The sequence below is a fragment of the Saccopteryx bilineata genome, chromosome 7 (genome assembly GCF_036850765.1).
Source record: "Saccopteryx bilineata isolate mSacBil1 chromosome 7, mSacBil1_pri_phased_curated, whole genome shotgun sequence".
Lineage (NCBI taxonomy): Eukaryota > Metazoa > Chordata > Mammalia > Chiroptera > Emballonuridae > Saccopteryx > Saccopteryx bilineata.
In genome coordinates, this window is record NC_089496.1 from 43963704 (window position 1) to 44107882 (window position 144179).

Sequence of the window (144179 nt, forward strand, 5' to 3'; positions counted from 1 at the left end):
AATTATTTTTATCAAAAGTTTCAGGTGTTTTTCGAAAGGTATTCTAAGGCATTCAATATTACCTATTAAAATGTAAAAAAAAAAAGAAGTATATTTAATAAACCTAAAATTTTTACATAAACTGATATTTGAAATTTGATATTTTTGAAAAATTAATGAAATATTTAATATTTTGTTTAAAATTTTTCACAATTCTAACATTCCATGTCAATCAGTTGCAGTATAGAGTCAGTATCAAATTATTTTAAAAAAAGAGTCAGTATCGCATTTCACCCATTTTATGTCTAACCCAAAGAGATAAAAGTTGCACCATAATTTGAATTAATATTTCCAAAATATTCCAAGCTGCTTTGAGTAATTATTGCAAATGCCTTACCAATGGCTGGTGCCTCCTGAATGTGATTTGAAACAGAGAATAAATGCTTAGCACTGCTGAAAATGATGCTTTGTTATGCAAAACTTTATTGACTCTGCCCTCTGAAAAGATTTGAGAGGTAATTAATTTGTCCTGTCTGGTACCCAAGTATTACTGCTGCTCAAATCATCCGTGCACTTTGAAGCAGTAAGCCTTTGATGTTGGCCATGACATAACCCCTAAATCTCACCACATTAGTCTTTGTACACTGAATACTAACTGATGTTTATCCATATAGTTCAGATAACTTAGTTTGTATAGACCTCAGAATAAAGCTTGATCCTGACCAGGAGGTGGCACAGTGGATAGAGTGTCAGACTGGGATGCAGAGGACCCAGGTTCAAGACGCCGAGGTCACCAGCTTGAGCGCAGGCACATCTGGTTTGAGCAAGGCTCACCAGCTTGAGTCCAAGGTTGCTGGCTCGAGCAAGGGGTCACTCGGTCTGCTGTAGACCCCCAGTCAAGGCACATATGAGAAATCAATAAATGAACAACTAAGGTGACGCCACGAAGAACTGATGTTTCTCATCTCTCTCCCCTCCTGTCTGTCTGTCCCTATCTGTCACTCTCTCCCTGCCACAAAAAAATAAAAAATAAATAAACAAACAAACAAACAAATAAATAAATAAAACTTGATCTTGGTTTCCCTGTAAAAAGTTCAATTGTTCCACATAACCAGCACATCCTCAAGGGCTACAGAACATGACTGTGTGAGTTTTACCCTGAACAACCCTAAAGGGGCACTATTCATAGGGTACTAAGTTTGTACCTTTTTATTATTTTTAACATTTATTTTAAAGGTTTTATTTTAAGGAAGGGGGGAGAGAGGGAGAGAGGGAGAGAGAGAGAGAAGGAAGAAGAAACAGGAAACATCAACTCCCATATGTGCCTTCACCAGGGAAGCCCAGGGTTTTTTTTTTTTGTTTGTTTGTTTGTTTGTTTTTACAGAGACAGAGAGTGAGTCAGAGAGAAGGATAGACAGGGACAGACAGACAGGAACGGATAGAGATGAGAAGCATCAATCATTAGTTTTTCATTGTGCGTTGCAACACCTTAGTTGTTCATTGATTGCTTTCTCATATGTGCCTTGACCGTGGGCCTTCAGCAGACTGAGTAACCCGTTGCTGGAGCCAGCGACCTTGGGTTCACGCTGGTGGGCTTTTGCTCAAACCAGATGAGCCCGCGCTCAAGCTGGTGACCTCGGGGTCTCGAACCTGGGTCTTCCGCATCCCAGTCCGACGCTCTATCCACTGCGCCACCACCCAGTCAGGGCAGCCCAGGGTTTTGAACCAGCGACTTCAGCATTTCAGGTCAATGCTTTATCCACCGCGTCACCACAGGTCAGGCAAGTTTGCACATTTTCTATGAAAGCTTTCCAGTAGATGGCAGTAAATTGTCTGGAAGAAAGAAAGCCTTTAAAAAATTCTCACAGGCTTGAGCAGGCGGTGGTGCAGTAGATAGAATGTCAAACTGGGATGCGGAGGGCCCAGTTTCAAAACACAAGATCACTGGTTTGAGCACAGGCTCACCAGCGTGAGCCCAAGGTCGCTGGCTTGAACAGGGGGTCACTAGCTCTGCTGTAGCCCCCTGGTCAAGGCACATATGAGAAAGCAATCAACGAACAACTAAGGTGCCGCAGCAAAGAATTGATGCTTCTCATCTCTCTCCCTTCCCGTCTGTCTGTCCTTATCTGTCCCTCTCTCTGTCTCTGTCACGCACACACACACACAAAATTAAAAAAAAAAAAAAAAACCTCACAGAAGTGTTATATGAGCTAGTAACAGGGTTGGGTCATTCTACTCCCAGAGGAAACATCTGCTAAAAATTAAAGGTTGTCCTTCTAGACCATATATTTACATATATAAATGTATGAGCATATGTAAACAGAGCACATTTTATAAGCTTAAACTTTCTATGCTATAAATAGTATATGTTATGTTATTACCCCTTATGTTATTACCTTCTTTCCCTTCCTTTCTTCCTCCCTTCCTTCCTTCCTTCCTTCCTTCCTTCCTTCCTTCCTTCCTTCCTTCCTTCCTTCCTCCCTCCCTTCCTTCCTTCCTTCCTTCCTTCCTTCCTTCCTTCCTTCCTTCCTTCCTTCCTTCCCTCCTTCCTTCCTTCCTTCCTTCCTTCCTTCCTTCCTTCCTCTCTCTCTCTCTTTCTCTCCCTCTTTCTTTTTTATTTTGCTTTCTTTTAGTTGAATATGTCTTGAAGAACTTTTGATGTCAATGTATATAGACTTCTTTGATTTGCTGCACAGTTTTCCATGCTATGGATGTACCACAGATTATTTTAACATTTCTATATTGGTGAGCATTCAACTTGCTTCCAGTTTTTTTGCTGTTACAAAGTATGTTGCAGTGCCATCCTTATACATATATATTCCCAGTCGCACATGTAAGTGCTTCTGACATAACTGAGACGTGGTATTGCTGACTTACAGGTAACATACAGTTTTAGTTTTCATAAGATACTAATACATTGCTCTTCTTTTCTTTGGTATTTTTATTTTTTTTACAGAGACAGAGAGAGTCAGAGAGAGGAAAAGATAGAGACAGACAGACAGGAATGGAGAGAGATGAGAAGCATCAATCATCAGTTTTTTGTTGTGACACCTTAGTTGTTCATTGATTGCTTTCTCATATGTGCCTTGACCATGGGCCTTCAGCAGATCGAGTAACCCCTTGCTTGAGCCAGCGACTTTGGGTCCAAACTGGGTGAGCTTTGCTCAAATCAGATGAGCCAGCGCTCAAGCTGGCAGCCTCGGGGTCTCGAATCTGGGTCCTCTGCATCCCAGTCCGATGCTCTATCCACTGTGCCACCACCTGGTCAGGCAATGTATTGCTCTTCAAAATTGCTTTTCCATATATATCTCATGAACAGAACATGAAAATACCTGTTGTCAACATGATATACTTGTCGGGAGCCGATCCACTAGTGCTGGCTAACAAGGTCACAGCAGAAGAAGATCCACAACTGCTGGTTGACAAAGTCACAGCAGAAGAAGACCTATGGCTGCTGGTTAATAAAGTCACCGCAGTGAAGACTAACAGCTGCGGGTTGACAAAGTCACCGCAAAGGAAAGGCACAATGATACTTCCTTTTTTGACCTTTTTGAATTAATCTGGCCTTATATCCCCCCTTTTCTGGGTGTGTGCTATCATTTATGGCACAGGGATAATAGTACCATGCTTTCCCTGTAGATTCGTAGTAATTTCTTTGGAAATGAGACAGAGGGTGTGAGTTCCACAGAAAAGCCTGTAAGCCCCTTGAACTGGGCTCATAGATATAAGAGGCTGGCTATAATATCCCTCGTAAAGGGTTAAGTTTGTAGGAGAATTTCTTCTTATTAATCATGTTAGAAAGAATAGATTGTGACATATGAATATGTAGGAAACAATAACTATACACAGAGCACCTTTCAGCCTTCACTTAATTCATCACTTTACCTCTCTAGCCTTTTCATGTGGTAGAGTAGAGAAACTTTCCTTTCTTCTTGCATACCTGACCTGCAGGTGGTGGAACACTCTGAGAAGAATAAAGTTAGAACTTAACTAGTGTATGAATATAGTAAATAAATAAAATTTGACTAGACAATAGGATATTAGGTAAGGTAGAGTTATTAATCAGTACTGACCTTTTGGAAGTTTGTACCAATATTGTTATTGCTGTTCAAGTTATTGTATAATTGTACTTTGAATGACTTACAGTTTATAGAAATGAATTAACTCTTACCTAGAAAATGTAACCATAGTGAAACAAAAACAATGATTAATCAATGTATTCTGAATATCATGTGATTGTAACTTAGTGTGTGTGCATAAAAGGAAAGCTAGACCAGCAATAGAGAGAGATGCCTGGCAGTAAATGCTAACTGGAGAATAAAGAGAAAGAAAAGAATTCGGCTCTCTCACTCGATTCATGCCGACGCCGTCTCTTCCTGTGGGACCCCTGGATCCTTCCCCCCAGGGCTGGACCCCGGCATATACTGTCAATTAAAAATTATTGACTAAACTAAACATTGGAACATGGATTCTCCTTTTATGGTTTATTAGTTCTTGGTAATTCATTTTTTGTGAATTGTCTGTTCATATCTTTATTGTTTATCTCTCACTTTGTTTATATATTTTTGAAGGCACTTTATAATAATATTTGAAGAACAGAGAATGATCTAGAACACCCTCATCAAAGTGTATCCTTTTATTCTAGAGATATTTTGTACATATACACAGGCTGGTTATTTCTTTATTTATTGACAGTGACAGAGTCAGAGAGAGGGACAGATAGGGACAGACAGACAGGAAGGGAGAGAGATGAGAAACATCAACTCTTTGTTGCAGTTCCTTAGTTATTCATTGATTGCCTTCTCATATGTGCCTTGATCGGGGGGCTACAGCAGACCAAGTAACCCCCTTGCTCAAGCCAGCGACCTTGGGTCCAAGCTGGTGAGCCTTGCTCAAACCAGATGAGCCCGCGCTCAAGCTGGCAACCTTGGGGTCTTGAACCTGGATCCTCCACATCCCAGTCCAACGCTCTATCCACTGTGCCACCTCCTGGTCAGGCCACGGGCTGGTTATTTAAAAAAAATGAACTCTGTGCATGTTCACTCACAGAAAACTATACATGAGTATAAGCATATCCTCTTCTGCAAGCGTTAGCATGATGAGATTTGGATGTTAGGTGTTGGGCAGATAAAATATATTATGCTCACTTTGTCAAAGATGGTGCTGCCCATGTGGAAGCCTGTTGCCCAGGTGATGGTATTCGTTGCCTTTCTTGCTTGGGATGGGCGTGATTATATTAATGTGTGTTGGAGGTGGGCTGTGGGCAGGCAGGATCCTTGTAGCCTGGGGCTCCGTTTTGGGACTAAGCCTTTCCCATCCTTTTTTTTAATTATTTTTATTTTATTTTTTATTCATTTTAGAAAGGAGAGAGAGAGAGAGAAGGGGGGAGGAGCAGGAAGCATCAACTCCCATATGTGCCTTGACCAGGCAAGCCCAGGGTTTCGAACCGGCGACCTCAGCATTTCCAGGTCGACGCTTTATCCACTGCGCCACCACAGGTCAGGCTTTCCCATCCTTTTTGATGTGTGGTGGTTATCGGGGGTGGGGGAGGAGGAGGGGCATGGAGAGAGAAGGAGGAGAGGGGAAGGGGGAGGGGGAGGGGCACAAAGAAAACCAGATAGAGGGTGACGGAGGACAATCTGACTTTGGGTGCTGGGTATGCAACATAATTGAATGACAAGATAACCTGGACATGTTTTCTTTGAATATATGTACCCTGATTTATTGATGTCACCCTATTAACATTAATAAAAATTTATCTATAAAAAAATTTCTGAAAACATAGGCAAGGTGCTCTCCCTCCTGGGCGCATGCCCAAGCCTTTCCCTTTCTTCTTCCCCCACAGGTGTGTATCTGCTAAACTCTAAGGTTCCCCAGGAGACTTGCAACCAGGGGAATAGTGGACAGTGGCAGTTTGTCCCAGACTAACCCCTTGAACCTGTCTCCAAGGCCCCCTTCTCTCTGACTTCCCGGTGAGCCGAAGCAGCCCCGCCAGGGCCCATTTCTTTCCTTTAACATTCCCAGAGAGGCAAACAAGCCCCGCCTAGGCTCTCCTGTTGCTGGTTCTCTCCTAAACACTTCCTGTTCCATTGTCTCCAGCTAAATAACATACTCTCAGAAAAATAAAGAACTAGTTAACAGGTTTCCCTGAATTCTATGAGCTATTCTAGCAATTATTAAACCCAAGGAGGGGGTCATGGGAACCCGGACTATCGCCCAGTGGGGTCAAAAGTACAGGTGACAACCTGGAACTTGGGATTGGCTTCTGATGTGTGGGCAGTCTTGTGAAACCGAAGACAACCTGTGGGATCTAACGCTAACTCCAGTGTACGGTGTCAGATCTCAACTGCATTACACCTAGCTGGTGTCCTGGAATTGCTTGATGTGTAAAAAACCCCCACATCTGAGCCCTGACGGATAGCTTAGTTGGTCTTCTGTACATTGTGAATATCTGCCATGACAGTGTCTCTCAAGAAGTTAAAGAAATACAACTGTTCACAGTGGTAAGGTTGTGTTCTTGACGATAATAAATTCAGAAAAATTTAATTTTGCAAAATTTTTGAGGACATTAGACACACGCTGCATTTTGTTTTCTGGTCAAAATGCTTTTTTTTTGTGGAGCATAGAGAGAAGAATTTGAAAAATACACTTTAATTTGATTTTCAAAAATAGTCATGTTTATATTCACTTACGTGTTATGACTTGGGTCCAATTTTAGGAAATTGAATACCTGATTCAAATCTCAGCGATGCAAGTTCAAAATTCAAGAATTTAAGATACAATACTGCAGATTTCAGAGTTTTGTTATGCAAAATTAGTTTGGGTGTGTAGGGCCTGGAATGGTCCTGAATGATAATCAGCAGTCAGCTATACTTAATGTGAAAATTCATTTGAGATTACAACCATAAGGTTTTCCTCAGTTTGCGTAGAGGTGTGTCTTAAGCTGAAAATTAATGCTTGAAAAATGAGTTAGTGCCCACCCAGGGATGCCTTTGTGCCAAGTCTTTGTCTGGCCTGTGGTGGCGCAGTGGATAAAGCGTCAACCTGGAGCACTGAGGTTGTGGGTTTGAAACGTGCAGCTTGCCTGGTCAAGGCACATAGGAGAAGCAACTATGAATTGATGCTTCCCTCTCCTCTACCCCCCTACCCTTCTCTCTCTCTGTCTCCTTTCTCTAAAGTCAATACATAAAATCATTAAAAAAGGAAAAGAAAGAAAAATGAGATATTAGGCTACATTTATTATTCTGCCATATAGTCACCAGCCAGCAATTTCAGTGATGACACTGATAAGACAATTAAAACACAAGAAGAAACGATGCCATCAGATGTACGAGGTTGCGGCAGGTAACATGGCGTCCTGTTTTACAGCAAACCTTATTTTAATAAGTAGGAAGAGTGCATCCTAAAATAATGACAAAGTGTTCTGGTCACAAAGAAAGCTTATTTTGTTAGATTAGTGCTTTACAATAGCATATACTTAATAGTCAAAATTCTAAGAAAGCACTTATATATTATTATCATGTTGTAAGGTGCCAAAAGCTGCAGAATTAATATTAATATTTTAGGAAGTTTAAAGAACATTTTGTTGATTTGGGCTGGGCATACAGAGAGGTTTTGTGGATGACCTCTCTGTACTTGTGTGATTAGCATAAAACCAATATGGCCGATGGCATTGTGTTGTAAATGCAGAAGAGGAAGGAGACTTGGATTCTCTGACCTTCCCCCATTCCTATAGGGGAAAGATGAATAGCTAGCCAGGTACAGGAAGAAAAAGATTAAATTAAAATCTTTTCTTATACTGATGAACCATTTACAGGCATTTGTCCCTATGGAAACTACCCCTCCCCTCCCCTCCTGAAAGCATGTAGTTAATGTATGTATCTCTAAACAAAAGGTATAAACTTAAATTCTGTGATGTCAAGTTTTTCCCCCTCCCATGTAAAATTAGGAGTATATAAACAGCCCCTGAACTATTTTTGGGGTCTTCACAATTTGGGTCTGTTGCCCTGTGTAAGGCCAGGAGCCGCCATCGTGACCATTCACATGCAGGTTCGCATTGGATTCGGACAGTCGGTAAAGAAACAATGGAGCCAAGAACTGGTGAGCAATCATTTTAATCCTAGCTTGCACTTGGCGGGCAAGTAAAAACACACACTGGGCTCCAAATCCCACTCATTCAGTGCTCACAAAGCTACTGACTTATCCGAGTTTCCTAGAATCAAAGGTTTCTAGCTCACCAGCCTTATTCACCTCTGTTCCCCATCTCCTTCTTTCTCCCTGCACAAACTCTGCACAAACTGGCTTCTCTCTCAGCACTCCACCATCTTGGCTGCTTCTCCTGGCCTCCTCCACGTGGCCTTTTTCTGTTCTCTGCTCTGCTCTCTCTGTTCTCTAATGCTAATCTCAGGAACCAAGAGAGCAAGCTCCTGGTCTGCCCCACTTTATAGTGCAGAAATCAAAACCTTTAATCCAATATACAAAATAGGGAAGTCTCTAATACAAAATCACCTATCTGAGGCAAAATGGGATTGCACCACCCCACATCAAAAAAGAGTGGGAAGCCTGACCTGTGGTGGCGCAGTGGATAAAGCGTCGACCTGGAAATGTTGAGGTCGCTGGTTCGAAACCCTGGGCTTGCCTGGTCAAGGCACATATGGGAGTTGATGCTTCCTGCTCCTCCCCCCTTCTCTTTCTCTGTCTCTCTCTCCTCTCTAAAAATGAATAAAAAAAAAACAAAAAACAAAAAACCTTAAAAAAAAAAAAAAAAAAGAGTGGGAAAAGCTTAGTCCTAAACCAAGCCCCAGGCTACAAGGATCCTGCCTGCCCACAGCCTGCTCCCAACACACGTTACTACAGGGGTCCCCAAACTACGGCCCGCGGGCCGCATGCGGCCCCCTGAGGCCATTTATTTGGCCCCTGCCGCACTTCTGGAAGGGGCACCTCTTTCATTGGTGGTCAGTGAGAGGAGCATAGTTCCCATTGAAATACTGAACAGTTTGTTGATTTAAATTTACTTGTTTTTTATTTTAAATATTGTATTTGTTCCTGTTTTGTTTTTTTACTTTAAAATAAGATATGTGCAGTGTGCATAGGGATTTGTTCATAGTTTTTTTTTTTATAGTCCGGCCCTCCAACAGTCTGAGGGACAGTGAACTGGCCCCCTGTGTAAAAAGTTTGGGGACCCCTGCGTTAATATCACCTGGGCGACAGGTTTGCATGTGGGCAGCGCCATCTTTAACAAAGTGAGCATAATATATTTTATCTGCCCAACACTCTGTGTCAGCCATATGTGGCTGGCACATTTAATAAATTTCCTCTTTTAATAAAACTTCAAAAACTTATTTGGACTATGTGCCTCTACAAAAAACCATGAAATTGTGGATTGGGTACTTGACAACAATCATATTTGAAATCAAAGAATAGTAATGTGAAAAACCAACAAAGACAAGATCTCCTCAATACATGAAAAACTGTATGTCTCTATGGAAAAAAATAATAATAAAGACTGTATATAGTAGCCTGACCAGGCGGTGGCACAGTGGATGGAGTGTCGGCCTGGGATGCCGAGACCCAGGTTCGAGACCCCAAGGTTGCCAGTTTGAGCACGGGCTCATCTGGTTTGAGCAAAGCTCACCAACTTGGACCCAAGATCGCTGGCTTGAGCAAGGGGTTACTCGGTCTGCTGAAGGCCCTCAGTCAAGGCACATATGAGAAAGCATTCAATGAACAACTAAAGTGTCACAATGTGCAATGAAAAACTAATGATTGATGCTTCTCATCTCTCTCCATTCCTGTCTGTCCCTATCTATCCCTCTGACTTTCTCTGTCTCTGTAAAAAAATAAAAATAAAAATAAAAATAAAAAAAGACTGTATATAGTAAATACAGAAATCAGTTACATAGTCAATCATTCTCTATGCAAACAGGTGGGTCATATGCAGCCCAAGGTGGCATTTGGGAAATGATTCACTGATTCAGGCCCCTTGAAACACCTCATTTCTAGTTCCCAAAATTTTTATTTTGAAAGATTTTAAACCTACAGAACAGTTTGAAGACTCTTATAGGACACACCCATATCCCTCCACCTAGATTCCACTGTTAACATTCTATCCTTCTCATTTATCATATTATCTATTCCTTTCCCTAATCATGTATCCTCTCCCTAAAACGGCGGCGTTAGCAAGCTCAGGTGGCTTTTCAGTAGTGATTCCAAACGATGCCACTCCTTCCTTCAGCATCTCAGCAAGCTGGGGGTATTTTCTCTAATCTGATTTCAGGGACCGGGGAGGGGGAATCCGGGCTCCGGAGCGCCGGCGCCCCCCCGCGGCTGCGCCGCTCGCAGCAGCCCAGCGGGCAGAGGGTCCGCCTGATCAGCCGACGGGCAGGAGGGCGGGGCACAGCGGGCGGCGCGGAGCAGCACCCGGGCGGAGCCGTGCGGTGGCCGCGACCCGGGCAGCGGAAGCCAGTGCCCAGGCTGCGGGCGTCAAGCGCGGGCACCAAGCGCGGGCGCGGGCGCGGGGCGCGCGGGACTGCGCTCGTGGGCGCACCTGGGCGCTCGCTCCCGCTGCTGCCGGGCCTTTGAGTCAGCAAACTCCGCTGCCCGGTGACCCTCCGCTGCCTGACCGCTTGGAGCTGCCGCGCGTAAGTGACAGGAGATCTGCCAGGGAGGCCTTCCCCACGCCGCCGGGTGGGGACCGCAGCTAAGGGGCGAGTCATCCGCTCTTGCCTTTGCAGAGGCGCGGGGGGCCCTTCCCAGTGCGCCCAGGTGTCGCTCCCCGCTGGCTGGGCGGAGGTTTGGGTCTGCTGGCTTTGGAGCAGGGAGCTGCCGCCTCTCCTTGTTCGGAAGGGCACGGGACGCATTGATCCAGGGGTCGGGGCTAGAAGAGGAGAGAGTGGGGCAGACGTGGAAGCTGGACGCCAGAACAAGTGCGGTGGCACCTGTCACCAGGCCGGTGTGGGTGGGTATTTTTTAAAATTCACAGAAGGGTAGCTTTGGGTTTAGATTATCGGGAGGGGTAGCAGGGTTTGTTTTTTCCGTGGGATGGTGGGATGGAGAGAAAATCCACGTTGACTGAGTATCAGGTTTGTGCCGCCGGAAAGCAACAGCCTGTTTTCCAGTTCTGATGCATCATCCTTATGTTAGGATTAGACACAGGTGATGGAGGAGCGTGGTCAGTGCACTTAGAGCAACATGTCCTCCTGAAAGTGTTAAAGAAAAATTCAACTGAGTACATTTTAAAGATCTTACTGACGTTATTCGATGATTCATGAATCAGGCAGCATCCCGTGTAGCAGGTAGAACAAAATGGAAGGCTTACAGGCAGAAAGCGGTGGACGTGGAAGTTAGACTAGCAAAAATCGGATCGGTTTCGTGTGGAAAGGTCACCTTCCTTAGGGGTTTATCAGCAGATTACCTCACTAGTACGACCAGGTAATTCCAGTTTGCCTGCTTTAGTTTCTACTCTTAGTAGAGACTGAAACTGTAATTAAACTAGGTATTGTCTTGGTTTAGTGATGTCAGGTTTAGCATAAGTAACTCCATTTTGGCCTTTTTTTTTTTTTTTAAACAAAACGAAGGGCTTTTATTTCGGCAAGACACGTTTACATGTAGATATAATGGCATTAGAAATTTAGCCAGATAGCTAGTTGTTTAGAGTACTGTCCGTCCGCTAAACCAAGGTTGCAGGATTGATCTACAGTGAGGGCGCATGCAAGAATCAACCAATGAATGCATAAGTGGAACAACAAATCGGTGTTTCTGTCTCTCTCTCTAAAAGTCAATCAATAAATAAAAAACTTTAAAAAAATTTAGAACACAAAGGAGGCTTTCATGTGATCTCATTCAAACCTTTTATTTTACAGATGGGGTCATTAAGGCCCTGGAGCGAGTCATCCAGAAGGTAGTCATTCACGTGGGAGTAGAAACAGGCCTAGATTCCTGTGGGGGCTGACAATGCTGCAGGGTTCCCCCCACGTTGGGGCCTGTGGGGTGAAGGTAGGCTTGGGAAGGTTAGTCTCCTAGAATTCTCCCTGGGCGAGAGGAGGTGATGTGGATGCCACTAGTGAGAACTGACTTCTCCATCCATGGACCAAGCTTAGCTGGGACTCCTCAGACCAGGGATAGAGGGTGAGGTCAGGTGCTCCTGCTGCTTCTGCCATTACTTCCAATGATGCCTATTCCTAAGGCTTTTTTTTTTTTTTTTTTAAGGCATTGGCTGTTTTGAATAAAGATAGAAAAATAAAATACATCTAGAAGTGAATATATGGAGATGTGAAGTATCGTGATTCGCACTGACTTGTATTTAACTGTATCGTTCTGTTTCTTCTTGCCCATCTATTTCATGCTCATTTTCGAAGTTACTGTTTCACTGAGGTGAGGAAACTGGCATTGCAAGAGTGGGGACCTGTATAGGTGACGTCACTGCTCCTCACCAGGGCCCTCTTGACTGGCACTCTCTGCTTCTCTCCCCCACGCTGGGCTGGGGTGCGAACTTCCTCGTTTTACTTACAGGAAGGCCTCCTGGAGCTGGGTATCTGAAAAACAGAAATATATACCTTCATTCTTTTGTAAAAAACTATTGAGTTTAGAGAGAAGAGAGAGAGAGAAACATCAATTTGTTGTTCCACTTGTTTTTGCATTCCTTGGTTGACCCTTGTATGAGTCCTGACCAGAGACTGAACCCACAACCTTGGTAGATCAGGGTGACATGCTAAACTGAGCCACTTGGCCAGCGTCTAAACACCTCTATTCTTTCCCAAATAAAAGTGTATGAATTAAAGATGAACATTTGTGTTCTATAGTAGCAGTTGGATGTGACTTTGGAGCACTCTTGGTATTATCCTCAGCCTGAAGATTTCTACTTTCATTTTTAAGGGTTCACTTGGTTAGGTGAGCTATTTTGGGAAGTGGCTTGTTCTTTAACAACCTCGTGTGAAGGGCTAAGAACTAGTTGAGAGCAAGGTTCAGCCTTCACAGTCTTTCATTTCTAAGAGTGACAAAGAAGGGCTTTGGGTCAGTCAGGTTGACCTCCATGGAGAGTACCCCAAATTGGGTCTGTCATCACCAACCTGTCTCTTTCTCTTAGTAATCCAGGAGGTAGCAATCACCGTTTCTGTTCTCTAAACCCTGTTCAAATACGAGGCTGTATGTGGTAGTGGTTACAACTTCTGGTTTCAGACTCATCAGAGTTGAAATGTTGGCATAATCAATTGCTAGTTGGGGTGTTACTAGCAAGGCACTTAACCTGAGTCTGATTTATCTTTTATTCAGAAATAAATGAATGTTAATCCTTGTTCTCTGAATTGTTAATAACAATAACTGAAATTTATTGAACACTTGTGATATGAGAAACATTGTGAAGAATTTTTATGTGACAGTCTCTTTAATCCTCACAACAAACTTATGAAGCAGATTCTATTTAAACTGGAGAAACTAAGGCATCAAGATATTTATGACTTCCCTAAACGAATCAGCTCATCATTTTAACCACCCACAAATGTGTCCCAGATTTGTATAATAGCTAATAACAATAAAGGTCTTAGTGTGTGCCAGGCCTTTTCAACTACTATGTGTATTAACAATCCTTGAGATGAGTAGTTTTCAGCCTTCCTGCCTTTATTTCACAGGTGAAGAAACTGAGCAACAGAGCCTAAGACAGACAACTAGAAAATGATGGAGCCAAGATTTGAACTAGGCAGCCCGGTCCTGGAGTGGGTACTCTCAGCTACACCCCTGAAAACGAAGGTGAAGGGCTTAGCCAGGCCTCGGTCAAGGGCAGCTCTTAATTGGCATTTTGTTTTTTGTTTTTTTTACAGGGACACAGAGAGAGAGTCAGAGAGAGGGATAGATAGAGACAGACAGACAGGAATGGAGAGAGATGAGAAGTATTAATTATCAGTTTTTCTTTTCTTTTTTTAAATTTATTCATTTTAGATAGGAGAGAGAGTGAGAGAGAGACAGAGAGAGAAGGGGGAGGAGCAGGAAGCATCAACTCCCATATGTGCCTTGACCAGGCAAGTGCAGGGTTTTGAACCAGCGACCTCAGCGTTCCAGGTCGACACTTTATCCACTGCACCACCCTAGGTCAAGCAATCATCAGTTTTTCATTGTGACACCTTAGTTGTTCATTGATTGCTTTCTCATATGTGCCTTCACCGCAGGCCTTCAGCAGACCGAGTAACCCCTTGCTTGAGCCAGTGACCTTGGGTCCAAGCTGGTGAGCTTTTTGCTCAAGCCAGATGAGCCCACGCTCAAGCTGGCGACCTTGGGGTCTTGAACCTGGATCCTCCGCATCCTAGTCCAATGCTCTATCCACTGTGCCACTGCCTTGTCAGGCAATTGGCATTTTCATTTATTTCTCCCTAGTGACCAGTCACTCCTCCTAGTTTCTGTAGGAGGCACTTTTAGTTTTGTCAGTGATTCAACTTTGCCTAAGGTTCTGTGATTCTGTATGCATTTCTGCTGTCTTCTCTGTTATCTTTAAAAGCTTGTGGTAGTTCTCAGTGATCTTGACCCTGGAAATACAGAGATAGGCTTTAGGGAGTCTGTGAACCCCTTGAAAATGTATGACTTCATGTCTATGTGCAAAAGTACACTATTCTGTGGGAGAGAAGCCACAGCTTACTGTAGATTCTTAAAGGGTCAGCTATAGTGGAAAGAAAGGTTAGTAATGACTACTATTTTATTTTAATAATCTAATTTTTTAAATGAGGCAACTGAGACCCAGACTAACTTAATCTGAACTATGCAGCTATTTAGAGATAGAACAGGGACTAACACCCAGGTCTGCCGCCTTCCAGTCTTGCATTCTTTCCATCACACCCCAGCATTTCTCTTTGGAGTAGGTCGTACCTGGTGAATCAGTTATAAAAGCCAGGAGACTCCGGGTTCACCCACTGGGCTGCCACAGTGTGTGAGAGACCAGCACAGAGGAGGTGCCTGTCAAAATGCAACACCCTTTGGCATGACATCTTGTTAGCTGACCTACTCTACTGCGATTTAGGATGAGGGTTTACATCTCTGAAAGATACGAACCGGGCCTGACCAGGTGATGGCGCAGTGGATAGAGCGTCGGACTGGGATGCAAAGGACCCAGGTTCGAGACCCTGAGGTCGCCAGCTTGAGCGAGGGCTCATCTGGTTTGAGCAAAAGCTTACCAGCTTGAGCCCAAGGTTGCTGGCTCAAGCAAGGGGTTACTGGGTCTGCTGAAGGCCCGCGGTCAAGGCACGTATGAGAAGGCAATCAATGAACAATTAAGGTGTTGCAATGCACAACGAAAAACTAATGATTGATGCTTCTCATCTCTCTGTTCCTGTCTGTCTGTCCCTGTCTATCCCTCTCTCTGACTCTGTCTCTGTAAAAACAAACAAACAAAAAGATATGAACCGGGAAGTTAAAAATTGTTTAGGTAGAAAATGGGGAAAGATTCAGAACATGCATTGGTTGAAACACAAGGAGGCCACTCAAGCCTCTTGGTAGACTTTGTAGTGTTGAAAAGTTTTTTTGGTGAGAGATTTGTAAATTCAAGCAAAATTTCGTGAAGTCTGAAATTTGTGTGTGTGTGTGAATCACGGGGAAGGAAGGCCACCTCCAGGCCAAAGGTTGATGCTCTCATGACTGAATAAGACTAACAGACCATGAGACTTTTCTGTATCAGTTTAGGCCAGCCCTTTGACTTTATTTAATTTTTACAAACTGATAACGTTTACCTGGAAAAATAGATTTGTACTTACAGGCCATATATTTTGTAATGTACTGTTCAGCCTTACATTAAAATATGTCATAGATGTGACCTCGAGGCTCCAAGGAAGGGAGGTCACTTTTAACAGTGGCCTGAAAGAAAGGGTCAAACTTGAGCAGGAGGAAAGTGTGTGGGACGAGGTGGTGATGCTTCAGCTTGAAGCTCAGGCCATGGACAGGTAGAGTTGGAAGGGAGAGACATCATGTTGGGTGGTCCATATGAAGAAGGACACACTGGGTCCCTGCAGTCAGAGGGAGTTAGTTTGGAAGGCAGTTGGGAGCCATTGGAGGTTTCTGCACAGAATAAAGCTGTAGAAGAGGATGAATAAAAAATATATATGTCATATAGGATCAGGAATAGGAGGTCTGTAAACGGTTTGATTGTAAAGATAGGAATTGAGTGTATGATGAAGTTGATTGTGGTAAAGTCTGTTGGGACAGTTGGCTGTTGGCTGTTCACTTAGGAAAGAATGAGATACATGCCTCACGCCATTCATACAAGTCAGTTCCACTTAGGGTAACGATTAAATGTCAGAACTAAAATTATAGATCTTAAAATATATACACATATATAAGATGGTTTTGAAAAATAACTAAAGGAGGAAAAGCTTCAACAAGTTTAATAAAACCCAGAAACTCTAAAGGATAATAGTGATCTAACTTCAGAAAACATACTTCTCTAAGGAAGAAGGGTTCATAAGTTAAAGGCAGATGACGAAGTTAATAAAGCAAACAGTTGCTATAGGTGTAACAGAACTCTTAAGAATCAATAGAAAAAATAATCCAATACAAATATGGGCCAAGACTATTCATTCACATATGTATATTAAAATGCTTAATTAATAGATAAATATGGATTAAAAACAACAAAGAGAGCCTGAATTGGTGGTGGCACAGTGGATAGACTGTTGACTTGGGACACTGAGGTCCCAGTTTCAAAACCCTAAGGTCACTGGCTTGAGCCAAAAGGTCTCTGGCTTGAAGTCCAAGGTCTGTGGCTTGAGCCCAAGGTTGCTGGTTTGAGCAAGGGGTCACTGGTTCAACTGGAGTCCCTTGGTCAATGCACATATGAGAAAGCAATCGGTGAACAACTAAGTGGCATAACTACGAGTTGATGCTTCTCATGTCTCTCCCTTCCTGTCTCTCTCTTTCAAAAAACAAACAAACAAAAAAGAGAGCATTTTTTCTTAGGGTGATAACATCTGGAGTTGTCGAGGGTATGGAACAATACATGGTCACCATATATTTTAGTGGGAGTATAAATTGGTACAACCTTTTGGGAGGGCACTTTGGCAGTGTTTAGAACACTTAAAAGATTCACATTCTTTCTGATGTAGCAGTTCCATTTCTAGGACTTCATCCCTCAGAAATACTTGCCTACTTGAATAAAGGAAGATGTTGCCATAAACGAGCTGGTATAGAGAGAATGTCCATTTTATATTTAAGTAATAAAAGCAATGTGCAGGACAGTAGGTATAGTATGATCTCATTTCTTGAAAAAATAAAGCCTGGAAGGATATGGTCCAAGTAGTAGAGAGTCGTTGCCTTTTCGGGAGTGGGATTAGAAAGGGATGGTAGTATGGAGAACTCCATCAATAGATTTCTATTATTTTAAACTTTTAAATTTTGAAATAAATTTAAACCTACAGAGAAAAAAATTACCAAAAATAGTAAACCTCTTATTTTTAAGAATAATGAGTATCTAGTACTAAAAAAAAAACCCCAAAACTAAAAAACCCCACAATACTTAAGAATGCCTATGATAAAAATGACATAATGACATAAAAGCCTGGGTAGGGGATGACCTCTCCTGGTGTGGAGGGAGGGCCCAGTTCTCGGTTTCCAGGCGAGGATTCCTAGCCTCCATTCCTGCTACTCTTTCCAAAGATTTGCCCCAGCCTCCATGCCTGAAGTTTTATGTAGCAAGAAGATTGCTCAATCTAGAAGTACATGTACCCCAGGTTATGTGGTTGTTAAGCATTTAAAAAATATCAGCATTCATCTCTCTCAATTTATTGATAGTTTCGTTTCCTGGTGTAGCGCACAACTAGTTCCATTATCCTTTCATTGGTATCTTCTCAGCATCCTCCTCCGCCCTCAGCAAGCGTCTAACCAGGGGCTCCTGGCCTGGACACTCAAGATCTCATGTTATCCACCTGTGCAGTTTAAAACATATATTTTCTTGCCCTCAAGAAATATGGCTCTTTAATAGCAGAACTTACAATGAACTACAAAGTAGATGTCCTTGATTTTTTTTGCACCCCCCAGATAGCCTGGATGCTTTCAGGAAGATAAGAAAGGGGAGCCTGGAACCGCTTTCCGATTTAGCCTGGACATTGCTAATGGTCCCCTCCATTAGCAAGCCCTGGATTCCTGGAGATGGAAGAACAGAGGGAATTAAAGGGGGCGCCAGAGGGCAAGACCTACTTCACCTAGGACCTGTGTCCAGGTGTGTGATCAAGCTTCCTGACTTGTTCCAGGATCCTTTTACAGGGTTGGCACAATGACATACTTTAGGAGAGAGATGGGGACCCACGCTTCTGCAGGACTCACTGCATCGTATCACTGGATCCTGTGAAATAGGAATTATTACAGCCAGTTTCTGCTGTTAAGACATTTCATGACTTGCCCCCAGAGCTGCTCCCCTGCTCCAGGCTGTGGTTATTCCCCGTACCTCTGTCAAGCTCATGAACTCAAAGGGTTCAAAGCGCAGAGCAGAGCGAGGGGCTTTGTATGTAGGGAACTTATGCTCCTTAGAAATTATGAATACAAACACACAAAAAAGAGTTTGTTCTGACGAGATGCTTTCCTTCCTCTTTCTTACGTAGCAGCTCTTCTTATTGTAGTATGGCATCTGGAGGGGCTGGGAGAAGGTGGCTGTTCCCACAGCGCCCCACACCACTGCCTGGGTTGGAGGTGGTGTCACCATTGCTCTGTATTCTGGTGTCTCAGAGCAGGAGACCAGAGTCCTTGTATCAGCTACCCATGGGTGCTCAGACCCTGAGATCTGAGCTCCTTCTGCCCAAATGCACATGAAAACTCAGGAAGTCAATTTAATGATTTCCTAGGAGGTGCAGACCAGATGTGGCTTTTCCTAGTCGGTTTATTTTCCTTAGGAAGCATTGACAAACTGTGCCCTTGTTTTAAGAGTCTGTAGATAACACATGTCAAATGCTCTTTAGTTAGTCAGTACCTTAGGCAAGTAGTGTAAGGAATAATAACTTTGACATTTTATCTACTTTTCTTTTGTGGCAGAGACAGAGAGAGTCAGAGAGAGGGACAGATAAGGACAGACAGACAGGAAAGGAGAGAGATGAGAAACATCAATTCTTTGTTGTGGCTCCTTAGTTGTTCATTGATTGATTTCTCATATGTGTCTTGGCCGTGGGGCTTCAGCAGACTGAGTGACCCCTTGCTCAAGCTAGCAACCTTGGGCCCAAGCTGGTGAGCCTTGCTCAAACCAGATAAGCCCGCGCTCAAACTGGAGACCTCAGGGTCTCGAACCTGGGTCCTTCGCATCCCAATCCGATGCTTTATCCACTGTGCCACCGCCTGGTCAGATGACATTTTATCTACTTTTTAAAAGACTTTCTTAATGTCTTCTTTTAGCCTTTATGGGTCAAGGTCAGACAGTGGGCATCCATGGGTAAATTATCTTGCAGGGGGAAAGCCAAGGTGCATGTTTCACGTGTGTGGGCTAGTTTCAGAGCCTCACAATTTAAATATTCTGTTCCCGTAAATATTACTTACAGTCCCATCTGACAGAACAGATACTTCATGAGAAAAACAATGAAAAATAAATTTTCATGGCGGGGAGAGGGGTGGGGAAGGAGAGACAGAGAGTTGTTCCACTTAGCTGTTCCCTTCAGTTGTGCACTCATTGATAACCCCTTCTCTGTGCCCCGACCAGGGATCCAATCCACACCCTTGATGCACTGGGATGATGCTTTATCCACTGAGCCACCCGGCTAGTGCAGAAAAATAAAATATTAAAGGAATAAGTCCTTTGTGATCTTGAGGAAGAGACCTCAGCAGTGGCCCCCTCAAGGGCCTTGAAAAAGTCTACAGTGGACAGTGGATAGTGACAATAGCTAACAGTGAGCTCCAGGCACAGCCTCCATATTTGCTCCTTTGATCTTCACAGCAGATCCGTGAGGTATGCAGTTATCCCCTACTTACTGACAGGGAAACTGGGGCACAGAGCTGTGAAGTAATTTACCTTGGTGAAGAGGCTGAATAAAAGTTCACAGTTAGGCTGTTTGCGGTAGAACAGCTATACTTTCGCATTCACTGGGTCCCTACCACTCCTAAAACTGAAACTGTTACTCAAGGCTGAAATCTCTCTCCTTGTGTGCCCCTCAGGTTACTTGCCAGTTCTTCATAGCTGGACTGATGTCACTTGGGGCAGATTTGGACTTGACCAGTGGGTCACAAGTATCTAACTTGCCTCCCTAGCGGCAGCTTTTGCAACAGAGGCTGTGAGCAGAGTGTTATTTCCACTGTGGCGCAATGCTTTTCCTGTTCAAAAGAGAATGTATCACTCAGTTTAAAAGAAGAACATTAAAAAAAAAAAAGAACATTTAATGCTGACTTTTGTCTCTAATTTGCATACCTGTACCCTTTTCTTATCTCAGCCTCAAACTGTTTTCCAAATGCCTGAAGACTGTTCCATGTTGATGTCCCACAGCATCCCAGCTGTTCCCAACTGCACTCACCCTCCCTCCCTCTTACCTCTAATCACAGGTCCCGTCCAACTTCCTCCTTCTGCTGGTGACACAGTCCTCTTCCAGTCACCCCTCGGTGAGTCACTCTCGACTGGCTTCTCACCCTTGTGTTCTGTGTTTAAGTTTTTCTTATATATATATATATTATATATATAACATGTATAATATATATACCTTTATATTACATATCTCTATTACTGTATATGTATCTAATATATCTATTATATATATCTAATTATATCTATATATAAAAATATATTTATATATCATATAAATATATATACCTATATATTATACACACACACATACATATATTTGATTTTATATATATATATATATATGCACTGGGATGATGCTTTATCCACTGAGCCACCCGGCTAGTACAGAAAAATAAAATATTAAAGGAATAAGTCCTTTGTGATCTTGAGGAAGAGACCTCAGCAGTGGCCCTCTCAAGGGCCTTGAAAAAGTCTACAGTGGATAGTGGATAGTGACAATAGCTAACAGTGAGCTCCAGGCACAGCCTCCATATTTGCTCCTTTGATCTTCACAGCAGATCCGTGAGGATATATATAAAATCAAATCTACTTTTCTGGTTGTATGGCTCGATTGGTTAGAGCATCATCTGGAAGCACAGAGGTTTCTGGTTCGATCCCTGGTCAGGGCACATACAAGAACGTATTAATGTTCCTGTCTCTCTCTCTCTCCCTTCCTCTCTCTCTAAAATCAATAAAATAAACATTAAAAAATATTTTAAAATCAAATCTATTTAAATAGATTGGATTTTTTTCGGTCAGTGTTAGGTTTACAGCAAAACTGAGGGAAAGTGCGGGGCGGGGAGATGGTGTAGACTGCCTGCTTCCCCTTCCTCGTCAACTTCAGCACAGAGCGGTACAGACGCTGTCACAATCAGTGAGCCTTCATGGACACATCATTATCCCCGGAAGTCCACACTTTACATCAGGGTTCACTCACTGTGTCACATACTCTGTGGCTTTTGACAAATATATGGTGTGCCCACCATTATAGTATCGTACAGAACAGTTCCACCGTCTCCCAAATCCTCTGTCCTCTGCTTCTTGTTATTTTCAAGTGTTTTTTTTTTTTTTTTTTTCCCCATCTCCCTCACCCTCCTTAAGTTCCTGATCTCTGGCTGGCTGGTGGATTCTGTTGGAATCCATGGGAGTCCAAAAGACCAGAGTAACAGGCTTTATTGAAAGGAAGAAAGGAACCCTGCCGGGCACTTCTCCCAGGGGAGAAGAACACCGGTTACAGACTAGGGGCGAGTTAAATATATAGTGTTTGGGAGAGCCTGAGGGGATACTGAGGCAAAAGTCCTGGTGTGTCCGGAATGCTCCTCCTTGGGGGGCTTGGAGCATGTGGGTGTTAAATCAAAAGTCCTGGTGTGTCCGGAGCCCCTCGTTGGGGTGGCTTCTCAGCTTTTTGGAATTCCTCTGTCTCAGGGTCAATAGTCCAGTAAGGGTGAGGTCTGACAGATAAGCGGAACATTAAGAGGGCAGTTTGGAATTCACGTATCTATCAGATTCCAGCAGCCCCCTGATGTGTTGTAAAGTACCATACTTTACTTCCCCGGGATTACATAGAGACACAAAGTCCAAATGAATTTTTGAGGAGTTTTATTGATTAAGCCGGCTGCATATGACTAACATGGGGTATAGCTGACCCAAATTGTGCAGTGCCGAATATAGCTATGAGGCTGGTTATATACCCTTGACCACATACAGCTTGGGTGGAGCATGACAGCATGACATAATTATTAACAAGCTTGTAACATTTGTCTAGAGCAGGGATAGTCAACCTTTTTATACCTACTGCCCACTTTTGTATCTCCGTTAGTAGTAGAATTTTCTAACCGCCCACCAGTTCCACAGTAATGGTGATTTATAAAGTAGGGAAGTAACTTTATAAAATTTATAAAGCAGAGTTACAGCAAGTTAAAGCATATAATAATAATTACTTACCAAGTACTTTATGTTGGATTTTTGCTAAGTTTGGCAGAATAAATCTTTATAAAACAACTTACTATAGTTAAATCTATCTTTTTATTTATACTTTGGTTGCTCCGCTACTGCCCACCATGAAAGCTGGAACACCCACTAGTGGGCGGTAGGGACCAGGTTGACTACCACTGGTCCAGAGGATCTATAAAAGACGTTAAAAGTTCTAAGGTAACACAATAGTGATGTCGTTTTACATATTAAAGACATTCATAAATCTTTTTTTTTTTTTTTTCATTTTTCCTAAGCTGGAAACGGGGAGGCAGTCAGACAGACTCCTGCATGCGCCCAACCGGGATCCACCCGGCATGCCTACCAGGGGGCGATGTTCTGCCCCTCTGGGGCGTCGCTCTGTTGCATTCAGAGCCATTCTAGCGCCTGAGGCAGAGGCCACAGAGCCATCCCCAGCGCCCGGGCCATCTTTGCTCCAATGGAGCCTCAGCTGCGGGAGGGGAAGAGAGCAACAGAGAGGAAGGAGAGGGGGCGGGGTGGAGAAGCAGATGGGCGCTTCTCCTGTGTGCCCTGGCCGGGAATCGAACCTGGGACTCCTGCACGCCAGGCCGACGCTCTACCGCTGAGCCAACCTGCCAGGGCCCATTCATAAATCTTTTAGTGTCTATCTCCCCTTTGCCTAGAGGTATAGGTTACTTTCAGGATTCCAGGAAGGGAGAGTTGAAATCAGTGTAGGGTGGTATGTAAATTTTGTCTCTTATTGAAAGGGAAAGGAAGGTTTTCAGATAATCTTAATCCTTTCAGAGAATTATAGTTAAACTCAATGACGTAGTCATACTGGTCAGGAAACTCCCATGTCCTTTTCCCTCCATTCTCTAGCAGGGTTGTCAAACTTTTTATAAAAACCGCCCACTTTTGCAGTGCTAATCAACCTGGTCCCTACCATGCAACCAAACAGTGCCGCGATTGGCCCATCATGAAAGCTGGAACGCCCACTAGTGGGCGGTAGGGACCAGGTCTACCAGCACTGCAAAAGTGGGCGGTTTTTATAAAAAGTTTGATGACCCCTGCTCTAAGGGAAAGGACATGGCAAGAAACCTGACTTTCTCTCCTAAAATACTAATATTAATTTTTGCAGTTCTTTTGTACCTTACCACAATGGAGCTCATGGCTTGTAATTTCTGTTAATTCATCCTCTTTCCTGTGCCCAGATGAGTCATTGTCATCATGTCGGGTTTCCACTCACTATATCCCTTGCCTTTCAACAGGGTAGAAGTTCGTATTTCTCCTCTCCCTGTTCACGGCTTTCCCACACTACAGTGCCCAATCAGAGCCCTTCAAGCCTTACCTCCTTGCAATATTCTGCCGACACAGGCCCTCTACTCCTGGAGGCTTGGACCCCGCCCCATCTCCTGACATTGGTGTTGCTTTTTTTAAAAAAATTTTATTTATTTATTTATTTAATTTTTTTATTTTTATTTTTACAGAGACAGAGAGTGAGTCAGAGAGAGGGATAGACAGGGACAGACAGACAGGAATGGAGAGAGATGAGAAGCATCAATCATTAGTTTTTCATTGCGTGTTGCAACGCCTAAGTTATTCATTGATTGCTCTCTCATATGTGCCTTGATCACGAGCCTTCAGCAGACCGAGTAACCCCTTGTTGGGCCCAGCGACTCTGGGTTCAAGCTGATAGGCTTTTTGCTCAAACCAGATGAGCCCACGCTCAAGCTGGTGACCTCGGGGTCTCAAACCTGGGTCCTCCGCATCCCAGTCTGACGCTCTATCCACTGCGCCACTGCCTGGTCAGGCTGGTGTTGCTTCTTAATCCCCCCAGGTTGGTCCTGTTTTCTCTGCTTGTCCTAATGCAAACATGGAGGCCTTATCAAACCCTGCCTCTTCCATAAAGCCCCTCCCTCTCTGTTCTCCTGCCTCAAGTAACCCTGTTATCAGTGTTGTTTCCCTTGACACATACAGTGAGCTTTGCATTACAAGTGAATGTTTGATATCTGCATCTGGACATCTTTAGCTTTTAGAAGTCAGAGAGCATTGCATTAAAAAAGCAACCCTCCCATGGAGGAGGGTATATGGGAGATAAATGGTGATGGATGAAGGCCTGACTTGGGGGAAGTGAGCACACAATACGGTGCACAGAAATGTGTTGTAGAATTGGGCACCTAAAAGCTGTATAATTTTGTTAATGAGTATTGCCCCAATAGTTCAACAGTTATAAAGTACTGTACCCCAGATACTGAAAGGCACTGTACCTCACTTCATCAGGTTTATGTAGAGACACCAAGTCCAGATGAAGTTTGAAGAGTTTTATTAAAGGAGGAGATTTGTTAAATATGCTGGCCACATATGGCTGACACAGGGCATAGCAGACCCAAATCGTGTGCTCCAAGTATATTTCAGAGGCTGGTTATACACCCTTTGACTACATACAGGTTGGGGGGGCATAATAGCATGGCACAATCATTAACAAGATTAACATTTGTCTAGGGCAGTGGTAGTCAACCTGGTCCCTACCACCCACTAGTGGGCATTCCAGCTTTCATGATGGGCAGTAGCAGAGCAACCAAAGTATAACTAAAAAGATAAATTTAACGATAGTTGTTTTATAAAGATTTATTCTGCCAAACTTAGTGAAAATCGACATAAAGTACTTGGTAAGTAATTATTATTCTATACTTTAACTTGCTATAACTCTGCTTTATAAATTTTATAAAGTAAAGTTACTTCCCTACTTTATAAATCACCATTACTGTGGAACTGGTGGTGGTTAGAAAATTTTACTACTAACAGAGATACAAAAGTTGGGGGTAGGTATAAAAAGGTTGACTACCCCTGGTCTAGGGGATTTACAAAGAACGTTAAAACTTTCAAGGTAATACAATCAAATATATTCACAAATACTTTTAGTATCTATCTCTCCTCCTTTGCCTAGAGGTACATGTTAATCTCAGATTCCAGGAAGGGAGGGAGAGCCAAGATCAGTGTAGGGTGATATGTAAATTTGGTCCTTTATTGAAAGCAAAAGGGAGTTCTTCAGATAACCTTAATCCTTTCAGGGAATTTAAAACAAAATGATCCTAGGCGTCCTTGTAAGTCAGAAGACTTCTACATTTCTTTTCCTCCATTTTTCAAAGAAAGGACAGGAAAGCCTGACCAGGCAGTGGTGCAGTGGATAGAGCATCAGACTGGGATGCGGAGGACCCAGATTCGAGACTCCGAGGTCACCAGTTTGAGCGCGGGCTCATCTGGTTTGAGCAGAGCTCACCATCTTGGACCCAAGGTCGCTGGCTTGAGCAAGGGGTTACTTGGTCTGCTGTAGCCCCATGGTCAAGGCACATATGAGAAAGCAATCAATGGACAACTAAGGTGTCACAATGAAAAACTGATGATTGATGCTTCTCATCTCTCTTTGTTCTTTTTTTTTGTTTTTTTCATTTTTCTGAAGTTGGAAACAGGGAGAGACAGTCAGACAGACTCCCGCATGCGCCCGACCGGGATCCACCCGGCACACCCACCATGGGGCGACGCTCTGCCCACCAGGGGGCGATGCTCTGCCCATCCTGGGCATCGCCATATTGCGACCAGAGCCACTCTAGCGCCTGAGGCAGAGGCCACAGAGCCATCCCCAGTGCCTGGGCCATCTTTGCTCCAGTGGAGCCTTGGCTGCGGGAGGGGAAGAGAGAGACAGAGAGGAAAGCGCGGCGGAGGGGTGGAGAAGCAAATGGGCGCTTCTCCTGTGTGCCCTGGCCGGGAATCGAACCTGGGTCCTCCGCACGCTAGGCCGACGCTCTACCGCTGAGCCAACCGGCCAGGGCTCTCTCTTTGTTCTTGTCTGTCTGTCCTTATCTATCCCTCTCTCTGACTCTCTCTCTATCTCTGTTAAAAAAAAAAAAGAAAAGAAAGGACAGGAAAGCCTGACCTTTTCCTCCTAGAATATCAATATTAATTTTGCAGCTTTTGGGTACCTTACAACATTCTCCACTGGTTTTATATCCTAAGTCAAATCTTTGTCTTAATTTACCAAAGAGCATGAGGCTGTAATAGATATTTAACAGACAGCATTAATAGCAATACAATTCATTAAAGAAACATGTTATTGATTAATTTCTTATAAACTGCACAAACCTTTTGCGACTTACATAAAACTAATTGGCTTTTATAACAGTTTACTTTTAGTCAGAACTCTTAATTTTAAAACCTTTAAACCTTTAATTTTAAAATCTTTAGTGACAATTAAGTTAACTTTTGTTTTACCCTAGTTTTCCTTTTCCCCAAAGTCTGATTAAAAATAAGTCCATAGTGAATTTCTTCATTCTTTAGCCATACGTAGACCAACCAGCTTCCGGTTTGTGGTTGGAGTAGGGCTTGCCTTCTACCTTGGCAGCAGTGGGAGTTGTCAGGATTATGGTGTGTGGACCTGTCCATGTGGGAGTCAGTCTTTGGGTGATGTACTTCTTTACCTAGATTGAGTCCCCAGGCTGAAAGGGATTTACCAGGTCTCCTGGCAGTGCTGGAAGTGCCTCTTGGACAGTCTTTTGAACAGCTTGCTGTATAACCTACAAACCCTACAAGTACTTAAGGAAGGAGTAGTCATGTTTATTCATAAATTTTACTTGCCCTGAACCTTTTGGGACCTGTGGGCACAATTTAACTTTAAATAAGTTTCTAATTAATATTGGGTTCCTTTCCTACCAACGTTGAGACTGTGAACACAAATGTAGGCCCAACACTAGAATGGGTGAGCTAAACCTGGAAAGAATTCCCTTCCATCCGTTTTTTTTTTTTGTTGTTTGTTTGTTTGTTTTACAGAGGCAGAGATAGACAGGGACAGACAGACAGGAATGGAGAGAGATGAGAAGCATCAATCATCAGTTTCTCGTTGCGCGTTGCGACTTCTTAGTTGTTCATTGATTGCTTTCTCACATGTGCCTTGACTGTGGGCCTTCAGCAGACCGAGTAACCCTCTGCTGGAGCCAGCGACCTTGGGTCCAAGCTGGTGAGCTCTTTGCTCAAGCCAGATGAGCCCGCGCTCAAGCTGGCGACCTCGGGGTCTCGAACCTGGGTCCTTCCGCATCCCAGTCCGACGCTCTATCCACTGCACCACCACCTGGTCAAGCTGGAAAGAATTCTATATAGCAATTTCCTAACAATTGTCTATTATTTTATTAAAGTCTATTTCTAAATGTTTACCTGGGAAAATTCCTTTTCTGTTGGCAAAATCATTTTCTAATTTGGTTTTGAATAAACCTTTGGTAATAAGGGTCCCAAAACCCCACTGGTTTTGAGTGGCATTTTTCTATTCATTTGAATTCCTAATTTGTATGTTCCGATTTTGAGACTGGAAAAAATATATAATTAACAATAAAATTCAAAAAGCTAATATTAACAAATACTATAACAAGTGTTCTAATACAGTAAAGTGACCAAAGTCTATTAGATTATCAAACAAAGTTGTAACCAATATAACAGGATTCAAAATAAAATTCTTACAGTCTTAAATGTTCTTAACATGTTAATGTAATTTCATTGCCTATGTTGACACCATCACTGCTTTATATTATTTGCAAATGTAACTCAATTCCCACTTCAGTCTGAGAATTGTCCCAAAGAGCAGGAGTCACACATATTCAGGAAAAGTTTATAAGGCACTGAAGATGTGGTCATATTTTACACTCTACAGCTAGAGTTCAAGTCCTAATGATCACTGCTTCTAGCTGGAATTAGAAGCAAGTCCCAGCCTAAAACAGGCATGGGGGCATTGAGAGAAGAGGAATAAAGGAAACATTATATTAAACAAAGCAACAGAAATCAGACTGTCAATACCCACAATGGAGATCTTCAAGGGATAAATAAAACTTGAATATTCAGGCAAGGCATAGTAAATGGTGCTTATGTTTACAAGAAATGAGATCAGTTTACCTGTTACTTGGAAGGAATACCCTAGGCTTTTCCACGGTTACGTGAGATGGGGCCAACAGCCTTGGGCATCTTTAACCTTCAGTGGCAAGTCTCAGCATGCTGGGCAAGGTTAGGTCACAGGTAGCTGGAGCAGGGCTAGAAGAGACTGAACCCTCCCTCTGCGGAGCAAGGGGGCAGCTTACCTTCTCATGTCCCTTTTTCCCACAGCAAAGGCATGTCCCTTGTGGGGGCCAAGAAGCCTAGCAGGCTTTAGCTCAATGACCTTTTTTCCCACTCTTGAAGCAGGTCCCTGATGGAATCCTATAACCCTTTGGGGCGTTGGAGCCTTTAAGGGCATATGCCCAAAGCTGGTATTTTCCTGATCTCTTTTGGGCTCTATTTGCCTTTTCTGTTCCTTTCTTGGTCATTATAGATCTTAAAAGCCATGCTCAGAAAATCTCGCTGAGGGACTTGACGGCCCTTTTCTGTCTATATAAACTTTTGAAAAAAGACAAAAACAGCATTATTAGCTGGATCAAATAAAACAGGGTAAAAGCTTACAGGAGGAACAGGTTTGGTGTCTCCTTTAGGATTCCAGAGTCTCTCCACTGCTGAATAACTCAGTACATTAGTGTTGGGCAGATAAAATGTATTATGCTCACTTTGTTAAAGATTACGCTGCCCATGAGGAGGCCGTTGCCCAGGTGATATTGTGTTTGTAGCCTGGGGCTCAGTTTTGGGATTAAGCCTTTCCCACCCGTTTTGATGTGGGGTGGTACAATCCAATCATGCCTCAGAGAAGTGACTTTGTATTAGGGACTTCCCTACTTTGTATATTGGATTAGAGGTTGTGAAGCTACAGTATAAAGTGGGGGCAAAACGGGAGTTTGCCCTCTTGGTTCCTGAGATTATCATTAGAAGAGAGAGCAGAGGAGAGCAGAGAAAGGCCACGTGGAGGAGGCCAGGAGAAGCAGCCAAGATGGTGGAGTGCTGAGTGAGATGCCAGTTTGTGTAGAGTTTGTATCTGGGATAAGGAAGGAGATGGGGAACTGAGGAGAATAAGTCTGGTGAGCTAGAAACCTTTGATTCTAGGAAACTCGGATAAATCAGTAGCTTTGTGAGCACTGAATGTGAGTGGGCCTTGGAGCCCAGTGTGTATTTTTACTTGCCCGCCGGGTGCAAGCTAGAATTAGACTATGGCCCATCAGTTTTTGGCTCCGCTGTTTCTTTGCCGACTGTCCGAATCCAATGCGAACCTGCATGGGCCGGGAGGCTGCTTTGATGGTGGCCCTGGCTGTGCCTCCTGGCTTTACAATTAGCATTCAAAATAAATTTTAAACAAAGAGTATGATAAAGATAGATTTGTAGGAGTTCCAGGATACGACTCCTTTTCTTATATTACCTAGCATTGAACAATACTGTTGCAAAATGATAATAAACTAAACATCACATAAAAAGACATTGTAAAGCCAGCAGCCACGGCCAGGGCCAGCATCAGAGCAGCCCAGCCCATGCAGGTTCGCATTGGATTCGGACAGTCGGTAAAGAAACCATGGAGCCAAAAACTGGTGGGCCATAGCCTTTAATCCTACCTTGCACCCGGCGGGCAAGTAAAAATACACACTGGGCTCCAAAACCCAGTCACACTCAGTGCTCACAAAGCTACTGATTTATCCGAGTTTCCTAGAATCAAAGGTTTCTAGCTCACCAGACTTATTCTCCTCTGTTCCCCATCTCCTTCCTTATCCCAAATACAAACTCTACACAAACTGGCATCTCACTCAGCACTCCACCATCTTGGCTGCTTCTCCTGGCCTTCTCCACGTGGCCTCCTTCTGCTGCTGGCTCTACTTTCTCTGCTCTCTCATGCTAATCTCAGGAACCAAGAGCCCAAACTCCGGTTTTGCCCCCACTTTATACTGTAGCTTCACAACCTCTAATCCAATATACAAAGTAGGGAAGTCTCTAATACAAAATCACCTCTGAGGCATGATTGGATTGTACCACCCCACATCAAAAAGGGTGGGAAAGGCTTAATCCCAAAACCAAGCCCCAGGCTACAACAGTTCTTAACATACATTAATATCACCTGGGCAACGGCCTCTTTAACAAAGTGAGCATAATACATTTTATCTGCCCAACAGACATTATTAACGATTATTACATATTTTCCAAATATTCAAACCAAGATTTTAACATCACATAGCTATGAAATAGCAGAATTAACAAAAGACCTTTGAAATAACATATATAATTTTAACATGGAAAATATTTTTTTCACACATCAGTGGGGGACAGTAAGTTACTACTCCTAACCCAGTGGTTGGAAAACTTATTAGTCAATATAGCCAATTATTAACAGTGCAATAACTGAAATTTCTTTTGAGAGCCAAATTCTAAACCTAAACTATCTGGGTAGGCACACTCCCTACCAAGACAGCGCCCACATATGACACTTCATCGGGGAGCTACACCCAAGGGGGCAGAAGGCCCCATGTGGCTCATGAGCTGTTTGCAAGAGGCAGAGGCATCTGGCGGGCCTGTCCCTTTTTGCACAACCCCGCATTTCCAAGAACTAAGCCAACTTTCACTCCCCACCCCCAGCAGCTGTTTAGCTTTACTTCTTACAACAAAAGCAGAAAATTAAAAAAATATAAATTTTACAAATTCACCTTTCTAACAGTGGGTTGCTTTAGCCTATATGAGGTTTCTAATTTTCCCCCAATTCCCTGAAAATTCTTTATACAATTTTTACTATTATGGCTAAAACAGTGAGTATCCCCAATGAATCCCATGCCTCCCACAGCAGATAACAACCATGCCACACGAAGGAACTGGGGAAGGGTAGGGGAAACTTGGAGGGGACCCTACACCCGCTTAAGTCCCATGGGAGGAAGTCGGAACCCTTTTCTCAGTGCTAGTTTTGCTCATTTTACACTTATTTTCTCTTATATAACTTCCTATACACCAGTGGAGGGCAATAAGCCATTAATCCCAACCCATGGAGGGCTCACGCGACCCCTATGTCCTAGGGAGGGGAAGGGGAGAGGCAGCTGGAGGGCCTGTCTGATTATAGGGCCATTCCCTATAGTCCTGTTACTCACGATCCCAGTATTCCTTCTGGAATGTCCTGATAATTCTATCTCCTATAATCCTGTTACTCATGATCCCAGTACGCCTGGAATGTCCTGATAATTCTATCTCCTATAATTCTATTACTCATGATCCCTTCACTCATTCTGGACTGTCCTGATAATTCCATTTTTTATAATTCTATTATGATTTTATCACTTATTCTGGAATTGTAATTCATTTCAAAGAACTGATAACCAGCAATGTTCACACCCGTGGTTTGTTAATTTCTAAATCCTTTTTTTTTTAATTTTTTTTTTTTTACAGAGACAGAGAGTCAGAGGGAGGGACAGACGGACAGACAGACAGGAACAGAGAGATGAGAAGCATCAATCATTAGTTTTTCTTATTTATTCATTTTTTTAGAGAGGACAGGGAGAGACAGAGAGAGAGAGGAGAGAGACAGAGAGAGAAGGGGGGTTGGAGCTGGAAGCATCAACTCCCATATGTGCCTTGACCAGGCAAGCCCAGGGCTCGAACCGGCGACCTCAGCATTTCCAGGTCGAAGCTTTATCCACTGCGCCACCACAGGTCTAATCATTAGTTTTTCATTGCACGTTTTGACACCTTAGCTGTTCATTACTTGCTTTCTCATATGTGCCTTGACCATGGGGCTACAGCTGACCAAGTAACCCCCTGCCTGAGCCAGTGACCCTGGGTCCAAGCTTGTGAGCTTTGCTCAAACCAGATGAGCTCGTGCTCAAGCTGGCGACCTCTGGGTCTTGAACCTGGGTCCTCCACATCCCAGTCCGACGCTCCATCCACTGCGCCACTGCCTGGTCAGGCAATTTCTAAATCCTTTTTACCTGGTCTTGTTTCTTTTTATTTAACTAAGATTTTTCTAAAGCAAGGTTCCAATTTTTAATACTATTCCTATCCTTATAAAAGCAAGAAAGACAGACAATAACTAGCACCCAGAATAAAGGGTGTTTGACTATAGAGGACACAAGACAAGAAGTAGGGACCAACAGAAGAGAATAATTTCTTCAGGGGAGAAATCAGACAGAGCCCTGAAGCTAGGAGTCTTGGATCCAAAAGATTTTATATTTTTCGGGCTTGTTTTACAAATTTCCTTTTACTTTTGCCCAGAAATTTCTAATTTTGCATGCAAAAATTCAATTCAAGCCTTAGAAATAGACACAGTTACACATTAAACAAAGACTTCACATACACAAATTATAAATTAAGAAATCTAAATGAGTGTGCTTTACTTATTCCAATTAAAATTATACTAGAGATATTTTCTGACAGAGACAAAACAGATTACTTACTCACACAGCTCAATAGACAAAGGAAAGGGTTCCACTTTCAGGGGTTTCTCGGGTATTTTACTAGCCATGTTCCCAGAATTTAGGCTTAGGCACCAGAGATTCTGTTGGGAAGATAAAATATATTATGCTCACTTTGTTAAAGATGGCACTGTCCACATGAAAGCCCATCACCCAGGTGATAATATTAATTGCCCTTCTTGCTTGGGATGGGCATGATTATGTTAATATGTGTTGGGGAAGGGCTTTCATGCCAAAAGGTTTTAAAAGGAAGAGAGATCACGTTGTTCTGGGGGAAGAGGGATTACATTCTAGGAGGAGCCCATGCTGTACGAGAGCAGAGTAAGGCCACGTGGAGGAGAGGAGAAGCAGCCAAGATGACAGAGTGCTGAGGGAGAGGCCAGTTTGTGCAGAGAGAAGGAGATGAGGAACAGAGGTGAATAAGGCTGGTGAGGTAGAAACCTTTGATTCTAGGAAACTCGGATGAGTCAGTAGCTTTGTGAGCACTGAATGAGTAGGTTTTGGAGCCTAGTGTGAGTTTTTACTTGCCCGCCGGGTGCAAGCTAGTATTAAAGGTAATGGCCCACCAGTTCTTGGCTCCGTTGTTTCTTTACCAACTGTCCAAATCAGATGCGAACCTGCATGGGCCAGGTGGCTGTGTTGGTGGTTGTGGCTACTGGCTTTACAGATTCCCACTCACACACCACACAGCTCAGGGGTTTCAAACAGAAACAAGGAAAGCAAAGAACAAGATCTTGACAAACACAGAGAAGTCTCTGGAATTCTGAGGCAAGATTAATCAATCCAGGTTAGCTCAGTCTCCACTGATTCAGTGTGATGTGAGACTGACTAATCCTGAACAGACTCAATCTCTACTATGCCTTCCTAGAGCACAAGTGAATTCCTCACTAATATCTTTCTAGAGAACTCGACTTCTCTGAAGGCCCAGGGCAGAACTGGTGGACCTGGTCCACTCAGTTCTCACTAATGTCCCTCTGGAGTGTGAGCAGATATCCCCTAGAGTCTGAGGCAGGACTTAGAAACTTTCCACCGACGTCTCGGTCTTGGAGAGCATAGTACGTGAGTGAGACCACATCTGATCTTCATGTAATACCCCAAGTTGACTAGTCCAAAACAGAACAGAAAAGCAAGAATTCAGAGGAAAGCTAAAATTCAGTAAAGCAGAAGAATTGCCTTACCTACCTCCTTGATTTCTCTGCCGAATTGTCCAAATTGTCAAATTTGGGAACCGGGAGGCATCTGCTGAAGAACTGTCCAGACCCCACAGGAGGACTGGGAGCCCTGGAACGTCTCAAGTGGCACCTCTCCTCGAGATTCAAGCGGGGTCGGGCAGCTCCCTGGTGAGACCGGCTGATTCGGGGTGTCTCTACCCGGTGACACCTTTTAGGTACCTTACAACACAATTTTAAAAAATGCCCCTCCCTAGAACCAAACCTAGAACAGTTGATCATACAGTAGACTCTCAGTAATGAATTACTAAATTGACTTGCCATTGTTGTCTAGTTACGCGTTAATTTTCCTTTATGGCTAAAGACCCTAAAGAGGTCTGTCAAGTGAGTGAATGCACTACACTTCTCTCAGTATTACCTCCTTTTGAGGATAAGAAAGGCATTTCCAGATCTTTGGCTGTTGGTTTCCAAGTTCATATACAGGCAGAACTCTGCCCTTACCTCACATCCCTAAGATATTCAAGACATTAATCCCTCAATGTATCAGTTGATATTCTCCACTACTTGCTATCTTTCAAGCATTTATTTTTAAGGAGGAAGCTTGGATGCCATGTCAGATGTCGGGGGGTAATGTGTGGTTGTTAAGACTGAGGGCATTCCTGAGTCCAGCAGTCTGGGTTAGGGTCCTGTCTGCTTCCCTTACCAGCTGCATGGTCTCAGGCACTGTTTCTGTGCTCGTAAAGTTGGGGGAATAAGACATGGTTTGTGGGGCTCTCTTGAGGATTAGATGGGAGAATTCATATTATGAACTTTGCACAGTACAGTGGTACCTTGAGATACAAACAGACCAACATACAAATTTTTAAAGAATTTTACAAGCTGCGACTCGGTCTGTAGTTTTGTTTGAGATCCGAGCAAAATTCTGAGATACGAGTAGTGATTCGTGAAGCTGCTGTTAGTTGGTGCGTTGGCACACGGGTCCGGTATCAGCAGTTTGATATATGAGTTGACTGACTTACGAGCTCGGTTACAGCACGAATTAAATTTGTATCTCAAGGTACCACTGTATCTGGCCCATAGTTAACAATCAGTTATTTTTAGTTTGCTATTTTTGATTATTAATGGTATAACTTTAACATTATTCCTGTTGGTCAAATAAGTTTCTAAATATGATATATATGTTTGCTCGTTTATGGTTTGCATTGGGTATGGGGACAGGCTGTAAGCAGGCAGGGTCATTATAGCCTAAGGCTTAGTTTTAAGACTAAGCTTTTCGGCCCTGGCCAGTTGGCTCAGTGGTAGAGCGTCGGCCTGGTGTGCAGGGGTCCCGGATTTGATTCCCGGCCAGGGCACACAGGAGAGGCGCCCGTCTGCTTCTCCACCCCTCCCCCTCTCTGTCCTCTCTGTCTCTCTCTTCCCCTCCTGCAGCCGGGGCTCCATTGGAGCAAAGATGGCCCGGGTGCTGGGGATGGCTCTGTGGCCTCTGCCTCAGGCGCTAGAGTGGCTCTGGTCGCAACATAGCGACGCCCCGGATGGGCAGAGCATCGCCCCCTGGTGGGCGGAGCGTCGCCCCCCTGGTGGGTGTGCTGAGTGGAACCTGGTCGGGCGCATGTGGGAGTCTGTCTGAATGTCTCTCCCTGTTTCCAGCTTCAGAAAAATACAAAAAAAAAAAAAAAAAGACTAAGCTTTTCCTCACACCCTTGACTGTTGCATGATGTGGGGTGGTGCACTCTCATGAGGAATCCCATTATGCCTCAGATAAGTGACTTTGTATCAGAGACTTTCTTGTTTGTATATTGGATTAAAGGTTTTGATTTATACCCTATAAAATGGGGCAGAGGAGCCCATGCTGGAGGAGAGCAGAGAAAGGCCATGTGGAAGAGAGGAGAAGCAGCCAAGATGGCAGAGTACTGAAGGAGAAGCCAGTTTGTTCCGAGTTTGTGCAGAGAGAAGGAGATGGGGAACAGAGGTGAATAAGGCTGGTGAGGTAGAAACCTTTGATTCTAGGAAAACTCAGATAAGTCAGTGGCTTTTGGAGCCCTGAATGGAAAGGGAAATGTTTTCCTACTGTGTGTATTTCTTGCCTGCCGGGTGCAAGCTAGGATTAGAGTTAATGGCTCACCAGTTCTTGGCTCCGTCGTTTCATTACCGTCTGTCTGAATCAAATGTGAACCTGCATGGGCCAGGCAGCTGTGATGGTGGCCATGGCTACTGGCTTTATAATACCCCACTCTCATCCTCCGCAGTGCAGTGGAGTTAGGTTGGGAGGAAACATAGAAACCTGTGGAGGAAGACCTGTGGCCTTCAAGACATTCCACTCTGGGTTCTTGCTGGCTAAAAGGTTTCTTTTTTCACAGGCAAGTGGTTAACCATTGAGGGGGGGAGGTAGGCATTGGTCTTGTGCCCATCCTCCCAGCCCACATGACTCAGCTGCTTAGACCCTTGATAATGATGCAGAAATGGAGATTAGCTGGCACTAATTCAATCAAATTGAATCGCTCTAGTATTTGCTGAGCACCTGCTATATGCCAGGCACTCTGCTAAGTGCTTGAGTTATAGAGTATGAATGATTTGAACAAGGTCCCTTCCCTCATGGGACTTTTGAGAGGACAGACAGTAAAGAAAATAGATTAACAAATAAAATAATATGAACTGTGATTAATTCTAAGGAGAAAATAAAAAGATAGACAGGCTTACTGGGGGAGTTTGCTTTAGTGGGTGGTCAGTGAAGGCCCCTCTGAAGAGGTGACATTTAAGCCAAGCCCTACAGGCTGGGAAGGAGCCGCCTTGGGGGGTTGGGAGGGGCGGGGGGAGGAACATCAGAGGGAACAACAGGCGTGAAAGGCCTGTGGTAGGAGTTTCAGCACTAACCTGGTTAGGGCAGCTGGACTCTGTGAGTTGAGACAAAGGGTTGATTGGAGAACAGGAGTATGGTTTGTTGGATTGTGCAAATACAGACCCTGGGACAATGGGTTTCAAAAATTTTTAATTTTTTTTATTTATTCATTTTAGAAAGGAGAGGGTGATAGAGAGAGAGAAAGAGAGAGGAGAGACAGAGAAAGAGAAGGGGGAGGAGCTGGAAGCATCAACTCCCATATGTGCCTTGACCAGACAAGCCCAGGGTTTCGAACCGTTGACCTCAGCATTTCCAGGTCGACGCTTTATCCACTGCACCACCACAAGTCAGGCCGGGTTTCAAAAATTTTTATCATTAGTACTCATGAACGGGCATGCCATGCATTCCTGGAGTGGGAATGCTGGGAGGCGGGTGATGGTAAAGACTGGGGTATGTGTCATAGTTTGAAAAGAGCCCTCCTGGTGGGGCCATACCTCACCTTCTCCCCCTCCCCACTTTGAGAAGCCTGCTCTTTGTGACGCATCCACTTGGAAGTGTAAAGATCTGGGAACATTACATCTTTTTTCTTTATTTTATTTTTCAATTATAATTTACATTCAGTATTATTTTATTAGTTTCAGGTGTATAATGTAATGGTTAGACAATCATCAACTGCACAAAGTGGTCCACCCCATCTTTCAAGTACCCACTGGCACCATGCATAGTTACTACAATATTATGGACTATATTCTCTGTGCTGTACTTTATACATCTCTTTTCAGATACATTCTACAGGGTGATGTAGACACACCATAGGAACATGGACTTCTGTCAAGTGGTGAGAACACTGACATGGCTTTGAGGATGAGTTTAATGGGATTGCTGTGTGACCCACTTAAGTAAATACTGTTATTTTTATTTTTTAAGATTTTTTATATTGATTTTAAAGAGAAGAGAGAGAGAAAGGGAGGAAACACATTTTTTTAAATAGAAAAGTTATTCACTTTCTTTTGAAGTTGTTTAGAAATGACTTTGGAGATGTCCTTTAATTATTTTTTTTTTTTTTTTTTTTTTACTGAGACAGAGAGAGTCAGAGAGGGGGATAGATAGGGACAGACAGCCAGGAATGGAGAGAGATGAGAAGCATTAATCATTAGTTTTTCGTTGTGGCACCTTAGTTGTTCATTGACTGCTTTCTCATATGGGCCTTGACCGTGGGGCTACAGCAGACTGAGTAACCCCTTGCTCAAGCCAGTGACCTTGGGTCCAAGCTGGGAGCTTTTTGCTCGTACCAGATGAGCCCACGCTCAAGCTGGCGACCTCGGGGTCTCAAACCTGGGTCCTCTGCATCCCAGTCTGACGCTCTATCCACTGCGCCACCGTCTGGTTAGGCTCCTTTAAGATTTTAATGCATGTGAATGTCATCTTATTGGTAAGAGAGAGAGGCAGTGTAAGATAGCTCAGTTGATTAGAGTCTGGAAGAATGAAGAGGGTATAAGGGAACAAATATATGGTAACTACAGGAGACTAGACAATGCAATATACAGTTGGTGTATCATAGAACTAACTGTACACTTGAAACTTATAATCTTACTAACCAACGTCACCCTAATACATTTTTTTTTTACTTTTAAAAATTTTTTTTATTCATTTTAGAGAGGAGAGAGAGTGAGAGTGAGAGATAGAGAAAGAGAGAGAGAGAGAGAGAGAGAGAGAGAGAGAGAAAGAGGAGAGGAGCAGGAAGCATCAACTCCCATCCATGCCCAGACCAGACAAGTGCACGGTTTTGAACCGGTGACCTCAGTGTTCCAGGTCGACACTTTATCCACTGCGCCACCACAGGTCAGGCCCAATACATTTAATTTAAAAAAGATGCATGAACCTGGCCTATGGTGGCACAGTAGAGCGTTGGCCTAGAATGCTGAGGTTGCCGGTTCGAAACCCGGCTCTTGTCTGGTCAAGGCACATACGAGAAGTAACAAACAAGCAAGCAATGAACAACTGAAGTGAAGCAACTATGAATTGAAACTTCGCGCTCTCCACTGCTCTGCTCCTCTCTGTGTAAAATTCATAAAATCTTAATTAAAAAAAAATATATGTGAAACACACATAGGAATTAGGATGCAGAAGTGGCAAAGGGGGAAGGGGTAGGATTTGTGTAGAAGAGCCACGCAGGGGCATCTATGTTTGCAGCATTTTAGGGGTCAAGAGTTTCTCTCATCCTTTCTGTAGAGCCAACTCAAAAACTACTTAACTGCAGTAAGAACACTTAACATGCGATCTACCCTCTTAACAACTTTATAGGCGTACAGTACGACACTGCTGACTACAGGTCCAGTGTTGTACAGCTGACCTCTGGAATTTACTCATCAAGTAGACACTTGTTCTTGGTAGAACCTGTAGACTGAATTCCTGCCTAGGTAGCTTCCCTGCACTTTGCACGATCGTTTTGCCCTCCTGGGGCAACCTGCTATGTTTATACTCTCTGAGAAGACTAGTCGAAGGAATTATGTATCTATAAAAACTGCGTGATAGCCCTGGCCAGTTAGTTCAGTGGTAGAGTGTTGGCCTGGCATATGGAAGTCCTGGGTTCAATTCCTGGCCAGGGCACACATGCTTCTCCATCCCTCCCCTCTTCTTCCTCTCTATCTCTTTCTTCCTCTCCTGAAGCCAAGGCTCCATTGGAGCAAAGTTTGCCCTGTACTGAGGATGGCTCCATAGCCTCCACTTCAGGTGCTAGAATGGTTGCAAGGGAGCAATGCCCCAGATGGACAGAGCATCGCCCCCTGGTGGTCATGCTGGGTGGATCCCCATAGGGTGCATGAGGAAGTCTGTCCCTCTGCTTCCCCGCTTCTCACGTTAGAAAAATACAAAAAAGCAAAGCAAAACAACAACAACAAAGAAACTGCATGATAAAAAGGGTTAAATAGTTTAGGCCTTGCATAATTTGGGGCTCAGGCAAACCAATGTGCCTAAGTTTGTTTTTTCCTAAATATTCATGTAACAAAACACCACCTTCTGCTACTCTCCACCTTCTCTCTCCTCTTAAAGCTCACTGTTCACTTGTGATCCAAAATAAAAAGATCTGAAATTGAACCTGCCATCAGGCTGGTAATCAAGTCCTGAGCTCTTGAGAACCTGGATTTTTGACAGGTAGCAAATGTAATTTTCTTTTTAATCAAGTTATTCCTCTTTTTGTCTTGTTAGATTAGAATAGCTTCCTATGGGTGTGTTGTCAAAGTAGTGCACTCTTGTGAAGGGTTTAATGCTTCTACTAGATTAATATTTTTGTATTATGAATGCATATCATGTGGGATGGGTGCTATATGGCTTGCTTAAAATATATTTCTCTCAAATCCTCGGGCTTTTCCTGTGACATTGACTTGTGTGGAGATTTAGTAACTGGTTTCTGTTTCTAGTTGCTTTGTTTCCTAGTTGAATGTTAAGAAAATAGCCTCGGTGCAGCGAGTGGGGCGGAATGACTGACTGCCCTGGTCGGATGGCTTGGTTGGTGGAGTGTTGTCCTGATGCACAGGGGTTGTGGGTTCAATCCTGGGTCAGAGCACATACAGGAACAGACTGATGTTCCTGTCTCTCTCTCTCTCTCTTCCTTCCTCTCCTTCTAAAACCAATAAATAAATTAATAAAGAAAAAGAAAGAAAAAAGAAAATAGCTGTGAATGACATGTGATTCTGCCTAAAGTCTTAAAAGAAAAAAAAAAAAACCAAGGAAAGGACTAAGAAGCAGATTAAAATAGCAGAAAAAAATAATCAAAAGAGAAATAAGTCATATATAGGGAACCAAATATGGTTGATATAGAGTCAACCAAAATGAGTCAGAAAAGTGATTTATTATTCGTAATGTATTTATTGGGTTGACAATGGGCCCGTACTGCGTACTGCCTCCTTCAAATGGGACGATGCTACTGGCTGTCACCGCTGCGAGGTTTTGTACCTGAGATCTTCTCCCGGGTCTGAAGATGACCTTTGCCTCAGCGTTTTCTTGTCCCTCAGACTGGACAGCTGGCATTGTGGTGCCCACACGTAGAAGAACACCGGACTGCTTTGCAGTGCAGTGTCCAGGCAATGGAGTGATTTCTGAGCACTATTTCCTCCCATGTATTCATTCCACCATTGTAACCGTGTAAGGAGAGCCCGCAGTGTGCCTGGTACTAGGATAGAGGCCAGAGATCCTAAACAAACAGAAAGGTGAGGAGCTCTGTGGTCCCTGAGCTTATAGTTTGGTGGGGAGACATGTAATTCAGTATTTACACGAACCAGGGTAAACATATCACTGTGAGCATAACTACAGAGGAAGACACTGGCGTAAGGGAAGTGTAACTCAGGGGGTTTGACTTTGCTGGGGGAGTTGGGCAGGCTCCCCTGGGTAGTGAGATTGGAACTGAGATCTGAAGAGTGAGTCCTGGTTAACCAGGTGACAGATGGACTTGAATCCCAGCATCGGCTTTGGGCAAGTTGGTGAACTCGAGCAACTTACTTCACCTCAGTAAGCCTTAGTGTCTCCATCTGTAAAATGGGGGGTTGTGAGAATTAAATGAGGCAATGCTCACAATATCCTCAGCACAGTGCCAGCACATAGCTGACACTTGTAAATGGTAGCTGTTTTTATTACTTTCAGTCTTTTCATTTTACTGGAAACTTTGAAAAGATACTTAAGTCTTTGCTTATACTGGTTAGCAAGAACTGCTGAATTTCCTAATAGTTAACTTCAAAAATGGAAGCCAAACGGAGATTTCGTGGTGGTCTTCAATTAGGCCTTGTGTCCTCAGCATCTAAGATGTGGGCAAGGTCAAGGTTCTTTTTTCTTTTTTTTGTATTTTTCTGAAGTTGGAAATGGGGAGGCAGTCAGACTCCCGCATGCGCCCGACCGGGATCCACCCGGCATACCCACCAGGGGGTGATGCTCTGCCCATCTGGGGCATTGTTCTGTCGCAACCAGAGCCATTCTAGCATCTGAGGCAGAGGCCACAGAGCCATCCTCAGCACCCAGGCCAACTTTTCTCCAATGGATCCTTGGCTGCGGGAGGGGAAGAGAGAGACAGAGAGGAAGGAGAGGGGGAGGGGTGGAGAAGCAGATGGGCGCTTTTCCTGTGTGCCCTGGCCAGGAATCGAACCCGGAACTCCTGCACGCCAGGCCAATGCTCTACTGCTGAGCCAACCGGCGAGGGCCTTGGGCAAGGTTCTTACAGAGTCGTTGGTGTGGTGTGAAGTCACATTCAGAATGGGTTTCCTTAGAAGCAGTTGTAATATACTAGGATTTGAGACACAGTATTATTAGGTCACATCTCGTCCTTTTCTCATGGTGGTCAATCACAAATAGGTGGGCTAACGCAGCTTTTCTGTACGTGCACCATATTCTGTTTGTCCAGTGGTTTCTGCTGCAGTGCTTATAGTTATGTATGGATATTTCTGTATTTAAATGTGTGTCTTTTGAGAAAGGCCAGTGTGGGTCAAATAAGTTTGCAAACATGATGTATATATTTGCTCACTTATAGTTTGCATTGGGTGTGGGAGACAGGCTGTAAGCAGGCAGGGTTGTTATAGCCTAAGGCAGGGGTCGAGAACCTATGGCTCGATGGCCAGATGTGGCTCTTTTGATGGCTGCATCTGGCTTGCAGACAAATCTTTAATAAAAAAAAATAACATTACAAATAGAAAACATTCTCATGTATTACAATCCATTCTTTTCTTACCACTCATGTTCATGGTTGCGGGTGGCTGGAGCCAATCACAGCTGTCCTCCGGGACAACACCAAGTTTTTATTGGATAATGCCTAACGTACACGGGTCGTTGTGAGGTCAGGAAGTAAACTTCCCTCCTTTTAATCAAGTAGTCAGCAAGCTAATTGCAGAAACCCTTTTGATGAAGAAGATGACTAAAAGAAAAATAGATGAGGAGTGTCATACTTTTCAGCAGGAATAGACAGAGGAATTCGCCTGTGTGGAGAGAGCAGGTTCTGCAGTGTGTCTAATACACAACGATAAAATTAGATCGATGAAACGGTCAAATATAAAGTGGCACTTTGATACACGCTATACTACATTTGCATTGACATATCCAGTGGGAGACAGCAGGAAGAAAGCATGTCAAGAGCTACTATGCAGAGTGCAAGCTAGTCAGCAGCAACTCCGTGTTTGGACCCAACAAAGTGACTGGAATTCGGCCAATTTTGTGGGTGCTTTAGCAATTGTGAGAAATGGAAAGCCATTCACAGATGGGGAATATGCCAAAACATTCATGCTCGATGTTACCCATGAACTTTTTGACGACTTTTCGGATAAAGACAAGATAATCAAAAGAATAAAAGACATGCCTCTGTCGGCAAGAACTGTTCACGATTGTACCATCATGATGGCAAATCAAATTGAGGCAACACAAGTGAAGGACATAAACGCAGCACCATTCTTTTCTCTCACTTTGGATGAGTCAATAGACGTAAGCCATTTATCCCAGTTCAGCATGATTGCAAGGTGTGCTGTCGGTGACACACTACGTGAGGAAAGTCTTGCTGTTTTGCCTATGAAAGAGATAAGAGGGGAGGATTTATTCAAGTCTTTCACTGAGTTCGCTAAAGAAAAAAATCTACCGGTGGATAAACTTATTTCGGTGTGTACTGATGGTGCTCCGTGCATGGTGGGGAAAAACAGAGGATTCGTAGCGCTTCTTCGTGAACATGAAAAGAGACCCATCCTAAGTTTTCACTGCATTCTACATCAGGAGGTGCTTTGTGCTCAGATGTGTGGCGAGCAGTTTGGTGAGGTGATGTCACTGGTCATTTGGGTGACATCTTTATTGTTGCCTGAGCTTTAAATGATCGCCAGTTTAAAAAAAACACTGCTGGATGAAGTTGGGAATAATTATCCTGGTCTGCTTCTGCACAGCAAAGTGCGTTGGTTGTCAAGAGAGAAGGTGCTCAGCCGTTTTGCGACTTGTCTGAGCGAAATCCGGACTTTTCTTAAAATGAAAAACGTCAAGCATCTTGAGTTAGCTAACACTGAGTGGCTCCTAAAGTTCTACTATCTCATGGACATGACTGAATATCTGAACCTGCTCAATGTGAAAATGCAAGGCATTGGAAATACAGTCTTATCCCTTCAACAAGCAGTGTTTGCATTTGAAAACAAGCTGGAACTCTTCATCATTGACATTGAAACAGGTTGTTCACTACACTTTGAAAAACTGGGAGAGTTTAAAGATGCATACACAGCAAGTGACCCTGCTCAACATCTTGATCTACAGCACCTAGCGGGCTTCATACCTAATCTCCTGCAGTCATTCAAAGTACGCTTTGCAGAATTTTGAGAGTGCACTCATCGTTTTAAGTTCATCACCCATCCACACGAATGTGCAGTGGATAGCACTGACCTGAGTTACATCCCCGGTGTCTCCGTCAGAGATTATGAGCAACAAGCTGCTGACTTGAAGGCCTCAGACATATGGGTGAATAAGTCCAAGTCACTGAATGAAGATTTGGAAAGACCTGCATGACAGCAAGCAGAGTTGGCGAGCAAACCCAAGTAGTGAGAAATGAAAAAACTTCAACCCATGGACCAGCTGATTGTCAAAACTTGGAACGCCTTCCCATCACATACCACACACTGCAGCGTGTGAGTATTGCTGTGCTGACAATGTTTGGCTCTACATATGCATGTGAGCAGTCCTTCTCACATCTAAAGAACGTTAAGACCAACCTACGATCACTTTTAACGGGTGGAAGTCTCAACGCCTGCATGAAGCTTAACCTCACCACGTATCAACCAGACTACAAAGCCATCAGCAAAACCATGCAGCACCAGAAGTCACATTAATGGTAAGAAGTACTTATTCATCATTGGTTAGCAACAGCATGGCAACGTTATTAAAAAGAATTCAGAGACTTACTGTACTTTAAAAGTGTTGATCTTACATAAAATGCACACATGTACTTGTTTTTAGTGTTAAACATATTGTATGGTTCTCACATTTTAAAAAATGTGACCTTCATGGCTCTGTCAGCCAAAAAGGTTCCCGACCCCTGGCCTAAGGCTTAGTTTGTTTGTTTTTTTAAAAAATTTTTTTTATTTATTCATTTAGAGAGGAGAGAGAGAGAGAAAGAGAGAGAGAGAGAGAAGGGGGAGGAGCTGGAAGCATCAACTCCCATATGTGCCTTGACCAGGCAAGCCCAGGGTTTCGAACCGGCGACCTCAGTATTTCCAGGTCGACACTTTATCCACTGCGCCACCACAGGTCAGGCAAGGCTTAGTTTTAAGACTAAGCCTTTCCCACCCTTTTGAGGAATACCAGTATGCCTCAGATAAGTGACTTTGTATCAGAGACTTCTGCGTTTGTATATTGGATTAAAGGTTTTGATTTCTACACTATAAAATGGGCCGAGGATCCCATGCTGGAAGAGAGTAGAAAAAGGAGAGGTCATATGGAGGAGAGGAGAAGCAGCCAAGATGGTGGTGTATTGAAGGAGAAGCCAGTTTGTGTGGAGTTTGAGCAGAGAGAAGACATGGGAACAGAGGTGAATAAGGCTGGTGAGCTAGAAACCTTTGATTCTAGGAAAGTCGTATAAGTCAGTGGCTTTGGGAGCCCTGAATGGAACGGGAAGTGTTTTCCCATTGTGTATATTTCTTGCCTGGTGGGTGTAAGCTAGGATTAAAGCTAATCGCCCACCAGTTCTTGGCTCCGTTGTTTCATTATCATCTATCCGAATCAAGTGCAAACCTGCATGGGCCAGGCGACTGCGATGATGGCTGTGGCTACTGGCCATACAGGCAAGCCTTGCTTTTCTCTTTCTGATCTGTAGAGCTAGCTATACATGTATAATGTATATGCATTTATATGCAGTGGCAGAATTCTTTTTTTTTTTCCAGAGAGAGAGAGGGATAGACAGGGACAGACAGACAAGAATGGAGAGAGATGAGAAGCATCAATCATTAGTTTTTCATTGCGCGTTGCAACACCTTAGTTGTTCATTGATTGCTCTCTCATATGTGCCTTGACCGCGGGCCTTCAGCAGACCGAGTAACCCCTTGCTGGAGCTAGCAACCTTGGGTTCAAGCTGGTGGGCTTTTTGCTCAAACCAGATGAGCCCGCACTCAATCTGGCGACCTCGAGGTCTCGAACCTGGGTCCTCTGCATCCCAGTCCAATGCTCTATCCACTGCGCCACCGCCTGGTCAGGCAATGTGGCAGAATTCTTAAATTTTTGTGTGTGACAGGGACAGAGGAAGAGACAGATAGGGACAAACAGACAGGAAGGGAGAGAAATAAGAAGCATCAATTCTTCATTGCAACACCTTAGTTGTTCATTTATTGCTTTCTCATATGTGCCTTGACTGGGGGGCTACAGGAGAGCGAATGACCCCTTGCTCAAGCCAGCGAGCGACCTTAGGCTCAAGCCTGCAACCTCGGGGTTTCAAACATGGGTCCTCCACATCCCAGTCTGATGTTCTATCCACTGCGCCACCTCCTGGTCAAGCGGAATTCTTAGATTTTATTGCACACTTGCTAAGTGCTTTAAGTACATTATCTGATTTATTTCTTACAGTTACTTTATAAAATAGGCACTGTTAAGAACTCTTTCTTCCCATACAAGAAAATGGAGACTCAGAGAAGTTAAATAACTTGTCTAAGGTCATACAGCCTAAGTGGTGTTGTTGGGGTTTAAACCCAGATGCAGATGGCTCCAAATCTGAGCTCTAAACCCTCTGATGCTGCCTTTCCAGGGAGTTATTGAAGATTGTCACCCAAACTCCCTGTGTCAGGAGAGTAGGCATGTGCCAGAAGACTTATTATACGTGTATGGCCATGAGAAAGACTAGGGAGAAATGTCAGTGGTCTCTGCCGAGCATGGGGAAGCTTGTTGAATTTCACCTTATTTGCTCAATCAGGAGTGGTGGTGTAGCAAAGATTTTCTGGATTATTTTTCTGATTGTTGTAAACTGTGGCTTTACGATACAGACCTTAAGAAGCACTAGTGGTATCAAGAAGGAAGTTCGAGCCTGACCTGTGGTGGCGCAGTGGATAAAGTGTCGACCTGGAAATGCTGAGGTTGCCGGTTCGAAACCCTGGGCTTGCCTGGTCAAGGCACATATGGGAGTGATGCTTCCTGCTCCTCCCCCTTCTCTCTCTATCTCTTTCCTCTCTCTCTCTCTCCCTTTCTCCCCCCCCTTTCTAAAATGAATAAAGTTAAAATAAAATTTAAAAAAAAAGAAAAAAAAGAAAGAAGTTTGAGATGTCCTAAATTAAGTTACAGCAGGCCAGAGGGCAGGAGGAGGGAACAAGGCAGATTAATCAGTTATGGGAGATTAATCAGAGCTGTGGGCAAAATCCAACATAAGACCGCTCACATTCCTGAATGTATGTTGAAATGGAATCAACTTCTTCAGGTCAACTATTGTTTGCTGTCTTTAATCTATTTGGGAATTGCTTCAAGTCCATTGGGCAGCAAGGGGAGGATGAGTTAGAAATAAATACTGTAGTCAGAGCTGGGTGTAGACATTGTGGGTGGAGTTGGAAAGACTTATCAAAGAGACCTTTGGCCAATCAGGCTGTGGGCTGGCAGTTCCTGATACCACCGCAGCCTGAAGTGGAGTTTGTTTGGGCGGGGCTGGGCCAGGCCAAGCACCTTCCAGGCTGTCTGGATTCGCTGGGTAGTTCTTGCTTTGTTTTTATGCAAATCCTGCCTCAAAACTTGTCTGACTGATTAGAACTGAATGAAAATACAACCTGCTGTGTCAGCTCAGGGAGGGAGAAATATCAGACAGGGCCGTGGAGAGGAAGCCCGAGAGTTCACTTCCCCAGGCCCGTTTCCTCTCCTAGTAATTGGTTTATCTTTTTTACTTTTTTATTTAATTGACTAATTTATTTAAAGATTTTGTTTATTGATTTTAAAAAGAGGAGAGAGAGAGAGAGAGAGAGAGAGAGAGAGAGAGAGAGAGAGACAGGTGGTGGTGGTGGGGTGGAGGAGTGGGAAGCATCACCTTGAAGTTCTTGTATGTGCCTTGACCGGGCAAGCCTGGGACTCGAACCAGTGACCCCAGCATTCCAGCTCAACGCTCCATCCACTGCGCCACCACAGGTCAGGCTTCTTTTTAACTTAAAAATTGTTTAAATGTTAATTTTAGAGAGAGGAAGAGAGAGAGAGAGAGAGAGAGATCAATTTGTTCCACTTATTTGCACATTTATTTCTTGAATCCTGTGTGTGCCCTGGCCAGGGATCAAACCTGCAACCTTGGTGCGTGTGGGCGATGCTCCGACCGACTGAACTAGAATGGTTTCTCTTGGTTTAGCAGAAAAGATTACAGATGACCGTGGGGCTCATGCTTTTGTCATATGTTTATGTATGTTATAGATATTTATGTATTTATTTTGTTCATTTTTCATTCACAAAAGTAATATATTAAACAAAATAAAAGTTGTTAGTAATCCAGGAATATATAAAGAGGAAAAAAATGCATGATGTCCTTGTCCTGCCCAAGTTGCTTTCACTTAGGCATGTACCCTTTTCTGGAACCTTTTTCTCTGCATCTCCAAGCATATATGGGTATATGTTGGTCAAAAATGTTTGTAAATATGATATATAGGTTTGCTCGCTTATAGTTTGCATTGGGTGTGGGGGACAGACTGTAAGCAGGCAGGGTCCTTATAGCCTAAGGCTTAGTTTTAAGACTAAGCCTTTCTCACTCTTTTGAGGAGTCCCATTATGCCTCAGATAAGTGACTTTGTATCAGAGACTTCTTTGTTGGTATATTGGATTACAGCAGGGGTCCCCAAACTTTTTACACAGGCCAGTTCACTGTCCCTCAGACCATTGGAGGGCCAGACTATAAAAAAAACTATGAACAAATCCCTATGCACACTGCACAGATCTTATTTTAAAGTAAAAAAAACAAAACGGGAACAAATACAATATTTAAAGTAAAGAACAAGTAAATTTAAATCAACCAACTGACCAGTATTTCAATGGGAACTATGCTCCTCTCACTGACCACCAATGAAAGAGGTGCCCCTTCTAGAAGTGCGGCGGGGGCCGGATAAATGGCCTCAGGGGGCCGCATGTGGCCCGCGGGCCGTAGTTTGGGGGCCCCTGGATTAAAGGTTTTGATTTCTACACTATAAAAAGGGGTAGAGGAGCCCATGCAGGAGAGCAGAGAAAGGAGGAGAGCAGAGAAAGGCCACGTGGAGAGAGGAGAAGCAGCCAAGATGGCAGAGTGTAGAAGGAGAAGCCAGTTTGTAGAGAGTTTGTGCAGAGAGAAGGAGATGGGGAACAGAGGTGAATAGGCTGGTGAGGTAGAAACCTTTGATTCTAGGAAAACTCAGATAAGTTAGTGGCTTTTGGAGCCCTGAATGGAAAGGGAAGTGTTTTCCCATTGTGTGTATTTCTTGCCTGCTGGGTGCAAGCTAGGATTAGAGCTAATGGCTCACCAGTTCATGGCTCTGTTGTTTCATTACTGTCTGTCCGAATCAAATGCGAACCTGCATGGGCCAGGCAGCTGTGATGGTGGCCATGGCTGCTGGCTTTACATTTGGCATAGTCTGTGGCAGGATTCGATACAGATCAGTATGGAGCCACTACCACCTTTGAGTGGTGGAGTAGAGGACTGGCTGCTGTTATGGTTCCCCATGACTGTCCTTTTGGGGGCCATAGGCTGGCTGACTTTTACAGCCATGTGTGAGGAAACCAAGAGCTCTATGAAAGAGGCTGCCCAGGACCTGCAAACCGAGCAGTGGAAGGAGCTGGAGCAAATGTGGGAGAAAAAGATGCCGACCCTGGAGCTGGAGCAAGCACCAGAGGAGGCCAACCAGGTTTGCGAGATTCGCTTAGAAATGGAACAGATGCTGGAGAAGGAATCACAGGTTCGCGAGTTGCAGATTGCACTGGACTTTGTGGAGAGCCAACAGCGGTGGGAGGCAAGGCCCACGGAGCAGAAGGCGGGGCGGCCCGGGGCTCACACCAGGCAGCAGGAGCTGGTGTTTTCAGTTCCTCTTTGGGGGATGAGGAGAATAGAACTGGAGTTGTGATCTGCAGTCTCCAGAAGGTGAGAGCCCAGCAGCAAGGAGTACTTACTACGGCCCTGGTAGGTCTGCGAGTTTGGGACATAGGGGTGAATGCCATCATGCTCTCCGGAGCAGAGATAAATGCTGACTGCCATTGCCATGTGCTCCTCTTTGGGACAGTGTAAGACCTGCTAGGACGGCAGCGATGAGGGGGGTGGCTGAGGCCCATGTGCCTGGACTGATTTCCTGGACTATGACCGGAGTGGGCACTGGCTCCTTTGTTGGATGGACTTACGGATTTTGGACAACGTGAAATACCCTGATGGGGGTTGAGGGCGGCTTTGCTAGAGGCCCTCCCCTGCCCCGGGAAGCTTTTCACATGGCTAGAAAGAAGGCCGAGGACATTTTGTGCTTTTGGCAAAGTGCTCAGAGACTGAAGTGTATCTTTGTAATTGTTGAAATTGTATGGTTTGTCATGTTGTTGTAATTTGTGTAATGTGTAATGTGCCTAATTCCCTTGTGCAGGAATATCTGTGCTTTAGGTTGTGAAGTGAGCAAAAGGGGTGGAATGTTGGTCAAATAAGTTTATAAATATGATATATAGATTTGCTTGCTTATAGTTTGCATTGGGTGTGGGGGACAGGTTGTAAGCAGGCAGGGTCGTTATAGCCTAAGGCAGGGGTCCGGAACCTATGGCTCACGAGCCAGATGTGGCTCTTTTGATGGCTGCATCTGGCTTGCAGAGAAATCTTTAATAAAAAAATAATAACGTTAAAAATATAAAACATTCTCATGTATTACAATCCATTCATTTCCTACTGCTCATGTTCATGGTTGCGGGTGGCTGGAGCTAATCACAGCTGTCCTCTGGGACAGCAACAAATTTTTATTGGATAATGCGTAACATACACGGGTTGTTGTATGGCTCTCACAGAATTACATTTTAAAATATGTGGTGTTCATGGCTCTCTCAGCCAAAAAGGTTCCCGACCCCTGGCCTAAGGCTTAGTTTTAAGACTAAGCTTTTCCCACCCTTTTGAGGAATCCCATTATGCCTCAGCTAAGTGACTTTGTATCAGAGACTTCTTTGTTTGTATATTGAATTAAAGGTTTTGATTTCTACACTATAAAATGGAATAGAGGAGCCCATGCAGGAGAGCAGAGAAAGGAGGAGAGAAGAGAAAGGCCACATGGAGGAGAGGAGAAGCAACCAAGATGGCAGAGTGTAGAAGGAGAAGCCAGTTTGTGCAGAGAGAAGGGCATGGGGAACAGAGGTGAATAATGCTGGTGAGGTACAAACCTTTGATCCTAGGAAAACTCTGATAAGTCAGTGGCTTTGGGAGGTCTGAATGGAAAGGGAAGTGTTTTCCCACTGTGTGTATTTCTTGCCCGCCAGGTGCAAGCTAGGATTAAAGCTAATGGCCCACCACCTTGTTTCATTACCGTCTGTCCGAATCAAATGTGAACCTGCATGGGCCAGGCGGCTGTGATGGTGGCCGTGGCTACTGGCCTTACAGTATAAATCTATATGTACACACTTAAACAATGGAATCAGACTATGTGTTGTTCTTCAATTTGTTATTTCTACTTTGTGTATCCTGGGCAGCTACCCTCCACTCCCATCTCGGCACTTACAGATTTTCTTCAAAAAATGTTTTTTATTTGTTGAGTTTACTTTTATTATTATTATTATTATATTTGTACCTTTTAGGGTGTCTGCCCTTTCTTCCAGCCTTCATGTGGCTTCTTCATTTAGCCTTGAGTTGACTTTTCGGGATGATTGTTCCTTTTTTTTTTTTTTAGATTTAATTTATTGATTTTATTTTAGAAAGAAAGAGGGGTGGGGAGAGAAAGAAGCATCAATGTGTAGTTGTTTCACTTCAGTTCTTCACTGGTTGCTTCTCATATGTGCCCTGACCAGGCAAGCTTGGGGATTTGAACCAGTAACCTTAGTGTTCTAGGTTGTTGCTCTATCCGCTGCGCCACCACAGGTCAAGCTGATTGTCCTTAAAGTTGTAACTCCAGTTTGGTTGTGGGAGGAGGTGAATGTAACAACCACCTACTCTGCTGCCATGCTGGATCATTTTATTGATTGATTTTAGCGAGAGAGGAAGGGAGAGAGAAAGAGAGAGAGAGAGAGAGACAGGAACATTGGTCTGTTCCTCTGTTCCTGTATATTCACTGACCAAGTATTGAACTGCCAACCTCTGTGTTTTGGGATTATGCTCTAACCCAGTGGTCCCCAACCCCCGGGGCCGTGGACTGGTACCAGTCCGTGGGCCATTTGGTACCGGTCTGCAGAGAAAGAATAAATAACTTACATTATTTCCGTTTTATTTATATATATTTAAGTCTGAACGATGTTTTATTTTTAAAAAATGACCAGATTCCCTCTGTTACATCTGTCTAAGATTCACTCTTGATGCTTGTCTTGTAAGTTCGACAATTATATTTAAAAATACCACAGTTTTTATGCCTGTTGCATAATTTTATTTTGTGCATTTATCTGTCCCACCCTAAAGGCCAGTCCGTGAAAATATTTTCTGACATTAAACCGGTCTGTGGCCCAAAAAAGGTTGGGGACCACTCTCTAACCAACTGAGCTATCCAGCCAGGGCATTGGTTGATTCTTATATGTGCCCTGACCAGGGATCGAACCCACAACCTCAGTGTATCAGGATGAGGCTCTAACCAACTGAGCTACTCAGCTAGAGCCTTTTTTTTTCTTTCTAACAACTACAAGGCATTCTGTGAGTGCATATTATTTTGTTTAATCAGCTTCTTACTAATGGGCATTCGGGCTGTCTCGACATTTTCAGTAATAAACACAGCTACAGTGAGCAGCCTCATGCTTATGGCTTTGCCCCTGGGTCAAGGATCCCTTCCTGGAAGCACCCCTATTTCTAAGAAGGGAAGGGTGTGTGAGCTCTTGACTTTGTAGTTGGTCACCCTGTTTCTGGGCAAGGTCAAAGTGTGAACACTGGCTGACTCAGATGGAATCATGTCTCGTGTGCTGTTTTCCATTTGCACGAGGTGGGCAGAGAGCATGCAGCCCAGAGCCATGTGCCTGCATAGAGCGTGATGATCCTCCCAGCTACCTCTCCCATTTCAAATTTGTGCAGGTCACAATAGGTAAATCTTGCCTTTTGCTTCCATCCAAATGTATTCACAGAGAACTCCCGGAAGGTCGAGTCCTGTGTTTCTCTCCTGCGCCCTGACTGCCTTTAAAAAAAAATGCTGACAAGATCACAGGATTTGCCTGACCTGTGGTGGCGCAGTGGATAAAGTGTCAACCTGGAAACGCTGAGCTTGCTGGTTCAAAACCCTGGGCTTGCCTGGTCAAGGCACATATGGGAGTTGATGCTTCCTGCTCCTCCCCCCCCTTCTCTCTCTCTCTCTCTCTCTCTCTCCTCTCTATAATGAATAAATAAAATCTTAAAAAAAATTGGAAAAAAAAAAAGATCACAGGATTAGCTTTCTTTGAAAAAGACTTGCAGTGGCTTTGTTCAGTTTGGTCAGGTTTAAAGTTAAAAAGAAAATTTTTTTTAATTTAATATTTTGAAAATTTTCAGAATTTATTTGAGCCAAACTGACAACACGTGCCGGGAGGCAAGATCTCAGATGCTCCTTAATTTTTATCTTTTAAAAAGTATTTTTATTGAATTTATTGGGGTAACATTGGTTAATAAATTTATATAGGTCTCAAATGTACAGTTCTGTAATACATAATCTGTATGTCGTGTTGTGTGTTCACCACCAAGTCAAGTCTCCAAGTCTCCTTCCGTCCCCATTTACCCCCCTCTACCCCCTTCTACCTGCCCCACCCCCTTTCCTTCCGGTAATCACCAGACTGCCGTCTGTGTCCCTGAGTTCGTTTCCTTAGCTGTAAAATGGGGATAATGTTCATACTTAGAACATAGGATTTCTATGAGGATCTATGTGAAGTTCTTTGCGTAGTGACAGTTTGTCAGAAGCACTCTCTCTGTTGTTATTAGTATCTTTTGAAGTCGAACCTGTCTTGCCAGCCTGTGTCCACTGACCAGTGTGGGATTTGGGATCTGCAGACCTAGATTTGAACCTGAACCCTGCCACTTACGAGTTGGGTGATGGTTATTTAACTTCTTTGCATGTCAGTTTCCTCTTCTGGAGTGCAGTAGGGCACACGGTTGCTGGGTAACTCAGGTGTGAGCTGTGTGAAGCGCCCGGTTTAGTACCTGACAATAGGAGGACACATGTTAGTTTCTACCCCCCTCCCCCAGGAAGCAGCAGGAGGACACGTGTTACTTTCTGTCTCCTTCCCCTGCATAGCACTCTGTCACCTGATGCCTTGAACCTGCTTGGCTGCATTTCTTCCACTAGACTATTGTTGGTCAAATAAGTTTGTAGATATGATATATAGTTTTGCTCACTTATAGTTTGCATTGGGTGTGGGGGGACAGGCTGTAAGCAGGCAGGGTCGTTATAGCCTAAGGCTTAGTTCTAATACTAAGCCTTTCCCACCCTAAGTGACTTTGAATCAGAGATTTCCTTGTTTGTATACTGGATTAAAGGTTTTGATTTCTACACTATAAAATAGGGCAGAGGAGCCCATGCTAGAGGAAGGCAGGACATAAAAAGGCCACGTGGAGGAGAGGAGAAGCCAGTTTGCGCAGAGTTTGTGCAGAGAGAAGGAGATGGGGAACAGAGGTGAATAAGGCTGGTAAGGTACAAACCTTTGATCCTAGGAACATTTGGATAAGTCAGTAGCTTTGGGAGCCCTGAATGGAAAGGGAAGTGTTTTCCCATTGTGTGTATTTCTTGCCCACCGGGTGCAAGCTAGGATTAAAGGTAATGGCCCACCAGTTCTTGCCTCCGTTGTTTCATTACTGTCTGTCTGAATCAAACGCGAACCTGCATGGGCCAGGTGGCTGTGATGGTGGCCGTGGCTACTGGCCTTACAACTATATGTTCCTTAATTGTCTTTGTTTTCATACAGCATGCTTTTATTCTTTTGTTTATTCATTGATTTCCTCATTTGTTCCTGCACTCATGTTCATTTATGCACTTTTTCTCATTCATTCAGAAATCATTTAGTGAGCAACCTGCTAGGTGTTCTGGGTGCGGGGACTCTGCCTTTATTCCAGTGAGGGTCCAGGAGGGAAATGACAAGGGCCGGAATCAGTCCACTGGCGTTGGAGGCTGGCAGAAGGGAATGGACTCAGAAGGCATTGAGAGAGAGGGTCGGCAGGGCCGGCTGACCAGCTGGGCTTGGAAACTAAGGGAGAGGAAAGAATGAGGCCGTTTCTGGAGTTCCCACTTCAGTCACTGTAGGTGTTGACACCATTAATTAAAATGTACAGTGAGGGAGGAGGCAGCACTGGATAGGTTGTGGAGAAGGGGTGTGTGGCAGCCAGCCTGGATTCGACACAGTAGGTCTGAGATGCCGGCAGGATGTCTGGCTGGAGATTTCCCTGGGAGGAGGCGGCTGGCTTCAAAGGCAGTTCTGATCCTGGACCCTGCTGCTGGTGATATGGAAGTGGGTGGAGTCAGAGAAGGAGCGCAGAGCTGAAGGGAAGAAGGCTGGCTGGGTGGGAACTACCCTCAGTAAAGTGAGAGGTGACAGTGACTCTGTGACTTCTGCTGGGGAGTCATGTATGATTCCTTATCATGTTCCCACCCAGAACATGCCACTCACTGTCTGTGCAATTCAGGACCAGCCCTTGGGTGTCAGTACAGCAGCTGGGGGAAGAATGCCCTCTTTCCTGCTATGGGCTTCAGCATGTCACCTGCAGGCCCCGAGCTGCATCAAGGGCCTGTCTTCTTCCCTTGCGACGCGTCTCACGGAACCCTCCTTGAGTAGATGTGATGGCCCTCTGTGGTAGGCAGTTAGACGGACATGAGCAAGGCTGATGGGCCCGGCACGGACGGCCATCAGGGTGGAGAGCCCAGGAGTCCAGCGAAGGGCCAAACTGGGAAAACGAGGATGTTAACCCCAGAGTGACATTTCCTCCCTTAGCTGGTCATGCGGTTTAGACCCCCTGATTTCATATCGCTGGTCATAAATTCAGAGCCTTCCCTGGCATAGGGCTCGTCCTGTGGTTTCAGGCGCCCTTAGAGGAGGAACAGATGAGATAGCCGAGAACAGCGCTTCAGCCCTAACCCCTGGAGATAACACCTATTATTTTTAAGACTTTATTTATTTGTTTAAGAGAGGAGAGAGAGAGAGAGAAGGGGGAGGAGCAGGAAGCATCAACTCCCATATGTGCCTTGACCAGGCAAACCCAGGGTTTTGAACTGGCGACTTTAGCATTCCAGGTCGATGCTCTATCCACTGCGCCACAGTTGTGTTTTGGCTTCAGGCCCAGAAAGGCAGCTAAACCAGACAACCACGGCTGACCTCAGGGCCAGCTGCAGTGATAATGACCCATGACCCCCCCCCCCCCCCCCACACACACACACACAAAAGGGACGCACCTGGAAAGCTGATGAATATTCTACTGTGATCCTCCCTGGGACCTCCCCGACAATCTCGCCCTTAAAATCCCGTAGGACAAAGGTCCACCCATGTCTTCCTCCTCATCCTCCCCCTTTCCTTCTTCTCAGGCCCTCTTCTTTCTTGCCTCTCTCTTCCTCCGAAGTTCTAAGTGACCCCAGGAGTCTTGCAACTGTTAAGCCTAATCCTGGGGACCCGAAACATTGAAGACACGAACAAAGTCCGTATCAAAGCTTTATTGTCTAGCTTGGTGGCCAAGCTGCGGCAACTCCGACAGGAGTCTGAGGGAGAGCGCGCCGGCCCTTTGTTCTACTTAGTTTTTATAGTTTTGTAAGTGGGAAGTACAGAAGCAAAAATTGTAATTAGGAGCCCCTTATCACTATTGGTTATAGTCATATGTCCTTTAACATGATAGGACCACGTTCAATTTGCAAGCCATACATTATTTTGGAGAAAACAAAATTTACAAGTCAACACAATGGTAGAAAGATGTCTTTTACATATTAAAAGGCATTCTTATATTATCTAGTGTTTATCTGCCATCTCTGTCCAGAGTCACACGTATTAACCACATGCATTTACATAGGAGAGGTAGTTTCTGTGGGGACAAATGCCCGCAAATGGCTCATTGCTATAAGGAAAGGTTTATTTTGGCTTTTCTCTTCCTGCACCTGGCTAGTCATTCACTCCTTTCCCCACAAGTGTGGTGGAATGTCTGGGAATCCATGTTTTCCTCCCCTTGCATTTACAATACAATGCCAAGGGCCATCCTGGTCATGCCAATCACACAGTACAGGGACTATGCTCACAATTTCTCTGCACACCTTAACCCAAATTAATAAAATGTTCTCCAAGCCTCTCAAAATATTAATATTAATTCTGTAGCTTTTGGTACTTTACAACACCTGCGGGTGAGGTGGCGCAGTGGCTCCTCACAACCAGGGGAGCAGCGGGCAACAGCAGCTTGTCCTGGGCTGACCCCCTGAACGGTCTCCAGGCCTCCTTTTCTGACTTCCTTCCTGCACAGCCAGTACTTTCGTTTTTTTACTTGCACTTGGTCTCTGATTACGTAAGTCTTTCTCTCAGAAAGACAAGGATCAAGGTCCTGTGTTGCCCCTGTCACAACCCTCTCCTAGCAGTGGGGAGCCCAACATGCTGGCCTCACAAACTCAGAGACCTAAAATAAATGAAAACTCTCTAACTAAAAGCAGTTCCTGGAAGGGAGTCATGTCCTAAGGCGATATTTCCCCCCCTAACAATCCCCTCCTTGTTATTATCATGGTAATTGTTAACTATCCTGCACCTGCCCTGCCCACCCCGTAGGTGTCTATTCCTTTTACTCCTTATCCAATCCGGATGTCTCCCCGCTTTGCTTTCTCCCGCCTCCCTAATCTCTCACCCACGATTTCTGTAGCCCCTTAGCCTTCCCCTTCGATTCTGATGTAATATAAGAGGTGACGCTGCCATTCTCCGGAGCGTTTTTCTGAACCCCTTGAGATTTTGCTCCCTGGCGATTTGGTGTCAGTTTGGCTCAAGTAGACTAAAAAATTGTTACAGGTTTGTAAAACTTATTTATTTATTCATTTTAGAGAGGAGAGAGAGTGAGAGAAAGGGGGAGAGGAGCAGGAAGCATCAATTCCCACATGTGCCTTGACCAGACAAGTGCAGGGTTTTGAACCGGCGACCTCAGCGTTCCAGGTTGATGCTTTATCCACTGCGCCACCGTAGGTCAGGCTTGTTACAGGTTTGGACTTCTTTTGTGTGTTGATAATGGGTTCAGAGCCAGTACTTGCTGGCTCTAGTCTGAGCATCCGGAGGCGTGGTGGAAGGAAGGGTTAGAAAAGGAGACTGAGAGGAGGGCTGGGTCAGAGCCCTGCGGGGACCATAGAACCCCAGGGAGCCAATGACGGCCTACGGCCTTCAGCCCCGCGCCTGTTGTGACCTGCAGGATGAGGGCCCTGAATGGAACAGGTCAGCCTCAGGGTTTCAGGTAGTACCTCTCCTTGATACCTTCATTGAGATAGCCACATACAATTTACCCATTAAAGTTTCTGCTACTGCCTTCCCCCATGTATAAGACGCACCTTTCCCTGAAAAATTTGGGGTCTAAAAACTGGGTGCATTTCATACAGTGGTTGTAGATTTTTCACTTGCATTTCCCGATATTTCACGCTTGTTTTTGCGCTCATGTTGTAGATTTTTTTTTAACTAGCATTTCAATAACTTTATGTAATACTTTTTTTTTTTTAATTTCGGGCCCCAAAATTAAGGTGCATCTTATACATGGGAGCATCTTATACATGGGGAAATACGGTATATTTACAGATATATGCAATCATCACCACAGACAATTTTAGAATATTTTCATGATCTCATTTCATTGCCCTTTAGCTATCATTCTGCCATGCCCCTAAATTTCACCTCTCTCCCCACCCACCCTACTCAAGCCCCAAGCAATCTATTTTCTGTCTGTATAGAATTTCCTATTCTGGACTTTCATGTAAATGGATTTATAGTACATGGGCTAAGTTGTAGCATATGTCAGTACTTCATTTCTCTTTATTGTTGAATAATATTCCACTGTATGAATACAGCACCTTTTGTTTGTCTATCCATTCATTCATAGACACTTAGGTTATTTCATCTTTCGGCCATCATGAATAATACTGATATTTATATACTAGTTTCTATGTGGACACGTTTTTATTTCCCTTGGGTCTATACCTAAGAGTACAATTGTGTCAAATGATAAGTCTATGTCTAATTGTTTGAGAAACTGCCAGACTGTTTTCTAAAGTGGCTGCCCCATTTTCTATTCCCTCCTGCAGTGTATGCGGGTTCCAGTTTGTCTTTAACCGTGCCAACATTTATTATTATCTGACTTTCTGATTCTAGCCAGCTTAGTGGGTGTGAAGTGATATCCCAGTGTGGTCTTGATTTGCTTCCCTCCTGATGACTAATGATGGTGAACATCTTTCCATGTGCCATTTGTAAATCTTCCTTGGAGCAATGTCTATTTGGGGTCCTTTGCCCATTTTTGGACTGAGTTAGTAGTCCTTCTATTATTATTACTTTTGTAGCTTGATGTAGGTCTAATTGGCAGAATATACAATGTGATGATTTGATACATTTAAGTTCTTCTGGCTTAGAAATTTCTTCCTCCATCTATTTATTTATTTCTCTCTTTGTTTCTAGCAATAGAGAGGGGGTGTACAGTAAGAAAGAGGGACAGATAAGAGGGGAGAGAGATGAGAAGCATCAACTTGTAGTTGCAGCACTTTAGTTGTTCATTGATTACTCCTCATATGTGCCTTGATGGGGGTGGGGAGGCTCCAGCTGAGCCAGTGACACATTATTCAAGTTGGTGACCTTTGGGCTCAAGCCGGCAACCTTGAGATTTTGAACCTGGGTCCTCAGCATCCCAGGCTGACACTCTATCTACTTCGCCACCACCTGGTCAGGTCCTATTAGAATTGTGGAGTCCTTATGCCTGGGTAGGAACCGCTCAAGCCCTTAGGAGAGAATTAAGATCCAAACTTCGAGCTATATTTTGTTTCCTGTCACAGTCATGGAGGCAGCCTTGGCCAATGGAAAGAACAGGGTTGGAAAGCAGACTGGCTTGAGTTGAAATTGGATTTGAGCTTTCTCACGTGTGACTTTGGGCAACTTAATCCCTCTGCTTCTGTTCTCTGAATGTGTGTAAAGTGAGGACACTCAGATCTCCCTCACCAGTTGTTGTGAAGTTTAGTTACAAGGAAACACAGATAGGCTCTGTTGGAGAAACTGAATCAGTTGGAGAGACCAACCACATATACAAACATTACAATGCGAGTGAGGTTGACATTAACAGGAGACTGCACAGCATGCTGTGTAATGGGGCAAAGGGCCAGGCAGAAGAGGGGAAGTGATCGCTGAGCAGAATCCTGAGAGAGGAGTGGGAATTTGATGGGGACCTGGGAGGGGTGAAGGCATGAGGGTAGAGGACCCTCCTGGGCAGAGGTCCAGCTGCATGGAGCAGTGTGCTGTGTTCAGGAAGCAAGCCAGATCCTGAGATGGATGCAGCCGACGTCTCACTTTAATCTGATTCAGGAGCCCTTTCAATGACTCAGACTCCTGAGCATCTCTTCCCCCCAGCTTCTGCCCCTTTTGCACCTGACAGTTCCTTTGCTGAGAGTGTCTTTCTTCTTTTGCCTTCCCGGCTAAATTACATAGCCTTTAGGCTTCAGCTTAAGAGCCACTTTCTCAGCCAACGTCCTTCACCCCCATGTAGTCCCTCAATTCTTAAAACAAGGTGTCCTTTCCTTTCATATAATTTCCACAGTGTAATTATGAAGTCATCTCATGAGCTCTGAGTCTGCTCTGTATGCCACTGTATGTCCCACTCCTAGTCCAGCACATGGCACATGGTAGGAGCTTTATAAAATATATATATATATATATTTACTAAGTGAATGAGTGAATTCCCTCCTTCCTATTTTTGTAATCTAACCCCCACAAACCTTCTCTATATTGTTTCCTGTGGCTGCTATAAGAAATTACCAAAATTTGGTGGCTTTAAACAACAGAAACTTATTGCCTCACAATTCTGGAGGCCAGAAATCTCAAACCAGGGTGTTGGCAGGGCGGTACTTCCTCTATAGGCTCTGGGGAGAATCCCTCTTGCCTCTTTCAGCTTCTGATGGCTCCAAGTGTCCTTGGCTTGCGGCTGCATCACCCCAGTTGCTGCCTCCATCTTCACATGTCGTCTCCTCAGTGTGTGTAGGTGTGTTCTCTTCTGAATTTTATAAAGACAATGGATTTAGGGTCCACCCACCTGCAAAGAGTCCTCCAAATAAGATCACATCCACAGGTTCCTGAGGATCCAGATATCTCTTTTTGATGATGACAATTCAACTCATTTCCTTCAAGAATGCTTTCCCTTGGCTTATCCGGCCTGGTCACTGTCCCTTTTGAGAACAGACAAGATCAGGTGTGTTCAGGGTGGTATGGCCCTATGTCTGGTCACTGTCCCTTGATTGTCCATCATGCTTTTCTCCATCCTCTGAGTGTGGCATTGCCACACACTGTTCCTTTTTTTATTTATTCATTTTTTAGAAAGGAGGGGGGGGGAGAGAGTAGAGAGAGAGAAGGGGGGAGGAGCAGGAAGTATCAACTTCATTATGTGCCTTGACCAGGCAAGCCCAGGGTTTTGTTTTTTTTTTGAACCAGCGACCTCAGCATTTCCAGGTCGACGCTTCACCCACTGCACCACCACAGGTCAGGCCCACTGTTCCTTTTCTTTACATGAACACTGAAGTTCCCTCACTCTCGCCTGCTTTCTCCGTGGGTCCTCCTGCCCACTCTAGGTGAAAGGGACCCACCTGCTGCTTGTGATGCGCTCCACTCACCTCCTGAGGGGGTTCCTTTCCCTCTCTCTGCTGTGGGTCATCTCCTCCCGACCCTGTGAGGGACTGGAGGCCGGAAAACGTGGTCTTACTTCCTCGTATTCCCGACAGGGCCGAGCATGTTAGGAGAAACTCAGGAAATATTTGTAGATGACAATAATTATCTGAAAAATGGGGTCAGACATGGTATGATTAAAATAAAGTCAAATAGTGACCACGTAGCTATACTCACTGTTCTTTTTCTTTTTTTCTTTTTCTTTTTTTTTTTTGTGACAGAGAGAGAGAGGGACAGATAGGGGCAGACAGGAAGGGAGATGAGAAGCATTAATTCTTCGTGCAGCACCTTAGTTGTTCATTGATTGCTTTCTCATATGTGCCTTGACCGTGGGGCTACAGCTGATCGAGTGACTCCTTGCTTGAGCCAGTGATCTTGGGCTCAAGCTGGTGAGCCTTGCTCAAACCAGATGAGCCCGCGCTCAAGCTGGCAACCTTGGGGTCTTGAACCTGGGCCCTCCGCGTCCCAGACTGATGCTCTATTCACTGCACCACTGCCAGGTCAGGGTATACTCACCTTTTGACTATAAGGCTATACACTGTATACTGTGCATATAGTCAGGGCAGTGAATTATTTTTTTGGCAGGGAACAGATGTTAACTCCAATGATGGGGGTTTAAGGAACAATAGACAACCCTGGGTATGCAGGGCCTGGGATCAACTGATAGGCTGACTCCCTGACGGGAAGGTCAGGACCTTCTGACCTTCATTCTTCTTGAGGCAGCTCCATCTGTTATCTGAACACTGGAGTCATTAAATATCACAGGAATGACCTGTTCCCCGAAGGCTGGGTTGCTGGTCGCACCGCCAGGCTATTCTCAGATGCGTCTCTCTGGACATCGATCCCAGTCTCTCCACCTGACTGCCACGCAGCGCCCCTGCGCCCCAGGGCCCTGCTGCTCCCCCACACCCCTTACCTCCTCTGAGTCACCAAAGCCGCAGCACCGGCCTGACCCTGCCCGGCCTTCCAGTGTCAGGGGCTGTCATCATCCACCTGCCGTGAACTGGCCGTGTCCCAAACTCCACCCCCCCCCAGAGTGGACCCATGTGGACCTCGGTCGGGTCAGCAGTGGACGGGAGCGGGGAGCAGCAGAGGGTTACCTCCCAGAGCCCGTGGGTGGGCAGGCTCTCTAGGGGGCTTTGGGTGGGAGGCCATCAGAGGCTGATCTGCTCCGGGTTCCATGTCACTGAGTGCTGGATCTTATTTTTCAGATTGATTGTGTCCTGCGCAGAAGATGTTTCCAGAAGAACAGAAAGAGGTATGTCATCATTACAAATCCCAAAGTAGATAATGCCTGTGTTTTGACTCACTGCAGGTTAGTTCTTTATTCACTAAGCATAAATCCGAGGTGGAGAGGCAGGGCACTGCGGGGCTTCCTAGAGGAGGGCTGAGGAATGAGCGGAACGCCCTCTGCGCGCGCCTGCCCCGTTGTGTCCCCCGCTGCGTCCTCCGCTGCGTCCTCGCCCGCATTCTTTGGTTGCCGTGACTGAGCTGTTTCTCAGCGCACTTGCCCACCCCTTACACAAGCGTCTTTTCCCGTGACTCAGAGTTCTCGCAGACGCTGCCTCCCACCCTTTGGACAGTTTCCCTCCCACCCGCATTCTTGGTTTTCTCCTCTGTTGCCTCATCCCCGACTCTCCCTCTGGGAACACCCCAGGCCATTGTCTGCCATTAGTTTCAGTTTTGCCCTGCTTGTCACCTCTTGGATCTCTTGACTTGGTGTAACCAACGGGAAAGGCTGTCCCTTCCCAAACCCGGCCTGTCCCCTCGGGCCTCCAATCCCAGCTTCCGGGGCTTCCGTAGGATTGGGAGGAGGGTTGGACCACTGCCATACCCACCCTTTGCTGTGCCTCGGAAGTACCCTTCGTCCCACCCTCCCTCCTATTGTAACACACACATCGCCCCTAGGGGAGCCTAATGAAACTGAACAGGTGCACACAGGCCGTTAGGGAGCATGCATCGCACACAGACACAGTCACAGTCACACACCCACATGGTCCTTAGTTCACCTTGTCCAAATTTAAAGCACCAAACAATCCATTTCAGAGGCTCTGTCCACAAACGTCCTCGCTAGATCTCACATCAGCCCTGCCTCTGGGTTCAGTATTCTCACTTTACCCTTTAATTCCAGGCTGAGTTCCCCCGTATCCAAAGGCAGTGCTTCTGTTTGTTTTTTGAATTTTTTAAAAAAAATCAGGTATAACATATGTACAGGAAGATGTGTAAAATGCCCCAATCTTCTGTGTTCAGCTCAGTGGATTTTTTTAATGTTAACATCTGTGGATGAAGGTGTAGATGCTTTTGGCACCTGTGAAGTGACCTTGTGTCCATTTCCTGTCCATCCCCCTGTCTAACCCTCAACCCCGGAGGTAACCTCACACTGTACCAAGACCAGGTATACTCCACCCCCCTCCCCGTCCCTCTGTTAAACGATACAGGGACCAAGCTGCTGACTTCAGGAAATACCTTCTCTGTGAAGTTGGCTAACTTGCAAGTCCCCACGTGACTGCTCTTCACTTTTGACACCAATTATAAGTTCTGGGGTTCCCCAAACATCCTCAGTTTGATAATTCACAAGAGAACTCATGGACCTCACTGAGAGCTATTATACTCATGGTTAATGGATTTTTACAGGGAAAGAACACCAATTAGAACCTGTCAAAGGAAGAGACACATAGAGCCAAGTTGGGGAGGCTTCCAAATGTGGAACTTCCGGTTATCCTCACCTTATGGGATAACCTTCCCTTATTGGTGTGTGACAATGTGCACATGGGAGCTCACCAAGCCTGGTGTCCAGAGTTTTTATGGGGCTCACTATGTGGCTGACCTTTTGTCTTCATTCCTTCTGGGATCAGGTTAATACCTTTAGTCTCCAGTTTCTTTAGTGGTCACAAGTGATACAGAGTGGCCCTAAGACTCCAGCATATTCACATTGTGAGACTACCCAGTAGCCAAAATCCAGGCAAGCAAAGATAACCCTTTCAGGCAGGACATTGCAGGGCCCTAGAAAGTACCTCCCAGGAGCCAAGGGCGAAGGCCAGACCTCCCCTGGGGTAAGTGAATTCTTCACTACACATCTGCGTGGGCCTGACCACTGGGCTGACGGTACCACAGGGTTGGGGTCATGCCGATTTTTAGCACCATTCCAAAGGCACATTTTAATAGCTGCTCTCTTGAGGGGAAAACTACCCATGAAAGCCACAAAGACTTTTTGCCAATTAGAAGCTTTTTTTAAAAAAAAAAATTGGGTTAGTTTAATTACTTGATATTTTTAATTTTAATTTTTTTTAAACTTTATTTTTATTTTATTTTTTTTACAGAGGCAGAGAGAGAGTCAGAGAGAGGGATAGACAGGGACAGACAGACAGGAACGGAGAGATGAAAAACATCAATCATTAGTTTTTCGTTGCACATTGCAACACCTTAGTTGTTCATTGATTGCTTTCTCATATGTGCCTTGACCACGGGCCTTCAGCAGACCAAGTAAACCCTTGCTTGAGCCAGCGACCTTGGGTCTAAGCTGGTGAGCTTTTGCTCAAACCAGATGAGCCTGCACTCAAGCTGGCGACCTCGCCCTCTCGAACTTGGGTCTTCCACATCCCAGTCTGACACTCTATCCACTGCGCCACCGCCTGGTCAGGCTAATTTTTATTAACCAATTATAAATTCTGGGGTTCCCCAAACATCCTCAGTTTGATAATGAGAGAGAGAGAGAGACAAACATGAAAGGAAAGAGAGAGAGGGAGGAGAGATAAAAAGCATCAACTTGTAATTGCAGCACTTTAGTTGTTCATTGATTGCTTCTCACAAGTGCCTTGCCCTGTGGCTCAAGCTGTGCCAGTGACCCTTTGCTCAAGCTGGCAAACCTAGACTGAAGCCAATGAGCCTGCGCTCAAGCTAGAGACCTTGGGGTTTCAAGTTGGGGACCTCAGCATACCAAGTCAATGCTCTCTCCACTGCTCCACTACTGGTCAGTCCTGAATTTTTTTTTTTGTAATTTAATTTAGAGAGGAAGGGAGAGAAAGAGATTGAAAAACATTGATTTGTTGTTCTACTTATTTATGCATTTGTTGCTTGAGTCTTATATGTGCCCTGACCAGGGATGGAACCCACAACCTTGGCTTTTTGGGATGATGTGCTAACCATCTGAGCTATCTGGCTCGGGCCAATCACTTGATTTTTATTATGAACTCATTTCAGTTAATAAAAACTAGACACACATTTTTAACAACTTCATAAAGAAAACATTTTATTGACCTTGCAAAAGCTTTTTTTTAATATAAGTAATTATATAGTAATAATATAACACTAAGGAATTTTAAACTGGAGAGTTCTTCAACCGAAAAGGAAAAAAAAAAAATACTGTAGGGAGAAAGAGGTGTAATATTCAGAAATTTACTTTAGCCTCTCAGCAAGAAATAACCCCAGAAGGCCAGATTCTGGGTACTGTTCATCACATAGCAATCCATGTTCCACATGTGGCCAGGATGATCTGGCTTCTACTGCATCGCTCTTAGAATAAGGTCAAAACTCCGAATGAGGTTTCTAAGGCCTTGATGATCTGACCCTGCTTCCTTCTCCAGGCTCATCTTGTGGCCCTCTCCCAAACCCAGCGCATTTCTAAGCAGAGCTTATTTTGGAGTTTTTTTCTTTTTTTCCTTTTTTTGTATTTTTCTGAAGCTGGAAACGGGGATAGACAGTCAGACAGACTCCCGCATGCGCCCGACCGGGATCCACCCAGCACGCCCACCAGGGGCAACGCTCTGCCCACCAGGGGGCGATGCTCTGCCCCTCCAGGGCGTCGCTCTGCCACGACCAGAGCCACTCTAGCGCCTGGGGCAGAGGCCAAGGAGCCATCCCCAGCGCCCGGGCCATCTTTGCTCCAATGGAGCCTTGGCTGCAGGAGGGGAAGAGAGAGACAGAGAGGAAGGAGGGGGGGGTGGTGGAGAAGCAAATGGGCGCCTCTCCTATGTGCCCTGGCCGGGAATCAACCCAGGTCCCCCGCACGACAGGCCGACGCACTACCGCTGAGCCAACTGGCCAGGGCCTATTTTGGAGTTTTGACTGCTCTGTACCCTGGGCCCTCGGCTTTCCCAGACGTTTTCCCACTCCTGGAACAATCTTTCTCCTCCCAGCCTTCACACCAGGTTGCCTAGCTCTTCCTTACTTTCAGCCTCAGCTTAGAAGTCAAGAAGAAGCTTTTTTAAAGCCTCACTTATAAAAGGTATTTTTATCTCATCCCCTACCCCAACAGCTCCCTGTCCTCATTGCCTGGTGGAAGTGGAGGAGGTTTTGACTGAGCCCTTTAAATATCTCAGTAGCTGGTTGTTGTTTCATGCCGAGTCATTCAGGTCCTGCCTAACTGCATATGGAAGGGCTGAGTGCAGTATCACTGACTGCTCTAGAATCCAGACCAAGGGGGGCAGTATGTGTGTTAGGCTCCTGGTGCCCACAGCAAACAGTTCTGATTAATCAGGAGATTGGCACGTGAATTGAGAGCTCTTTACCTTTTTTTTTTTTTTTTTTTTGTATTTTTCTGAAGCTGGAAACGGGGAGAGACAGTCAGACAGACTCCCACATGCGCCCAACCGGGATCCACCCGGCACGTCCACCAGGGGCGATGCTCTGCCCCTCCGGGGCGTCACTCTGCCGCCTGAGGCAGAGGCCAAGGAGCCATCCCCAGCGCCTGGGCCATCTTTGCTCCAATGGAGCCTTGGCTGCGGGAGGGGAAGAGAGAGACAGAGAGGAAGGGGGGGGTGGAGAAGCAAATGGGCGCTTCTCCTATGTGCCCTGGCCGGGAATCGAACCCAGGTCCCCTGCACGCCAGGCTGACACTCTACCGCTGAGCCAACCGGCCAGGGCCCTCTTTACCATCTTTGTTCAAGATTCAAATAGACCAGGAGTGATATCTCTGTTCTACCTAACTGGTAGTGCCAGCCTAGAAGTTGGGTAATTTTATTTTTTTTTTAAAGATTTTGGGGGTGGGGTGGGGAACCAAATGCAGTCTCTCTTGTTAAAATAGCTTTATTGCTGTAATAAATCTAGAGAGAGGCGAACAGGGAGTGCGAGTCTCTCTTATGAGTTAAATATGTTCCATTTGCACGTAGGTTTGAATTCCCAGGAGAGCAGTATCCGGGCTGATGGATCTTTCCCATAAAAACGGGCCTTGGCATTGGGCCATTGTAAAATTAAAATGAATTCAGATTCATTCATGCGTGCAACTTTAATTTACAATTAAAATATTATGGTTACATATTTTAATAAGAATAATTAGATGGACCCAACTGAATCAACCCTTGTGTTTAATGAGACAGAACCCAGAATCCTAATGAAAAGGCAGGTGGCTGTGACAGGAAGCCTGTCTCAGACAGCATCTTTTGTGGAGTCAGGCATTTTTTTGTTCTTTGTGTATATTCTAACGTCCGGAACGAGCAGTTTGATTTTTCCGCTGCCAGCCACCGTTGAGCTCCTCCTCTGCGCTGTGTGAATATACGGTTTCCTCCTGCTGGACAAGGCTGCTTCATGGAGCCTGACATTCTGGCCCCTCCAAGGCACGGGGTTTGTTCCTCTGCCCAGGGCTCACTTGGTGTAGACAGGACGGTTCTACCTCTGTGATGGGGCTGGAAGGGTGTGTGTCCTCTGCTGTCCTGAACCATGGTGGCCAATTCTGCCTTAAGAAATTTATACCTTTAGGACGGGCGTTTGTTTTTACTCCTTCTAAATGTACATATTTCATACTGCAGTGGTCCCCAAACCCCTGGGCCATGGGCCATTTGGTACTGGACCACAGAGAAAGAATAAATAACTTACATTATTTTCATTTTATTTATATTTAAGTCTGAACGATGTTTTATTTTAAAAAAATGACCAGGTTCCCTCTGTTAAATCCGTCTAAGACTCACTCTTGTGTTTGTCTTGGTCATGTGATACATTTATCCGTCCCACCCTAAAGGCCGGTCCGTGAAAATATTTTCTGGCATTAAACCGGTCCGTGGCCCAAAAAAGTTTGGGGACCACTGTCATAGTGAGTACAATGGCAACTACCAGTTTTTGGTGACACAAATCCACTAGCTCTGTGGTAGGGAATGCCCTGAGTGGGGTGGACCCACGTGGGCTGGGAGCATGGCAGGCGCTGGAAGGACCCTGCCACTAGGGAGGGGACGGGGCCCTACAGGGACAGCTGGGAGGGATGTGCTTCTATTTTGGATGTGTTGGCTCTAAGCTTCACATACACATCTTCAAGGTATGTTATGGTGACTGATGGTAACGTTTGAGGCTTGCTCTAGGAAAGCACCTTTTTGAAATTGGGAAACTGATTAGAAACTGACTGGGCTGGAACCAATGAATATCATTATAGAATATTGCATAAGCAGGGCTTCCACCTGGTGTCCTGTGATGCTGAGGATTGGAAAGGACGTGACAAGACAAGATAAAACACTCTCCCACTTCCTGCAACTAAGTCTGTGGTTCCGCCTTCCTCCTTCCCTTCTACCTATCAGATGTCATGGAGTAACGGGGAAAAACTGGCTGTGGGCTGTATGGGAATTCTGAACTCGCTTCAAGATTTTTCTGTAGGTCTAAAACAGTTCTAAAATAAACTGTCTTAAAACAAATAGCACTGACTTATATTATATGCTCAAATATAAAGATTTCTAAAAGAGTGCAGTGAATAAAGCAAGGTACAAAACAGTATTTATAGCATGCTTCCATTTGTGTTAAAATGATCTATAAATTACATATATGCCAATAACATATATTTTATATATATTATTATATATATAATGTAAAAAATATATATAAAACTCCTGACTAGGTGGACAGGAAACTCTTACTGGGGGTCCAGTAAGAGGACTTAATTTTCATAGTGTAGTCATTTGTATTTGATATATTGTGTATCAGTAGAAATATATCTTTAGCCACATACATGTTTTATTTTTATAATAATGAAAATAATATATATTTTTTAAAGTTTAGTAAGTATACAATATCATTATGGGGATGGTATCAATCCATGTTAATCGTATGGTTAACAATTTTGGAGCCATGTGTCTGACTTGTTTCACTTTCAAGTATTCCGGACTCATTTTTGACTAACTTTCACTTTCAGTTGCCACTTTGTTCTTTTTTTGAAAAGCAGTCTGCTGGGGATTCCCTCCTCCCTTCCTCCCTCTTCCCTTCCTCCCTCCCTCCCTCCCTCCCTTCCTTCCTCCTCCCTTCCTCCCTCCTCCCTCCTCCTTTCCTCCCTCTCTCCCTCCCTCCTCCCTTCCTCCCTCCTCCATGTCTCCCTCCTCCCTCCCTCCTCTCTCCCTCCTCCCTCCCTGCCTTCCTCCCTCCCTCCCTCCTCCCTCCCTCTCTCCTCCCTCCCTCCCTCCCTTCCTTCCTCCTCCCTCCCTCCCTTCCTCCCTCCTCCCCTCCTCCCTCCTTCCCTGTCTCCCTCCTCCCTTCCTCCCTCCTCCATGTCTCCCTCCTCCCTTCCTCCCTCCTCATTGCCTCCCTCCTCCTTCCCTCCCTTCCTCCCTCCCTCCCTCCTCCCTTCCTCCCTTTCTCCCTTCCTCCTTCCTTTTCTTGTGCTTTCTCTGGTTTTAATTTTTCTTTGCAAAATCTGAAGCATGCACAAAGTCTCTAATTTAATTTCATGAACGCTTATGTACCTAATATTTATAATTAACACATTATTAATTCATGACCAAGCTTTCTCCCCACCCCCGCCCATTCCCTCCTGCCACCACACAGTGAATTATTTTGAAACAAATTCTAGACATTCTGGAATTTCATCTGTAAGTATTTCAGTATGCATGTCTAACAGTTGATCTTTTTTAGAAACGAATCATATTATCACATCTTAAATAACATTAGTGCCTTTATACCATCAAATATTCAGTCAGTGTTCAAGTTTCCCTGATTGTTTTGAAAAAAGAAAACAATTTTTATGTATTCACTTGTTCTAATCACGATTCAAATATGGACCACAATAACATCTGGTTAATATATGGTGTAAAGTTGCTTATTCTGCCTTTTTCCCCTTTTGCAATTTATTTGCTAAAGAAACTGCATCTTTTGTCTTGTGGAGATTTTCATATTCATGATTTTGCTGATTGGACCCTAGTGGTGCAGTTTAACACAGGCTGGCAATCATTTCTTATTGCAGAAGATGAATTTTCCATCACACTTTTCCTAATGTATTATATGATATAAAAAGGTAACTATTTAACTTTGGACATGACTCCTGTAAAGAAACTTGCAACATATGAACTGTTGTAAGTCCTGGAGGGGCAGGTCTAGCTGAGCCTTATCCACAGTTGTTTATCCTGAAGTAAAAAAACTTTCTTAAAAACCGTCGTTCAAACCTGCAAGGGCATGGCAGTAAGCACACTCCACGCCATGAAGTGGCAAGTAACATCCCTTGTAGCACGCCTTTTAGGTTATTTGTTGTAAGTATTATTGGAAATAAAGGAAGGTTACTTGGTTCATTCCTTCTGCCTTTCAAGCTTGCTATTTGTAAAGAATATGGTGTGGCTAAGTTTTAGTTTTGAGATTGTTGTGTGGAAGTTCTGAAAAGAATTCTGGTGAATAAGATATTGATTAAACCCAGTAAGCATTAGCTGTGTAGCTCAGAGTTGATATTTAATACATTTTAATTGTATGTTTGAATGAATGAATAAATGAGTGAATGAATTTACAGGTTAGATACATAGACATGTACAATACTACTTTGGAATAAGAAAAAGACAAACAAACAGCGTGACCTGTGGTGGCGCAGTGGGTAAAGTGTCGACTTGGAACACTGAGGTCGCTGGTTTGAAACCCTGGGCTCGCCTGGTCAAGGCACATATGGGAGTTGATGCTTTCTGCTCCTCCTCCTTCTCTCTCTCTCTCTCTCTCTCTCTCTCTCTCTTTCTCTACTCTCCCTAAAATGAATAAATAAAATCTAAAACAAACAAACAAGCAAAAACCAAAAACAAGAAAGTAAAAACAGTCCTGAGAAAGTGAGCACAAAATGAAACAAGTTTTCATTATTTTTTAAAAATTTTTATTTATTTATTTATTTTTTACAGAGACAGAGAGTGAGTCAGAGAGAGGGATAGATAGGGACAGACAGACAGGAACAGAGAGATGAGAAGCATCAATCATTAGTTTTTCATTGCACGTTGCAACACCTTAGTTGTTCATTGATTGCTTTCTCATATGTGCCTTGACCGCGGGCCTTCAGCAGACCGAGTAACCCCTTGCTGGAGCCAGTGACCTTGGGTTCAAGCTGGTGGGCTTTTCCTCAAACCAGATGAGCCCGCACTCAAGCTGGCGACCTCAGGGTCTCGAACCTGGGTCCTCTGCATCCCAGTCTGATGCTCTATCCACTGTGCCACTGCCTGGTCAGGCAAATTTTCATTTTTGTGATAGAAAATTCTCATCAAGGATATGAAAATTAATAGTCACTAATACTCAGAGCTTCTGCTTTATTAGCTTTGGTCTCTACTTGCTTTTTTTGTAATCCAAGTAAATATTTTTACAATTAGCACAATTGTGTTTACTATACTATTAAGAATAAAGCTATATACTACAGTGGAAATTTTAAATGATCCAACTATTGAAATGTCTAAAATAAAAAATAGTGATACCACCAGAAACTGTGGTAGGCACGTAGGGAGAGACCCCTGTGGTATTAATTTGCATTTCCCTTATGGCTAATGATATAAAATACCTTTTCATGTGCTTGTATGCCATCTTTCTGTCCTCCTTGGTGACATGTCTCGTCATGTGGTTTGCCTACTTTCTAATTGAATTCTTTGCTTTTTCTGAATGTTCAGTTTTGTGCATTCTTGTATGTATTTTAGTTACAAGTCCTCTGAGGAATGTGTGATTTGCAAATATTTTCCTCTAGTCTGTAAGTTGTCTTTTCAACTTCTTCATGGGGTCCTTTGCATAGCAAAGGTTTTAGTATTGATGAGGTCCAATTTATCACTTTTTTCTTACATGGTTGTTCTTGTAGTATCAAATCTAAGAACTCTTCATCTAGTCTTGGGTCCCAAAGATTTCTCCTATATAGTTTTTCTAAATGTTTTATAGTTCTATGTTTACAGTTAACTCTCTAATTCATTTTGTATTAATTTTTGTGTGAGGTACAAGGTGTGGTTTGAGGCTCCTCTTTTGTGGATATCTAGAACTACCTGTTGGAAAGGCTATATCCTTCCTCCATTGAATTATTTCACACCTTTGTCAAAAACCATTTGGACATACTTATATAGGTCTTATCAAGAGGGATTCTTCCCACTTTATTCTTTATTTTTTATTTTTTTTACAGAGACAGAGAGAGAGTCAGAGAGAGGGATAGATAGGGACAGACAGACAGGAACGGAGAGAGATAAGAAGCATCAATCATTAGTTTTTCGTTGCGACACCTTAGTTGTTCATTGATTGCTTTCTCATATGTGCCTTGACCATGGGCCTTCAGCAGACTGAGTAACCCCTTGCTCGAGCCAGTGACCTTGAGTCCAAGCTGGTGAGCTTTGCTCAAAGCAGATAAGTCCGCACTCAAGCTGGCGACCTCGGGGTCTCGAACCTGGGTCCTCTGCATCCCAGTCCGATGCTCTATCCGCTGTGCCACTGCCTGGTCAGGCTATTCTTTTTTTTTTTTTTTTTTTTTAAATTTTTTTTGTCTGAAGTGAGAAGCAAGCAGGGAGGCCGAGAGACAGACTCCCGCATGCGCCCCACAGGGATCCACCTGGCATGCCCACCAGGGGGCGATGCTCTGCCCATCTGGGCCGTTGCTCCGTTGCAACCAGAGTCATTATAGCGCCTGAGGTGGAGGCCATGGAGCCATCCTCAGCATCAGGGCCAACTTTGCTCCAATGGAGCCTTGGCTGCGGGAGGGGAAGAGAGAGACAGAGAGGAAGGAGAGGGGGAGGGGTGGAGAAGCAGATGGGCACTTCTTCAGTGTGCCCTGCCAGGAGTCAAACCCAGGGCTTCCACACGCTGGGCTGATGCTCTACCACTGAGCCAACCGGCCACGGCCCACTTTATTCTTTTTCAAAACGATTTTGCCTATTCTAGGGTCTTTCCCTTTCCATGTAAATTTTGCATAAACTTACCTATGTCAGCCTGCCCTGTGGTGGCGCAGTGGATAGAGCACCAACCTGGAACGCTGAGGTTGCTGGTTTGAAGCCTGGGCTTGCCCGGTCAAGGCACATATGGGGGTTGATGCTTCCTGCTTCTCCCCCTCCCTTCTCTCTCTCTCTCTTTCTCTCTCCTCTCTAAAATAAATAAATAAAATCTAAAAAAAATAAAATAAACTTACCTATGTCTTCAAAAAATCTTACTGAGATTTTTACAGAACTTGCATTAAACCTATAGATCAGTTTGGGGAGAATTTGCCCCTTTATTATGTTGAGTCTTTTAATACATGAACACAGTGTCAACACGATGCTTATATAGACATACACAAGAAACTAGATGCTTCTTTGATTTCTTTCAACAGCATCTTACAGTTTCTAGCAAAACCTGTACATTTCTTGTTTTTGAATCATCTTTGTAATCCAATTAATTCTCAAACATCTCATGAGCACCAACTATATGCTAATATTGTAGTTGGTGCTAGAAATATAAAAAATGAAATACAAAGCCTTATAGTACAGTGTTTCAGAAGAGCATGTTGTTTCAAATGATATTTGAGTAAATAGTAATAAGACAGTTTTCCCCTTTAAAATAATGCAATTACAGTAAAATTTGATGTAACTGAGATTTGTTATTGCTAACAGAGCCACTGGCTAGAGCATGTTTGAGAGCCTAGGCTTTGGAGCAAGGCAGACCTGAGTTTGAAACCTAGCTCAGCCAATTGGCTGTCTGACTTTGGGCCAGTTGCTTACGCTTTAGAAGCCTTACTTTTATCTGTAGAAAGAGATAATACTCCTGATGTCTTAGAATTGTTGTAAAAATGAAAGGAAAACATGTAAAACACTTATCACAGTGCTTGGCATGTGTCCATGTCCTATATGGTAGTTATTTTTTTATTTTTTTATTTTATTTTTTTCATTTTTCCAAAGCTGGAAATGGGGAGGCAGTCAGACAGACTCCCGCATGTGCCCGACCGAGATCCACCCGGCATGCCCACCAGGGGGCGATGCTCTGCCCCTCTGGGGCGACGCTCTCTTGCATCCAGAGCCATTCTAGCGCCTGAGGCAGAGGCCACAGAGCCATCCTCAGCGCCCGGGCCATCCTCGCTCCAATGGAGCCTTGGCTGCGGGAGGGGAAGAGAGAGACAGAGAGGAAGGAGAGGGGGAGGGATGGAGAAGCAGATGGGCGCTTCTCCTGTGTGCCCTGGCTGGGAATCGAACCCGGGACTCCTGCACGCCAGGCCGATGCTCTACTGCTGAGCCAACCGGCCAGGGCCGATACAATTATTTTTATTGTGAATTTTTCTATATTTTTATTAAAAAAATTTTTTTTGTTGAACTTATTGGGGTGACATTGGTTAATAAAATTATGCAGCTTTCAGGTTCTATAACACATCGTCTGTACACTGCATCGTGTGTTCACCACCCCAAGTCAAACCTCCCTCCTTCACCATCTATCCCCTCTCTACTCTCCTCCACCTCCCCCGATTAATTTCATCTCATATCAGGGCTAAGGGAAAAAAGAGAAAAGACAAGGTGGGTGGATAAATGGATAAAGGTTGAACTTGGAGTTGGGGTGGGGAGAGATAGTATATTAAAATCAAAGAGCGATTATTATAAGAGAACACAAGGATTAGAATTTCAAAGAGTCTAGTAGTCTCTCTTTAAAAGCCTGTTTTCACGTGGAGAACAGTAAGGATCAGTTAGTTTAAATTTTTAATTCTACTCTGCCTGGCTTCTTCTTTTATAGGAGATATCGTCATTAGGCCCAAGAAGTCATTAAAGTGTTTAATAAGGTTATTAAATTGAGTAACTGCTGCTGCTGAAGCCATTTTCATAGGAAATCCATATGATTCCAGGTATGGTGCTCCGAGCTGTCCTCTGTGGCTGACAGGCTGTCAGCATTCCTTTGAAGGATTGTGGGCCGCTTCGTGAGGGATGAGTCTAATTAAGAGATTATAGGTGAGCCTCGGCTTCCTGGGTGTGCTGTTTGTGGCTGGAAGCGTGGTGGAACCTCACTAATTCCTACTAATTGCAGGGTGGGGGAAGGGAGGCCCATCTGAATTATAGAATATTTTAAAATGAGTGTACTTTTATTACTTTCAAGTACATATTTTAACTCCAATGAGGCAAACAAATTGTTGTCTGGGACAGATCTCCGGGGACCCAAGTTATTGAAGCTCTCAGAATGATTTTCAATTATTTCTATGTAAATAGGTGTTTCTGGAGTGCTTTAGGGTGCTTGAAAACAGTTCTCATAGATCTTAAACATTGCTCTCATAGCCGGGTGCTGTTAATTGACACACCCTTAGAGGAAGGAGTTTGTTAAATTAAGATAAACTTTAGACCAGCTGCTAAATAACTTATCGCTAATTCATGGTGTCCAGGAACCCAAGTGGAAGAGGTTTTTATTTCAACTGAAGTTTGATCTTGTTTTTTTTTTTTTTTCCCCCTTGCAGACAATTCATTCATTTATCCCTGCCAGTATCTATTTATTCACTGAGTTATAGTAATAGGATGCATTAGATGTGCCCGGCATTCACGTCGTACAAGATAGCTTAAGCTACCCTAAAGGAGCTTAGCAGCTAATAGGGGAGACCTGTGGGTAATTACTGTGTGGCAAAGTGAGGCAAGTAGGAACAGTGCCCAAGGTCTGCCCAGGGGCATCAGGGGCTCAGAGGAGGGACATATCCATAAATCAGACCGAATGAATCTTAGGATTTCCAGAGACTGAGTTGCATTTTTTGAAAATGAATTGGAGTTAACAGAAAATGAAAGAAAGAAGACAACAATGAAGTAAAAAGCGGAGAGTGGGGGTGTGGACAGCTGTCCAGGCTGAGAGAACAGCTTGTTCAAAGGCGTGCAGGTGTGAAGCGGCCTGGTGTGTATGGGGGCCTACGCTTGCTTAGCCTTTGGAGATAAGCAGGGTGGAAGTCATGAAAGGCTCTATTGTGCTCGCCGAGTTTGAACGTGATCTTGAAGGTTATGTATGGGGCAGGTTTTGAAGGATGTCCAGTATGAAAATGACATCATCAGAGATTTGTGTGCTTTGGAGCCGTTCTTGTATTAGAGTGGGGGAAGATTGGATGCAGGCCCGGAGATCAATTAGCAGCCCTTGCAGTCAGTCATGTTGGGCACGTGGTCCCTGAACCAGAACAGTAGCCGAGGGAATAGGGCGTGGCTTCGTTCAGAGGAGGGTGGGTCTGGAGGACTTGGCCAGGGTGGATTGGGAAGGTGATCTGAAGAGAGAAGTCTGGGATCACTGGGTTTCTGGCTGGGGTTGCTGAGGATGAGATGGAGACCAGGGAGATGTAGGGAGGGTGGGCCCGCCAAGTGGAGCCATCTCGGCAAGGGGCTGGACTCGCAGAAAGAGGCCTGGCCCCGGATGGGGGTGGAATCGTCAGCTCATGCTGGGTGCTTGAGACCATGTTTGGATGAGGTCGCCCTGGAATTGCAGCAGGTGTAAAGAGGAGCAGCCTGGGCGGCTCCTGGGGGGTGGGCAGCATTTCAGGGAATGAGGGAGAAAGTTCGCCACCCACAAAAGAAGAGTGATATTTAGCACTCAGACCAAGTTAGAGATTTTCGGGAAAATCTAAATTGAAAAAACCTTTGGCGTTTTAACACCAAAGCTAATTTTGAGTATGCGTTTAATAAGCATCACTGAAGGCCCTGGCCGGTTGGCTCAGCGGTAGAGCGTCGGCCCGGCATGCAGGAGTCCCGGGTTCGGTTCCCAGCCAGGGCACACAGGAGAGGCGCCCATTTGCTTCTCCACCCCTCCCCCTCTCCTTCCTCTCTGTCTCTCTCTTCCCCTCCCGCAGGGAGGCTCATTGGAGCAACGATGGCCTGGGCGCTGGGGATGGCTCTGTGGCCTCTGCCCCAGGCGCTAGAATGGCTCTGGACTCAACAGAGCGACGCCCCAGAGGGGCAAAGCATCGCCCCCTGGTGGGCATGCCGGGTGGATCCCGGTCAGGCGCATGTGGGAGTCTGTCTGACTGCCTCCCTGTTTCCAGCTTCGGAAAAATGAAAATAAATAAGCATCGCTGTTTTCGTAGAAGTCATTTTTCTCCCAGCATGGTTTTAAAGTCTGTATTCAACATACCCTTCTCCAAAAAGATGAAAGATTAGACGTAATGAGTAGTAATAATGGTAGAGTCTGAGAATTCCAATACAATGAGATGAAGAAAACAGATTTTCTTTCTTTCTTTCTTTCTTTCTTTCTTTCTTTCTTTCTTTCTTTCTTTCTTTCTTTCTTTCTTTCTTTCTTTCTTTCTTTCTTTCTTTCTTTCTTTCTCTTTCTTTCCCTTCCTTCCTTCCTTCCTTCCTTCCTTCCTTCCTTCCTTCCTTCCTTCCTTCCTTCCTTCCCTTCCTTCCTTCCTTCCTTCCTTCCTTCCTTCCTTCCTTCCTTCCTTCCTTCCTTCCTTCCTTCCTTCCTTCCCTTCTTTCCTTCTCTCTCTCTCTCTTTTCCTCTCTCTCTTTTTTATTTTAAGAAAAGACCATCTTTACATTTTGTCACAATGCCGTCCATTTCTTTTACAAATATGAAGGGCTTGCTCTGAGTAAGTACTATGAAATCTTTAGGTCTCTCTGGCTTTTGCTGAAAATTACACTGTTAGAGTGTTTACTGTTGGTTTCTTAGTAATTTTTTTTTTTTGTATGTGTGTGCGCGCGCGTGCAGAAGTACTGCACACCTTTTGTTAGACTCATTCCTAGGCACTTGGTTTTTTTTTTTTTTTTTTTTTTTTCATTTTTCTGAAGCTGGAAACAGGGAGAGACAGTCAGACAGACTCCCGCATGCGCCCGCCCGGGATCCACCCGGCATGCCCACCAGAGGCGACGCTCTGCCCACCAGGGGGCGATGCTCTGCCCATCCTGGGCGTCGCCATGTTGCGACCAGAGCCACTCTAGCGCCTGAGGCAGAGGCCACAGAGCCATCCCCAGCGCCCGGGCCATCTTTGCTCCAATGGAGCCTTGGCTGCGGGAGGGGAAGAGAGAGACAGGGAGGAAAGCGCGGCGGAGGGGTGGAGAAGCAAATGGGTGCTTCTTCTGTGTGCCCTGGCCGGGAATAGAACCCGGGTCCTCCGCACGCTAGGCCGACGCTCTACCACTGAGCCAACCAGCCAGGGCAGTTTCTTAGTAATTTTTATTTAAAAAACAGATATAGCCTGACTGGTGGTGGCACAGTGGATCAAGCATCGACCTGGAATGCTGAGGTCGCTGGTTCAAAACCCTGGGCTTGCCTGGTCAAGGCACATATGGGAGTTGATGTTTCCTGTCCTCCCCCTCTTCTCTCTCTCTCTCTCTCATCTCTAAAATGAATAAATAAATAAAAATAATTTTAAAAAGATATAGTTGGTTAATCTTTTCTTAATTGCTTATTGCTAATGTTTGTACGAAGACCTCGGTACTTTGGGGTTATAAGCATTTCCCTTTCTATGTAATAATACTTTATATATGAAAGCATAATAATACTTGATATTCATGTAGTACCTAATGAAAAATTTCCCAGTGTTTTCACCAGTATTTTATAATTTGATTCTCCTGCTAAACAGCTGAGATAGGTTGAACAGGCATTATTCCCATTTTCCAGATGTGGAAATAGAGGCTCAGTAAATAAGTTCATAATTTCGGAAGTGGGTGACAGTCTTGTGACCATAATTTCAGTGCTCTTTCCGTGAAAAGGGACATGTCACTCAAAGTTTATGTTAACAGTTGGACAGTAGCAGACAAATAGGGGTGAAGAAACCCTGCTTTTTCCCCAGAACGACTTTTCATCATTCATCATCGATTAATAACACGTTGTGTGGTCAGGGGTATGTGACTTTGCGGACTTTGTAGCTTAAGTCCAGAAATATTTTTTAAAAATCACAAGTGTGTAGCAAATTAACAAATGTGTTTTCCTATCTTTCATTTTTGTTTCATCTGTGTAAAAGCCCACGATTTCAGTGACAGGTGCATGTCTTTTGTTAATAGGGAACATTGAGCTGTTGGCAATATTACATTTTCCTTTTGGTATATTTAAGAACTTCTGCCTCTCCAGTGGAAAAATAGAGCTGCCAGTCTCCCGGGAAGGAGCGTGGCTCCCGTGTGACTTGATGACTAGGACCCTTCTGGCTCAGAGCGGGCCCGATGACCTTGTCAGCAGCCCGCTCGGCCAACCTTGCCATAAGGCAGTGCCCAGTGCCCACGCTGCTTTTGGGGGCCCGTGAAAATGTTTCAATATTTTTTTTTATCAGAAAAATAAATGAACCTTTAGTTCAAAGAAAAGGTTTGAAAAATATATAATATCTTTGTGCCAGTGAAGTCATCAAGTATGATTGTGAATATTATTTTGTGGGGAGAAGGGCCCATGAGGCAGAAGTACCCAGGGTCCATGGAAGTTGGGGTGCAGCCCCTAGTGTGTGTGTGTGTGTGGGGGGGCATCGGCAGGATAAATGTGGTCTACTCTGGACTCTGTCCTCTCTCCTCTTCCTGACCTATTTGTCCTTCTGTTCATTGAGTCATTGATGATTGATGCGTTCCTTCAGAGAACTGTGGATGTGTGAAAAGTACGCCAGGAGAATGAGTTACACACGCACACACCACACAGAGCTGGAGACGAGGTGAAACGGGGACAGAGCGAGGAGGGCAGGCTGCCTGGCTCGCGTCTCCGTTTCCACCCCTGAGAAGAGAGAGTGTGCTGTACCCCTGACCCAGTCACGCCGTGTGCAATGAGCGGCTTTTACAGATCCTTTGCTTGACCAATTGCTTTCTCGTGCCTCTTACAATTTAGAATGTGCTTTTGAGACATAATAGCCAAAACATTTAGAGCATCACTGTACTGTCGCCTCAGTTTTATTGCCCCTCTGTCTTCTGAATGACATGAACAACACATAACGAAAAGATTTACAAACAAGACCAATTGGACCAGGGGTCTCAAACTCACGGCCCGCCCACCAATTTTGTGCGGCCGCAGACTGGCCCACAGATTAATCCACGAAGTTTGATTAGTCTGCGGGCCGCACAAAATTGGTGGGCGGGCCGCGAGTTTGAGACCCCTGGCTTGGACCATCTCCTCATAATCCTTCCCTCCTGAGGGCAGGCAGTGGGGCCAGAGTCTCAAGCGCTGAATGAAGCCTGGGTTGCGAACCTCATAGGCGGCAGCCGTGACTTTCGGGGAGTGTGGGCTGTTTCTCTACTGCAGGGGTCCCCAAACTTTTTACACAGGGGGCCAGTTCACTGCCCCTCAGACCGTTGGAGGGCCGGACTATAAGAAAAACTATGAACAAATCCTTATGCACACTGCACATATCTTATTTTAAAGTAAAAAAAACAAAACAGGAACAAATAGAATATTTAAAATAAAGAACAAGTAAATTTAAATCAACAAACTGACTAGTATTTCAATGGGAACTATGCTCCTCTCACTGACCACCAATGAAAGAGGTGCTTCTTCCGGAAGCGCGGTGGGGGCCGGATAAACGGCCTCAGGGGGCCGCATGCGGGGGCAGTTTAGGGACCCCTGCTGTACTGTTTCAAATCCTCCCTACTGGAAATTCGCATTTTGTTACCTGCATCATAGACGGGAGCTGCTCCGTCCAGAAAGCCCCCCGGCCTTCCTTCCTTGTGGGCTCCCCGCAGGTGGGCCAGGGCAAAGCACCAAGAAATGGCTAACATTTCAGCCCCGAAGCCCCTTTTCTAACCCAAAAGTTAAAATACTGAAAACTCAATTTAATTAGCAGATTTATAATCACCAAGGGAATTTGTTTGGTACAAGATTCATTGCACCAAACATGATACATTTTTGTTTTGCACGTGATCGCATTTTTAAACGACGGTGGTGACGTGGGCGGGGCGTGCCCCCACAAAGCTGTTCCCAGCTCCCCTGCCTTGCTGTGCACGTGACCTTTGCGCCTCTTACTTACCTGTGTTCTAGGGAGTGATGTATCCAGCAGGGCCTATGGCTTTAATTTAGGGACAGGAAGAAATTAAGAGATGGCCGCTTTTAACATTTGAGAGAACCGTGAAGCTAATTTTCATGATTAAAGGTGAAAAATCCGTTTTAAAGTATACTTTCTCACTGTCTTCACAGTAATCTGTACAACTCCCCAGAAGTGCAGCCAGCTCTTTTTTTTTTTTTTTTTTTTTTAATAAATAAATGCAACCAGCTTGGTTTTGCATTATTTTAAAAATTCCATTTTGTGGCAAAAGTGTTCTTTTTTTTTTTTTTTTTTGGAACTTCCTATGGTGCCCATTAACTTCTTGTTTTTTACAGGCTCGTGGCCACATCTGTTAAAGCTCACTTCCGTTTTGTTCTAGGAGTAATTTCTCTCCTCTCTCTGCAGCCCTCCTTGCAATCCTGACACATCTCTGTTTATGATGCCCTTACAGGAATTCGTGAGTGTCTGGGTTCGAGACCCTAGGATTCAGAAGGAGGATTTCTGGCATTCTTATATCGACTATGAGATATGTATTCATGTAAGTATGCAGTCAGCAGTCCGTAGAAATCGGAGTAGTTTTTAGTAGCATATATTTGATGGGATACTCTGGTATACTTTACAACTGAAATTTGGAAAGTTTTCCTAATTCAAAGAACTGAATTTTAATGATTGTAACTAATGCTTGTATCTTAAAGAAAGTAATAAGATGGTCTCTAAAGTTGAACAATTTCTTCTTTGATTTCCTAATTGTACCTTCGTTACTATTTTAATGTTGTCTTCATGAAGATGCAAATACATCCGGAATTCACAAAGAATGTTTATACCTCATTAATGGTTTTTATTATCTATGATAGCATATTTCTGAGTAATAAATACATTGCTTAATAAATCTGTTTTGAGAGGATGTAGAATTATTTGGAGAAGAGATGTGCAGTGTTTTATATGTAGAATAAGAAAATAGGAACTGAATATGTGCAATGGTTTTGCCATAGACTAGATTCTGAGTAATGAACACAAGCCCATAACTAGAAACGATATTCTTTATTTGGAAGTGATGCTCTGTTTTAGTCTCTTGAACAATGAAATGTCATGTGGTGTGTGGCCCTCTGTGATCATCCTGAACAGGGTCAGCAAACTTTGTAAAGGGCCAGGTAATAAATGTCTTCCTCTCTGTGAACTACTCTATTCTGCTCTCTTAAGCTGGAAGCAGCCATAAACAAGGCATAAGTGAATGCATGCAGTTGTTTCCAATAAAACTTTATTTGTGAAGACAAGTGGCAGGCTGGGTTCAGCCCATATGTTAGAGTTTTAGGGCCCCAATCAAGAATATGGTCACTTTCCCCATCTCATTTAGTCTAGACTTTTCTTGGGAGCATAGCAACAGGCCCTGGTTGTATCTGTGACTACATAGTACAAGTGAGGTAAAATTTAGCTACCTTTAATCTTCCCATTGTAAGGAGCTAAGTTGATACTTTTCATTTTTCCCCTTTCTTCTTTTTCTTTCCCCCACTTCAAGTTTCTCCAATTTAGAAAATAAACAAAGTAAAAACTCAGAACTGCTTTTTTGATGATTGTGTTGAAGGCTATTGCCAGGGTGATTTTGTTTTCGGTTTTATTCATAAACTCCCACCAGATACAAAATTCTGTGTAGAAAATTGTAACACAAACATATGATAAAGCCTTTGAAAACGAAGTGAAAATTCTTTGGTTGCCTTTTAACTTCCTCTAAACAAATTGTAGTTCCTTATTACATACTGACCTTATGAAAGGCAAGAAATTTGATTATCCTCAGGGAGTTAATGAAAACATAGCTTTTCCTCTGCTGCAGATGTAGCATGATATGAACTCAGAAATGTCCACCTTGAGCCAGGAACGATGGGTTCCATGAATATTATTTGGTGGTGTTCTGGCGTTTTCTCTGAAGTGCTAATGAATTGACAATGAATAAATCTTGGCTTGGTAGAAAGCAGAAACAAGCAAATAGCTTTAGAGGAACTTAACAAACTAGTGATCTCAGTGTAGTCTGGCCCTGAAGCTGCTTCTACCTGTCGTACAATTGAGAATCGATGCGGGGATTGGAGAGTCCTAATCAACCTCCCTTGGATGCTATATCCAGAGAGCTTTGCCTGTAGAGAAGCCGGTGTCTCACCCGTTTAAATTAATCTCAAGGGAAATGATATCAGGTGACTCTCAGATATCTTAGCTTTAACTTGGAATTTTACATTAGTGGAGTTTAGAGGTGGGTAGTTTATCATATACACTCTCCTGAACTTGTTTTGCAAATGAAGGGCTTACAGGTAGATAAGCCTTTGTCTGGTGTACATATCAGCTGGGTCTACCAGTTATTGGCATCCACCATGATTTTGGACAGAGAAATGAAAGGGAGTTGAAGCTGACCCAGTGTGTCCCGGTGGTGTTGGAGTCCCGGCAGTGGCTTAGTACTCTCTGGGGAGAGAGTGCTGAGAGGTACTTGGCCAGGCCTCGTTAGGGCACTGATTCTGGTGTAAATGGCCTGCTCTTAGTCCCCACGGTTCAATTAGAGTGAGGCCCTGGTGTGCTTTGAAATCCACACACAGAATGTTATTGGGCCACAAACCTCTTCCAGCACGTTTGCTACCATATGTCAGAGATGATGGGATTTAGACTAGTCGCTACTTTGGGGACAGGCCTCTTAATTTAATCTCTGTGCCTCCAAGGTTTTCTGAGGAATATGGGAAACGCTGACATACATTTCCTGGGGACAGTTTAAGAACTAATGTACGTGGTCACATTGCCCAAGGTGAACAACTGCTGGGTGCTTATTAAATGGTAGAGTAATAAGTTTTGAAATAAAATAAATCTTTATATTTCTCATTTGGAGATGTAAAAGATTATGAAATAGAAATTAGAAATATAAAATGAGAATAAAGATCTTCTTACAAAACCAGTAGAGAACTATTTGTCAGTCTCTTTGTTGCCCAAAGGAGAAGTACACATATCTGCCAGTCTAGTGTTTACCCAAAGTTCTCAAGAAGCATTGCCATTTTGCTGAGGACAAGGTCCCTGTAGGTGGCTTTTTCCACATTGGCCCTAGGGCAGCTGGAAGGGGCCAGCAGCCAGTAGCTAATAAGAATCGTAACAGATAACATTGCCAAGTGCTTATTATCAGACCTCCCAGCCACCCTGTGCAGCACGTGGGTACTGTTTCCTCCCTGTTTTATCATTCAGGAAACTGGGGTTGAAGTGATTTGGGTCACCCATGAGGAGGTCACTGCACATTGCACCCTTTCTAGCTCAGACCATGTTCCCTTACACGTCTAGTAGAGAAGGGGAATGCTGTTCTCTTGTTTAAAAGTGATTTCAGGGCCCTGGCCGGTTGGCTCAGTGGTAGAGTGTTGGCCCGATGTGTGGAAGTCCCAGGTTTGATTCCCGGCCAGAAAACACAGGAGAAGTGACCATCTGCTTCTCTACCCCCCCCCCCTTCTTTCTCTCTCTCCCCCTCTCCTGCAGCCATGGCTCAAAAGGTTTGAACAAGTTGGCCCTGGTGCTGAGGATGGCTCCATGTCCTCACCTCAGGTGCTAAAATAGCTTGGTTGCCAAGCAACATAGCAGTGGCTCCAGATGGGCAGAGCATTGCCCTGTAGGGGGCTTGCTGGGTGGATCCCGATTTTGGTCGGGTGTATTAGGGAGTCTTGTCTGTCTGCATCCCTGCCTTTCACTTCATAAAGAAAAAAAAAAGTGATGTTGGGATTCTCGGTGATTTGTGTGATCTGTAGTGATGTCCATGTCAAGGACATGGTGGCTTCTGTGATGCCATGTCAAGGTCCAGGAGAAGGCATCTCTAGCTCCCAAAGGCTTCTCGGGTCCATGGACAGGTGGAGAGTGTTAAGATGCCATGGAAGACCCTCAGCTCTTACTGGACATTGATGCTTCGGGATTTCATTTTTATGCTTCTTTGAAAGCAGTGCTCACAGGTGCGCAGGAGCTACTCCAGGACTCAGGGAACGGATGGGCTGCCCGAGGACTACCCCGCTCATTTATGTCATTGCAGCTGTCTTCAGGGCTCTGTGCAGGGTTTGAGTCTGGTTTAAACGCAAATGTGTTTTCGGTTTGAAAAATTCCACCTAAACACATTTGGGGGCATACAGCGAGTGACAGATGTAAGAAAAGCATTTTTTTTCCAGTGAGGCTTATATGATATGTATTTTTTCTCCGAGCAGACCAATAGCATGTGTTTCACAATGAAAACATCCTGTGTACGAAGAAGATACAGAGAATTCGTGTGGCTCCGCCAGAGACTCCAGAGCAATGCTTTGCTGGTGTAAGTGGCTTACAGAGTACATTGGGGAGACTTGCTTATTATATTCAGTAGTTAGAGATTTGATATGCATGAGATTTATAGGCACGTAAATTATGAAGGATTTTATAGGCGTCCTTCTTGATTGTAATTATAGCTTTAGTTTTGTGGCTACGGCATCTGAATTCAAAATTTTATCACTTGAATTCCACTAACTTTTACCAGTATTGACTATTAAGGGCCTCAAAAATGTTTTTTTTTTTAAATTAATATTCTTATTTTTATTATATAACTATGTAATATATACTCACTGTGTGATAATTAAGTGTAATTTGCTTTCACTTTGAAGGATTTCTGTAACTAAACCACCTTGATTTGATGATTATAAGGTTTGTTTTTTCCTTTCTCATTAGACAACTGCCAGAACTTCCATCTAAAAACCTATTTTTCAACATGAACAATCGCCAGCATGTGGATCAACGGCGTCAGGGTTTGGAAGATTTCCTCAGAAAGTAAGTGTGCGAAAACTCGTGCAGCCACACAGGAGATGCAATAAAAGGGCTTTGCAAGGGTTGAACGTCCTGTGATGGGGTTGGGGGAGGTTGGGGGGTGGAGGTGGTGAACAGCTCTTTTTTCCAAAATGCTGATGATTAGCTCGAGCTAATTTCAGCCATCCATTTCCTGTATCACAGCGCCATCTTGTGACTCACATCTGGTGGTGCATATTTAGGACCAAATCTATTCAATAGAAGGAAAACAATGAACTTAGTTGAGTCAGATAATACATACACCGTCCCATAAGCTATAAAGCAGAGCCAAATTACTTGAGAGTTTAGCTGAAAAAAGTAAAATTTGCTAGGAAACATATGTGGGTTTTTTTTTTTAAATAAGGCGCATCTTATTAAAAAGGCACATCTTAAAACTGTCTTTATTTACAACAGTTCGGATTGACAGACAAATTGGCTCTGCAATGGGTTACTAATACCCTTCTTGGCTCCTTTACATGAGTAGTTTAACCCAACTCTTTGAAGGGAGTATTTATGAGGGAGTATTTATTGGTGTTTGATGGTCTCAGTGGGCCATTAACTCTGGATTGGAGGGACTGTAGTTAAGGCGACTTAAATTCACACTACTCTAATTTCTCTTTTTTCCCCACTCTGGAATGCCGGAATACCCATCCCAAGGGACAGCACGTTGTTTCACACACAGACTTTGAGGCCAGACTACCTCAGTTTAAGTCCTGGCTCTGCTACTTATTAGCGAGGGGATTGGGCAGGTCTTTACCCTCCTCTGTACCTCTGTTATAGCATCTGTAAAATGGAGTGAATAATAATAGTACCTACTTTATATGACTGTTGAGAGGATTAAATGAGTTAATGAGTGTAAAGCACTCACAACAGTCTGGCATATAATGTGTGGTATCTAAGTTTAATGCAGTTAGAGGTGAAAAGCTTTGAGCTAATTTTTCTAACTTCCTATATTACAGATAAGAAAAGTGTCTGAGCCGTATGACCACTGGTTAAGAGGCAGAGCCCGGTCTCCTGGACTCTTTTTTTCTACAAGCTTCAGGCTCTGGAGTAATCTCCTTGGGAGATCACTACCTGGTACCTGAGCGCTGGCCTGAAATAATATACCGCCTTTCTGCCATCTGGCGCATTCATAAAGGCTTTGGGTATTAAGTATGCACATGAATATTAATATTTATTTCTATTAGATTGATAAAGTACCTTTCCTTTGAAAGGGTCATGGAGACCTACAGAAACGTCCAAGAGTATAAACTGAGCAGGGCTGGAAGAGAGAAAGGAGGCAAGGAATAACAATGACACGAGACCAGAAGATGGAGTAACTGGAAAAGGTTGCAGTGGGATTCTTTTGGGTAGCACAGGCTTGACAGAACAAAGACCTGGTTGAGTTATTTCTGCCCTTTTCCTTTGGGGACAGCTCCCATTTTAATTGTCGTCTGCATGAGACCCAGGTGTCTGATGGCGTCTCTTGTAAGATGTGGTCCCTGCAGTCCAAGTTTGCATCTTGGATATCTTACAGGAGAGTGTCACTCCAGATGGAGTCAGGGAAGCTGCACACTGGCCATTGCCTGTGAGGCCTGGGCCACATCCTGTGGTCCCCAACAGCCCTGGGGGACTGCTTGTCTTCTGTAGAGAGATCTCCTTCTTTGAGGTCAAAGGACAGCATCTCTGTATTTATGTTGCTAGTTAGTTGCAGGGCATGTGTTTTCTTTCTTTTTTAAAAAAATTTTATTTATTTTTTATAGAGACAGAGAATGAGTCAGAGAGAGGGATAGACAGGGACAGACAGATAAGAACAGAGAAAGATGAGAAGCATCAATCATTAGTTTTTCATTGCACGTTGCAACACCTTAATTGTTCATTGATTGCTTTCTCATCTGTGCCTTGACCACGGGCCTTCAGCAGACCAAGTAACCCCTTGCTGGAGCCAGCGACCTTGGGTCCAAGCTGGTAAGCTTTGCTCAAACCAGATGAGCCCGTGCTCAAGCTGGCAACCTCGGGGTCTCGAACCTGGGTCCTCTGCATCCCAGTCCGACGCTCTATCCACTGCGCCACCGCCTGGTCAGGCAGGGCATGTGTTTTTGACCAGGAATCATTTCATTCTTTGGGACATGGCCTTTCCGCTCACAGTTGATCCTACCAAATTAACGACTCAGGTGAGTGTCACTCTGCTGTGGTGGAGCTGCGCTTGCACCTGGTTGTTAGGTTACTGCATCGTCGGGCTGCTTGCTGGCTGACTTGGATGCAGGTGTCATAGTGAACACACGGACTTGGATCAGGAGCTTGAGGACCTGGGCTCCAGGTCTCCCACGAGTCTTAGCTCCTGATTGTTTTCCGGCTATATGACCATGGAAAAGCCACTTAATTCCTTTGAACCTTGGTTTGCTAGAAAGAGTGCAATAATGTTACCTATGCATGGCCGACTTCACTGAGTGGTTGTGTTGTTCAAATGATGCATTGGAGGAAAAACATTAAGTGACTGCTTTGGGCCAGGAGGGGTCCTGGGGATATAGGACTGCACGAAATGGACACAAATCCTTGTCCTTTTGAAATTTCTAGTCTAGTGGAGAAGCATTCCCTGGGTATCAGGGAATGGTTAGATTAGTTAAAATTGGCTCTAGATTATCAACCAGAAGTCAAATCATAGGAGAGACGCCAAGTTCTCTTGTGATATGACTTGTCCCGTTATGCTGTGTGAACAACAGTCTCCAAGCTGCTGCTGCTTCTGTGTGGTTTGAACCCGAGGGAAGCAAGGTGTCTCCTGCCACACGGTTGGATTCAGGCCGGACCTAAATGACCCGAATACTGGGGCCCCTCCCTGCCCTTCTTTCCCAAGAACAGGAGGCATAACTCTTCTGTTCTTTGTCTGGTTTGTGTAGAAGCGACAACCGTCCAGGTCTTTGGCACGCCTTGTGGTCCCCAGTAAAGCCCACGTGGGGAACTGGATGCGATGTGCAACTGGCCATCTTGGTAGTGTGTCCTGTCCCCAAGCTTGACCTCCTCGGAGGTCCTGTTAGTTACCCATTAAGTGAGCTCACCATCAATAGCCTGTACCTTGTTGGTTTGTAGAGCACTTTAGGGACTTGAAAGAGAAGACACCACAGCATTAAATAAAAGTATGCTTGTTTAGCATGTATTTGAAAAAATCTGGCTTTTATGTAAGTTTTGAGGTTATGAACCAAGGGCACTTAATATATATATTCAGATTCTCTGAAACGAAATTGCTGTTGTCTCTGGGCATATGTGTGTGTGTATATAATAATTTTTTTTTTTTTTTTTTTTTTTTACAGAGACAGAGAGTCAGAGAGAGGGACAGATAGGGACAGACAGACAGGAATGGAGAGAGATGAGAAGCATCAAGCATCAGTTTTTTGTTGTGGCACTTTAGTTGTTCATTGATTGCTTTCTCATATGTGCCTTGACCGTGGGGTTATAGCAGACCAAGTAACCCCTTGCTCAAGCCAGTGACCTTGGGTCCAAGCTGGTGAGCTTTGCTCAAACCAGATGAGCCCGTGCTCAAGTTGGCGACCTCGGGGTCTCGAACCTGGGTCTTCCGCATCCAGTCTGACGCTCTATCCGCTGAGCCACCACTTGGTCAGGCTAAAAAATTTCCTTTTAAAAATTTTAAATTTTAAGGTAATTTGTGAAATAACGTATATTTAATAGCAAAGTATATAGCCACATCAATTTCATAGAGGGATTAGAAAGTTGTTTCTTTCACTATGGGCCGAAACAATAATTTATACCATTTATTGAACACTTGCTATATGTATAGCTTTTTACACATTTCATCTCAATACCTACAATAATACTAGGAGTTGGGTATCATCTTCATTTTATAGACACGGAAGTGATAGGAGAGGTGGAGGCACTATATTGATCCCAGGAACTGGCAAGTTTGCATTAGTAGAACTCCTAAATGCTAGTTAGGTTTGGGCAGTACGATGGTGAGATTTGTTCACATGCATTCACTTTCTCTCAATCTTGGCTAGCATCTCCCTTTTGGATTCCAGCCCCCCCCCCCCGCCCCCAGATAATTTATAAATTATAAGTCACTTCTACCAGTAGCTATGGAACAAGAAATTTATATATTAAAATTAAAAGCTCTGTTGGGAAGGCTCTAACAGTGAAAATGGCATTCCTCCTGATTTTTGATGTTTGATTGACATTATGAATGGGAGTCAGCTTTCCTTTACTGACATCGCCCCATTGATATCACCACATCCTTACGGTGTAGGCTTTTATTACAGTTTTGTGCTTCTTTAAAATGTAAGGAATATATAATTTTTTTACAAGAGGATACCATGGAAACAATAGTTACTTTTATACACACTCGTGCGCATGCGTGCACGCGCCCCCGCGCGCACACCGTTTTTATGTCTTTGTGTTCAATAGAGGGCACCACAGCACAGCTCATGACTGTCTTCCATGAAGATTTGTAGGTCTTATTTTTTTCTCATGGTAAGAGGTAAACAGGCTGAATTAATTTTTTCCCTCCATCAAACTGCTAACCTTCCACATGCAATACAAATGTGTATATATGTCATTATATTGGGCACAGTAGACCCAGGGCGTCCTTAGTTAGGATTAAATGTTTTTTGCATAGCTATATATTGTTCTCAACTGAATCAATATATAATACACCTAATAAAATCATGTTGAGGGAAACCAGATTTTCAACTGTATCCAATTCAAGGGAAAAACAGGTTTTGCGTTGTTTAAAGTTATTATGGGTAAAGGAATAACTTTTGACTCATGTTGTAAATAGCTTTCCGCAAATTCCTTTAAAATTCTAGAGGCTATTTTTGGTTTCTTATATAAAGGCTTGAAAATTGGATACATTATTTTTATGGAGGCTTATAACAATGACATTTTATTGACTGTTTTATAAAGTACTCTTTATATTAAGTTTGAAGTTGATTTACTGCTATTAGATTTGTTTGTAGAAAATGTGGCACAAATATGGCCAAGGTAAAAATAAGATTTAATATTATGGTGATGGCAGTCACAACAGTCTCTGATCTATATTAAACCAGATATAACTTTAAATGAACTCAGTAGGCTCACCAAACAAGGTAGGAAAACACTCTAAAAATTTTGTATTTTTAATTTCGGAGTGAAATATTTCAATAAAAATCATAAACACATTAAAATTATTTTTGTTTATTTAAGACTGACACCCATGGAGCCCGGTGGGATAAATTGAGCCAGCCAGACCGAGGGGATTAAACAACCCAGAGCTGGTTTTGAGCTCCTGGCCGTGTGGGTGGTCAGAGGTTCCCTGCCCAGCCCCATGGTTCTCCCACTTCAGAATTGAGAGCTGGGTGTGCCTGGCTCCCTCCCGCTTTTCACTTGTTTTTCCTCCAGGTGGCAGAATTGAGCAGAAAAGAAAACACTGGGAAATAATGAGTCTAATGTACAGTAAAATTGGAAATTGAATTATAGTTCAAGAAAAAAGACAGTAGCCTTGAGGTCCCGATCAACCTGTGCTCTGATCGTTTTTGTTTGCGGTACCCATGTGTTAGGTTACTAGCAAGTTAATAACCGCGCGTGAGCAGTTCAAGGCTCAACAGAATTGCTTTAGACGTGAAATAAAGCTAAAATGAATTTGTGTCCAATATCATTGGCATTAGTGCTCATTACTTTTGTGGCGTAATGCCTTGAACCATCTAAAATCAATTTTAGAGATTACCCATTATTTTATAAAGAAAATAAAACACATTTCCACCAGAAACAAAGCAGTAAGTATAATCCTCTGAACAGTGGCTTGTATCATGGCTGGCAGGAAACACTCTGTTCAAACTTCCCCGTGAATGCAAGTTAATATTAATGGATCATTGCCATATAAATCTCCGCTTGATTTGAAGTATTTAAAACAAGAGTGGTAAACATTTGTAAATGTACAAAATAAATCTCCAAGAGTAGTAAGAGGAATTTACTACTTGACTCCTTGCAGTTGGCGCATTAATCTTTATCACGTGACATGGTCATCTTCCAGGAGAACCCAGGGCAGAGGACATGGAGGGAGAGAAAGTATCAGCTGCCTTTCTTGAGATTTTGCCTTTTAAAAAGCACAAATGTTCTACTTCTTCTTGTAGGCCAGTAAAGAGCATTTTCTTAAACCACATTTGAAAGCCTATTGCTGCCGAGAGGATGGCTGGATTTCAATGTGGACGCTATGGTTTCTTAGACGTTTGTCGTCTTGAAAAAAATTTGTTTCACTTTGAAGTAAAGGAACTATTCTAATGACTTTGGGTTTTAAGTTAATTAAATATGAATGACCAAAGAGATGTACTTTTCTAGTTACGTGTTAAAAAATGCAGAGTCTAAGGTAAGGCTCATTTAAGTCTTAAAAACATAATCTATTTTTCATAGTGCTCTATATGAAAAATCCCATGTTGGGCAAAATTATACTTGGGGTTTATTTAGTATTTTAGTTTGGTCTCCTACAGCTAGTCTTATCATTGTATCATTATTGAACTACCGAGCCAAAATTATCATACATAACAATCTTTGCTAAAAAAATGTTTTTATTTAAATATAAGGGTGTACTTTTTCTGAAAACCCACGCTCACTGAGAACGTGAATTTGTGCGTAACTTATACTGCAGCGTAGTTTCTACTTCTCCCAGCTGTTCTGAGGCTTTTGCCGACATCCGTCCTCTCTCTGTACCACTGAAGCTTTGGGAGAAACTTCTAGTCAGTCTTAGGTATTTCAAACAGCCGCCTCTCAACGGAGCCCTTGGAAACGTGCCTATAAGCACACGTGTGAAGTTTTCTTTTCAATAAAGAGATGACTTTTCAATAGAACTTTAATTTCTTTATTTTAACATTTTAGTCATTGATTTTAGAGAGAGATGGAAACATCAATTTGTTGTTCCACTTAATTTATGCATTTATTGAATGATTTTTTTTTTAAGTTTTAGAAAGAGAGGAATGGAGAGAGAGAGAGAGAGAGAGAGAGAGAAACATCAATTGTTGTTCCATTTATTCATGATGTCATTGGTTGATTCTTGTATGTTCCCTGAGCAGGGATGGAACCTGAAACCTTGATGTATGGGGAAGACACTACAACCAACTAACCTACCCAGCCCGGGCAAACAGAACTTTTAATAATTGTTGAAAGTTTTGATGTTTCCTGACAGCCTAACCCATAAAGATCACAGTACTGACACGCTGGTTGGCAGTAAAAAAAAAAAAAAAAAAAAAAATTTAAGTACAATAAATTTCTGTGACTACATAAGCAAAATATTTCCATAATTAATCCACATGGCCGTAACAGATGGTGAAATCGAAGAAATGTCCTTGAAGTTATTCTTTTAACAGATGTTCTTAACTATTAGCTTCATGTTTTTACTCACCTAAATTTCCAAATAATTGAATAAAAGTTAACATATGCTTCCATCGCTTTAATAGGCAGAGTCCATAATGGATGCAAAGTTGGCCACAGTCGAGAAATCACGTTGCTGGCGCATTTCTGCTGCTGCTCTCTCCTGCCCCGTGGCTGTGCATCCCCGTTCACCAGTGACTTCTCCCTTTCCTCTCGCGTAGGGTCCTCCACAACGCGCTCCTCCTGTCGGACAGCAGCCTCCATCTCTTCTTGCAAAGCCATCTGAATGCAGAAGACATCGAGGCCTGTGTTTCCGGGCAGACCAAGTACTCTGTAGAGGAAGCAATCCACAAGTTTGCCTTGATGAACAGACGCTTCCCTGAAGAAGATGAAGGAAGAAAGGAAAACAATATAGATTATGATTCAGAAAGGTATTTCCTCCCATTTTGATGTAACGTGTCCGTATTTATACAACACATAGTACACACATGCATGTGTACAGATAGCTACCCACACTTCACTTTTTTGTTGATGTAATACTAAGATAATGAAAAAATTAATTGACTGAGATTTTATTGAGTTGTGACAGGCCATCATAGGAGACTTCACACACACCTCCACACTGAATTAATGAATGCAGTAGAAATTCAATTATCTGCATTCTGATTATGTGACTTTCATTTAAGTCAGACTTGAATTATTCGCGTTTAAATTATCTAGCTAAAAAAATATCCAACTGCACTCCAAATGGCTAATTAAAAGTCCAAATTTCCTGTCTCTCTTTGTGACTGGAGATAATTAAAGTTCTCCTCTGTTACTCAGGCTTTGAGTGTGTTGTGAAAACCAATTTCCTCTTTTTATTATTTTCCCCCTCTCTTCTTTTCCAGTTCATCCTCCGGGTTTGGACACAGTAGTGATGACAGCAGTTCACAGGGGTGTAAAGTGAGCACAGCTCTGCAGGAATCCTGAAAAAGAATTCTAACGTGACCATCTTAGGAACAGCAAATTATGTCCAGTCATAGAGAAGAAAGCTGGCTAATGAAACGTTCTTACCTAAAGCTCACTGACTGTCATGATATTAGGTGTTTAAATCCTGCAAGACGTCGGGTTGTTTATTAGCGCTGTTTTTATGTTGTCTTATTTTGGCTAAGCTTCCATTAAAGCAAAAAGCCTCGGATCCCAACACTCCCGTTTGAGGCAAACATTACTGGTAAAACAAGATCCTGCCTTCAAATCAAATGATTTCGATGTTACAAAAAACCTAGTTGGTTTTATTGAATCTGAAAAGGTAGGTAAATAGGTAGCATTTAAAATCCAGATGGGAGATTCCTTCTTGTATCAATGGGGCAGTGTTAGCGTAAACACAGTATGCATGAGCTTAACCACTATGAAGACAGACAGCCTGGACAGACTGCCTCCTTCAGACGTGTGGCTGATATTTTGTGGGCACCTTCCCTGCACTGGGAAAACACTTTGCTTTTGGGTGTTTGCCTGAAATATTTTAAGAGTGTTGAGCCTTTCCAGTATTCTGTTTCACACTTAGATGGGAAAGGTATTGTATGAATAGAGACATGTTAAAATAATGTTTACATCTTAGAACAGAAACAGTGCTAGTCATTTTGCTTATATTTGCAATATATAGATTCAGAAATACAGTCTCATTGTCCAAAATCAGCTTTAACACATGGCTCCTGGAGGGAGACAAATCATTTGTTTTCATTATCATTGTGCAATTAGAATTGTAGGTTAATGATTTATTTTCCGACTAAATGTGCAATTTGTTATCGCTGGATAACTTAGTCAGTGGTGGTTACTCATTACTTTAAGTTAGAAGTAGGATCTTATAAAAATTAATAAATTTAATTTTACCAATAAGTATTCCCATAATTTAGAAAAGGATATCAGCTTGTTAATTTCAGAATTAATTATTCATTTTTAAAAAGCCTTTTCTTCTTAGGTATCTGCCAGAGAGTTGGTATAATTTAATATAATTTAATAAAATCTTTTTTTTCTAATGACCCAAAGAGAAAATGTCTTAAACTACATTGAACTTCAGATTTCAGATGAGGCAGCATTTTCTTGAGATAATTATTCAAGTTTCTTCCCCGTTGAATGATGCAAAATATCTCTGAAACTAATAGGAAGAGATTTTTATGTCACTGGGTAACTTGTTGCTTTAATTAAATGTTACCTCACCTCATTCTAACTAGGAGTTTAAAAGTTACTTTATTATCAAAAAGTCTTCAAAATACTTGAAACTGAGAAGCAGTAGGAAAAACAATTCAATTTAGAATAAGAATGATTTCCATAATTTCTCCTTTTGGCTTTTTTTTTGTTTAGTCTACAACGTTTTTGAACTTTTGTAAATATTCTGATTTGATGTACTGGATCTTGTTACTTCATCATCTAAGACTCATGATTTTAATAAAGAAAAAAAGAGGGTTAGCAGTTTCTTTTTACCTTGCCAACATGTAAAGTTCACCACCCATTGTCTAAGAGCCATCCCCAGCGCCCCAGTGATATGCATTTGAATTCACATTCTTTCTGTTTTTTAGCAGTTTTGAAAAGCATGTAATATATGCCACCGATTGTCATACTGTTTTTAGCCATCAAAATGGATATTACGTAGTGCCTAATTCTGTGGTATATAAACTTCGTGAGATCATTGTTTCCACATTAAACATGAAAAAAAAATCAACTTTAGTTTGTTGGACTACTTATTTTATATGAGAATATAATTCTTCTGACTTAGACCTAAATTCAGTGTGTTTTTGAGTGATTGGTAATTTTTAATGAAGAAGTTGGGTAAAATTTGCTTTAATATTCACTCTAGTGTGTATATTTGAGGCTTTTAGCCTTAGTTTGGTGCTTTCGCTATCTAAGCACTGTTAAAATTGATATCCAGCAACTGAGATATTTAGATGAATTTCAGCCCCCAAAGGTTTTTAGCTTTGTTCAAATATCTTATTTTTCTCTGGCATATTTTTATAAAGCTTTCTTTAGGATAAGAAAATAATTACTGAAGTAACAAAACTAAATAGAATAAATGTTTACTTAAAACTATTTTTCATGTAACAAATTTAAAGAATTCTAATCCTGTGTGTTTTGTGATTTATGTACATCAAAACTATTTCCCTGGCTAATTCTGAAAGTGTAAAACTATTCACCTATAAAGCTGGTTTATGTAGTTTGTTGAGAACTGGTTTTATATATTACCCAAAGGTGTCAACAATGAAAGTCAACAACCTGTTACTTAGGGCTGCTTTAAAGTCTCACTTGGAAGAAAGAGATTTAAATTCCAGTTGAAATTTCAAATTCTAAAAATTACTAAGGAAAACAGATATGTTTAAGTAATTATGTCCCGTAAGATATTAAATACCATGCAGGAGCTTTTCAAGCCTAGTTCACATTTTATTGAATAATTAAATACAAACAAGTGATATACAATAACCTTAGAACCTCTTTTATGGCCATTACTAATTTAAACCAATTCATTTAGTGTGGCCACAATTACCGTTATATCCAACAGTAAATTGAGTGTTGTTTTGAACTCAATTTATGTTTTTTTGGGTGCCTTAAGGATTTGTTCTTATTGAGCTACTGTGGTACAAATAAGGTTTTCAGTATTTCAGCTATAAAAGAACACCCCCTTTCACAAAAGGCCTCTAAAATCTTAAGACAAAAATAACAAAACAAAAGCTTATTCTGTTCTTAGTTTTCCTCTTGATATTTAAATTACTTAGTTGGTACCCTAGGAATACAATGCGGTATCATTTCAATGAAGGAAACAATTCCAATAAAATTTTCTGCTTTTGTTTGGAATACAGACCTTTTGTTACTTTGTTATATATAAACACATTTTCAAAGACAAAATGCTGTCTGAAATTAGTTACTGCAATTTGACATCCAAAGCATAGATACAATTTTCTTTGCAAATAAAGATTGAAAGAGATTAATACATTTTAATAAGTGGAGTCCAAAAATTTCAGAAGGATGTAAATAAGCAAAATTTGAAATATTTACAAAGGATTTTGGCTCTATTCTTTGCTATATGCATCTCACAAAACGAGTCACCACTGTCCCTTTAAGTCAGACACAATTGCTCCTCTTGCTGGAAACTTTTCTAGATCATTGTATGAACCACGTGCAGTGGACACTAATTTATTTTAGCTGCGAAAACTCTGGTAGTTAATGACCCTTTCCTTTTTCTCCAAAATTCCAAAGACTTCTTTTAAAAGATATAGAGGAAAAGAGAAAAAAAAATTAAGCTACAATTTTCTGAATTTAAACTCTAGTCTAAAGACACTATGCAAATGACTTATGCTAAAGAGGAAAATACCCTTTCTCCCCCGACGAGAAGTGTAGATTCATCCAAAACCCCACACCGCTTGTCTTTGCTGCTAGAGGCACAGCACGGGCATAACTTGTGGTTGTGTTTTTGCTAGTTTCTTACCTCTGGGCCTTCTTTATAGCTTTGCCCCCCACCCCACTGGCGGCGGTGCTCCCGCGGCTGCCCCCTCGGCCGCCTGTTGGCTGCGGCGCCTCCGCCGCTCGCGCACACTCCCCGCGCCGCGTCCCGCACACGCGCGCTCCCGCCTCCTCCCGCCGGGCCGCTCCGCCGACAGCGGCGGCGACGGCGACGGCGGCGGCGGCGAGAGGGTGGCAGGTAGCGAGCCAGCCGGCCTCGGTCCGGTAACCCATGGCAACCGCCCTGGTAACCCATAGCAACTGCGCTGCGGAAAGAAAGAAGAAAGAAAAATAACCCGGGTGGAGGGGGGCGGCGGGTGGTGAGTGGGAACAACAACCGCAAAAAGGCAGCGATTTACAGTATAGCCTGCAGCGCCCTCTCCGCTGCCCCACCTGCTGCAAACGTGGGCCCGCGAGGTCCCCTTCCCAGCGTTCAGATGACAACTACGGCTGCTTGAACAATCAGAAAAATACAGGGGGGACAATAATAATACAGGGGGGACTGGGGTGGCGAGTTTGGTGTGGGAGGGAGCTTGGAATAGCGATGACCCTCCGGGCCGCCGGTTCATCGCTCTTAGGGCTGGGTTTGTGAGCGCGCGTGGAGCCGGCACCCCGCCGCCCGGGTGGGCTTCCAGGACGGCGCGGTCAGGGTCGGCCACGCGGGAGCCGGGGAGGCGGCGGCGGCGGCCTTTCCCATCCAGGGTTGGACCCAACTCTTTGTTCTGCAGATGTCTGCGCCGCGCTGCAGCCTCGGGCCCGCCGCCGCCGCCGCCGCCTGGCCCGAGAGGGGGCGACGAGCCGCCGCCCCGGCCTGGGTGTGGCCGGCGGCTGGAAGGTCCCCGCCAGTGCCCCGGGGTCGCGGCGGGGCCGGGCGAAACCCACGCGTCCCAGATGTTTTGTATGCGCACGCACCGCACGCATCAGTTAACCCCTTTCCCCTCTAGTCTCCCCAGGACCCTAAAACCTGCAGCGCGGACCTGCCGTCGCTTTAACCCGCTCCCTCCCGTCTGGAGAGGGCGGGCACAGGCGCGCAGGGTGGCGGGCCTGGGCCGCTGGGAAAAGCGCATGCTTCCCGATATAGAAACAGCCCCAGGTCAGGGTTAATGTGTGTGTGTGAGGTGAGTGGGGGAGTGCGGGGAGAGACAGGTCTCCCACCCCATTAAGCCGAGGTGCCCAGACTCGAGCTTGCTTTGACCTGAAAACAGAAGCGCGCGGCGGGTGACAGATGGTGCAAGGCGGCAGGAGGACAGAGGAGGGCGCTGCCGCGCCAGCGCGGCGGAGAACGCGCCGCCGGGGGTCTGGCTAGTGCCTGCGTGGTGCAGTGATGTAGGCTTCCAAGCGGAAAGGACCTACGCCCGTCATTGATTTCAGTCTGTGCTGCGGAACATCATCTGGCTCGTGTATTCGCAGAAGCCCCCGCCTGCAATGAAGCGATACCGGAAATACATCGAAACGGGTTCCATTTGGTACAGAGCACCTAAGTACATAAAAAGGCCCCTCCACAAGGAAATGTATTGGGGTGAGGCGGGATTACGCTATTAATCTGCAGTCTATAGATCTAGGTCCACAGTAATTCTCACTAGCTCTGATTCCAAGCGCATTGTAATGTTTTAAAAAGGAAAAAGTTTGGCCTGAGTGACTACTGAAGTCCTTTGAGATATTAATCTTCAAGTATTCTCCCTCCGTAGGTATGTACCAGCTATAAATCCAAGTAGCAAAGCCCTCAGCAACATCCTTTTTGAAGGCAAAGGCCTGAGCAAGTATAGCGCGCGCGCACACACACACACATTTGAGCATTCTATGTTCCTGAAAACATGATTAGATCAAGAGTGTCTTATATCTAATACGTTTACTGGTAAACAAAATGGAACCTGGCGATGTGAAGAATCCCATTTCTAATACTTTTGTAAAGAAAAGAATCTTCTGAATACATAGTTTTGCTGCCAAGGGAAACTTGGTTTATTTTCACAAGCATGCACATTCTGGGTTCTGCTGCTCTACCAGGGCACCAGGGCAGAGGGACCTGTAACAGTTGTTAGAAGCAAAGGACAGGGCCTTGTCTGTGCTGGGATCCATTCAGTACAATTCCAGCCCTCTGCACTGTGGTGTACTGGGAGCCCTGTACTTTAATTTAATTTTTTTTTTTAACCAAAGCAATTACAGAAAAGTGCAAATTTAACGTGTGACATTTAACATTTTGCCGCGGCAGGCAGCCTCCACTTAAATGGGGCCTTTCTGCAGAACAACAGGAGCCAAAAGGCCTTGTGTCATGGGTAATGTAAGACACAATCTGGGCTGCAAACGCACAATGAATCGGGAAGGATTTATGTAATTAATTGACCAGTCTTAACCTGTTATCGTGATGTAAGGAATTTGGAACTCATTAATTTGGGCTCTGACAGATTTCATATTAGAGCTGGCAAATATGGATTGAGCCTCTTATTCTTGTAGCAGCTGGAATTTCCATGACAGTGAGGATTAGTGAAGAAGACCTATTGCTAGAGTCAAACTGCCTCTTTGTAATCAGCCCTGCTCTGCATTAAAGGCATAATGAAAAAAAGAAAAGAGAGGAAAAAAAAGAAGAAAGCATATTACGTGGCCTGAAGGAGTGGAGGGGGCTTGAGCTCACTCTGCTGGTATGTGTATTGAGCTCAAGCGTTTGCAGTTGAATGAAAACATTAATTTCAGTCATAAAGTTAGGTGGTTTCTCAAGCACCTTGAGAGAATGAGAAGGTAAGGGTCTCAAGGTCAGGTTTGATACTGTTGTCAAAGTTAAAAGGGATTAAAAGGCAGAGGCTTTGAATTTCTCCTTTGTGAACACAGAGATTGTATGAAGAAGGAAATAGAAGTCTTATGAGGGGCAAATGGCATTTCTTGTAATGTCATAGCCACAAATGAGCATTCAGAGCCTTGAAGGAGAGACTGGCTTTCTCAGGAGCCACTTGCTGTCTCCTGGCCAGAGCTCCTCTGTGGATCTCATGAATTCCGGAACTCCCATAATGAGCATTTCATCAGTAATCTAATCTGTGTCCTCTCATAGGATTTGATGTTCAATGAATCACCCGTTGGGAAATGTCTAGTTTCTTCTTTCAGACTGTAAGAAAACCTTGTCAAAATCTAACTTTCACTCCCTCCCATTTGACAATCAGAAAATTGCTAGGTTGAAAAAAAAAAAAGTCCCAAGATGAAACTAAATGCTTTTCCTTTTTCTTCCTTTCACAATAGGTTCTCCCTATTGCTGTGCTGTGTGATAAGGCTAATATAACAACTGCCATACGATCATTAATACAGGCAGATAAGCAGAGCTGCACGTTTAAAACACTTTCAGGGGATCATTTGCCTCCTCCTGTAGATAAAGAAGGCTTTGGTAACAAATGCAGAATACAGGCACTGCACATTTAGCTTTTCAGAGAGAAAGCCAACTGACCTTTCCTAATATGTAATTACTTGTAAGTAACGCTCCAAAGTTGGGGACTGACCCCTCTTGAAATATTTTTTTTTACTTTGTATATTACCTTTAAAAATTTCTAATTAAATATAATTTAACTTTTAATATAACAAATATTGTTACAATATAAATCTTTGCAATATCAAAACAGATGATTACCACCTCTCTGGGGGTAGAGAGGGATTGGAAATTTCCATTCTCCTCCCCTTTTTTTTGTTGTCTTGGTTCCAACCAAATTCCAAAGTAAAGAAATATTTTTTAAGTTAGGGATAATGTGATCTAACAGTGAAGAACTTGGTACAAAGATTTGTTTTGTGATTATTGTGTTAACGAGTGATTTCTTCCGCTTTGGTTCCATTTAAATGAATGCATGAAGATAAACACTAGAAATTGCATCGATATATTAACGTTATCCTTCACACTGAGAGCAAAAAGAGGGCCAGTAGTTGTTATTGGTATTGTTATTTTAGTGGGAAGGCTGTGAAGATAAACAATTGATATCAGCCAGACGTGGATAATTAGTATAAACCATGACAAGGGGCGATTAATAGTGTATATAAACACACTTCAAATTTGTATACAGGATCTCAGCTCTCACCTAGGGATTTCTTTGTATTTTTTTAAAAGGGTAATTTTTAAGTTGACAATTACAAGGTTATCAACTCCCGTGCTGTGTGCACTGTTTATGTATCAGAGTTACGGAAGGGACATATTGAAGCCTGGCTTCCTGGAGAGAGAGTTGGCTGGAAGTCTGGTGCGCTGGTTCTGGCTCTGTGGCTAGCCTGCAAACCCGAAGGTGGCGGCCACCCTCTCTGGACTGCACTGTCCCTGTCCTCATCAGTCCAGTCAGGAGCTTGAGTACAGAATGTCTTTAAAGGTGGTAATGACTGTTACTAAAGAAAGGGGGAGGTTGGGTAGGGACTTCCGCAGTCAGTAACATTTCAGACACCTTGGGTTAAATGAAGTTTAACATTAATTTTCTGCAGGACTTCTTGGTGCCTTTCATATGTTAATACAGACTGAATACTTAAGCATTTTGTGGTGTGTGTGTGTGTGTGTGTGTGTGTGTGTGTACTGTATGTGGTTTTCTTAAACTGGTTCAAAAAAGAGAATCTAAAATTCTATAATACTTTGAATTCTTTCCCAGAATGATTAAGAGACACTCGCATTCACCTTAGGTGTTCTTGAGGCCAGCCTTCAAGGAAAGTGTGGACATCACAAAGGGAGGACCTCCGTTCAGAGACGAGGAAGCTGGGGGGCAGTTTAAACCGGTTTCACTGCTTACCAGGAGAGGGGCCTGAGGGTGCCACTCTGCCTCCTGTAGTTTGTTTCTTTATTGACACCCTTAGGGCAGGTGAGAGGTGGTAATGGAATCATGTGTTCCCTCTGCTTGGAAGGCTCTTTTCCTCCCCCCTCCCAATACCTTCTTGCTTGACTAATTCCTATCAGTTATTCAGGACTGATGAAACATCTCCTCAGAGCTGAGGGCAACACCCAGCACCTGTCAGGCATCCCTTCGCAGTGTTTGTGTAGCAGGACCCCACTGTCCCATGTGCCTTCCGGCAGCACTCATCCCCCTGCGTGGCTGGTCCTCCGTCAGCTGACCCTCTCTTCAGGCAGTAGCCCCTGGAGTGTGAGAACTGCATTTCACCTCTGACCCTCCACCCCCCAACTCCAGCCCACAATTTAATACGGAGCACATCCTAGAGTCAGTGATGAACTACTGTCATAAGGTAGATGAAAGGCCTGCAGACCTTTCTTCACGTCCCTTTCTTGGGGCACAAGTAGCAATAGCAGCAGAAGAGCTTAGAGAATGGCAGTAGGTAATTCAGAGATGCTTGTCTCCTTGAACTTGGAAGCTTGGTTCTCCTGAGGGTGAACGAGACAGCTAGGTTTCAGGGCTCCCTTTCAGGACAGCCTCCCTTCCTGTTTCTCTTTGGTGGTCGACCTCGAAATGGTAATGTAACCGTCCATGCATGAGGACTACGTGGCAGTCAGAAATCTTTGCTCGAGATTACTCTTTTCTTTGATCAAAGAGACCATTCAATGAAATATTTTGAAGCAATATTTCTTTTGGTCCACTTGTTTCTGATAAGACAGTGTGATTAGCACAGTATGTATATAGTACAGTGACATTCAATAAATGGTGGATGATCAAGGTGAAATATTTGACCATATGGACAAGTTAGCATTTCCCAAAATGTATGCTGCTGTGTCACCGAACCCCGTACAAAGCTGAAGCCCAGTCTGACTTTAAAAAGGTGACATTTTTTGTAAGGATTTTGGCAGCGAGTTATACTGGGAGCAATTTAATTTCAGATTGTCTTAGTGCAGTCTAGGTATTTGTATAGCCTGTGGGTCAGCCTGACCTTTGGAGGAACAGAAAATGTAGCTATAATAAACATTCGTTGAGCTCTAACCCAGTGCAGAGAAGAGTGAAGGCATGGTGAAGGCCGGTGAGATGGTAGTTTGTTAGAGGGAAGGAGACAGTTTATCATAGAATATAAGTAAATAAGGAGCTGGAATTACATGGAGAACACTAACTAAAACAAAGAGACCCCAAAATGCAATGGCTCAAATGAGCAAGAAATCAACTTCTCTTTCAGGAATTCTTGGAAGCGGGTGGGCAAGCCCTGCTCCAGGAAGTCAATTGGGGACCCAGACTGGTGGAGTGGCTCTGCCATCCTCACCGTGTGCTTTTCAGATTGCTCCCGTCATTTCTGGTTCCAGCCGGTAAAAAGAAAGGAGGGAACACAACTGGGGTAAACACCACTTAATTTATTTTTTAATAGAAAATCTCAAACCTACACAAATGTATGGATAATGTAGTCCAATACATCCCTACGTGCCTACTACTCAGCCTAAAGTTATCTTCATCTGGTCAAACATGTATCATTTACACCCCCCCATTAAGGTCCTCCTTGTTTTAAGTCAAATTTCAGAGCTCTGTAAGAAGATGATACAACAGTTGCACACATTGCTACATCACTTGGTGGGAACTTAGTCACATGGTGATGTCTAGCAGTAAGCAGGGCGGGGCAAACTCTCTAGCAGGATGGCTATGTGTCCAGGAGAGAGGAGAAAACACCACATTTGAGATGATAAGATTTGAGGGGGGGCCTTGAGAAAGGTCATAGAGCTTGAAATGAAATCACTCAGGAAAAACTAAAGACATTTCTGTGCTGCTGTAAAATCCAATAATGACAACTGCATCCTGATACCTTGTGAAAGGCTACAGAGAGTCTGGTGCACTTGAATTTTAGGCAAATACAACACTTGCTGAACAAAAACAGAACAGTAAAAGGAAGTGCTTAGGAGGCCAACATAGAACCATGCTTCTTTTCTCACCTGTGTAAAATCAGCTGATAGAATGATTTTTGAGGAGAGTCAATATGTGTATAAATTATGAACGTAGTATCTGCTTCTGCTGTTGGAATCCTGTCTTTAAGGTGTTAAATGGTGTGTGTTTGAGACTTTGTGTATGTTCGTGTTAACAAAAAGAACAAGCCACCACAGAACTTAAAATGAGCATATGGAGAACTAATTTAAACTAGTTAAATGAATTTATGCCAAGAAACATTTCTTGAGCAGAACTGCAGTCAGAGGATTGTCATGGGTTCTCCAGGGAACACAGTGATAACAAACAGAGAGTCCTTTTGCTCAGGGCTTCTCACACCCAAGATAGCTACACATGAAAACAGCAACCATGATACAAGACAGCCGAGGGGAGTGGACATCCATTGTTTCACCTGCCTGCTGTCCATTCTTTTCCTGCAAATTTCCTGATTTTCCTCAGGGGCCAGCCCTCTTCATTCTCTGTTCTCAGTGGAGCTGACTGCATCTTCCTGCCCAGAGGGGTTTATACACCACACCTAGCCCATCAGTGCAATGTTATTTTCCTGGCCCATGTGATTGTTTTGAGAGTGGGCACGTGACTATATCAGACCCAACAACTTCTGTGCAGCTGTTGAGAAAAGGAACTCTCCTTCTCTCTGGGGTGGCTGGGAAGGCTGCTGGGCAGGGCGGTGCCTGGCTGAGAACGAGAGCTGGGAGAGTGGCCTGCATGGCGTCCTTTCATCTGGTAGACTCTCCCAGGTCAAGCACTGCAGCACATACACCATTCACTGACTTATTCATTTATTCACTCACTGGCACACTTTGCTGGCGTTGTTGCGTTTAATCCCTGTAACATTAATATTAGGTAGGCAACATTATCCCCCATTGCATAGATGAGCCAACTGTTAATTAATGGAAGAGTTGGAATTGAACACAGATATGTTTCTAAATCCTTAATAATTTCCCTAGACACAGCTTTTTAAGAAGAAAAATGGCTCTTAGACCACCGTCTACTCTTAACTTTGAGAACAGAGCATTAGGTTAGAAGATGCTCCTTGCATCTTTGTTGACCGAGTGCACACTTGTGATGTGAAGGGTGCTGTGCCGTTAACCAGAGTAGGGGGCACGTGTGGAGGTGCAGGAGGAAGACGAGGAGAGGATGGATTCCACGTGGCAGTGATGACTTTGGGGTGTGGATACAGGAAGAGAAGACATGTTTGGAGGAGCTAATGTGGGGTTGGAATCGGGAGAGAGGTCAGAGATACAAATTTGGAAATCCTCTGGGAGGAAAGTTGACCTTGGCCATCTTTGCACAAATGCCATGTCCGTGAGGACTTTCTTGACTCAAAATTGTAATCTCCTCTTAGCTCCTTCACCACCTTCCTCCCTACCTCTCTTTCCTGCTTTATGTTCTCCATAGCACTTACCACATGTCTTTATTTTACCACATGTATCTATTTGTTTTCATCGCTCTCTCCTGCACCCTCATGACTTGACTGTATGGATTCCATTTGTGCAGGGAGCTTACCGTTTTTCACGTGGAATACAATGTGCCTGGGCTATTGCCTGGTACATAGCAGGTGCTTTAAGGGTATTTGTTGAAAGAATACACGAAGGTCTAGAAGTGGATGAGGTTGCTGACTGATGCCAAGGATAAATGATAGACTAGGCTGGACAGAAGGTCAAAGAGGAGATCCTGGAGCAAACTGTCTAAGAAGCAGAAGGCAAATCAATAAAGAGCGATCTTCCAAAATAAAGAAAGCAGAGGCTTTCAAAAGGCAGCCCTGGGCAGCAGGGTCCCATGTTGCTGAGAAGTAAAAAATGAACAAGACCATGAAATACGGAGTATGTTTGGTAATGTTGTTCAGCAGCGTGATGTAGTAGCACCGGGGACTACGAGAGTTCGGGTTTCAGTCCTGTCATTTATTAGTGATGTAAATTTGGGTAACTCCGAACATCTGAGCTTGGTTTCTTTACCTGTAGAATGGGTATAATACTTACTCTAATTCAAAGCATATTTTTGAAGATAAACTGAATTACTGTATGAGAAAGTCATATCGATGGGTGAATTATTACCATCATTACTGATTTGCAGGGAATAGAATAAATAGAGAGAGTAAGTATATATGCATAAAGAAAGTCATGAAAATTTCCATAGCCATTATTTGGAACAAATTGATTTCAAGACAAAACCAAATGCATGATGATACTTGCTATTTTCAAACTCTCTGCATATTCACTCGAAAATGAGCACTTTGAATTTCTGAATTTGAATTTGGGGCGTTTTCTTCATCATGCCTGTTTCTGGTTTTCATGTCCCTTCCTGCCCAGGCTATTTATGCCAATCCACAACCCCGAAGCTGAGAGGCAGCATTTCAGTTCTCTGACAACTGGGGTAGAGAGCTGCTCGTAACTATCCCCTTCCCCCATCCCCTCCCAGGGCGTCTTGTTTCTCACCCTCTGTAGCCAGGAGCTGGCATTTCTCATGTCTTTCTAGAAAAATCACTGATTATATTTATGCATTCGCCTTTTATGTAGTAGGTTTTGAATTAGATTTAGTCTCGGTGGCTGAAAGTTCAACCTTTTCTGAATATTTTCCTTCAAAACCACAACCATCTTTGGCAGCAGAGCAGCTGAGGGATGAATAGGCTTCCATGTTGCCTGGTTATAGATAGGGAGATTCCAGCAGAAATTTGCAAGCATTTGCATATATACAATTGTCTGTGTGATGTTTGCGTCCACGCTTGCTCTCTGCCTCTGCCCCCTGTTCTCTTTGTGCACTGAATTACTAATACAAATACAGATGATGAAATTTCTGATCCCAGCCTGAAAAGCCGGCGCACATTTGGGAAGGTATCTGGGGAAAATGGATAGGTTCTCTTGATCTTGTTGCTTTATCCAGCCAAGGAAATGAAGAGGAGAAAGTAATTACAGGGACTTGTCTTTGAAGGTAGAATGAGTGGCACTGACAGGATTTCTTTTCAAAGAATCGTGTAGAGATGCTATTTTCTTGTTAATACCAATCGGTATTTGCCAGGGAATAGAGTTTACTTATTAAAATGTGTGTTCAGCAGATGGGGCGCTGTCCACAGAAGGCAGAGCAAGTTCAGTTGGTGCTTCTGAACGGAGTGGGTCTAGGGCAGGTGGGATTTGCCCCCAGGACTGAGGCAGTCCCCAGGGAAGCAAATCCTAAAGGCAGGAGGAAAGTGCATTTGCCCCGGAAAGCATCACTGCTCCAGCGAACTCAGGAATCACCAGTTTCTTAAAGCAGAAGCGCCAGTTTACTGGGCGGCTGGAGGAGGTGACTCAGTGGCCCTGATTAGGTGATGGCGACATCAGTCATTCTCAGCTCTCCTGACTACCGAATACATCCCTATTAGCTATTAGAAAGTTCCTTGGGGAACAGAGCTGAAAATCAACTTTAACTGGAAACTTTTGAGGGTAACAGACAACATTTTCTTATACCTTTAGCTGCCGTGGACCAAAAGATAACACTCTAAAAAGCCAACAACTAAAATTAAGCCCCTGGTTTTTTAAGCAAACAATCAAATGAATAAACAATTAAGGTTTAATTGTCAATGTACTATGTAACTGATGGCATCACATGATCTGCTCGGATTCCAAAAATGCATATCTACTCTCTGCTTTCTTTTAAATAATCTTTGGTTTTTATCTCTCGTTGATCTGTTATCATGTGTCACATAGTCAATGCCAATCCCATTTGTTTGAACAGGTTTCTAAACAGCCCAAGTTTGTGTTGACAGCTTGTATGAGATGAACAAATATTTGCTTTTTATTTCATGTAAATATGTGCATGCTGTCAAACGAGACTGGCTTAAAGAGGCTGAAATTTTGTCTTTCATAGCTCACCAAGGGACAGCTAATCTATATCAGAAGTAAATTTAGATGTGGAGCTGCAGTGTGGAAAATAGAGGCCTCCCACTGGTTGTAATGCCACTAGTAGGAAAAAAAATTAGCCGAAAAAGGTTATGAAATGTTTATTTTGTCACACAGTCTAAAGTACATGGGGAATGGGGTAAAAAAGAGCAAAATGAATTAAAAGACTGTTCTAATAGCCATTACTCTATTGGAAATTAGTTTAGTGGTATTCTAACACTTTAAGGAAATGGATATGAAATGATAGAACTTCACGTTAGAACAGTGTTAAGTAAAAAATGGTAATAGCATTATTTTAGGTAAAGTAGATTCATTTTTCGAAACTACTGGTATTAAAGAACTTAGTGGGCATTAGCTGGGTTCTTTGCTTTTTTGCAATTTTTTTGTGGCTTAGCCTTTGCCTTTGGAGCCCCTAATGGGGCGGGGAGATGTACAGTGTTACAGCTGCAGTTCTGTGGCAGGGAGGGAGAGAACAGTTCCCTTTAAAATGACAGCAGTGTCTTCCTAATGGTGCTGTTGGACTATATATACTGTGAGCTTTTAAGCTAGTGTGTGAGATTCATTTGCTGATATAATGGATACCAATCTGAATATGAAATATTCATCATGTGCCATATTGCTTCTGTTTGGACTCACGCTGTCTGCCATCTCAAGTGGCACTGGGGACTGATTTCCCTTCTGACTTCCTTCCTGTTTCACAATGCCCTCTGAGCAGTGTTCCTGGGAGGTGCCGTCCACGGAGTTACTCTCCCGGCTTGCCTTTGTACCACGAAGAATTCGCTGGTGGGATACTACCAGCTGCCTGCTACAACACCCTTTATGACACACAAGGAGAATTTTTAATAAGACCTCCAAAGGGTCTGCTGCCATTTTTAGAGGGAAGGTTTCCTACAAAGGAAGCTGGAGGAAACTCCCAAGAGAAAGCTGTTGAACCCCTCCCCAGTGAGAGCGACCGATGTCATCCCATTTCATTGTCTACCTGTCACCACAGCCTTCCCCTGATTCTGACAGGCCGCTCTTTTCTCTTGTAGCCAGTGCTGCTTAATGTCATTTTCTTGGTCGAATGTCTTTATTTCTGACTTGTTACAAACCATTAACTAGTTTCCAGTTTTCAATGTCCTGGCTACTTTTGACTAGTAAGTCATTTGGCATAACAAGATTTCCCTTTATCTTCTTGCTGAAGAAAATCCCTACATGAAATGATCAATCTTCCTATTTTTTATGAATCCTAGCAGATAGGAAGTGCCTGTCATCAGATGCAAGGCGTCTCTTCTGAAAGCATATTCCAGTTCATATAATAGATCATGACAGACACACTGGGTAACCATTAGGCTTCAAGGCTTCACATAATGTAGGTGAAAAGCAGAGCATTTTACAAATATACTTGCCTGCGATGGTTTCACGTAAATACACACTTTTTAAAATTAGGTTGCCTGGTGAAATGTTTTCAAACATAAAATTTTTTTGAATGTATTCTGAAAAGCATTCAGTAGTTTAACAGTTGTCTGTCGCTATAAACACACTTTTAAAGGCTAGTTATTTGTAGCTAAAATGAAGGCTGGCTGCTTTGGACATTGATGTTAAAAATAATATATTCAGACGTGTGGCTTGATGACATATTGCTAAAGCCTTAGAAGCAACTTAGACTTTAGTTTGCTTGTGCTTAAAGCTACTCACACTTGAAATTAATGTAACTAATACTTAGATAATCTTTTCCTAGATTAATCCATAGTATTAAAGTTTTAAAAATATACTTTGAAAAGCACTTAAATGTTATGAGCAAATCAATTAATGAAATATTATATTGTTTAAATCCTTAATAAGAATATTTATTGATTCTTGCCTAATTAATGGATTAAGGGGTTTTAAAAAATCAGTTACTGACCTAGCAATTATATCTCTAGGACTATCTTAGTGAAATAGTTGAGCAGGTGCACAGCATATACATTCAATGTGTGTGGCATTGTTTTTTAATTGTGGAAAATCTGAGATGGTTTAACAATTTATTAATAAGGAGATGGATAAAGGAGCCATGGTACCCCCCATGTAAAATGAAAGACTATATATATTGTTATTTAAAAAATGAGCTAAAATGTATGTACTGACATGGAGAAGGTCTCTGATATTTCGTTGAGTGAAAAAAGCATACTGCAGCCCTGTATATCGAGTGCGATACTGTTTTTCGAGGGTAGGGGGAACTCTCCCCACCTCCTCTGTCTTTGTATAGAACCATCTGGAAGGATACACACCAAACAACCTCTGGGCGTAAAGGAATGGGGGAAATAAGAAGAAAGACCTGGTCGTTTGCTTTATATGCCTTCATATTATTTGACTTTAGATTCTCTGATGTTTATAGACAACATGAATTCACTTGATAATATGAGTAAGTAATTTAAAAAGGAGATCTCAAGGCACAGAAAGTTTAGGCTAAAAAGAAGCAAATGCAGCTACTTGAAATGGCTAACAAAGAAGCCTGGCTTCCTTCCATTCAGTTAGCCTGGGCACCTAGAACATGTATGTCTCTTTCTGTATTTTAATGACAGAACGTCAAACTCTGGGCGCATATGCTGTCAACCCGGGCATGTGCCGCTACAGGCAGCACCTCTGGCCTTCAGCTGGTTTCTTGGTGCTGTATTTCAAGTCAGCTCATAAATTATTAATAGTACATATGTAGGTTGGAGACACACTAACCCTGACAATCATTCCATAATATTCTCTCTTTAGCATTAGAAGAAAAGAGATGGCAGTAATCAATATGCAACATCAGAGGTACATTTTACATAGATATGGTATATGCACTTAGAAAAAAAGAGTCAGATCTTTACAAAAACCTGTCAGCCTGGCATTAATCTTGTATTATGAATAATGTGGCTATCTATGAATCTTTAATATTTTTTAAATGATGAAATTGTATGGTATGCTCTACCAAAGCAAATTTGATAAAAATGTGAGAATAGTTTGATCAATGAAGATGTTGATATACATGAAAAAAAAATTTAAATCTTGTTCATTAAAGCAGAAAAGGGAACAGCTATACTTTGACCTCAGGGTACATTTTCAGCCCCAATAAATTTAATTCTAGCATGATCCATAATGCCTAGAAATTATGCTTTAAGTAAGTTATAAAATGATTGTTTGCTTGAAACCATCATCCCATTAGACAAGAAGATCTAGTAATATACTACAAGCATCCAATATGGTGCTGGCTCCTAGCTTATACTAAAAACCATATTTGAAAATTCCTAATAAACATGCAGATTAATGTTTCATATATAAGATACAGCAGTGCTTGAGAAAGATTATGAAGCCAATGGCTTGTTAGAAATACTGTTATATTCATTTTTTTCCCATGAAATAATCTGGAATAATTTGTTCCAGGTTTTAATTTTCAGTGAAAGTACGAAAAGTAAATCAAGAACTTTGCTTAAGAAATTTGCCTAATGAAGAAATTTTAATCAGTGCTTGTTGAACTGAAGATAAAAATATAGTTTGTTTCTACAGATTTGAGGAGGATTAACATGTATCTGATTGTTAATATTTGATTCTTGTTTAATTATTTATGATATCAAGGAATGAATCTGTCAAGTAAATAATGAAATGCGTACATGCAGCATATGTAATTAGGTTAGGTGCATAAATCCAAAATGTTCACTTTATAGTTGTCAGGGCAAAATTTATTAATAATGAGAAATGGTAAGTGAAGAAAATTCTTAACACAGTCTACCTCATTAGCTTGGATTATAGCAATTGTTGGCCAGAGAGGATGACGAGGAGGAGGAGGAGGAGGAGGGGGAGGAGGAGGACGAGGGGGAGGGAAAGGGGACATCAGGTTTCATTTTCTTAGTTGTGCTTTAATTGTTTAAAAATATTAGTGAACTGGAGCCCGTTTTCCTTTCTCCTGTTTAGAAATGTATGGTTTGAGCAGGGCTGTGCTGAGTGAATGCTGCAAATGGAGTAATCCCATGTTGAAAAGAGACAGGCCCCAGAGTTTCTAAACCCAGACAGTTATTTAATGGGGAAGATTCAACTAACGTTTGGGAAGGAAAAACCTACTTTTATGATTGAAATGTCAGATTCTAATCGTAAGATCTGGCTTTAAATTCATCAATGGTGAAAAGATGGTGAGTAATGCATTGCCACGGAGCTCTGCTGTGGTCCCCTTATTTCACTAGCAGGGTGAGCGGAGGAGAGAGTCCTGGTCAGGCACAGTCCCTGAGACCTGGGTTTGCCTAGGCTGCTGGGAAATGGAATGAAATGGATGTGAGAACACACCTGTGCATGGGGCTTGCTGGTACGTGTTATTAGGTGGGGTCTCTGGATATGATGGGCTGGAGGCTAGAGGACAGGCTGTCTGCCCCTGAGGACATACAGTAGTATGAAACCTGCCCCTGCAGGGACCTGGCTGAGTGGGCCCCACCAACTCCATAGTTGTGGGTGGAGTGCAGAGCGCATTCCTAGCAGCCGTGGCTGATGCAATGCTGTGAGAATACTCCAGCTCCCAGAACCCTCCTGGGCATACCCAGGAAGGGAGCTCGCTGCTATAAGGAAGTGACTCAGCGCCAACCATGCAGCTCCCTGATCTTTTCAGCCATTGGCTATGAAGGACATGCTGTAACATCCTATAGGCTAAACTTGTGTATATAAGGTAGCTTACTTCCTGAATAAAGTGGATCTGCGTCACTGAACCTGGTCCCCGGAGTCAGGTCTTTGCGTTTCCGTCGTCCTCACCTCCAGCAGGACTTGTCCACACATACTAAGGCATTTGACTGATGATCTGGTTAGATTTAGTTCTGTCTTTAATGTTAATCATGAATAGCATTGTGTGGCGTGAAGGGCAATCAACCAGAAAACAAGACAATGAGATCCTCACTACCACTCACTGTCCTGGAAACTTGCAGAAAGTTCTCTAAATTCAAAAGCCTTAATTTCTTCACTTATCAAATTAGAGGGCTGTAATTCTGACTTTAATCATCTCTGATTCACAGAGATGGTATTGAAACACATCTGATTTTGTGCAAGCAATTCCATGAGGTTCTTGAAAAAAAAGGGGAGAAGAGGTAGCGTTATTATATGAACATTCATCATCTGACTGGTATTGTTATAGAGGCAGTTATACATTTATTAGAAGATGGAAGATATAATTACAAAAGGAAGTCATGTATTGTGTTAGTAAATGATATGAGTCTAACTATGGCCATCACTTAAGAACTTTCCACTTCACATATTTAAAAGTTAAAAGAGAACTAAACATACTCTTTAGAATAAGCAAGTGACATTACAAAACATGGAGTCTATGTTGCGATTTTCCTACCTGCCTTGATTAAAAGAGAGGAATGGTTATTTAATAATTTTACTCTCAAAAGCTTCTGTGATTTACAGGTTTTCAAAGGGGTAATATTCTGATGGTAAATAATCCAGTTATCAGCCTGACCTGTGGTGGCGCAGTGGATCAAGTGTCAACCTGGAAACGCTGAGGTTGCCAGTTCAAAAGCCTGGGCTTGCCTGGTCAAGGCACATATGGGAGTTGATGCTTCCTGCTCCTCCCCCCTTCTCTCTCTCTCTCTCTCCCTTCTCTATAATGAATAAATAAAATCTTTTAAAAAATAATCCAGTTATCAAATTATTTGCTACATCAAAGGAATTATTTGCTATCCTCCTGACCTTATTTTCGGATGTCTATAGACTAAAGAATTTAAGACAGATCCTGACCTGTGGTGGCGCAGTGGATAAAACATCAACCTGAAATGCTGAGGTCGCTAGTTCAAAACCCTGGGCTTACTTGGTCAAGACACATATGAGAAGCAACTACTATGAGTTGATGCTTCCTACTCCTTTCCACTGGCTTTCCTCCTCTCTCTCCTCTCTCTAAAATCAACAATAAAAAAAGAATTTAAGACAAACCTGCTTAATTCAATCAAGTATTAATATCATTAAAGAGAATCCCTAGGTGGAATCCATATTATGGCTAGTTAGTTAGGAAAAAAAACAGACAAAATTTTACCACTTAATAAGAAAATTACCAGTTGAATTCAGCCAATCAATTTGCTATTGACTAAAGCCATATATACTATTTTTTTGGAACATGAATTTTGCAGAAGGAACCAATAGAAGAATAATCTAAATGTGACTATTTTTGATTTTCAAATGATAAACCATCATAAGTTGCAGAAAGATACTTTTAGTTTTCTTCTTTCTTGGGAATCACTTCCTGTCCCTTCAAGTCTATATTCTTGAGAAAAAGAAATTATATATTTTAAACCAGTTAGATTTGGGATGGTTTGTACGGGGAAACAGATGACCAGGAGACCGGCTAAAATTCAGCTTTGGTTTTAATATTGCCTGTCCTATCCCCTGTCCCTCCCCCATATAACAATGGTAATCCAGACTTGATGTCAGCATCTCATCTCCCTTGCCGGTAAAAATTTAGAGATAGGCATGTGATCCAGTTCCGGCCAATTAAATATGAAAAAAAAAAAATCTTCGAAGGAGTCTTCTAGTAAAATTTCCCTACTTTAAAGAAGAAATTTAAGGTAAGAACAGTCCCACTATTGTTGGCTCGACTTTCCATGTCTTCAAGTGATTCCAGGCACAATGGCAGCTGTTCAGAGACCTTGACAACTAATTAAGGACAAGGTCAACAAGCCGAGGATGGCAGAGTGGAAAGATGAGAAGAACCTGGGTCCCTGACAACATTAAACATTATTGAGACATTGAATCAATCAACCTCAGCACCTGCTACCTTGAAACTTTGTCATGAGATACATTTTCCTTGTTGTGTAAGCAAGTAAAGATAAGTTTTCTATTATTTACATCAAAGTTAACTTAACAGAAACAAGAGGTGTAAGAAGCTTTTAAAAAATCACATATAAGAGAACAGCTCATCCTTAAATTGAGAGTAGGCGTATACATTCTGCTGATAATATTTATCATTCATTTTACTTGTTTGCATGAGAATATTTAAGTCCTCTGCAATTTGGACATGTGCATTGTTTTAAGAATACTGGGCATAATGTTACTCGATATTACTGAGAACAAATATTATGTAACTCAACATTTTGTATCACTAAACATGAGGAATGGAAAAGGCTTCTTGGAAGAGGTGGTATTTAATCTGGAACTGGAAGGATCAGTGGTATTTGAACAGTTGGAGATGGAATTCAAGGGCATTCTTGAGAGTCTGAACTATAACGGTGTGTTTTGGGGTATGTAACGGTAGACAGATCAGGCTGGAGCTGGTTAGGGGCAGATTGTGGAGCATCCTGAATGTCTTGCTGAGAAGTTTGGCTTCCTTTGCTCAGTGGTGAGAAACATTAGAGATATTTGAGCAGGTCGCCACTTGTTGATTCTGGATGAATTGCTAAAGCATATAGTATGCATGTTATATACATTTTTGCATATTTTAGTAAAAATGTGCAGGATTTTAATACAATAAAAGTCAATTTTTCATTCTAATTTGGATTTTATGTTTTAAAGTGACTGTTAAGTAGCCATTATCTTACAAAACACTCAAAACCAGGTACTAGTTTTCTAGAGAGACTACTTGGAGGTCAGAAAACAACATAGGAAGGCAGTCAAGCTCTGACACCCGGCTTTCGGTGGCATGGCAGTTAGATGGAGGGTCTGACGCTCTGGGAAGGAAGAGATGCCTCACCTGTGTCTGAAAAGAGATGACTCAGTGGAAAAGGGAGTTGGGGAAAGGCTGCTTAGGCAGGGGTCCCCAACCTTTTTACACAGGGGGCCAGTTCACTGTCCCTCAGACCATTGGAGGGCCGGACTATAAAAAAACTATGAACAAATCCCTATGCACACTGCACATATCTTATTTTAAAGTAAAAAAACAAAATGGGAACAAATATAACATTTAAAATAAAGAACAAGTATATTTAAATCAACAAACTGACCAGTATTTCAATGGGAACTATGCTCCTCTCACTGACCACCAATGAAAGAGGTGCCCCTTCCAGAAGTGCAGTGGGGGCCGGATAAATGGCCTCAGGGGGCCGCATGTGGTCCACCGGCCGGCTGTAGTTTGGGGACCCCTGGCTTAGAGCCTTGAGACTGAATGAGGTTGGCGCTGAGTGTGAGAAAGAGAAGCTGGAAGTGTGAGTTTCTGTGTTAAGTGCCTGGGAGCTGACATCCTCAGTCGTTTTACTGATGAAGAAAGGGAAGCAGGGCAGGGAAGGGAGATGACCAAATTTCTGGAATTGTTTGTTTGCTTCTTGCTTTATGTTTTTCTCTTGTACCAAAAAGAAATTAGCCTTAAATATATATCCCTGAATAAACATGAGGCATCATGACTTCCCTGCTGGTAGAGATGGGCTAGAAGGAGACATGCCTAAGCCTCAGCCCTCCCAGTAAGAGCACTAAATCCTGCAAATCTAGCTACTCCTCCAAGGTTACCAGCTGGTGAACACGGTCAAACCACCCACAGCGCCAAGATATCACCCAGCAGAAGAAATGGGCATTGCAGCTGTGTCTTTCTTTTAGAGCAAGGAAGCACTACCCAGAACCTCCAGCAGATGTCCCCTTGCCTGGTGTTGTCCAGCACCGGTCACATGTTCTTTCTGAACCGAGCCCAGGACAAAAGAAGGGGTTGATCAAACAGGTTTAGACTATTTAGGATTTACCTTTGGGCCACAAGAGAGAAAAAGGAATGACTTGGAGGAGAGGTGGGAGGGACAAAGAAGGGCGTGTGGAACAGCAGTGTCAACTGCAAGAAAGATCCAGAAAAGAAATACCTCCGAGCGGTTGAGAGAGTTCAGGCTCTGGAGGGAGGCGGGCCTGCTTTCTCGCTCGACTTCCACCGCTTCCCCGTTGGGTTGCCCCGAGCCCCTTGCAAGGTTTCCCTGAGCCTCGGTTTCCAGGAGAGCATTGGGTTGTTGTGGCAAAAACAATCTGGGTAAAGCAGTGACATCATGCTTTGTGCATGATAAGCCCTTGGTGGACGTTTACTGTTAGTGTTGTTGCTGCTACTGTTGCTAATATTAACAAAAGTGACCTAGCTCCTGTCCTCGAGGAGCTCACAGGTAATAACCGGAGCTGTCACAAGGCAGAAGGCGACTCGTCGCCGGGGAGTGCGTCTTCCCCTTTTGATGGCCAAGGAAGGAGAGAGGCTTTGTAAGGACTGCTTTTCCTCCTGCGCACGACTCGCCGCTGTTCCCGTGGGGACTGGGAGGCGAGGGCAGGGACGTGGGAGGCGGCAGTGCCGCAGCGTCTCCCCGGTGGCCGCTGGACGCGAAGGGCCGGGGAGGGGAGCGGGGAGCAGCGCGCCCTCCCACCTCTGCTCAGTGGGCGCTAATGGGGCGCGTGGGATGCCTTCACCCAAATTGGTCACCACCCGCGTGGTGGTCGGGGACCAGGAGGGTCCAGCATCTTCCATCAGGGTTCAGAGTTATGAATCCTACCCACGGTGGACTCTATTTTCCTGGCATTTCCATCCATTCATTAGATGACAGTTAAGAGGCTGGGCATTTGCTTAATATTCACGAGCAAATCTTGGTAGATTCGCAGTTCTCACTACCCGCACACGCATTTCTTTTTCCAAACCGGGGTCCAGGGACCCGGAGGAGCAGGGGCGCGGGAGGAGGAGCCCCGCGCGCGGAGCTCTTCATTGTGTCGGCGGCGGCGCCCCGGGCCTCCGCCCGTAGCCGGCGGCAGAGCGGGGGCAGGCAGCCGCGACGGGCAAGCCATTTGCATCCGCCCGCAGTCATTTTTATAGGCGGAGGTAATGAAGTTGTCAGCGGCGCCCCGAGTGTGGCAGAGCCTGATATTCCAGCGGAGCCGCCCGCTTGGCCCTGCCCACCCCCGCGCGTCCGCGAGTCCCCACAAGAGCGCGCGGCGCCCCGTTTCCTCCCAGCGGCCAAGGGCGCTTTGTCTGCCCGGGCGCCCCCGCCCTGCGCCCCACACTCCCTCCTGTCTCCGCCTGTCGCCGTCGCTCTCTCCCCTTTCTTCCCACGCGTCTTTGTCAGGCTCCTTCTCCCCGAGCTCCTCCCACTTTGTGTCTCTGGGAAAGATACCAGCGACCCCACCTGGGCTGACTGCCCGTGACCCCACCTCCCACCAGACGCCGGCCGGCCGTTCTGATGACAGCACATTTCGGGAAGAGTTAGTGGCAGGAAGGCCACAACCCTCGCACTCCCCATTCAGCTCTCTTCGCTGCCCCCAGCGTCCCCTGGCTCTCCTCTTCGAGTCCAGTCCGTCTCCAAGAGATAGGACCTAACTAAGACTGACGTTATCGCTTTGGCTCAAAGTGGTTTTCTCTCCTTTCTGAAGACCTGTTTGTGGTCATTTGTATGATGCGGAACCCAAAGACATCTGCCCACACAGGGGGCTAAGAAAAGGCTGTTGGGCAGGTTTGGCACTGGTGAGGAAATGAGGTGGAAAGCTAGACACACACCTGCTTTAAGATTGGTAGTTGATGGCGTTGAAACCAGAGGAACTCATTTTCCTAGATCACTATAGCTGTGCTGTAAACAGGAGCAGCCACTGGCCACACGTGGCTATCGAGTGCCTGGACGGGGGCTAAAATCCCCACTGAGATGAAATGTGAGTGTCAAGTACAGATGGATTGCAAAGACTGTATAAAAGAAAGGGTGTAAGCTGTCTCATTAATTATTTTCAAATATCGATTGGCTATTGAAGTGATAATATTTTGGGTATGTTGGGGGAAATAAAATATATTATTAAAATCGATTAAATCTATGTTTAAAAATGTGGCTACTGCCTTACCTGTGGTGGCTCAGTGAATAAAGTGTTGACCTGGAACACTGAGGTTGCAGGTTCAAATCCCTGGGAATGACTGGTCAAGCCGTGTTCCGGAAGCAGCTACTGTGAGTAGATGATTCCTGTTTCTCCCTTCTCTCTCACTCTGCCTCTTTCCCTCTCTTTCTTCCCTCTCTCTCCAAACATCAATAAATAAAGTCTAAAAAAAATGTGGCTACAAAGAACATTTAAAATGATATACATATGTGGCTCACACTATCTATCTATTGGACTGTGCTGGTCCAGAGGCGTGAGACCTAAGGAGCTTCTTCCTGACCCTCTCACCGTACTTGAGGGTGCATTGGATCAGGGCAGGGAGAGAGGGAAGGTTCTCGGGTATTAAGCATCAAATGCCGCAGGAAATAATTAGGAAATAATTGGGATTGTATTGAAAACCTTGACAGCACCGAGTAGAAGTGGCTTAGATCGCACTGGCTGTTCCTTCCCCTTTGTGCGCTGTAAGGAAAGACTCACGCTCCAGCCACAGTCATGCCGCTGTTCCATGGAACAGCCTTCCATGTGTGAAGTTGGGCCTCTAGGAGTGTTTTGTGCCTTTTAGGAGTTATTTGTTGCACGCTAAACTTGCTGACATGCCGTTTAGAAAAGTGAATACTGTGTATGCACTGTAACAACTATCTCATAAGTATTTTTGGTATACACTGTTCCTTAGCACACACAGGCTGCCAAGGAAGGGCTCCCAGAGTGTGCATCGACATGATGTGCTGCGATGACCCAGGCACGGGGGAGTCTCCGGGTGTGCATTGCCTCCACACATGGCCACCGCTCCTGCAGGGCTTTTATGGGGAAGCTCACCAATGATCCGTGCATTGAAGACTCCCTAAGTACACATTGACATGATAGACTGGAGTTGTTTGGGTCTATCGGAGCAATGATCCGGGGATAATGGTGGTGTCTTAGGCACTTTCATTGAGACTGGAGTGCTCACGGTCCTAATGGCAGAACCAGAACTGCCCCAGTTAAGTCCCATTGTGACTCCTGGTGCCAAGTGCACGGGTCTTTGACCTCCTGCGTCATGACAATGTGGCATTGCTAATGTTTGTTGATGTTTTAACTGATGCAATGGAGTTAGCTTTTTTTTTTTTTTAAATATGCTTTTTGTAATTCAATACCTGAATTGGGTGGGTGGGGAGGAACGCACCACGTACTGATGGTTTTGTGGGTTAATAATAAGCTCAAGACCTTGGAAAGGTCATGTTTAAAGTAAAAATGTTTAGACAGAGTAAGTTTGGGAGATGTATATGAGTTTGAGAGACAGAATAGATACAAAATAAATAACCTCAGTCTTGAGAAAATCTAGCTAACTAAACTGAAACAGAATCAACAAGAAGATGGTAAGGAGATGGAAGATACTTTGAGAAATCATAAAAGTAATATGTTCAATAGCAAAATAATTTAAACACTGTGGAAGTGTATGAAATTAAAAATAAAATTCTCCCATCCCCCTTTCTCTTCCATTTCACCCACTGTTATAATCTCTGTTGATATTTTTGTATATTCTTTCAGTAATTTTTAGACACATACAAATATATGTTGCTCTTCTTTGCTCACACACATAGGTTAATACCAAACATCACTCTTTAATGCCTTGGGTTTTCACTTAATAGTGCATCGAACATTTTCTTTTTCAGAACATCTGCTGCATCCTTTGTAATGACTGCATGGAATTCCAAGGTATGGATGTAACAATTTTTAAGTTTCTGCCATTTCCACCGTCACTGGAATGAATATCCTTATGGATTTGCAGATCTGTGCCTATGTGTTCATAGAATAAATTTTGAGCAGTGAAAATGCAGGGACAAAGGGATGTACTTTTGCCAAGTTGATAACTAGAATGACTGTACTGCCTTCTCCTCCCACTAATCGTACACCCAGTGTTTTCCCACTCCAGGCCAGCACAGCATTCTAGCATGGGGGACACTTGGAATGTGCGTGAGTGTATTTCCCCACCAGGTTCTGTACTCAGCTTTATGGTGAGAGCCCAGCTGTGGTGGGAGGGGTGTGACAAAGGCAGTGAAGGGCGGAAGTCAGGCTGCCAAGTAGGAAGTCCTGTTAGTTATGATAAGAAAGGAGGGCTCCACAGCGCACACTGGGATCAGTTGAACTTTGGTAATAGCCTATCATTATGGGGCAACTGGAATTAGGTCACATTAATTCATCATTTCACAAACATTGATTGAGAAATTAGACGTGGCTGCTCCACTGGGTTGTAAGCTCCTTGAGAGCGGAAGCCTTGTCTTTTCATCGTTGTGTCTTATGCAGAATTATGGGATGGAGCTTGGCCTAAGGCTGCTTTTTCTTTTCTTTTTTACTGTTCGTTTGCTTTTAAAAAATTTGGCCATGTATTGTCCACTATAGACCTGGCTGTACTTGAAGCCTGGGATTCAAGATGGCTGACATTTAATCCTTGCTCCCAGCAGCAACAGGCGGGAGGGACAGACAACTGTAAACCAGTCTGAAAATCCACACAGTTCAGCCAAGTGAACAATGTGCAACTAATGTGATGGAGTAATAGTTCCCCCAGAGCATGATATTGGAGCTGGGTTTTGGGAGATGATTCGGGAATGGTTTTCATATCAGCAAGGAAGGACTGGTAGACAGAGGAAACCCCAATGGAAGGGGTGGAGCTCTGTGAGAACACCAGTGCAAATGGCTCACTGGGGTGTGAGCCCCCTCTGGAGGAAGGGGATCACCACCTATGCATGAAGAAGCCTCGAGACAGGTGTCCTGCAGCATAGAGGAGGTGAGGTATAGGGAAAGAGTAGGTTCTTTTTTTTTGGTATTTTTCTGAAGTGAGAAGCAGGGAGGCAGAGGGACAGACTCCCGCATACGCCTGATTAGGGTCCACTGGCAAACCCACCAGGAGGTAATGCTCAGCCCATCTGGGGCGCTGCTCCATTGTAACCGGAGCCATTCAAGCACCTGAGGCAGAGGCCATAAAGCCGTCCTCAGTGCCAGGGCCAACTTTGCTCCAACGGAGCGTTGGCTGCAGGAGGGAAAGAGAGAAACAGAGAGAAAGTAGAGGGGAAGGTTGGCAGATGGGTGCTTCTCCTGTGTGCCCTGGCCAGGAATCGAACCCGGGGCTTCCACACACCAGGCCAACACTCTACCACTGAGCAAACTGGCCAGGGCTGAAGGAGTAGGTTCTTTTTTTTTTTTTTTGTATTTTTCTGAAGCCAGAAACAGGGAGGCAGTCAGACAGACTCCTGCATGCGCCCGACTGGGATCCACCCGGCATGCCCATGCCCACCAGGGGGCAATGCTCTGCCCATCTGGGGTGTCGCTCTGTTGCAACCAGAGCCATTCTAGCGCCTGAGGCAGAGGCCATAGAGCCATCCTCAGCGCCCGGGCCAACGTTGCTCCAATGGAGCCTTGGCTGCGGGAGGGGAAGAGAGAGACAGAGAGTAAGGAGAGCGGGGGGGGGGGGGGGGTAGAGAAGCAGATGGGCGCTTCTTCTGTGTGCTCTGGCCGGGAATCGAACCCAGGACTCCTGCATGCCAGGCCGACGCTCTACCACTGAGCCAACTGGCCAGGGCTGAAGGAGTAGGTTCTTATTAAGGTTCCATATCTAAATTGTTGGGGCATTCAGAAGCCATAGAAACCCTGCAGCTTTAAAGAGCCTCATTTGTAAAATGAGATATTTATTTAGGCTAGATCATTTCTAACATTTTTTTGTCAGCTCTAAAATTCTGTGGCCTTGAGCTTCAGGACTTCAACTTGGCTATAAAAACTTCATCTTCTCTTCTGTGTGGCAAGGAGCACTATGTGATATCTTAGGGTGTCCTTTTAAGATGATAATAAACGGCAGTTAAAATTTGTCACACTTAACTCCCTTGGCCACTTACTGTGATTTCAAAAACTGCATCTACTTTTTGGGAGAGAGAGAGAGAGAGATTGACTAATGAGAATGAAGAAGAAAACACAACAGCAGGCAGTATAAATCTTTTGAAAATTATTCTTCATAATCAACTAAATCCTATCCTCACTAAAAGTTGCCAACACTACTTAAATGGTTTCACTGAAGTATATTGCAGAGTTGGATGTCAAGTGTTCTGTTTCTTTTCTTTTTGAGAGAGAAGTATTAACTAGTTGTTTCACTTAGTTGTGCACCCATTGATTGCTTCTCATATGTGCTCTGACTGGGGCTCGAACCAGCGCCCTTGGGATTGAGCAGGTGACCCTGGGATCAAACCAGTCACCTTAGTGTTCTGGAATGATGCTGTATTCACTGAAGCATTGGCCAGGGCCAGTGCCCTGTTTCTTAGGTTTCATATGCTGAATGAATTTCATTGGGTTTGATAAGCACGCCATCCATGTCCTTGTTTGTGGCTGAAGGAAGCATTTTGACTGAGGCAGTGTCTAAAGAGATAGAGAAACCTGTGGCCTACTGATTAGAGAACTCCCTCCAAGCTGACGCCAATACTCCTTGAGATTTATTACCCAGACCTTCTTGCCCAAAAGAATGAGGAACTTGGATTAAGTTTGTGCTGACTTCCAGATGAACTTTACATAATTCTCCCAATTTTTAGGCTTAGGGTTTTCCAAGTTGTATTTGAGAACATCTAGAAGCAAACAAAATAAACACAAGCAGCCTTCCCACGCGACTAAACATGTGTCACAATAAGATATCTTGTGACTAGTGACTTGTCTAAGATCAGGGAGTTTGAAATTACTGTTATTAAAGAACAATGTCTTGCCAGCACTACTGGCCACTGTCCATGGTCTTGAGTTTTATAAATGAAAGTAAGAGGTCCGAGAGGTTCTGCTGAAACCTCACAGAATCGAGCCATCTGCCCCACATGTTGATATTGGGGATTTCCAAAATAGCTTCCTAAGAGATTATTGCATATGTAGAATCCACAGAAACAACCTTCAAGAAGAACTGATGGAACCAAATTTGATATTTTCGTTGGCATGAAACAAGGCATAGACACTAGAAAAATTTTCTAATTTTCTCAGAAATCAAACGGCAGCATAAGGTTGTTAAGAATATGAAGAGTGAGAATTCTTAATGCTTGGGTGGGTAGGTGGCGATCCCAAATTATTGTCAGGATTTGAGGGACATGCAATCCTTGTTCAGGCAGCAGAGTCTTTCAACAATGATCCATACTTTGAGTAGAGGAGAGTAAAGTTTTTTTTTTTTTTGGAAGAATGGTCATTGTGAAAGAGTGTGTCCCTTAGCTGATCAGAGGTAGAGCCACTGTCAGAGAATGTCATATAATCACCCAGTGTCAGGTCGCTAATGTATTTTTACACCAGTGAAGACCATCTGGAGAACATTAGCAACAGATGAACATAATGCCAGTTGTTGGTCCCTAACTGGTAAGAAAGCGCCCTAAAATTTTCCATGGTCATTTATCAAGATTATTGAGACCAACTTCTCAGTAGTTGTATAGTTAATAGTTAAGGAGCCACATTGTGACTGTGAAGTGTTTCTGCTTCTTGGGGAAGCTTGAGAAAGAACAAAATTAAATCATTTAGAATTAGCGTCCAAAAATTCTTATGTTGTTATGATCTAGCAAAGTAGCTAGACCATATCTAGGTGCTCAGTAGGCATTGAGCAAATAATGAGTGAAGAAAGAAGGAAGGGATGACCCATTGTTAGATAAATAATAAAAAGGTAACAGAATTATTTTTTTAAATGATGCTTGAGTATGAAAAGAGAAATGACTGAAATCCTAAACATCTATGTGATAGGACCTAACTAGTTATCACTAAAAGTTGGAAAAGAAAAACAAATAGAAAAATTGACCAATTCCTAAGATCTTTATATCCATTGAAAACCCAATTATAGGAAGATCTCTCAAAGTAGATGACATTTAAATCTAGACATGTCATCAATTGACTTGACATCTTTAGTTTTTCATCCAACAAGATGGCTTTGAATAAGTCACACATACCTCGTGAACTGTACCTAAAACCTGTGAGGCTCCTAATACAAGTGAGAACTGAGGAAACGCAGAGCTGACAGAAACTTGCAACCATTATTCCAAGTTTATGAGAAAATCAGATGGTCAAGGTTGAAGCAGAAAGTTGCAATAAGGAATCAGAATTTGTTTTCACCATAGAAAACATATGTGACATCTTCAGCAAATGAAATTTGGACTGCAGACAGAATTCCTTTAAAAGTCATTTAACTGCAAAAGACGGAGCCCTCATACTCCACAGCAAGGGGAGGCAGAGAATTCAGTGCCATACCCAGAATTGTTTCCTGGCATAAAATGTAAGAGATCCTGAGGATAAAAACTAGATAATAAGTTTCATCTGACACCAATATTTTAACGTCAGGGCTTAAGGAGAAAGCAAATCTTCAATGGTTAATGTAGCTGCTTTAAGAAGCACTGAATATTTCTACATCTGGTAAATTCAGAGATAATCTCCCAGCGTACATTTTTTTTGCAGGTCAAAATGCTCTGTGATTGGATATGTTGCTACAGTAGTTTTCAAAGTGAGGTTAGCAGGGGAGACATATCAAGATGCTTGTTAAATTTTAAAGGCAAATTCCTTTACCCCTGAATTCAGCAATAAAACCTCTCCCGGTGATTCTTAAGCACATGCAACATTGAGAACCCCTGTGGTCAAGATTGCTCCTAGTTGTTTCTCGTATGTGCCTTGACTGGGCAAGCCCAGGCTTTCAAACGGGCGACCTCAGCATTCCGGGTTGATGCCCTCACCACTGTGCCACACGTCAGGCAACACATGCTTATTGAAAAGAAATAAAAACATTTTTATTTTTTCTCAGTAGAAAAAATGGTATTTGCTCATTGTAAAAAAAAAAATCAAACAATGTTGGAGAATATAAAGAAAGTATTTTATATACTCCTTTTATTTATTTTTTATTTATTTTTTCATTTTTCTGAAGCTGGAAACAGGGAGAGACAGTCAGACAGACTCCCGTATGCGCCCGACCGGGATCCACCCGGCACGCCCACCATGGGGCGACGCTCTGCCCACCAGGGGGCGATACTTTGCCCATCCTGGGCGTCGCCATGCTGCGACCAGAGCCACTCTAGCGCCTGAGGCAGAGGCCAAGGAGCCATCCCCAGCGCCCGGGCCATCTTTGCTCCAATGGAGCCTTGGCTGTGGGAGGGGAAGAGAGAGACAGGGAGGAAGGCGCGGTGGAGGGGTGGAGAAGCAAATGGGTGCTTCTCCTGTGTGCCCTGGCCGGGAATGGAACCTGGGTCCTCCGCGCGCGCTAGGCCGACGCTCTACTGCTGAGCCAACCGGCCAGGGCCTATATACTCCTTTTAGATTAGTGATATTAACTCTTTTTAAAATTGAATTTATTGGGGTGACATTGGTTAACACGATTATACAGATTTCAGGTGCCCAATGCTACAACACATCTCTGTACTCCATATTGTATGTCCCCCCCACCCCAGGAACTCTTTAAAAATCATATTGCAAGTATTTTTCTATTTGTCATTTGCCTTTTTTTTTAATAATTTTATTTTTTTAATGGGGTGACATCAGTAAATCAGGATACATATATTCAAAGATAACAAGTCCAGGTTATCTTGTCGTTCAATTATGTTGCATACCCATCACCCAAAGTCAGATTGTCCTCTGTCACTTTCTATCTTGTTTTCTTTGTGCCCCTCCCCCTCCCCCTTTCCCTCTCCCATTCCCCCCCCCATAACCACCACACTCTTATCAATGTCTCTTAGTTTCACTTTTATGTCATTTGCCTTTTTAAAAATTACATGGGTTTTACATTTTTTAAATAAAATAAAATTTATCAGATTTCCTCTTTTTTATTGTAGTTATAGCTTTTGATTCATAATAAGAAAGGCCTGCCATTTTCCTTGGATAATAAAAATCTTCATCTTTTCCCCTTTATTACTTTTTTTTTTTAATTTATTTATTCATTTTAGAGAGGAGAGGGTGAGACAGAGAGAGAGAGAGAGAGAGAGAGAGAGAGAGGAGAGACACAGAGAGAGAAGGTGGGGAGGAGCTGGAAGCATCAACTCCCATATGTGCCCTGACCAGGCAAGCCCAGGGTTTCGAACCGGCGACCTCAGCACTTCCAGGTCGATGCTTTATCCACTGCGCCACCACAGGTCAGGCCTCCCCTTTATTACTTTTATAGTTCCAATTTTTACATTCCCATTGTTGATCCCTCTGGAATTTAACTCGGTATAAAGAACGAGGCTGGGATCCAGCTCTATGTATTCTTTCCAAATGGCTAGCTAGTTTTTCCAAGATCATTTCGTTAATCATTTATCTTATTCTCACTGATATGAAATGCTACTTCTATTATGTACTAAATGTTTATGCATACTTTCTCCCACGGTCATTTGACCACTCTCCACTTCTGTGCCACGGACCACACACTTGAATATCTCACTACTGTTTGTTTTTAGAAATTTCCTGGCTATTCTGGAATGTTTCTTCTTCCAGATGAACTTTGGAATTATTTCTCAGAGTTTCAAAGATGATCCTGTTGGGATATTTGTTAGAATTTTAGATAATTTATAGATTAGTTTAAGGGGGAGAATTGGCTTCTCGGCCATTCTAGAGTCTTGTGTGGGAATGGTACACGATTTTCCAATTGTTCCAGCCTTTGTTTGAATGTCCCTCAGCGTGCGTGCCTCACACATAGATTTTGCCTGTTTCTTGTGATGTTTATTTCTTGGTACTTCAGAAGGTTTTGATGGTTTTATGATTAACCATATGGTTCTTAGCTATGGGCTTAAATAAACTACACTCTGGCACAGAATGTAAGCTTGGAGCTGGCTTGCTGTGTCTGAGGGATCCTGTCCTGAATAGAAGCCTGTGTTTTGGAGACAAACCCAAGTAGATCTTTGCTACAACTTCCAGGCACCAGGAAGCTTTGGGCAGATACTCCTCCCTGAGCCTTTTCCCCCATCTGTGGACTAGGAAACCTGGCAGGGCTGTGTGGGCATCAGCAATGCCACTGAACCCCCTAGTGCCAGGGTTAGTACTTGGTGAGTCCTCAGATATGGGGGCTGTTGAAGGATCAGGCTAAGGTGTTCATTTCAAAATTCCTTACAAAGTTGAGATTCTTTGATACTTTCAAAAATGTATTTGTATCCAGAAGATTTTTTTTTTAATGCTCTAATAAAAGCACTATTCTAATAGCATTCTCTCTCTGGCCCCCCTTCCCATTATAGTATATTTGATGTCAGTGGAGATCTTATCCATTGACTGCCTGGTTCTGAGCATCAGCATTGCTGCAAGTCAGCCCCAGCCACACCACAGCGGGAGGCCTGGGTCTCTCTTCTTATGCTGTTAATTAACGATGGCTTGGAGAATTGGGGGAGGGGCTTCTGTGGGTTAATGGCTTAGAAAAAATGCATCTGAGGTACACAGAGCATTTGGAATACCCAGTTAAGAATGATTTGCCACCTGCAGGAGGGCTCAAAGAAGGCTTTCACAAGCATGGGCATTCAGCTAAACCAATAGTTAGTTAGTTCCTCATCCTTAATGGCATAATCACCAACATAACCCGTTCAGCCTAATGGTCTTTTAATACTGAAACAATTACTTTGGATAATAAAATAACACTTTTAATTTGCTTGACACCAAATTCGACCTGTGTGGATCACCTGATGTGAGGTGAAGGGAAGGAGAGTCTATCGAGTTGTAACAGCATTAGAAAGCAATCTCACGTAATGTACTTCAGGACTGAGCCGCTTTAAGTGGCTTCGTGGAAAACGGAAATGTTGATTGGAATATGCTGTTGCTTTGGAATTTCTCAAATACTTCCTAACTTAGGTCCTGATGTCCAGAAGTTTCCTTAGGAAGAAATGATTAAACCTTGAGGTTGATGCATTCTGATTAAATCTGTTCTTTTTGAACACTTAATGTAAGAAGTGCTATCGGAGGGTACAGCCAATCAGCAAATTTTTGTTGAGCAAAGAATAGTGGTGTGTCCTGGGAGGAAAATGTTAATTAAATTCATTGCTCCACTTTAGTAGTGTCTTTCTATCTATCATTTGGATATTGTATTTTTTTTTTTTTTTTTTTTTTTTAAGATCATTTGCTGGGATCAGACTTTTTTTTAATTTATTTTATTTTATTATTTTTTTTTATTTATTCATTTTTAGAGAGGAGAGAGACAGAGGAGAGAGAGACAGAGAGAGAGAAGGGGGGAGGAACTGGAAGCATCAACTCCCATATGTGCCTTGACCAGGCAAGCCCAGGGTTTCGAACCGGCGACCTCAGCATTTCCAGGTCGACGCTTTATCCACTGCGCCACCACAGGTTAGGCTCATTTGGATATTGTAAATTGTTTTTATTCTGTTTTGTAAACACCGAATTGTTTAAATTTTCATCAGTGGCATATAATATCAGGGGTTCCAGTCTGCTTCCATCTGTTCCCTGATTTCAGAGTATTACTCCTATGGCATAGCTGATTGAAACCTGACAATTAATTCCTTTTAGCTAACTATGTCTCTCATTGAAGGGGAACACTCCCTGGGAAATAATAGGCATTATCAGTCATTTACACCTTAGTGAGAATGGATTTATAACAACTTTCTTAAATAAGTTAAGGAGATGTTAATAAGTGTGCTAGGGAAAAAAATGATGCTAGCCACATGCTAAAATAATCTACCAAATTACAATGAAGGACAAGATAGTTTATACAGTTTTTTTCTTGATAGCAGAATTTATGTGTTAGATGTTGTATAACTTTGTATGTCAGTCTTGTTTTCTATTTCACAGTGCATCCATTCCTCCAATGGCTGTATGCTATTCCAATGACTGGCTTCACCAGAATTATTATTTTTCTGTTCTTCTACTGTTGATAGTTGCATCTTAGTGGTTTATAATATAAAAGATGCTTTTTAGGCTCACGAATTACCTTTTTTTTTATCAATGTCTCTGCTTCTGTTTTTTTATTTGGATTTTTAAGTGTTGGGCTTTCCTTTGCTGAGATGCGCCTGTGCCTCTGAACGCTCAGCACTGTTAAATGGCGACCTTGTCTTTTCAGGATCAGGGGCTGCAGGTTAAGTGTCCTAGATCAGTGCTGTGCTAAGTGTGTTCTGTGGACCAGTGCCTGTTGCAACTATCTGTCCTTGGTTTACAATGAGACAAATAAAGAAACTGAGAAGAAGTCTTTAGAACTCAAACCTTCATAGTGACTTGACGTTGCTGTACCATCTAAGAAGTGGTTAGAGGATACTGAGCGGGTTGGGTTATGAATCTGTGTGGTGGGACTCTCTAGGTGTGTCAGAATTCTGTATCAGTCCACGGCAGATTGTACTAAACACACAAACAAGCGAATCAACCAGTCCTTCACTTTGGATTGGCTGGGAAGCACTGTCCGGGATGAGAATGGCAGAGGCACACACACCTGTGGTGTTCAAGCTCCATAAACCCTCATAGAGGGGAGCATAGAATAGTAATTATGAGACAGACTTGGCTCAGATCCCAGTTCTGTCCCTTATTTGTTCTGAAGCCTTATACTATTACAATCCTGTGCCTTGGCTTCTTCATCTGTCCAAACAAGAATAACACTGGGAGGGACTTCATAACATGATCCTACAGCAAGCACTTAGCACACAGCCTGGCGTGTATCAAAAGGCCAATACGTAGAAACCACCTTCATTATGTCACTAAGTAGCTCCCAAGCAGAAGTTTTGGGAAGGATTCTGTTATCCATTATCATTGCAAAACACACAGCTCTCCTCCCCTCCCCTCCCTTCCAGCTCCCATTTTTCTCAGCCTATCTGTGACCCAGAAGCTGTTTTTGTTTATTTTCCACAGAGAGTGAGGCCACATCCCTTGCCCAGCAGCCTGGACCAGAACCAACAGGCCAGGAAACCACAGACCCTTCGGGGCACTCACCCGGTCCTTCCTGCACTGTCACCAACTCATCAAAAAGTTCGAGTTTATCACACAGTTGCCAGATGTCCATCTGTTTGGATTGTCCTGAATTTTACTGCCTTGTCCTGTTTACAGGCCTCACAGGGCACACAATGGCCCTTTGTTGGTCTGAGACAGGTAGGAGATGTGTACTCACGACTTGGCCAGCGCGGGCACAGCAGGTTCTGGTGGGTCTAGTTTTGCTATTGTTGACCCTCTCTCTGCCCTGTAGGCTTGATGTATCAGGAGAGCTAGAAGAGTGTCAGAGTTGGTGTGGAAGATCTGGATTCTTATCCTGGCCCTACCATTTCTGATCTCTGAGCCTCTGTGACCTCATCTGTAAAATGGGCTTATAATACCAACATCACCGTGCAGCAGTGATGACTGAATAAGACAGCCTTTGAAAAAGGCTCTGATACAGATACATGCAGCTTTCCTCCCGTCCTTCGAGCAAGGATGCCTCCTCTCTTCCCATTCTGTGCTGTGCTAAGTGCATAAGGCATTGCACAAAGTGAATCCCCTACTAGGACATATAGTCTTTTTTTTTTTTTTTCTGTATTTTTCTGAAGCCGGAAACAGGGAGAGACAGTCAGACAGACTCCTGCATGTGCCTGACCGGGATCCACCCGGCACACCCACCAGGGGGCGACGCTCTGCCCACCAGGGGGCGATGCTCTGCCCCTCCGGGGCGTCCCTCTGTTGCGTCCAGAGCCACTCCAGCGCCTGGGGCAGAGGCCGAGGAGCCATCCCCAGCGCCCGGGCCATCTTTGCTCCAATGGAGCCTCGGCTGCGGGAGGGGAAGAGAGAGACAGAGAGGAAGGAGAGGGGTAGGGGTGGAGAAGCAGATGGGTGCCTCTCCTGTGTGCCCTGGCTGGGAATCGAACCCAGGACTTCCGCAGGCCAGGCCGACGCTCTATCACTGAGCCAACTGGCCAGGGCCGGACATATATTCTTTTTTTTTTTTTTTTAAATTTTTTTTTCGCTTTGTTTTTTGTTTTTTTTTTTAAATTTTTTATTTATTCATTTTAGAGAGGAGAGGGAGAGACAGAGAGACAGAAGGGGGGAGGAGCTGGAAGCATCAACTCCCATATGTGCCTTGACCAGGCAAGCCCAGAGTTTTGAACCGGCGACCTCAGCATTTCCAGGTTGACGCTTTATCCACTGCACCACCACAGGTCAGGCCGGACATATATTCTTAAAGGCAGGGATTTGTCTATTCTACTTCTTGCTCTATCCCCAAGATCTAGAATAATGCCTGGGGATACTGGATGTTCAATTAATTCATGTTGAACAAATTAAAAAAATATTTTCATTGATTTTAGAGACAAAAGAAGGGAGAGAGAGAGGGAAAGGAGACAGAAACATCAGTCTCTTCCTGTATGTGCCCTGACTGGGGGGATTGAACCCACAACTTTTGCGTCTCAAGATGATGCTCTAACGAACCAATCTATCTGGCCAGGGCTGAACATATTAATGAAAGTAAAATATACCGTCATATTTCCGCTCTGAGCAACAGAAAACCCTGACTCCATTTGCTAAGCCAGTGAGGACATCTATTATTTCATACCACTAGAAATTTGGAAGTAGAGGTGTTCTGTGGTTAATCTGATGGCTCAGTGACATCATGCCTGGCTCAGGCTCTTCTCATCTTTCTGCTTTGTCATTTCCACACTAGCTGCTCTCATAGTCTGCAGGACTATGGACATCACAGCTCAACGCAGTAACATTCAACAGAATGGAGAGAGCTTCTCTCTCCCATGTATATTATTGTTTCATACAGAACCCGGAAACCCTCCCACTGACTTTTCTAGAAACCCTTCAGCTGACATTTGCATACTTGCACACACCCAAATCAATTACTCGCTTGGATCAGTTAGAATTAACCCTGAGTTACGTGTGGGAAGGGTAGGTATCTGAACAGATTCTTGCCTTTGCCCAAAAGGAAGAACATAGGGCAGTCAACTATGCTGGATACACTTACTCTTAAAAAAAAAAAAAAAAAGAACAATTAAGCAGAAATTAATTAAACAAGTAAGTGTTTATGTCATATGCGACTTAAGGGCTGAGGATAATAAGTGAAGAAAAAATTGCATTTTGAGAGTTGGAGGAATGTACCCTACCCCACCTGCCTACTCAATTATTCAAGTACAAATATGTTTAGGGTTGTCAACTGGCTATGTCAGAGGGGGTGCTTTAATGCCAGACGAAGTAGAATAAGATGCATTTTGCAGTGTTGCAACGTCTCGTGGTTTAGGTTAGAGATTCAGATCCATTAGTATGCAGTGTAATCTCAATGAATCCTCTGTTTATACAAAGCGTGCACTAGTTCGCTTCTCCAGGCTTGTATTTCCCCTGGTATTTTCAAGGGGGAAATGATTTGCAATGAAATTAATTGTCCAAGAAGGAGTATAAGGCATGTGTTAACAAATTATTTTTAATATTCTGCATATTAAATAGTAATAGTTTATTTAAGCAGCTCCCTGGAACCTCTACTTGACATACTTAATAGCTTGTGGTTGAAGGTACTATATGCATTTGAATTAACCTAACCAGTGCATTCTACAATACACTGTATACAAATTCCCTGAATTCAGCCATTGCCCTCCCTGCAGTTAGGTTGGATTTGTGAGGTGTTCTTGTGTCCTCAAAACCCAAGTACTTAGTGGTCGTCAGACCACAGGATGCCTGCTCTTGTTTTTGGTGCCCCTACTGTGAAGTTGCTGAGGGTCAGCCCTGGGTCCGCATTTAGTGGGAGCCCGATAGGGCGCAGAAACCAAGTGTACAAGCCTGGTCAAGCCAGCCTTCCTGTGTTCAAATCCCCATTTGGCTCTTTGTTATTTGTGTGACCTCAGGTGAGTTACACTATCTTTCTATGTCTCAGTTTCCTCAGATGTAAAATGGGAATAATAGTAGTACCTATCTTCTGATGTTGTGATGAATACATGAGTTAGCATATTTAAAGTTCTTATAATAGTGCCTGGCTTACAGTAAGTATTGTAAAAATTTTTGCAATTTATAATCATATGTTGGATATATGAATTCAATATGAATATATCAAATCATGTATATATATTATGGTTTAAAGGATAAGATTTGATCAATTGCAAGTCACTTTCTTTCCAGGTTCCTTGACATGCAACATTTTCCTCCGTGCATGGGCCAATTTTGTCCAACATGTCTCTGATAGAGCAGCCTTCTTCTAGTTGGGTCAGGTTTTTTTGGGTTGCAACCGATTTTTTTTGTATTTTTCTGAAGCTGGAAACGGGGAGAGATAGTCAGACAGACTCCCGCATGCGCCCGACCGGGTTCCACCCGGCACGCCCACCAGGGGCAACGCTCTGCCCACCAGGGGGCGATGCTCTGCCCCTCCGGGGCGTCGCTCTGCCGTGACCAGAGCCACTCTAGCGCCTGGGGCAGAGGCCAAGGAGCCATCCTCAGCGCCCGGGCCATCTCTGCTCCATTGGAGCCTTGGCTGCGGGAGGGGAAGAGAGAGACAGAGAGGAAGGAGGGGGTGGGGTGGAGAAGCAGATGGGCGCTTCTCCTATGTGCCCTGGCCGGGAATCGAACCCGGGTCCCCCGCACGCCAGGCCAACGCTCTACCGCTGAGCCAACCGGCCAGGGCCAGGTTGCAACAGATTTTAATCAAGTTAATTCCTGGGTTATCTCTAAAGCAGTTTGCAATGATTGTATTCCATTGTATACTAATGGATATTCTCACCTCTGCCTCCTACTAAGTTAAACATAGTAGACATGGCACATAACTTTCCAACATTGAACTAAGATGAAAATTCTTGTTTAGGCTTGAACCACGTTGACTTACTTTTGTTATCTGTTTAGAAATCGTCTTTACTTTGCCACGAGAGCCAGGAAAAAAAATTAATTGAACAGCAACCCATTTAAGCATTTTAAAGGAAAATTCTTCTGCATGAATTATCCCAATAGAGGCGTTAGGATGTGTCTGAATTTACCAATGGATCGAGTCATCCTCTATTTGTGTTCTTGGATCTGAGACTTGAACACTCTGCTAGGGTGGGCATGTGAGTTAGACATTAAGTTATTATTTGTGTAGTTCGGAGTGGCCCAAAGCTTATGGTATTGGAGAGACGAGACAGTTTAGCTCCTATATTCAAGCTGGGAGTGAAGGGAAAGCAATGGACTTTTTGTCAGTTCCCAGAATTCCTTCCACCCACCCAAGCAGCAGAGATTGTCTCATTTTAGGTTCTGGCTTGTTCTGCAAGAGGAAATCAGCCATTTACGGTGCTCCCACACTGAATTTTCTGGGAAAAGCCAGGAGCTTAGGGTCATAGGAAGATATTGGGAGGAAGACTTATTTCCAGTTTAACGTGGCTCTCTGGCTATCTATGGATCAGTCCTGTAATTGACCGTTTTCAGGGTGAATTTGAAAGCAGAGTCTCATCAAGCCCTGCCCTCAAATATAGTGCCCCCAAATTCCGAGTCTGTATTCCTATCTGTTGTAGACCTTCTCGTTTTCCTAGGGTGCTTATCACAAACTTGGTTGTCCTTTGTGTTTTTTTTTCCTGCATGTTTGCAGAAATGAGTCAGATATTTCTTATAATATATGAGCGACCCAGAGGAAAAATCTGTTATTTTAAGACTTAGCCAGGAATTCCTTTCAGGGAGGGGACTGTCTACCACCATAATGGAAGCATTTGGCGATGAAGATAAGGCCCTCAGGAGATGGCCTGCACAGCCGGGAACTAGACTGGCACAGAAAACTGCCCTGTGGAAGAATCTGACAGGAATTTGGGGAAGGGGAGAGCAGAGGAGAAAGAAGAAAGCAGAGGGATGATCTAAGGGAGAAAGCAAGGTGGTGGTGGGATGAACTTGACGAGAGGCTTTTAAAGAAACAGAGTCTGCTCAACACGCACGCTTTTTTTCCGAGTGGTGTTTTGGCAGAAATCAAGTAAAACTGGTTATTTTCAAAATCCAGGTTGGCATGGGGCAGCAATAGGAGATGAGAGACTAGATCAGGAATCTAGCCAAAGGAGTCATTGGAGAGAGAGAAAGCGAAGTGGCAATGAAAAAAAAAAAATATATATATATATATATGCTCTCAGTACTTCTCAGAAATCTAGGGGAGAAGACTAGAGTTCCCACAGGATGTGGGTGGACATTTGAGCCAGTTTTTATTTAACTCTCAGAGGAGGGAGTGACCTCAGCTGACAGCCTTGTTACGGCTTTACGAGGGAGGGACAAAAAGTGTTTCTGTATTAAAGAATTTTTGGAACACTGCTATAAAGATGAATGAAACCTTAAAGCGAATTGTATGACGTATGTGTCTCATAAAAAGAAAAGCACATCAGTAGCATTTTTAGAAGTTACTTTAAAGGATTTCTTTATTCTAATGGATAGAGATTGTCTTTGGATAATATAAATATCCCAAGGATTTAATGAAGGAATCTGAAGCTATGTAGACATTAATTAGAGTTCTATAATTAGAGTTATAGTTATAGAAGCTTCCTACTGCAGAATAGAGGGCAATATTTTACTATTTCAGGTTTACTGTGCCGTTGGAACATAGTACCTGATGCATTTTCACATACCACGGCTTTAATAATTCTTTCTAAATAACCATTCTGATAGATATTTAATAGTTTTTAAATTAATGTTGGAGTAAAACCCATTTATATCTGTGTTCATCCCAGCCCTTCCTCTCTCATAGGGAACAGCCTTGCTGCTCCGTGTGCAGGGGCGCCCCCCGAACCAGCGACGACACAGAATCCAATCAGAAAAGCAGCGTAAAGATGAAAGGTCTTGCCAATGAGAAGTGAACTTGCTAAAGCACACCTTTCAATGAATTTGGACAAAACTGAAAAATGTTGTTGATATCAGATCCTTAGGCTGATTACTGAAGCGTTCGATTGTTCAGTATGTCAATTCATCACTGTCGACCTGGTTCTATTTAACACTTTCTCCTGTTTCCAGCATGTCTGCTGAGATAGGCAGTCGCTGTCACATGACATCTGCCTCTCAGGAAGGTCAGTAGACCATCTGGGCGGCCGCGGTTTCTGTTCTCCCCGCTGCCCCGAGTCTTTCTCAGGTATTGCTGACGGCAGGAGGAGCCTCGGTGTCTTGCAGGATCTAAAATATTAATAAGATTAGGGCTTTTATCCTTCAAACAGGTTAGCCTTTCCTTTTAGAGGCTCTGCAAAATGTCGAATCTGTTAATTTATGCCACTGGCTGTCCGGGAAGACCTACCACCTCTGGTAGACACCAAAACGCCCCTTTGGACCTGTGTCCTTCCTTTGCACTTTCTGAAGAGCTGGTTCACGTCTTTGCTTTGTTTTTAAAATTAAATGTAAATTGTTTCCATTATAGTTGACACTCAATATTATATTAGTTTCAGGTATACAGCAGAGTGGTTAGACATTTATAGAACTTACAAAAATGATCCCCCCCCCATAAGTCTGGTTGTTCGTGTTTTATTTTATTTATTTATTTTTTAATTATTTATTTATTTTTATTTTATTTTTTTAGAGAGGAGAGAGAGAGAGAGAGAGAGAGAGAGAGAAGGGGAAGGGAGGAGCAGGAAGCATCAACTCCCATATGTGCCTTGACCAGGCAAGCCCAGGGTTTTGAACCGGTGACCTCAGTGTTTCCAGGTCGACGCTTTATCCACTGCACCACCACAGGTCAGGCTGTTCGCGTTTTAAATCACTCTCATCTTTCTGAGACACTTGGTTGAGCCTAATTCTATTTTGAGACGGGAGGTCTTGGGGTGCGTTTTAATACATATTTGATGGGAATGCTAGCCATGGGAGTCATTCTTATTTACAAAATTAGAGCTGGTGTCTCTGAGGCAAGCTTAGCTCGGTGGAGGCAGCAGTGTTTATAAACGGGCACAGCGCTGTCACGCACGGTGTTGGTCTACTTTTCAGAACACAGTAGTTATCCATGGCTCTATTTTGAGAAACAGTGATTAAATTGCAGAGCACTGCTGTGTGATACCAATTAAAACAACCATTGTTTATTCAAGACTCTTTTTTAATGGGAGGCAAAATTCACTTTTTCTGCATCTACCCCACAAAAAATACATATATTGTATGGTGTGCAATTTAGATTGTTTTAAAGGACAGTGATGGCATTAGTTGAGATATTCTGTTCCATTTGGGCAATGAACATCAGTTTTGTTAATTAAGAATTTTAGTCTCAGGGGTAAGAGGGAGGGGTAGGAGTAGAGACATAAAGAGAGACAAATATAAGGTGACATAAGATGATTTGACTTCAGGTGATGGGTATACAACATAATCAACTGTCCAAATGATGTGGAGATGTTTTCTCCAAATCTATGTACTCTAGTTGACCAATGTCACCCTGTTAAATTTAATTGTCTAAAAAAAAAAAAGAATTTTAGTCTTTTTAAATTTGTAGTATAGTTACAATTTGCTTCATATGGAAGAGGGTCTTTATCCCATGTCACTGTTAGCAAAATGTCCACTTTTATTATTTGCTGACAATATCAAAGGTAAATGAATCTTAGAGGAAGAGTTGTCATTTCTTTCATCGCATTGTAACTTTTCATTGAATGTCAACTGTTTGTCAAAATGCAACTCTAAAGACTTTTGACTTCAATCCTTTCTTTTTTCATCTTCCTTTTCTTTCTCTTTTTCTTTCTTTCTTTCTTTTTTTTATTTTAAAGAAAAAGCCAATTCATCATGTGGGGAAGGACTGCCTTTTGCAGTCTCAGGACCTGCTAGAGACAAATGACTGTAAAAATTTAAAATCAATCATTTACAGATTAGCTGTTGGTCCAGAGTAAATAGCAATCAGCTTATTAGGCATCAGGCAGAGTGAGATAAAGGGGAAGAGATATTGAAAATGAGGATGTTGTCAGGGCTCTGCTGGTGGGGTTGGGCACCAGGAGGTTGCTTCTTTGTGACTCTAATTACAAATGGAAAACAAGGTAGCTGGCTGAGTAAGTTGGGTTCCCTGGTCGTGTTAAACAGAGTCCTGTGGTTTTCTGTTCTATGTCACAGCTTTATTCGCCCTGATTAGCATGGAAGTTGGTTGTGCTCCACGGTTGTTCTCCTCTTTGCCTTCTAAGCAAGATCCGTCAACTCTGCACAGAAGCCTAGAAATCAGGGCTGAGACTCCTTACTTTTAGGAATTGGAACTTTCTAACCCTTTTGCACACTTGGTTCAGATCTTATGATTGGTTAGGTTGAGGTTGTAAAACGAAGAGGATGGTTCACTAGCTGCTTCTCTCTAGTTTCAGGTGTTTGGGCTACCATTCGCAAATTGCCACTGTCATCGTTGTTGCCCGCGAGAGCCACTCGTGGGTGCTAGAATCAGCGGGTGAAAGTTTGAGGAGAAACAGGATACTGGATAGTCTCAAAGTATCTCTCTTACGAGATTTATTAATTACAATGGAGAAGTAGTAACTTTGAGGTGGTGAAATCCAGCAGCCACCCCTTCAACCAAGTGATCAAGGTTAATATCACCAGTAATAAGACAGTCGCTCCGCTCTCCACTCCCATGATGCACCGAGAAGGACACAGGATTATTTTTGTGATATTCTTACTAAAAGTGCATAGCCTCACTCCAATTATGAAAACACCCCACAAAACATCAGACTAACCCATTCTGAAAAATAACTGACCTGTAATCTTTAAAAGTGCCAAGGATGTGAATGTCAAGGAAGACTAAGGAATTGTCATGGATATGAAGAGGCTAAGGAGACAATACATTGTGGGATTCTGGATGGGATCCTAGAACAGAAAAAGGACATTAGTAGAAAAACTGGTGAAATCCAAATAAATGTTGGCATTAGGAGAAGCTGGAGGAAGGCACTATGGGAACTGTCTGTACTACTGCAACTTTTCTCTAAGTCTAAAGTTATTTCAAAATAAAAGTCTTTCTTTCTTTTTTTTCTTTTTTCTTTTAAAGGAATGAAGCACTGAAAGAAAAAAGAAAAAAAAAGTTGTGTGAGTTCCAGAAGCTTCTGCTGCAGAACCCAGCTTGTAGTCTGGGCTAGTTTTACCTTTTGTTCACAGTTGCGCTTTATTTTGGCCAAAGCTGGAGCAAAAAGCATTGCTTTCAATGGGAAAAAACAAAACAACCTTCATTGTGTGGGGCCCTTCTTCAGTTTCCTTTTGCGATAATGCATTGATTGGGTGCATTCCCTCGGGACAATCACAGTTCGAGGAATGTTGGACTCTGCAATATGTGTGCCTTGGATTTTCAGCGTGCGTGAATGATAGTGTGTCGTTTACTTCTCACGGCTGTGCAGGCTCACTGGGGTTGACTCTGCTTTGTCCTGCAGGTCTGGGACTGCTCCCACGGGGACCAGCAGGCTAACTGGGACAGAGTCTGCGTGTGGGGGGTGGCTGACACACAGAAGACCAGCCCCACCATGCAAACACATTTTACGCCTCTGCTTGTGTCTTATCTAACATCTTGTTGGTCAAAGCAATTCACTTGGCCATGGCCAAAGTCAAGGGGTGGGAAAAGTATACTCCTCCCATGGAGACTGGGGAGATAAATTACACGTTTTTAATTATATACTGCTCACCAAAATTAGGGGATATTTTATAGCTTCATATTCATTTTGAAATCTCCCCTAATTTTTGTGAGCAGTATATTAGACATATTATTAAAATTATGATTATTGGCTATAGTAACCATTATACTCCTGGCCTTACTGCCTCTACCACGTGGTTACTTCTGACCTGCTCTGCAGAGCCCTCTTCCCTTGCTCAAGTACAGATACTGAGAGGTTGCCCTGTCTCCATGTATATGATCAGTTTTCATGGTGCTGTGACTGCTTGGTGATTTCCTGGAAGTGAACATGCTCCCTTCATTATGTGACAGTAAAAGTGGAGTCCTTCAATATTGCAGCTTGAGCACTGAGGCGTTGAAGAAATGTATTAAGATGCCCACCCCTCCTCAGTTCCTACACAGTTATGTCAGCGCCATCAGTTAACTGGGTCACGTGGCTCCCGGCCCGGGGCATCATCAGTTATCCGGGATCCCCTTTCATATCTGGATCTCAGGCCTGTCTGACCCCATCCCACATAGTGAGTTCTTTCCTGCAGGCCTTCCATCTTTTCCCACAACCTGGCTCCCCTTCTCAAGACATGCTGTGAGAACAGTTCTAAAAGCAGTTCACGTTTGTTGACTTGTTTGTTTGGTTTTCCCCAAATCAGTGGATTCAAGTAGTGTGCCTGGAGACTTGAACCTCTGTCCCAGAGTATTAGCATCCTGAAGCAGAGAGAGAATCTTACTTATTTCCTACCCGGTGAAAATAAGTGAGTTGCACACGACCCAAGATAGTTTAAATGATCAAAAGACATCTATTCTATGGAGCTAGAAATCTGAATTTTTCATAGTCTGACCTAACTTTATTTCCCTTGATTTGGGAACATTTTCTATCCACATGGTCTGGCCACTTTTCTCATTGGCCCATGGTCACATCCTGCTTTTAACCACTGCTTTGCCCTCGCAGGGCCCTGGGTTCCCTTTCTCTCCAGTCTTCCATTCAAATCCTGCCCACCCTCAGGACTCACACAAACCCCACCTACTGAACAAAACTTTCCCCGCCCGCTCCTGCCTTTGGTGAGTTCTCCACTTCTTAATGCGTTGAAGGACATAGTCTCAACTACAATTAGACCTTTAGCTATTTTTATTTTGGTTTTCTAACTGTGTATATAATGGAACAACATAAATTATCTTAAATAACTAATTAGAGTGGAATGTCTTTGCGGTCCAAGCTCTCACACTCAACACTGCTTCTCTGTGCTCCCTGGCCAGCAATTTGATTTTAAGCACATAGTAGAAATTTAAGGAATTCATGATCAGTTTCAAAATTTAAATCACAAAATGAATCCTTTGCTTTCTCTAAGTTAAATAACAAACAAGCAAAAGCTAAGAGCAAAGAATGTGGGTGTAAAATATTTTAGAAGAAATAGTAGCTTTAAATTGGAAAGAAAATTAGCGCTTTGAAGAGGAAGAGGGCATTTTTCATGAAGAAAAAGTTATTCTGGATTTATTTTTGTCAGATGATGAATCAATACTAACTATTCCAAAGTCTTAAATGTAATAATAGGTCCTGTGTTCCCAGTATTTTATAGCTGAATGAGGGCAGACATCATTTATCTCCCTCCATTTTATAGGAAGATAAGAAATTGAGGGTCAGAGCAAGTGTATGCTTTGCCCAGCATCCCCTGCTGCTAAATGGCAGAGCCAGCCTGACGCTATCCTCCGGTTTCAAAGTCCAGGGTTCTTCCCTTCACCTATGCTACAAATCCCTGCTCTTTGAGGACGAATCATTTTCTTCTCTTTCCTGGGGGTAATTGTGTGGCTTTTGGAAAAGATCTATCATTCTGAAGATGAATTGAACTATAAGGTAAACATTTAAAAGGAGAAGAACAAAGTTGGAACTTGATTCTGGTGTCATTGGTGCCTGGCATTATAACTGATGACATAATTACTTCCTGTAACATGGAGCACCAATCACAGAGTGGGTGTAATAGACAGAGGTTCTTAAGTATGTCCACGTGTGGATAAAGTGACTGTCCTTCCTTAAGAAGGGCAGGTGTGGGAGTCTGCATTCCACTGTTAACAGGGATGGTATTAAGGTGGTAAGTTTCTGGCCCATTCAACACTCAGGACTTCTGTCACACCTGTGACCTGACTGTCCACCCTTTCCTCCCTCCACTTCCCTTTGCTCAGCTTCCTGTCCAGTTAGATAGGATACCCAGTGTTCTCTAAACCCTGTCCCCCCATTTCTCTGTCTCCCTGAGTTTGTACACCTCCAGTGACTTTCCACTCGAGGATCCAGCTCACATGCTACCTCTTCCAGGAAGCCATCCTGTTCTCCAGCAGGAAGTGGGCTCCCCTGCTTCACCCCTAATTAATTTCTTTCCCTGATCTTCTCTTATAGATGGTCACTGCCTTTGGTAGAGTAACTGTGCTTGTTCCTCTCTCCTGTGTAACTGTACAACCTTAACGGAAGGGTTATCAGGCCCAGGCATAATGCCTGGCACATGGCAATCCCCAGTGAAAATACTGGTTGGGAAAATGACTGAATGACGAATGAATGAATATCTTACCTAGTCTGCTAGTTGGGGCAGGAGGGGGGAGGGTTGATGCATCTTTGAAACTACCGCAGCATTGCAATCAGTGTCTTCCATATAGTAGGTACCCCGTGTGGTTTTGTTGAAAGGGGAAAAAATGTATGTGGCGTAAAGAATGGATGAATAAATACATGACTGAATAACTATGGAATACTGAAGTGAAAATCGAGGCGAAGACAAGTCATGCTGGACATCAGAGTTCCTTAGAACGAATTACTAACATTTGAAACAAATGTGTAACATTCTGGATGTCAGAAGAAGTCTTTTGAAATTCTGCTCTAATTCAAAGTATAGGAAATGTGAATGCCTGTTTCCCCCCTGGTGATGGTAACAACAAGCCCAGCATTCCATGTTCTGTGCTATTTTAAAAGTAAAACATAGCCTGACCAGGCAGTGGTGCAGTGGAAAGAGCGTCCGACTGGGACGCAGAGGACCCAGGTTCGAGACCCCGAGGTCACCAGCTTGAGCGCGGGCTCATCTGGTTTGAGCAAAAAGCCCACCAGC

General features: G+C 43.5%; 1 protein-coding gene across 6 annotated transcripts; it reads left to right on the forward strand.

Moving 5' to 3' along the window:
• Positions 1-10388: 10388 nt before the first annotated feature.
• On the forward strand, positions 10389-96518 carry SNX10 (sorting nexin 10). 6 transcript variants are annotated; one of them, XM_066239669.1, is made up of 8 exons: positions 10389-10619; positions 13605-13722; positions 62880-62926; positions 82143-82229; positions 85891-85991; positions 86381-86479; positions 94042-94251; positions 94708-96518. In XM_066239669.1, exons 3-8 carry the CDS (start codon positions 62903-62905, stop codon positions 94787-94789), a joined length of 603 nt encoding a protein of 200 aa, XP_066095766.1. In that variant the 5' UTR covers positions 10389-10619; positions 13605-13722; positions 62880-62902; the 3' UTR covers positions 94790-96518. The 6 variants fall into 6 exon arrangements, with proteins under 6 accessions (XP_066095766.1, XP_066095764.1, XP_066095762.1 ...); XM_066239667.1 differs by lacking the exon at positions 13605-13722 and adding an exon at positions 20461-20517; XM_066239665.1 differs by lacking the exon at positions 13605-13722.
• Positions 96519-144179: the final 47661 nt, after the last annotated feature.

What these genes read in the sequence shown, in the direction of transcription:
- SNX10 (XM_066239669.1), top strand. Translation starts at nt 62,903, where the DNA reads ATGTTTCCAGAAGAACAGAAAGAG. An exon ending in TTCCAGAAGAACAGAAAGAG is followed by an intron (nt 62,927 to 82,142) that starts GTATGTCATCAT and finishes ATGCCCTTACAG; the next exon opens with GAATTCGTGAGTGTCTGGGT. An exon ending in ACTATGAGATATGTATTCAT is followed by an intron (nt 82,230 to 85,890) that starts GTAAGTATGCAG and finishes TTCTCCGAGCAG; the next exon opens with ACCAATAGCATGTGTTTCAC.